The sequence below is a fragment of the Thalassophryne amazonica genome, chromosome 19, assembly GCF_902500255.1.
Source record: "Thalassophryne amazonica chromosome 19, fThaAma1.1, whole genome shotgun sequence".
NCBI lineage: Eukaryota > Metazoa > Chordata > Actinopteri > Batrachoidiformes > Batrachoididae > Thalassophryne > Thalassophryne amazonica.
Window position 1 is genome coordinate 24,688,624 of NC_047121.1, and position 131,613 is coordinate 24,820,236.

The following is a 131,613-nucleotide window of genomic DNA, read 5'->3' on the forward strand; positions in this document are numbered from 1 at the left end:
AAAACATGACTTCCCCATTATCACTGGTGAAAAAAATGCACAACCTAAACCAATCAAAAATGATAAAACCACATATTTTGTTGCTGTGGAGATCCTGGGCAATACGCCACAAAAGGCAGTCTAAACTGCCAACACTGCCTCCAGGTGGACAGCAGGAGGAGTGACATTACTACTGTTATCCAATTGATCAGGCCTGTGAACCTCTGTCTTGTGTTGGAGAGGAATTGTTTCTTGAGTGGCACAAATAATTGGTGGGGCACCTTACTGTTTTGTAAATAGTTGTACAAAAAAAATGCCTGAAGCATTTTCTGCATTTTAATATAAATAGTTGTATATAACTTTGTTATTTGCTACATTTGTACATACGTTTTTGAAATATACAATTTATATTTGCATTCTAAGTTACAAAATGGTTTGTTAAACGTGTGTGGATTTCACAGTAAAAAACAAACTTTTTTCAATTCAGATTTTATATTTTTGTGTGAATTTAGGTCCATTGTGTTAATACAGCGTGTCAGAATGACAGGAAAACTAAAGTCACACAGGTGAGGTTGTGCTGACAAAAATGACACTAAACAAGGCAAAGTAAACAATTTTGTAAGATAACTTATGAAGGTAAAACCAAAAGAAGTCAAAAACAGAAGCAGACAGAAGCAAAAACAACTGTGCAAGTGACACCACCCACAACTAACAGTGATAAAAAAATACCTAACGTGAAGATGAACCGAAAACCATAGGCCAAGTAAAATGCCAGTATAAAAGAACAAGAAAATAAAAGGCAGAGACTAAAGTAGAACAGAACTCACCATGTGGCTAAAGTATAACAGATAAGACAAACCAGTGATAGAAAATCAAAGACAGGAGACCTAAGGAGGAGAACAAGGACACAGACATGGGATACAGCATAACATAAGACCAGATATGGGGCCAATCATGACAGATGTAACAATTTCCATAAATTTTTTTAAAGTTATTTCAACTTAACTAAAGTTACTTTAACTTAACTAGAGACATCTTGTGGCATTAGCTCAGTTGAAAGTTGAAATAACTCCAACTGTAAGTTGAATTTTTTGTGTTGAGACATCAGTTCCTTTTTTGCCACAAGATCATCTCTGACCTTTCTCTGTGTAATGTGGAGTTGCATCAGGAATGGCATCCGGTGGGAAAACCTGTGCCAAATCATCATGCAGATCCATCTCGGATACATCACTTTTAAGTATTAGGGAAGCTGCGGTTGTTGCTGCATCAAAAGTGGTTCGTTAACAGATCAAGAGACTAAAAGACTTGATGGATGGAAGGCTCATGACAGTTATTAAAAAGTAGAATGGCTATATTGGTCACTGCATATTTTTGAAGTGTCAAAGTGTTAATTTGCATTTTTGTTGTTTTTTGTAGTTTAAAATTTTTAAATAAACAAGTGAAATGGGAACATTTTAAAGATTTAATTTAGCTTAGTAGAGAAGCTTGAATCTTTGACTGGACTGGGTTGCTTGATGTGAGGACGTTTCGCTTCAAATCACAGAAGCTTCCTCAGCTAAAATTCTTGCTCTGGTAGTCTGACTTCTGTCTTGACTCTTGTAGAGAAGAATAAACCAGAAGCCAACAAAAGCTGGAGTTTTTAACCTAACCAGACCCCTCCTACCGAGAGGCCGACTGCTATAGGCTAGTGACTAAACAATAGCTCTAATTAGCACCTATTGTGCACTCTCCTAATGATGGGATGGAAGCCTCCCCTGATGGCTCCCTTGACGACTCTCCTGATGACGTGAATGACTCATTACCATGAACAAAAGACTGAAACTGCTTAGACCTGAGTACCCCATTGTAAACAGGGGACAAAGAGTGTCTCAGACCCGCCCCCCGGTTAAGGCTGGATTTCAACTGTTTTACAAAGAATGCTTCCTTGACACCTCTCTCAAACCATTTCTTCTCTCTGGCTAAGATTTTAACTTCCTTGTCCTCAAACGTGTGATTAGTGTCTTTCAGGTGGAAATGAACTGCAGACTGAGGTCCACTGGCGACCTCTCTGCGGTGCTGGTATAGCCTCTTGTTTAAAGGTTGCTTAGTCTCACCTATGTAGTGTTCATTACAGTTTTCCTGACATCTGATATAATACACTACATTGCTCTGTTTGTAACTAGGGATCCTGTCCTTAGGGTGAACTAATTTCTGTCTCAAGGCGTTAACCGGTTTAAAGTAAACTGGGATTTTGTGCTGTCTGAAGATCCTCTGTAGTTTTTCCCCTACTCCTGCTAAATAGGGGAAAAACTACAGAGGATCTTCAGACAGCACAAAATCCCAGTTTACTTTAAACCGGTTAACGCCTTGAGACAGAAATTTGTTCACCCTAAGGACAGGATCCCTAGTTACAAACAGAGCAATGTAGTGTATTATATCAGATGTCAGGAAAACTGTAATGAACACTACATAGGTGAGACTAAGCAACCTTTAAACAAGAGGCTATACCAGCACCGCAGAGAGGTCGCCAGTGGACCTCAGTCTGCAGTTCATCTCCACCTGAAAGACACTAATCACACGTTTGAGGACAAGGAAGTTAAAATCTTAGCCAGAGAGAAGAAATGGTTTGAGAGAGGTGTCAAGGAAGCATTCTTTGTAAAACAATTGAAACCCAGCCTTAACCGGGGGGCGGGTCTCAGATACGCTTTGTCCCCTGTTTACAATGGAGTACTCAGGTCTAAGCAGTTTCAGTCTTTTGTTCATGGTAATGAGTCATTCACGTCATCAGGAGAGTCGTCAAGGGAGCCATCAGGGGAGGCTTCCATCCCATCATTAGGAGAGTGCACAATAGGTGCTAATTGGAGCTATTGTTTAGTCACTAGCCTATAGCAGTGGGCCTCTCGGTAGGAGGGGTCTGGTTAGGTTAAAAACTCCAGATTTTGTTGGCTTCTGGTTTATTCTTCTCTACAAGAGTCAAGACAGAAGTCAGACTACCAGAGCAAGAATTTTAGCTGAGGAAGCTTCTGTGATTTGAAGCGAAACGTCCTCACGTCAAGCAACCCAGTCCAGTCGAAGATTCAAGCTTCTCTACTATGGAAACCACCTGGACAACTGAGAGCCTACACAGAAACATTTAATTTAGCTGCATAATTCTGCACATTAACAGTTGCATAATAATTGTGGATATATACAGTACATTCCACTGAGAACGACTAAACTCAATTAACATTCAAATTTGAGGTTTATTACCATTTTGATTGACACTGTGCACTGTATTTTTTCAGCAATAAACTCAATCCCCAGGAATACAGTTCAGGCAGTACAGTGTCTTAGTGGTTAGCAGTGTTGCCACAGTTTTGTTAGTTACTTTCTTAGTTACTTTATACAGTTACTTCATTAGCAGCTTTATGCAGTTACTTTATTAGCAGCTGCTAACAATGTGTAACTAATAATTAATATAACTAATAAGGTAATCAGTAATTTGACTTGGTTAGTCTTAAGATTGAGTAATCGGCAAAGTAACTAACCAGCAAAGTAACTAATAGTTACTTTTCTACGTACTCAATCTTAAAAATAACCAAGTTAAATAGATAGAATTGGGGGGAGGAGGAATAATAGGAAGACAGAGGTCGGGAATAAGAATGAGAGGAACAGTGGTAGCCAGCAAACCAGTATTGATCAGTATGTCTGGTATTTATATTGTGTATTTGTATTTATATTTATAATTGCAAACTTTTTCTTTTTTTCACTTTCGATAATCTGTGCTTCTTACCCTGTGTGTTGCTATACAGTGCTGCTGGAACCTCAATTTCCTGAGGGAGTCTTCCCAAGGGATCAATAAAGCTCTGCCTGCTTCATTAGTTACATTCAGCAGCTGCCGACAAGTTGTCCGCAACTACTAATGAAGCAATTATATAAAGTAACTGTAAAATGTAACTGTATAAAGTAACTAATGAAGTAACTTTTCAAAGTTACTGTGGCAAAACCGGTGGTGAGTGCTGTTGCCTCACAGAAAGAAGGTCCTAGGATTGCTACCCAACTAATAATTTTTGTATGGAGTTTGCATGTTCTCCCCGTTTGTGAGGGTTCTCTCACAAACACATCACTGGAACCCCGTGTCTCTCAGGTTGCATTGGAGGTCTTGTTGCTATGTATTGGCACAGATTCACATGCAGACTGATGAACTCTGCTCTTTTCTTCATTTGAGTTACAGATGATTAAGGTCAAAGCTCTCAATTTACCAATCGATCTACGTTCCGATCCTCACCTATGGTCACAAGATTTGGCTCACGGCCAAAAGAACGACATCGCGAGTACAAGCGGCCGAGATGAGTTTCCTCCGCAGGGTGGCTGGGTGCTACCTTAGCGATAGGGTGAGGAGCTCGGTCACTCGGGAGGAGCTCGGAGTCGAGCCGCTGCTCCTCCACATCGAAAGGAGTCAGCTGAGGTGGCTCGGGCATCTTTTCCGGATGCCCTCTGGACGCCTCGCTGGAGAGGTGTTCCGGGCACATTCCATCGGGAGGAGGCCACGGGGAAGACCCAGGACATGCTGGAGGGACTACATCTCTCGGCTGGCTTGGGAACGCCTTGGGGTTCCCCCGGAGGAGCTGCGGGAGGTGTGTGTGGATCGGGAGGTCTGGGCGGCTTTGCTTGAGCTGCTGCCCTCGCGACCCAACTCCGGATAAAGCGGAAGAAAATGGATGGATGGATGGATGATTAAGGTTGGTTCTTTGAAAAACTTTTTATTTTAGATTTTAATTTACTAACCGCCAGCATCTTTTTAACTGAATTTAATGACATTTTGTTATCCATGTTTAAATTGGAGATGGCTTTAATATTGGAGGATTTTTAACCTTCACATTGATGACACATCCTGTAATATCGCTCCTGAGTTCATCATGCATGCTTCTGGCCCCTTTACATATTCAGGGTTATACTTTGGATTTTGTTGTTTTCCCTAGATTTGAATATGAATAATATATGTGGAGAGGATGCACATGTGAGTGACTATAGCTGCATATTTTTGAATTCCTCATTTTATTTGAATCTCCTTCCACCTGAGATGACTCACAGGTGGATTATGGACCAGTGAGTGTGCTGCTGAAATGTTCTCTGCCTGTTTGAATAAAATATGACTTATAATGATGCTGATACTTATTTTCTGTCCTTTAATTATCAATGTGAATCTATCTTGGATATAGTGGCACCTTTGAATTTGTCCCCCATACAAATCTTTGTCCTTGAATAAATGAAAATATTTGTAATTTTAGAAGAAACTGCTATAAGACTGAATGGTTGTGGAAGGCTGTCATCTTGAAGTTCATAGGCTGCATCTTAAAGAATTAAATTACTTCGCTGAATGACATGATAAAAAAAAAATAAATAATTACAAGAACTGCTTATTAGCATCCACCCTGATCTTCTTTGTCTATAGGATGAGTGAATGATCCAGCACAGATGCTGAGCATTAACAAGAAAATGCCACCAAAAAAAAATCTAGACTAGTTTCCCATGTTTGGCTGGTCTACTACCTTCAGGTTGCGGGTCCATTGCACTTTGTTTGTTGATGGCTTCTTGTCTCCTGCACCTCATGTGTCCACTGGTTGTGAGTATTGAGTTGTTAAACTCATTTCCTAAGAAGGACTTTACCCTTTGCTTTGGTTATGAAATTCCTGGTTTCAGAAGAGGAGACTTTTTCTGTTAACTTCTGTCATTGAGTTGGAACTCCTCTTCTAAAAAGAAAAAGACAGTCTTTAGTTGTTTCCAGTCTTTGTGTTTATTCTCACTTTTACGAAGTTTCCTCAGTTTATTCTCACCCTAGTGAAGAGAAAATCCCTCAGTTGTACTCACTTTTATGAAGAGAAAATTCCTCAGTGCACTCACCTCATGAAGAGGAAATTCTCAAGTGGAACTTACCTTTGAAGAAGCAACGATCCCTTCAGTTCATTCCTGCCATCTGTTAACCTTGGGTGTCACTCATCGTTTTGAATAAACTATTGTTATTTACTCATCTTTGTGTCTTTGCTGACCTGCTTATTGGGGTTCTCTCGTCCGTGACCACAGCCAACCGTAACAGACATCCAGATGGACTGTTCTCTTAACATCTGAGTTTCATAAACAGCCTGAAACTTTGAATGTCATCGCTGACAAGATTCCTGAAAGTGACATATTAGCTTCTTATGCTCCTGTGTTCAGTTGAGTCTGAGAAATTCAGGTGGTGCTTTTGAAGGTTCTGTAGCCAGTAAGCATTATTCAGAACAACTGGTTGGAAATTGCTTTTATCACTTAACAAATATTTAAAAACTCAAATTGCTGGTGTCAAAGGCTGAATTGGAGATGATTATCCATGCTCTCATCACGTCTTGTTTAGATTACTTTCATGGTCTTTTTACTGGTCTTAACAAATCAACTTTGGAACAGCTTCAGACAGTGCACAATGCTGCAATATTCTTTAAATCGCATGAATAGAAGAACTTACATCACCCCAGTTTTGGCCTCTCTTCATTGGCTGGTAGTAAATGTTAAAATTAATTGTAAAATTTTAGTTTTATCTTTTAAGACTACATGGACAAGCTGCCTTGCACATTGCAGACCTTTTGAAACCTTATTCTTCTTCCTGGGCCCTTAGGTCATCAATTCAGAGGTTGCTGATGGCCCTAGGTACTCGTAAAACTTGTGGGATTCGAATATTTCAAGCAGTCGCACCAAGACTCTAAAATGCAGTCCCTCTGTGTTTACACAGCACAGAACCCACTGACTCTTTTAAAAAGCAGCTGAAGACACTCACTGTTGCACTACAGAATGTGTGGACCACAAAGTTGAACAAAAACAGTTAATTAGAAGCATGAAAAGGCACTTATTTAAGTCAACACTATGAATGCTGGATGTATGGAATGACAAGATGAGAGGAGGACCAGACTACAACTGCAGAGTGGGTAAATTGTGTAATCCTGAACAGAAAAGACAATTGCAGAGATTTAGACTGAGTAATAAAAAGATCCTGGTAACATTTTACTTGAAATTATCGTCACAATAGTGACATGACACAGTCATGAACGTGTCATAAACATTATGTTAATGTCATAAATGTTTATGACTGCTGTCATAAAGTGTCATTCGGTTTTTGAAATGATGAGTTGACATTTTTTGGTTAATAATAATAATAACAAGAAATGGATTAAGCTTGTATAATGCTTCACAGGTTAAAGACTGTGATAAAAACTAAATAAATAAAACAATAAAAATTATAAAATCATTAAAATAAAATAAAGTAATAAAATAAATGGAAAATAAGATCATTATAAAGATGATAGCAGGTGGACAACTATAAAGGCTTATTAAGATGCCTGCCGGTAGGGGAAGGGGCGCATTTGAGGTCACCTGGAAGGGAGATCCAGAGGCGAGGAGCAAATGAGCAGAAGGCTCAGTCTCCCATTGTCCGGAGATGTGTAGGGGTGATGTGAAGCAGAGGAACATGTTTGGGTGGAGGCAGCGTGTAGGTGACTTTTTTGAGCCGGTGAAGACTCTTGCCGTACTGTTCTGGATTAGTTGAACACAGTTGATTGATTTGGCTGGGAGGCCATAGAAGAGTGCATTGCCATAGCTGATTTGTGAGAAGAGTAGTGCATGGACCAATTTTTTTGGTGTCATCAGGTGAAAGTACAGGCTTCAGTCTGGAAATATTTTTGAGGTGAAAAAAGCAAGTCTTGGAGATATGTTTGATATGGGCTTGGAATGAGAGAGTGGAGCCAAACTTAACACAGAGACTAGTGACAACAGAGGAGAGAGGAATGAGTTCAAGGGAGGGACTGATATTGGCCACCATGGCAAGCTGGTTGGGGGTGCCAATTAGGATTGCCTCTGTCTTGTTGCTGTTTGGCTGGAAGTAGTTGTTGCTCATCCAGGAGTGCATGTCTTCCAGGCAGCTGTTGAGGGTGGAGATGGTATTGGTGAGGTTGGGTTGTGTTTTGATATAAAGATGGAAGTCATCGGCATAACAGTGGGTTGTCTTGACTATGACAGCTTGACATGAATCAAAATGACATGACCAAAAGTTGTCTTTGTCATGACAACTTGACATTAACATAATATGTATTTATTTTTGTTTTTATGGCAAGTTGACATAATGATTATTGTAATTCGGTGTGCAAAGTTACAGACCAATTCGAATATCTTCATTACACTGCCATAATGGTGTCATGGCAGTCAATTTATATGTCATGACATGTTAATGACAAATCAAAATATTACCACTTTACTTGAGTTCAATACTTGAGTTGGATAGCTTCATTACACTGTCATAATGGTGTCATGACAGTCAGTTTTGGGTATCCTGTCCTGTCCTGTCAAACATCTATGACCAACTGCTAGAATTGGTCTGTAAAGAGGCACATAAAAACAAAAGTTGTCACAGTACAATTCAGTATTAAAAGCCAGTTTAAATAAATAAGTCTTGAGCTTTGTTTTAAAACGTGGTACATTACAAATGGTGCATATCAGGAGGTAACTTAGTCACTCTGTAACAGCAATCTCACTGTTATACAACCCCAATTCCAATGAAGTTGGGACATTTGGGGATTGTTATGAATACAATTTTTAACAAGTCTTGAAATGGTACAACCCCAATTCCAATGAAGTTGGGACATTGTGTAAAATGTCAATAAAAACAGAATACCTTGATTTGCAAATCCTCTTCAACCTATATTCAATTGAATACACCACAAAGACAAGATATTTAATGTTCAAACTGATAAACTTTATTGTTTTGTGTAAATATTTGCTCATTTTGAAATGGATGCATGCAACATGTTTCAAAAAAGCTGGGACAGTGGTATGTTTACCACTGTGTTACATCACCTTTCCTTCTAACAACACTCAATAAACATTTGGGAACTGAGGACACTCATGATTGGGTATTAAAGGATCATCCCAAAAAGTCTCAGCCGTTCACAAGCAAAGATGGGGTGAGCATCACCACTTTGTGAACAACTACGTGAAAAAATAGTCCAACAGTTTAAGAACAATGTTTCTCAACATTCAATTGCAAGGGATTTAGGGATTCCATCATCTATAGTCCCTAATATAATCAGAAAATTCAGAGAATCTGGAGAACTTTCTACATGTAAGCGGCAAGACCAAAAACCAACACTGAATGCCCGTGACCTTCGATCCCTCAGGTGGCACTGCATTAAAAACCGACATCATTGTGTGAAGGATCTTACCACGTGGGCTCAGGAACACTTCAGAAAACCATTGTCAGTCAACACAGTTGGTCGATACATCTACAAGTGCAAGTTAAAACTTTACCATGCAAAGCGAAAGCCATACATCAACAACATCCAGAAACACCGCCGCCTTCTCTGGGCCCGGGCTCATTTGAAATGGACAGATGCAAAATGGAAAAGTGTGCTGTGGTCTGATGAGTCCACATTTCAAATTGTTTTTGGAAATCCAGATTGTTACCAGCATGGGCAACTTACACATCTGTGATGGCACCATCAATGCTGAAAGGTACATCCAGGTTTGCCCATGTTGCCCATGTCATGGGCAATAATAATAATTTGAATTTTGTGCTAGTAACAATCTGGATGATCTTTTTCCTCCTCTTTTGTCCGGAGGACATGACATACATGTTTTCCATAAACAACTTGAAAACTAGACTTGAGAGAGGTATTCATGAATTTTGGGTGATGCTTTTATTGAATGCATTTTGTATTAAAGCAATGCAAAAGTATCCAGAGCTTAGTTCACATTGTCTTATGGTATGGTGAACATCTGAAGTGTTTTGAAAAAATGGGCATGGTCTAGAGACAATTTTGAAACTGACTGTTAAATGAAGAGTAATCGGTTGGTCTTCTTTACAGGATTAACCTTGAATAATTCTGTTAAAAAAGCCAAACAGAGGCACTCATGGTGGTGATCACATCACCTCTGTGGAGTTGATGAATGGTTGCAGATATCCTTGTGCTTCTGATAGCCATGGTGTAAATGGATTAAATGGAGTAAAATTGCTCATTCTATCATGTTTCAGAGAGGCTGCCTGAATTCATCACATCTCCATATGATCACATCACTTCCACAGAGGCAATGAATGTTTCCTCATCAAATTTGATTACTCACAGTAACTGTTCATGAAGGATAATGCTTCATGAGTTTAAACACAAACAGCAGTTGTAGGTTTATTCATTTTCAAGTTCAAATTAACAATGCTGGTGGGACACAATCATCCATACTAATGATAAGGGTTTAAGGATCATTTTCATTCATTCATTCATTTGTTTTCTTTCCCCTGATACAGGTCTGGGTCACAGCAACAGTAGACCAGGCGGCTCAGACAAGCTCAAGGATCTTTATTGTTATTCCAGTGCTGTTAAAATGTTGTAAAAAAAAAAAAAAAAAAAAAAAAAAAAACTACATTTCCTGGTCGAAATACTCGTATAGCATAGTGCACAGATTTACATTTTTCTCTCAGTTTTCACTCTTGTCTTAGTACCATGACCACTTTTTCCAAACACAACATTCACCACACCATTGTGAACTAAACTGTGGATACTTTTGCATTATTTTGATACAAAATACATTAATTCACCACTACATCCAAACTTTATCAATACCAAACTGCAGGAATATTCGCAATACCATAAGAACGAATGGTGACATTCAGTTAAGTCAGCTGAATAACACTTTTGCTTTTGTGATATATTTCTTTGTCATTTATTATTTTAGATCACACAGTAAGAATACTGATTCTGGATTTCTGATCCAGTGAAGCATTCATGAATTTGCACTTCACACAACTATAAATTTGCCATCGTCACATCTATTGTGAGAGGCAAACCAAGAGATTATTATATTTAAATATAGAATATTTAGTTCAGCTCCTTGGCGTGATTTTGCATTTTGCATCACCGTTCTAAGCTTTATAGTGGAGAAGAATGGAGAAGGATATTCTTTCATCAAAACAGATCAAATCTAGTCTTGCATCTCAGATATACCTTCTGGCAATTTGTAGCTAAACTTTCAGGTTGTCTTTTTAAGAAAATCCTCATCTATACCACTTCATCAAGAAGCTGTATAACCGGTGATACAAAATGCAAAATTTGCACTGTGCACAGTTTCTACAGTCACAGCCACATAAGCCTATAACTTCTTGTATGGGTGTCTTGGTGGCTTTCCTCACTGTTCTCTTTCTTGCACAGTAACTCAGGTTTTGAGAACTGTCTGCTCCATGCAGATTTACTATAGAGTGCCATACTGTTTGTGTTGCTTTGTAATTGATGTAAATAAAGTCCAAGGCATATTCAGTGGCAACTTTACCGTCAGAGAGCCTCGTCCACAACTACCACAAAAGACTCCAAACTTGTCATTGATGTTAAAAGGGGCAATACACTGTGTTAAGAACAGGGGTATGTAAACTTTTGATCAGGGTCATTTTCTGTTGTCATTATGGTTTAAAAAGAGTAAACAGTTAATTGACAATAAATAAATGGCTTCACTCAACCACAAAAAAGGTTTGGGGTTAATTATTTGTTTGAATTTAGTTATATTTCTGTTGTTGGGGTCTTAGTGTGGCCTTCATCTATTCAGAGGGTTTGGATAATATCGCCTGGTAGCAGAGGTAGGACGAATTCACCATCAAGTCACTCTCATGTCATGAATCAGCAAGCCACAAGTCAAGTTTCAAGTCAAAATGATCACCAAATGTTTACAAGCTGACTTGAGACTTGACTTTGGACTTGCAGATTGATGACTTGAGAATGACTTCACAGTGACTTTGTCCCACCTCTGCCTGGAAGCGATTAAAAAAATAGCAGCAGTAGGACTGGCATCTTACCGTACCAACTCGAAGCTAGATGATGGAAAAATGATCCTACACAATTCCTACCTTACAGACACACATATGAAAGTAATTTGTATTTTATGTAATTTATGTCATATATGCATTGTGAATTACTGGTCGGCCCCAGGAGGGGCCATGCTGCTGATTATTTCACCCCAAAGTAACACATGATACTGATCGATGTGATGCATAATCCTCTTAGTGTGTCATTATCAACGTTGGGTAGGATTACTTTGAAAGAATACATGTGGATATGTACATACATTTGGATGACTTGTAATCTGATTACTTTTGGATTACATTTCAAAGTAATCCTACCCAACCTTGGTCATTATTATGTTTTATGAAATACTAGCCTGTGCCAAGGAGGGCCATGCTGCCCAAATTTTGCATTCTATGTTTTGTTTTTAATAACATGATGGATTTTAATTTTCTTTCTTGTTTCGGCGGTACAACCCACTACCTCACATTGTCCAGACATTAAAAAAAAAAAAAAAAAAAAAAAAAAAAAAGCAAAAAAGAACTTACATCTAATTAAATGCTTTGCTGCTTAAAGTTGAAAGGTCTAGACTGAATATAAGGAGAAAAAAATCAGCAATAGAGCAATTATGTTGTGGAATGGTTTGCATATGTGATTTCCTCACCTAGTGTGGATGCTTTAGACAGAAATTATGATTTGCATTATAGTAACACCACTAGGTTTGAATGTCATTTTCCCCCTTTTGTTGTTGTTGTTGTTGTTATGATGTGTCGATATATACAAATTTGTATACTTTTTTACACAATAAAATTAATTATAAACAATCTACCCAACCAGCGTTGCTAAGCACGTTGCTAAGACCTCACAAACGGAAGTGCCAGGATGTGCGACGGATTCAGTATCATTTTTTATTTTATTAGAATATGACAAAAAATATTTTCTTTAAATCGTGTGTAATATATTTGTGATGTTAAAACGCTTATTGCAAAAGAAAAAAAATATTTTAATTTTGAAAACACGTGACTGCTCACTTGCGTTGTCACGTGACTGGAGGCAATCATTAGCGGTCACGCGCAGTGTAGCGCTGTAGACAGTAGCTGTTCCTCAGTGTGTTCCCGGTCAGCATGGAGCGAACAGGTCTCTCATTTTTATCTTTACTTTTAGTTCTTTCAGCAGGCTTCTGTATTTCACAAAATTATGTCCTGGATGATAAAGTAGGACTGGGACGGGTTTTTGACGGAATAGGAGGTTTGAGCGGCGGAGGGGTGAGTTTTGTTTGTATTTAGACTCTTCCTGTTACGCATTTATTTGAATCCTCTTTTAAAAAACAATCTCTCTGCTCATTTTTAGGCCACTTCTCGTTTATTGGTGAATTACCCCGAGCCGTACCGCAGCCAGATTTTAGACTACTTGTTCAAGGTTTGCAAAGTTAAAAGTAAAGACATTAATTTGGTTTAAAACTGGTCAGAAAGTCACTGTTGTGTTTGTTTTCAGCCAAACTTCGGCGCTTCTTTGCACATCCTGAAGGTGGAGATCGGAGGTGATGCTCAGACTACTGGTGAGTAATCTTCAGTTTGTGTGCAACCAGCATAAAAGTAGTAAAAATAGAAAAATGACGTAGATGAGAAATGAGTGCATTCTTCTGCCAAGGACACAGCGTGATAACTACACGCAGCCTGCAGGAATAAAACTGTTGCTACAGTCACATGGTGATGTTTACAGCTGTTATTACTGTGTCATCTGCAGATAGATGCTGATGAGACACAATGCAAGTGGTTGCAATGTCACAATTTCAAGCTCTGCCTTGTATTTTTGTTGATTATTGGAGTCCAGAAATAAAATACAATTAGCTGTCATACAGGCAAATAGGCATAAGACTGTTTACAAAAAAGTCCTGCAGAATGACATGTAAAATGAACATCTCTTAATGTGCACTGCTACCAGAGATGATTTGCCCACCAGGCATCACACACACACACACACCCCCCACACACACACACACAACAAAAACAATGTAAATGATAACAGCGATCAATTGTATAATTCTGCAGCATTATTGAGATGGATGCTAATTTACTGCAGTAAAAGTACAGCTGCAACCAACAATAAAATAGAAAACATTCACAAATGATGAGTGTTGCAACTCGGTATCTACGATGTTGTCAGAATCTTACACATTAGCATTATTACCGTTAATAAAGAATTTAATTCTTACATTTTCCCTGTGATTACCAGATCACGCGTGTATGATGTCATTCAGCAGGCGGTTTTCCATTGCTCTTCAAACTGCACAATTTGAAGCACCAAACTGAAAATATGCTTAATGGAAATGCATGTATTTTGGCAAAACAAATCTCTGGAATATTGAAAAATAAATTATACTTACTTGAGGTGTTTTTTTTTCTGGTAATTGGAAAAAAAGATATTTTAGCTCCCATGGCATACAAGAAGAGTCAGATGACATTCTAAAGTACATAGTGTGGTCCAGGTGGACAATGTAAAACATGGAGAGCTTGTTAAAACACATGAGAGAGGACATGAGGTCAGAATTGGATTTGAAAAAAAAAAAAAATAATAAAATGACAGTATTTTGCAGGATTTATCCGTCGCAGTGACTATTTTATGGGTTGTGTCAATGGCACTTTCGGTTTGCTTCCATGTCAAGTGACTCACTGGCATGAAAACACACGGCTGTCATCTTGTTATACCTCAGAGATCCATTGTATATTTACAAATGTTATTTGCTGTTGAACTGAATCAGTGGCTACAGTGTGCTGGTTAAACAATCCACCTTGGCTTGACTGTTTTCACGCCAGCCGGCATTGTGCCCAGATGCGCGACTGACAGAATTGGAATTACAGTTACCACGAGCGTTACTCAAATGGAAATGGAAATGCTGTCATTTCACAAGTGTTTGTTGACATTCTGAAACAAAAAAAATCGCTTAATCTTTGTGCAAATCTGTAATAGGAATGCAGTTAGTGAGCAAGTGAGCAGTTTCACAAAATTTTCCAACGTAACTCTATTTAAAAACAACTGCGTATCCAGTGCTGAGATTTTGGGGCCTGGTAAATAGAGAGGAGGACCAGTGAACCTCCTGTTTTGGGTCAGTTTTGTGGCATTAACTCAGTAATAACTAAGTTAAGCTAACTTTAAAAATCTATGCAAATTGTCACTTCGATTTTTCTAGTTGGGACAGCAGTTCCTTTTGTAGAGTCTGTGCAGAACATGAAATAAAGACAGTCGTATATCAAGTTGCTTGTGGCCACTCAGGCTTCTGTTGCTTGTTGCGCAACTTCTTGAGTTGGATTCTCTGACCAGGTTCCTTATCAATAATCTCCTTAACAATGTCAATCACTGTTCTTGTGAGGAGCTTCAATCCATCCCACATTCTTGTTACAGTCTTTTAAAATCTTGCTAGTAGAACTGTAACCAGGTATTGATTATGTTGTCAAATAGTTTGTTTACTCACTCACATCACTATACTATAGGTATCTTGAGGCATTTCCTTACCCTTTGTCTCTGTCAACAATAACAATTCATCAGTCTGTGTTTTTCCTTTCTATGACATTCAAATTAAATAAAATTTCACATGGTTTTGGAGCCACAATCTTGAGCAATGTTGTGATATATAGGAATTGTATGGAAGTAAATCTGTGCTATCAGAATTTGAGTTACATTTTTTAAGTTTGATTGTTTTTAGCATCAAAATCAGAGGTTGAAGTTGAATTTGTTTAGCATCAAAATATTCAGCCTCAAAAACATCCACCTAAAAAATAAATCAAACTATAAAAATTCAACCTCCAAAAAATTTCAACCTAAAAAATTCTCCCTGCTTTTCTGTTTTTTTGAGGTTGAATTTTTTTTAAGTTGAAGTTTTTGGGCTGAATATTTTGATGCTAAACAAATTCAGCCTTAGAAATTCAACTTCAAACTCTGATTTTGATGCTAAAAAAATTCAACCATAAAAATGCAAATTCAAACTCTAATGGCACAGATTTACTTCCATAGAACTGTCCTGTCCATCTGTCCTCACCCTAAAAGCAAATGTGTTGGTTTATTTCAATGGCAGCACATCAGTTTTCTCAGATAATTATTAAAGGGGTCTTGTAGTGCAAAACAAGTTTTTATCTACAGCCATAATTCCTAAAAAGTAAGGACGATAAGGAAAATGCAACAAAACAAACAAGCAAAAAACAAAAGCGGCAGTGATCCTTACATTCCCTTTGACTTCTGTTTGAGTGTAGACAGTATGAACCAAAGATATTACATGTTTATTATATACGATTGAATAAAATGTTGGAACCATGTGATTGTTGTGTTTGGATATTTTTTCCAAACGCAGTTACCACATCAGTACAAGCAGTGACGTTAAAACTTTTTTCTGTATCAGTGAAGTAGTTTTATTTCTTGATATTGTAATTACGAGGGTTGATTGAGAAGTTTTGAGTCTGACTCAAAAAAAGTAGGACATGGTTCTCCACCTTTTGCATTCTGAGAAACCAACATTTCTCAACATTGCACCCAGTGAGTCAAAATTTCCAGTGTGGTCTCACAGCAAGTCGTGATTCAGCAACACGAAATATATATTAATCTACTGGTTCGAGATATTGTGTGGAAAAGCGCCTCATTTTTGTCACGGCAGCACAAATTCATTCTAATTCATTCTGTGATGGCTGCATGAAATTAAAAGTGAAGCGGGGGGGTGGTTATGGTTAGGGTGGGGGGAAAGAGTAGGATTAGGTTATGGTTAAGGTTAGGGTCAGGGGTAGGAGTAGGGTTAGGAATAGTTAGTTAAAAAAGAAAAAAATCCCATCACGAAAATTTGACTAATTTAGTCACGGGAGCACGAAAAAAAATGTGAGACTGGGCTGAAATTTCACCCATTCCAGAGACATGCTGGTTTCTCAGAATGCAAAAGATAGAGAACCACACCCTACTTTAATATACTTGATTTTTTTTTTTTTTTTTTTTTTGTCATTGGTAAAAACTGTGTTCTTCTACTGTGGGGGTTTTAAACATTGATTTCATTAACTTTGTTGTATTTTTGCAGATGGAACTGAGCCTTCCCACATGCACTATGAGAATGATGAAAACTACTTTCGAGGCTATGAGTGGTGGCTTATGAAAGAAGCTAAAAAGAGGAATCCAAATATTATACTAATAGGTAAGAAAATGAGCTGTCGTCTTTTCTCTCTTTTACCTTCTAAGACACCAAATCTGACTTTAATGTGCTTCTGCAAGTTGAATTTTATAGCCTGGAAATGCGTGCATGCTTAATTTACATATATTGTGGATGGTATGCACAGTGCCTTCAGTCGTGTGTGTGTGTGTGTGTGTGTGTTTGTCTTTGTGTAGGTTTGCCGTGGGCGTTTCCTGGTTGGGTAGGAAATGGAAAGAACTGGCCCTATGACTTTCCTGACATCACTGCTGCATATGTGGTGAAGTGGGTCATTGGTGCCAAGCAGCACCATGATCTGGACATTCAGTATATTGGGGTGTGTACTTATCTGTTTTAATCACTCTCTATTCAGACACCTTATCTGCAGTGGAGCCACTCTCCTATCTCAGTGTTTCATCTCTGACAATATGTTCACAAAATTTTACTCTGCCAAGAAACATTTCAAATTCGCTTAAAGGAAAAAAATCTATGCATAATATCATTCTGTGGCAGCTGTTGTAAAATGCTGCAAAGCCCTGCACTAGAAAATAACTCTTCTTTCAGCTACACCATTTTGGTTATGTGGTACACTCATCTGAGCATGATTAAGTACACAGGTGCTTCCGTGCTGAGGAGCCCCAGCAACTGGAAAAGGTCAAGGTCATGTCTGTGTTTGCCTGGATGTGAGAGGTAAATGGATTCTTTCAGGAGGTGAAAATGGCCTCGTTGTCTGCTTGGGTGGTTGCCATCCGGGACCCAAAGCATGTTGAACACAGCCATGCTTGCCATCAGCACATGCTCCCCGACCAACCTGTGTGACAGAGGACGGTAGAAATGGGCTTTAAAACATGTCTTAGTGTATTTTGAAGCATGAGTCAGGTTGGTTGACTTGATGTGAGACTTCTTCTTGGAAAAGCAGGCAAATGTTCTCCATGTAATAATAGTAATCTTTATATCGTAACCATGACTAAAAGAAAAGACATTAAACTGCAATGGGCAACTGGTTTGACACAATAATTACATATCAACTGTTTCAGTGTGATTCAGATGTTTTTAAACTCAGTTCCACAGCAGATCTCAGTAATATACGGTAAAACAAAAACCAGCTATAATTTTAGAAATCTGTTATTGAGGCACATCTGCATTGGCCATATGTGCTCCATTTTCATCATTATTAAAACGTCTTAACTACATAAGTATTCTCTTGTCTGGCTGAGCACCAGTCTCATGACAGGAGCATTTAAATACAGTTCAATTGATTTTAAACATAATTACAGACGCATTTGCTGTGTAACTGCAATACACTTTTATCTATTCAGATTTGGAACGAACGGAGCTACAACAGCAAGTACATCAAGGTAATTCTAAACTTTTATTTTTATGTTCTTTCAGTTATATCACAAACAAATGTTACTGCTGGGGGTGTAACGATGTAGTTAATGACTCATTTTGAATTTTCTTCATACTGGTATCAGCACTGCAGTGAGACTGATGTTATAACACTGTTTGTTGGAGGAGGTGTAGCGTTTTTTTTTTTAAAGAAGTCCTGGTCAGTTATTGATACCTCTGTGATCTAATCACAAAATTTGTATTATGTTTAGAAATAAATGCAAATGAACCAATTTTGTATCATTGGAATAATTAATAAAAAGCTCAAAGTTTTTGAATGAAATCAACAGAACAAGTTGTTTCACCTAATATTAATAGTTCATTCATTTTCTGCCACTTGCCCAACTTGCATTGGCAGTTGACCAAGTAGCTCATCCCACACTTTCCTTTATTTGACCAAGTCCTCCAACTTTACCTGGGGAATCCTGAGGTGTTCCAAAGCCAGCTGGGAAATGTAATTGCTCCAGCATGTCCTGGGTCTTCCCCAAGGGTCTCCTCCCAGATGGACGTGCGTGGAAGACCTTCCTAGGGAGGTGACCAGGGTCCATCCACACCAAATGCCAAAACCACCTCAGCTGATTCATTTTGATTCAGAGAAGCAGTGGGTGTGTCAGCGATTATTTGAAGAATGGTCCACGTTTTAAGCCTTCATGCATCCGCTACTAAGGCGCCTCTATGTGCCTCTCTGTACCTCACATGTGCCAGGTATCGGCCTCTAGTGAGCCACGACCGACCTGTCATTTGAGCCCCGTCCAGCCTCGAATGGCTTGTGTCACCGCATATGATCCACGTCAAGCCACATATGATCCATGTAGCGCCATGTAATGTGATGTTGGTGCACATTTAGGCATGGGTTTGGTCCAAACCTTCAGCCCTCCCACACGTGGTCCCTTTAAAGTGTGGGTTTTCAATTCACAGCATCCATTCAAGATGTCACATTTTTTAAACGCAGTCCAAAAGATGTTGCACTGAGTGAGTGCATGCTCCCGCGCCAGGGGATACAGATTCTGATGGGGATAACTACTTTGGCACGACACCGGCCGGTGTGCGCCGTGCGCCAGGCTGATGTTCACCTGTGTTCCAGAGTCATTAAATGCAGCAGTTCTGTGTGTTCACCCAGCTCTGTGTGACCACAGAGATGGGAGGGTGGACATTATTATACGTGGCACGTGCAGGCATACCGTGCCAGATCCATCTCAAGGTTCCCTCGTATGCGTTCAAATTGTTTCGGATCCCGTTCTGCTGCCATCGGAATATGTATATTGCGGTCAGATGGTCCTCAGATTGCACATGGATCACCATAGGTTAGGTGTCCCATCTTGGTGGGGCCTGGAGGGTTTTGAACATGTGCATCACACTCGGGCCGCCGACCAATTTTGACCAACTGTGTGGACTTCGGCATATGGCTGTCAGAATGTTGTGGAACTGAAATCCGACACTTTTTGAATGTGCGCAGATTTGTCATTCCAACGCCAATCTGCATGATTCTGGCTGTGTGTCACGGGGTATAAGTCTTTTCTCTAGTACCCTGTCGTAGGCTTTCCAAGGAAGGCAGAGAGAAGTCACTTTCTGGTTTGACCTAGGATGCTCTGGTACCGAGTGTACTTATGAACACCCTTGTATGTTCAAGCGAGGTGTTTGTTATGTCCACTGCCTGTAGAACAGCACACCAGACCCTACCCTCTCCTTAGAGATGGTGAGCCCATATTGAGGTGACGCTGTTTTGTTTTTGTTTTTTTGGGCTGAGCCCAACCAAGCCACATGGTTGGAGACCTGGCCACCAGGCACTTGCCTGGGAGCTACCCCTCCAGGAGAAAGCCATAGTTTCTCTAATACAGGTGAAGTAACTCTATCCTTATCTTTGCCAATCATAAAGGGTCTTTTTGAATTGGGCTTGTCTGGCTCCTCACCTGTTCTCAGACTCGGCACGTCTTCCTCATTCACATGTTCTTCTTGTTTTACGGTAGCTGGAATCCAGCTTAATGGTGTATTGCTGCCACCTTTTGCTCCAGATTGTGGATCAGACTGTATCTCATTCAGTTCAGAATACATGAGCAGCTTGACTGTGCCATCTGTGGATAATAATGCAGTATTTTATATTAGTCGCAGCACTACCCTGACAAGTAAAAATCAAAATGTGACTTATAGTCTGGAAAATAGCGCAAATATTCTGACTGTAGAAAATTGGTTAATTTGCCTGTCTTTCCAAAAGTGTTTTAAATGCTGTCCTTAAAATATCGAGGTGCCACTAATTCTGACCAGGACTACAGTTGGTGATTAAACCAACTTCATAAATAACTTATTTTGATTACTTTCAGTGTTGCAGGATTTGGTGACTGCTAGTAACTTATCTGCTGGTGACACGTGTGTGAGACAGAGGCACTTTTTTCAGTAGGCTACGTTATGATCACAGAGATCAACAGTCAGTTCATTAAATGTTGGACACTGATGAACCCATTTTAGCTGTCAGTCACAGCATATTGAAGATGAAAGTTTATAATTAATATGAATGCTGCAGGAATTGAAGCTGGCTGCAGTGGATGTTTTTCAGGTAGCAACACAGTGCCTGTTGCTTGTTCTAGACTCCAGGCAGTCTGCAAAGAATTTATGTAAACTTGTGAATTAGGTTTGGACCCCTTGAGATGTGACCAAATGCCAAAAAAAATGCTGTAACTTATACATTATTCACATGATGTAGATGTAAATGCCCCCAAATTAAAGCTGAACTGCACATTCAGCGCTTATTACATGTTGTCACCTTCAGCATTGTTTGATTGAGAGCTAAAATAAGAAAAAAAATGTTTTCAGTGTCCACATGTTTCCTGATCTGACAGTCCTGTGGAGAAAGACTTAATTACATGTTATTAAGCATATTTTGTGACAGTTTGTACCTAATGCAGATGGTCACCAAGCACTGTATCAGGGCACGGTTACACCCCCAGTCTGTGAAAAGTGTTTTCTTGCCATAAATTAAGGACTGGAAAAACAGCCACCAACATTAGAAATAAAAGTTTGCCTCACAGACATCAGTAGCTTTTTTTAAAGTCTAGCTGGGCTCCTCTGAGAGCATGTCCTCTGTTACCAAGGTGCTCCGAAACACACTGGATAAATCTGGCCTCCGTGACGTCGGCGTCATCGCAGCGGACGGCGATTGGAGCATCGCCAATTTGATGTTGGTTGACCCGTACCTTAGTGATTCTATTAAAGTGGTTGGGTAAGTAAAGTCCGATATAAAGCACACTCACAGATGGTACAGACTGCTCCGTCAGGAGTTTATCTTAGTGACACAGCAGTCACACGGCAAAAGTCTTGAGTGTCACCATGTACGTAGAACTCATTCGGGCCGTTTGAACCCTGACCACTAATTTATCAATCATCCCAAGGGCATATGCATTTAAGCGTGACTTTGTCTTAGACAGTTGCTGAGTTTGCTATGTGTTTATGGCTCTTGGTTTTACATGAGTGTCTATAAATGGAACTGCTGAACTGGATCAGAGCCAAATGTTTGTGGCTGTTTTTCTGTGGCACGTGTAGAAACAAATGTGGTACATTGGTGACAATATTATCTTGTTATGCGCCAAATGTGCTTGTGCTTTATGCTCATGTGTACCTGGAAAATCCATACATTCTTAAATGCAACATTGAAATATTAGAAAGGACAACCAAACTGGACACCCAAACCAAATAAAGGCTGCTCCTGAATGATGCCATGGATGTAAGGTGCCCTGGGTCGTGGCCTTGAGGGTTGGCCCTTCACTACAAGACTGAACAAACAAAGATTAATAACAAAATTACCAGAACTGTAATAGTTCACACAATAAATTCATTATGTACTCGTACCTAGATTACATAGAGAACTCAATAAATTTCTACAACAGTCTTGACACACTCACCGCTTTGCGTTTCATCATAAATCGTGTTTCTGCATGTTAATAAATGGTGCTTCTGGGCCTTCCTGTTTATGCTTTGATTTTTACATTTTAAAGTTAGAAAAACAGATGAAACTGTATATTAAATTACCACGTTTTGAGAGTATTTAAACTTGAAACAAAAAAGAAAAGAAAAATTAAGCAAGCAAAAGACCAAAAGAAAAAAAAAATTGCATGGTGAGTGTGAGATGACTGCTGGATCTTCTTATCAGTAATATCCGACAGTCAGCTCGTACTCACCACTTTTCTGCAGTCATCATCCTGAATCACAAAAACACAACAGAGGGTGGTGTAAATGGTAGCAGAGGAATCAAATCACAGGTTTCTATAATTCCACCAAAACAGTTTAAATGTATATCTTTAAATTGGCCTGTTTCTCTTTGCACTTGAGATCAGTAACAGGTCTTGGCCACTCTTTGAGAATTCATGGTATTTTCCAGCAAAGCATAGCATTTTCACCGCTTAACTTAATCAGTCACCAACTCTGAGGTAGAAATCTACACAGCTGGATTTGTTAAACCTGTTATTTTTTAAATGCACGGTTGAGTAGTGGCTGATTCTTAACAAAGTGTGTGATTTTACATGTTCAGTAATACAGTACCAATATAACAAATTCACTCCTTTGGATGTTTTCACGTGGGACAAAAAAAAAGCAGAAAAAGAACCATTAAGTTTAGATTTTACATCACACTTGGGAGCCATTTTTTTTGATGGAAAACAAATCTACCAAGTGATAGTTTTTTTTTGTTTTGGGTTTTTTGCCAATGCATCTGGTTTGCCTGCTGGGTTTTTCTGTATTTTATTTAAGCAGTTTTTAACCTCACAAGCCTCCCAGAGGCTGCAGCAGAGAATTGGCTCTGCAGTATCACTGTGCCACTGTCGTGCTACATATCCAGGATGGTGTGTTAATGGCGATGTGTTTGATTTCCACAAAAAATGGCAGTTTATCTGTATCAGACATCACCATAAGAATCTTCTTCCTTGTGGCTTCTAGCAAAGTGTAGCTGACAACATGAGATTTATTGTACTACTGTAGAACTTTACGAAACGGCTTTATATGTAAATTTTCATAGACATAAATGTGGAGAGCTCTTAACAGTTGCAGACATTTCTCCATTCTGAGTTACTAAAGCTGTTTAATGATCTCTTTCACTGTTACCTTTCATTGATGGCCACTCCAAACAAATTTGCAGATATTTCTAATGATACGGTTTGGATCTGAAATAGTCAAAGTCAAACTGCAAAATACAGGCAGCTAACACACAGGAAAAAAGGAGGGAACAAAAACAGAGTAATATGAAAAGAAAACTGCAGACTGAATAAACACGGGGAGTAGGTAAACTGTCAGTCACAAAATGCTCACAGAAAAATATATGCAAGAACCACAATGATCACAGTGAATCAATCAGCACAGAAACACGGACAAGTGAGGGTTTAAATACCAAACAAACTAATCAGTGACAGGTGCAAACAACTCAGGAAAAGGTGGAAGGACATATACACATGAATCTAACTGAACATGAAGTGACCGAAGTGACCGACCGTGTAAAAGGAAACCGAGACAGGACTAACAAGAACTAATACAAGAAGGGGTTCTCTCAAATAGTAACAGAAAAACAAAACCACAACTAAACACTAATATCAGGATTGTAAGTGCATAATCACGTAGAACACAAGTGGACACAGTGTTAACAGGGCGGCAAATAACATGTGATCACTACGGCTACACGTACAAATCACACACACATCAGGAGGCCACACGCAGGTGACAGGCAGAGACAGGACAACATGATAATGAACCGTAGACTGAGGAAGGGAGACAGAGACAGTGATAACAAAGACACACCAAAGACGGGCCACAAGGGGAACCAAACACCGACATAAACTCAGACAAGCAGGTGAACGGATACAAACCACAAGACACAGACATAGAACCAGGACCGGGAGCGCACAAACACACATCCACACAAACCCACACATACGTACACCCAACATCTATATTGATTTCCTGTGACTATTTCCATGATTTTCTGGATGTCAAGCTATAATCAGGAGGTGTTTGTCCCCCGACATGTGCTTTTCAGTCACCTTTTCATGGACTTTTCTTTTGTCTTCATGGTTGAGTGCGGACTTGCCATAGCTACAGGTGTATTTATCCTGCACAGTACACGTATCTCAGTTTCACTAAGTGTGACCTCTGTATTCATTTGGCAATAAAGTGACAATTTAGTTCATAATTTGAAGGTGAAGATGAAAACATTTAACTCGTTGAGTTTTATGTATTCATTCATTCATTCATTCATTTGATTTTATACTTTTAAAAACATTAATCAACAAGATTCTGCTGTTTGGAATGTATCACATGAAAACCTTTGAAGGAGTGGATACTTTTATATGCACTGTAAATACTTAAAATCTAAAGATGGTCCATAGGGTGAAATCACTTTGTTCCTCTCCATATCCCCGTGCCGTGTGTCTGGGTTTGACAGCTGCTGCGATACACTTTGGATAAGAGTGGCCTGGAAAAGGTCAAGATCATAGCCAGTGACAACTTATGGGAACCCATTGCCTTGTCTTTGCTGCTCGACCAGGAGCTCAGCAGGGCTGTAGACGTAATTGGGTATGATCTTCTTTTGTGTCAAATGAAATATACTTTATTGTCCTGGCAGGGAACTTTTGCTTTGGCAAAGTACAGGGTGACCCCAAAAAATCAGAACCCAGAAAACTTTAAATAAATCCTACAAAGGTCCAGCAAATTTACACTTCACACTTCAGTCTGTGTACGATCATTGTCCAAAGTTTGTTATCTTGGTCGCTTTGCATAAACGTCGTGTTTTTCCAAAATATGCTCCAAATGGTATGATTTGTTGGTGAAATAAGCCTCCAGGCAAAATGTCTTCTCCTTGGTGGACCAAGACATTTTCGGGAAGAAAACTGGAACAGTAAGTAGTCTTCTATAAGAAATTTGCTAGATCTTTGTAGGATTTTTTTAAAAAGTTTTATGGGTTCTGTTTTTTTTTTTGTTTTGTTTTTTTTTGGGGGGGTGGTCACCCTATACTACAGCAGCTGCAGAACAATGCAGAATGACAGAGACAACACAAAAGACAGACACAACGTTGATAAAATCACAGATATCGGTTAAAACTGAAGTATGGAACCTGCTGTAAAACAGCATGAGAAGATTGCTAAAAATCAATTTTAAAACCTTAATACCCCCTTGAAATTCAAAAGCCCGATTAAAAATTGTCATTGGATAAATGTGCATGTAAAGCCTCCAACTCCATCGTGGGTGATTTTTACTTGAAAATATTGAATTCGTCATGTACTGAATCTGGTCATTTTTTTTAAACCCTTGAAGGAGAGCAGTGCTCTTGTAGAGTTCTTCCTTCAACACTGATCTGATTGGGATCGGACCTGATCAAGATGTCTTTTTGGATTGAACCCAGAGACATGAACACACAGACATGAACACACAACACTTTCATACAGATAAAATTCTGGTGGCTGAGTCCAAGAAGTTATTGAAATCCTTTATCTTAATCTTGATCTAGGACATTCAAGACAGACAGCAGTGCAGACAATCACGCAGTGTTAATCAAGTGAATTAATTCAATTATTGCCTGCCTCAATTTCCTGTCATTGGTCTAAAAGTCAAAACTATCCAAAATGTTTTCCTGCTGTCAAGGAGCCAGACCATAGTTCATGGTTTTATTAACACATGCATCCATCCAACCCTTCATGAGAGCCAAGCCACACCACCCAACCTGCAACAATAAGGATTGATTAATGACCCCCCCCAATAAAAAGAAAAACAAGAAGAAATTAGGTCTATGTTGCAATAAAATCCATGACTTAAGTAGAATGTTTTCTTAGTTAATCCACATTTTAAAAAGTATAGACATGAGTACGAACTACAGGGGTTTGATCCACGAGTGCATGTTGTGCTACTTCTGCTGCATTCACACGTTTGTGCTAAGCAGCAGACTATAAAGCAGGTGCTGTTTGTTTTTAATGAGGAAAGACGACCAGTGAGCAATGGATTATTTAAGCAGCGAGAGTCACGTGGTTTTAATTAGGTCACCGGGAATAATTTGTGTTATTATGGAGAGGAATTAATCTATAACCTAACAAAAAGAAGCCATCTGAGCTAGGGCTTCTTGTTTTACATTAATGCTGTGCAGAATAATAAAAGTCATATCTTTCAGTTTTAGTTGCTGTTTGTAATTTTGACTGTTGTGTCTTTACAAAATATTAGCACTTGGTAACAGTTAATTGTAGTAACTTCAGTGACATCACTGTATTGAAGCTCTGAGAATTTCAAAGAAATGTGCTCGTAGATGATTCAGATCCTTATTGTACATAATGCGTGTATTTGTATGACAGTGACTGGGTGTATCCATGCACGTGAAGTATCTACTTACTTTCCCTTGCAGTTTTTACAACTGTGACATCTTATTTGGATAAAGTTGATAATACAAATGCAACAGATCACTCAGAGAATGTATACTGCCATTCAGGAGACTTTTCAGAATTCTCATTTTTTTTACCCCAATATTTCGTTTCAGTGTCACAGACCAAAAAAAAAAAAAAGATGTGAAATAGAGAGATGAAAAGAGCCTGTCTCACAGTATTGAAGAAATTGATCTTGATCACCACCAAAATTTTATGAATGCAGGAAATCACATCGACACAAAAATGTCATTGTACTACCGCCCACTGTTTGACCCTTCCTTTGGTTAAACAGACAGTAGCGCTCACAAATGTCCTCCCACTGTTAGTTCGCCTGTTTGTGGTTGACTTGTGCTTTTTCTTGCAATAGTACAGTGCACATGAAGACCACTACTGTAATCATGACCAGGAGCAGGAGTGAACTACACAAAACCAACAAGTAGTATGGTACCAGTATACTGAAAAAAAGGACTGCTGAAGCCTCGAGCTGCTGAAATGTTGGGCTGCTAAGTGTTAGAGTTGCCTATCAAGAACCGGTTCTTTTCGGGTATCGTTAAGAATTGATTCGATCCACCGACATCAATAGCTTTTTTGCTTAACAATTCTCTTATCGGTCCTTCATAGCGACCATTGTTTTTGAGGGTGTTTGTCGGGAAAATTATCATTTCTCTAAGTTGATTGCAGACCCTGCAGTGACTCTGTACTCAACCGCTTCTGCAGCGCGACTCCACTTTGAAGCGTGAACCAATGAAACAGTGCTTTCATCCGATGGCTCGTTGGTTCTTTGATTCGCTGCTCTTCAGAAGCACCAAGTCCGCTTCTTAACTCCTCTCAAAGCCATTAAAATATGGCAGTTGTGAGTCACTTTTGTGTGGATTAAAGTCACTAACCTGACTTTTGTCTTGTTGCAGTCAAGAAACGAGAATCATCTTCCATTGGCACAGCTCCAAATGCTATGCTGCTCTCTGTCGAGACAGAGTCCGATCGGAATTAATAACTTCAAAATGAATTGCCGCTACAAATAAAATGACACCTCTTTACAAACGTTGTAATACAGACAATAAATTACAATCAACTAAAATGTTTTTTTTACTCACAAAATGAGACATCCTACATTCTTTGTGAATTACATCTTGACGTGAAGCACAGTCTGCAACAGCTGCAAGAGCTCAGCTCAGATGTATGGAAAGACATTCATGCTAATAATAAAAGGAAATGCTTTTGACAAAACTACAGATTTTGTTTATTTCTATTTATGTCCAGAGATTAAGGATCCAGTGACCAATTTCATATTTATTTACTTTAAGACTCAATAAAATGTTGCTGACATAGAAAACCTGTAAAGCCTACTTTTATTACACAGAAAATTCACAAGAGGTATCGATAAGGGAATCGATAAGGAATCTGATTGATAAGCGGAATCGATAATGGTATCGATATCGATAAAATCTTATCAATACCATCCCTATTAAGTGTAGATGCAGGGCCCATGATAAACCATCCATCCATTTTCTATACCTGCTTACTCCAGTCAAGGGTCACACGCGGCTGGAACCTGTCCCAGCAGTCATAGGGCATGATGCGGAGAGCACCCTGTACAGGATGCCAAGCTATCGCAGGACCCCAGAACACAATACTCAAGCATATACAAAGAACATTCTGACACTTTGAGCTTTCCCTCTGCACTTGACAGAACCAAAATTTTCTTCTTTTGTCTCAGTACAATGTCTTTCACTGTGTTGTTTCTGTGTAGCTTGTTAGCTTGAGAACAATTCTGTAAGATGTTTTGTAAATCACCTCACCTGTATTGTGTTATCACAAAAACAGGGTTTTTAGATATAAATGTGTTTATTTTTCACTAACTTTTCCTATATACAAATATGCCAAACAAATTTATAGAGAAATGCAGCTGTCTGGGAATGTATTCCACCACCTTGGATTATTTTGTTTGAAGAAATAACCAGCATATGTCATGCTGATGCCAACACTGTCTTCAGAAATCCTGGGGTGGAATAGTATATTTAGCCTTGGGCTTGGGCTGATATAGAGTATAAGTATGAAAAGTAACTGTACCCTCTTGGAACTCCCTAGTATGGAATAGTAAGATTCAGTGAAGAGTCAGTGGTGGGGTGCAGAAATTCGCTTGACAAATTTTCACTGTTGTCAACTGACTGCTGTATCAAGGTGCTTTTTCTATCACATCTGTGCATGTTGTTTGTGTGACCTTCCAGTGCTCACTACCCCGGCACAACCACAGTGAAGCAAGCCCTGAAGACACACAAGAAGTTGTGGTCATCAGAGGACTACAGCACTTTCAATGATGAAATCGGAGGAGGCTGCTGGCTCGCATTCTCAACCAAAACTATGTTAACGGACTCATGACTTCGTAAGTAAACTAGAAACACAACACTTTGTTGTCTACACAGGCAAAATAGCCACTCATAATTTGTGACTCTAATACTGCTAAAATAGAATAATATTAAATAAATATATCATATTGGATCACTAAATCCAAATAAATTAATTTGCATGACTTTGTGTCAGCCATGTAAGGTACTGTATGTGGGCAGGTGTTGGACTCTAGCCACTGTAATTCCTCCCGGTTCTTTATGTAATACACTAATGTTGAAAATCAGGCCCGGGTCCCCAGGAACAGAGCCCACACATGGACTCCATTTTCTGAAAAGCCCTCGAACATGGCTGGCACAACACTTATACCACTCAATGTGGGCGGTACAGTGGGTGTGTTTTAGTCTCGCAATCTTAATCTTACTGGTTCCCCACAGACAGGGGGAGCCCTCCCTTTATCTGAAACTTGCGCATGCATGATGGAAGTGAAACTTGACTCCTATGTTGAAACCTTGAAATAAGGAATTAGCACAGATATTATCTAACACCATCCTGTGTAGCTTAGATGTGTTTTATTTTTTCTCTGCAATGATCAGGGTAGTTCAGTGGAATCAGTGAGTCAGTAAACATGAGTAACTCTCTAAAAACTAATGCATATTCAGCTTTGAAACTTTGGCTTCTAATAGGTACAGGTGAGGACTGGTGAACCTTCTGTTTTGGGACATGTTGATATCTTTTCTAATAATAATTTTGCTATTATTTTATGTATTAGTGTAAATAGGAATGTTGGCAGAATGGAACATGTCTGGGTATGTTCAGACAGACCTACATTAAGTAGGCATTTTGTTTGTCGGCTGATGTGTGTTGAATTAAAACAGAATAAAATTACTTATTAGTTGACCGATAAAGACTTGATAGAATGGCCAGCTGGAAGCAAATGGACATTTATCCTTTAAACAGGTCGATGCCACAAAGGGTGGTGACCAGACTAATATGAATCAACTTTGACACACATCTTTGCTTTGTGTTTTGAGGTACATTCTAAATGCATCACTGTTTTTCATTCAGCACTTTTTCAGCTGCAGAATGTGAAAATTCCTGTCTGTTGTACCTGTATTAAGGATAAATGTCCACCAGGTGGAGATTAGCTTAGCATCTTAATTATGATTTCTAATCAAACAGGTAACAGTGACTAGAGCCCTGCGATGAACAAAGCACCACAAGTACTTGATAGGCATGTCTGTCTTTGTGTTATGGGCACACACTGCCCTGGTGTGTGGTTTGGTGATTCACAATTGTGAATGTTCCTCCAGCACAATTTCCTGGAATGTGGTAGCCAGCTACTATGAAGAACTGCCATTTGGCCGAGATGGGTTGATGACAGCTGAGGAACCTTGGAGTGGCAACTATGTGGTGGCGTCTCCTATCTGGATCACAGGTCTGGATTTGTCCTGAATATAGAGATAGATATATTTATTTTATGTATGTATGTATTTACTTATTTATTTTTGCAGTAACAAGTGGCATATGAATGCTAGTCACCTTAATCTTGGAAGACTCCCAAAAAAGCAGAGCTGACAGATTAATCTAGATTTGGAGAAGGTCACTGCAAGGATTTATACACTCACACACTTTATTGGACTGTGTCCACTGCACAAATACTTTTGGGCTGATAAATTAGGGCCCAAATGCGTTAACACACCACCTTTACTTCCACAGATTGCACAATGATCAAGAAAATCTGGTTCACCAAACATATGATGAGTGACTGCAAAATAATATTAATCACAGTTTGGGGACTGAGCCAGAATTGATCTGTAAAGCATTTATCAGAACCCAGAGCCACATTCATATATTAAATTCTAAAAATAGAGACCCAGTCCAAAAGTAACAGGAGGTTAATGAAGTCTGGTCCAAATTGGCTCAAAGATGAACGTGTTTTGCTGAAACAAAATGCAGCGAATCAGAGCAGAATCCCATGAGAAATGAACCACTCATTAATGGTCAGTGGTCAGACATTATTTAATTTCAACTCATTAAATTCAGCAAATATTGTAGAGAACCAATGATCACATATGAAGAAGCTGTTAATGTATCTCAGGACCCGTATAGAGGCTTTTTCCTCCTTCCTCTGTGCACATGTGCACACATGCAGACAGCCTGAGGTATGAAGATGAGAAATACGTCTTCTTTCTAATTGTAGTTAAGTTATATGATGTTTATTTAAGCTAAAATAAAATTTACTTTCATGTTTATATTTTTATAGCTCACACACATACACTCATCTTCAACCGCTTACTCCACTTAAGGGTCACAAGGGGGTGCAGCTTATTCCAGCAGTCATAGAGTGTGAGGCGGGGTACACCTGGGACACGACACCAGTCTGTCACAGGGCCACATATAGATAAACAAACACATTCACACCCGCACGGACAGTTTTTAAAGTTTCCAATCCATCTAACCTGCATCTTTGAATGTGGGAGGAAGCCAGAGCACCCAGAGAGAACCCACGCAAACACGGTTGAGAACATGCACACTCCACACAGAAAGGCCACCGGTGGGAATCGAACCCATGACCTTCTTGCTGTGAGGCAACAGTGCTGACAATTAATCCACCATGGTGTCCTATTTTTATAGCTATGCTTTAATATTAATGGGAGAGACTGCTTCCGTGGCATTGCTGGTGACCATGTACTTGGTGTTTCTGGGTCTAATAGATTCTCTGGGATGAAATAGCTTCATTTGTCCTCGCTGATGCTGGACAATGCTGAACATGAGCCACCATTTGTGGTTTGAGACAGAATGTTCAAAATGAGAGAATATTGAAGAACAGGATTCATGATGCTAGTCATGTTCACCTTTCCTACCTACTAACATGGGCAGATCATATGATTGAATAAGTAGGCGTGTCATTTGGACACAGATCCGCAAAGTTTACTTGTTGAGTCAATTTTGACGCCTCACTTGAATCGCATGCTCCACTCCATGAATAGTTGGTGGCTGTAATGGTTGTTGGTTGCCAGTAAACTCCACAGAAGAAGTAGTTACCATTCCTGTTGTGGTGTGAAAATAAAGAGTCAAGCAGATGAGGAGTAACAGTCAATTGGCAAAATTCATCTTAAAGGACATGTCTCACGTTTTTAACATCTCAGTTAGCAAGACAACATAAAAGTACCCATGATTGTAGTCCGCACACATGCTAATAATTAGTGATCACTGATGTATTTGTTCCCTCACTCTGAGTGTTAGCAGGTGCATTTCCGGAAAACATTTCACTCTGCAGTTCTCGGCATTTTTCGGCGTGTGATGCACATTTTAGAATGGGCAGAAACATCCCGATGGCTGACGGACAGACGGAAATGAACCTACTCCGTCTGAAAATGAAGCTTCTGAGCTGCTGTTCGAAAGTGATGGCTCGGCTTTCCAGACAGGAGACGACACACTTCACCCTGAAATACTTAACTTTTTCATAGTGTTGGATTTTGGAACCTGAAGTGTGGTGACGCACTGTTTGTGTGGATGCTGGTTTACTGAAGCTGTGTACATGGATGTGTTGACATCGCCATGATTCTGTTTTAACAGAGTTCCTGAAACGGAGATGGATTTGTTACATTGGAAAAAGCCAGAATACATTATTTCCAGGAGTTAATGGGCGTTATTTTACATGCCACAATTGTGAGCGAGGCGAAGCTGCAGTTGGTGATCTTGTTCACGCGCGTGCATCCTTCTTTGTTTCCTTCTTTTTTGTTCTTAGTTAACATTTGGAATTAAATCTTTAACATGCGGAGTGTGGCAGGTTCAGGATTTTACCCCTTTTGTGTATTCTTTGTTTTATTTTATTTATTTTTTTGCTTTGAGAGAGTGTGAATTTGGAACTGGTGTGTGTGTGTGTGTGTGTGTGTGTGTGCGCGCGCGCACTGCTGCTCGTTGCTCCTCTCAGCTCACTGTGAAAAAGAATGTCTCCAAGAGGTTTTTTTTCCCCTGGTAGCAGATGTAATTTTTTTTTTTTTTTTTAGATTTTATTGATAACAATACTTAGAATGAATCATGCACAAAGCTGAACCTGGAGCAGAGATTGTTATTGACAGGCTGTGTTTATGACTCATGGCTGTGCAGGTGCACAGAAACCTTCTCAGAGCTGCAGCTTTTACTGTGACTGCATCAAAATGAACAGTTTTCACTTAAAAACAAGATCATAACACGACATCACACTTATGTAAACTTTGGAATTAATCTGTGCCTCCATTCTTAATGTTAGCAGCTACAATCCACTGAAGCGCATGCTGGGACGTTTCTCATAGCTACGTCACTTGTCGGAAACACCCGAGTACTCACGAGTACTTTGTTTTCGGAAGTCTCCGTAGCTATTTGTGGCGAATTCCGTATACTTTGAAACCGGTCACAGAAGTCAATCAATCAATCAATCAATTTTTTTATATAGCGCCAAATCACAACAAACAGTTGCCCCAAGGCGCTTTATATTGTAAGGCAAGGCCATACAATAATTATGTAAAACCCCAACGGTCAAAACGACCCCCTGTGAGCAAGCACTTGGCTACAGTGGGAAGGAAAAACTCCCTTTTAACAGGAAGAAACCTCCAGCAGAACCAGGCTCAGGGAGGGGCAGTCTTCTGCTGGGACTGGTTGGGGCTGAGGGAGAGAACCAGGAAAAAGACATGCTGTGGAGGGGAACAGAGATCGATCACTAATGATTAAATGCAGAGTGGTGCATACAGAGCAAAAAGAGAAAGAAACAGTGCATCATGGGAACCCCCCAGCAGTCTACGTCTATAGCAGCATAACTAAGGGATGGTTCAGGGCCACCTGATCCAGCCCTAACTATAAGCTTTAGCAAAAAGGAAAGTTTTAAGCCTAATCTTAAAAGTAGAGAGGGTGTCTGTCTCCCTGATCTGAATTGGGAGCTGGTTCCACAGGAGAGGAGCCTGAAAGCTGAAGGCTCTGCCTCCCATTCTACTCTTACAAACCCTAGGAACTACAAGTAAGCCTGCAGTCTGAGAGCGAAGCGCTCTATTGGGGTGATATGGTACTACGAGGTCCCTAAGATAAGATGGGACCTGATTATTCAAAACCTTATAAGTAAGAAGAAGAATTTTAAATTCTATTCTAGAATTAACAGGAAGCCAATGAAGAGAGGCCAATATGGGTGAGATATGCTCTCTCCTTCTAGTCCCCGTCAGTACTCTAGCTGCAGCATTTTGAATTAACTGAAGCTTTTTAGGGAACTTTTAGGACAACCTGATAATAATGAATTACAATAGTCCAGCCTAGAGGAAATAATGCATGAATTAGTTTTTCAGCATCACTCTGAGACAAGACCTTTCTGATTTTAGAGATATTGCGTAAATGCAAAAAAGCAGTCCTACATATTTGTTTAATATGCGCTTTGAATGACATATCCTGATCAAAAATGACTCCAAGATTTCTCACAGTATTACTAGAGGTCAGGGTAATGCCATCCAGAGTAAGGATCTGGTTAGACACCATGTTTCTAAGATTTGTGGGGCCAAGTACAATAACTTCAGTTTTATCTGAGTTTAAAAGCAGGAAATTAGAGGTCATCCATGTCTTTATGTCTGTAAGACAATCCTGCAGTTTAGCTAATTGGTGTGTGTCCTCTGGCTTCATGGATAGATAAAGCTGGGTATCATCTGCGTAACAATGAAAATTTAAGCAATACCGTCTAATAATACTGCCTAAGGGAAGCATATAAAGTGAATAAAATTGGTCCTAGCACAGAACCTTGTGGAACTCCATAATTAACTTTAGTCTGTGAAGAAGATTCCCCATTTACATGAACAAATTGTAATCTATTAGACAAATATGATTCAAAACCACCGCAGCGCAGTGCCTTTAATACCTATGGCATGCTCTAATCTCTGTAATAAAATTTTATGGTCAACAGTATCAAAAGCAGCACTGAGGTCTAACAGAACAAGCACAGAGATGAGTCCACTGTCCGAGGCCATAAGAAGATCATTTGTAACCTTCACTAATGCTGTTTCTGTACTATGATGAATTCTAAAACCTGACTGAAACTCTTCAAATAGACCATTCCTCTGCAGATGATCAGTTAGCTGTTTTACAACTACCCTTTCAAGAATTTTTGAGAGAAAAGGAAGGTTGGAGATTGGCCTATAATTAGCTAAGATAGCTGGGTCAAGTGATGGCTTTTTAAGTAATGGTTTAATTACTGCCACCTTAAAAGCCTGTGGTACATAGCCAACTAACAAAGATAGATTGATCATATTTAAGATCAAAGCATTAAATAATGGTAGGGCTTCCTTGAGCAGCCTGGTAGGAATGGGGTCTAATAAACATGTTGATGGTTTGGATGAAGTAACTAATGAAAATAACTCAGACAGAACAATTGGAGAGAAAGTCTAACCAAATACCGGCATCACTGAAAGCAGCCAAAGATAACGATACGTCTTTGGGATGGTTATGAGTAATTTTTTCTCTAATAGTTAAAATTTTGTTAGCAAAGAAAGTCATGAAGTCATTACTAGTTAAAGTTAATGGAATACTCAGCTCAATAGAGCTCTGACTCTTTGTCAGCCTGGCTACAGTGCTGAAAAGAAACCTGGGGTTGTTCTTATTTTCTTCAATTAGTGATGAGTAGAAAGATGTCCTAGCTTTACGGAGGGCTTTTTTATAGAGCAACAGACTCTTTTTCCAGGCTAAGTGAAGATCTTCTAAATTAGTGAGACGCCATTTCCTCTCCAACTTACGGGTTATCTGCTTTAAGCTACGAGTTTGTGAGTTATACCACGGAGTCAGACACTTCTGATTTAAAGCTCTCTTTTTCAGAGGAGCTACAGCATCCAAAGTTGTCTTCAATGAGGATGTAAAACTATTGACGAGATACTCTATCTCCCTTACAGAGTTTAGGTAGCTACTCTGCACTGTGTTGTTATATGGCATTAGAGAACATAAAGAAGGAATCATATCCTTAAACCTAGTTACAGCGCTTTCTGAAAGACTTCTAGTGTAATGAAACTTATTCCCTACTGCTGGGTAGTCCATCAGAGTAAATGTAAATGTTATTAAGAAATGATCAGACAGAAGGGAGTTTTCAGGGAATACTGTTAAGTCTTCTATTTCCATACCATAAGTCAGAACAAGATCTAAGATATGATTAAAGTGGTGGGTGGACTCATTTACTTTTTGAGCAAAGCCAATAGAGTCTAATAATAGATTAAATGCAGTGTTGAGGCTGTCATTCTCAGCATCTGTGTGGATGTTAAAAATCGCCCACTATAATTATCTTATCTGAGCTAAGCACTAAGTCAGACAAAAGGTCTGAAAATTCACAATAAATTTCTACAACAGTCTTGACACACTCACCGCTTTGCGTTTCATCATAAATCGTGTTTCTGCTGCATGTTAATAATGGTGCTTCTTCTGGGCCTTCCTGTTTATGCTTTGATTTTTACATTTTAAAGTTAGAAAAACAGATGAAACTGTATATTAAATTACCACGTTTTGAGAGTATTTAAACTTGAAACAAAAAAGAAAAGAAAAATTAAGCAAGCAAAAGACCAAAAGAAAAAAAAAATTGCATGGTGAGTGTGAGATGACTGCGGATCTTCTTATCAGTAATATCCGACAGTCAGCTCGTACTCACCACTTTTCTGCAGTCATCATCCTGAATCACAAAAACACAACAGAGGGTGGTGTAAATGGTAGCAGAGGAATCAAATCACAGGTTTCTATAATTCCACCAAACAGTTTAAATGTATATCTTTAAATTGGCCTGTTTCTCTTTGCACTTGAGATCAGTAACAGGTCTTGGCCACTCTTTGAGAATTCATGGTATTTTCCAGCAAAGCATAGCATTTTCACCGCTTAACTTAATCAGTCACCAACTCTGAGGTAGAAATCTACCAGCTGGATTTGTTAAACCTGTTATTTTTTAAATGCACGGTTGAGTAGTGGCTGATTCTTAACAAAGTGTGTGATTTTACATGTTCAGTAATACAGTACCAATATAACAAATTCACTCCTTTGGATGTTTTCACGTGGGACAAAAAAAAGCAGAAAAAGAACCATTAAGTTTAGATTTTACATCACACTTGGGAGCCATTTTTTTGATGGAAAACAAATCTACCAAGTGATAGTTTTTTTTGTTTGGGTTTTTTGCCAATGCATTGGTTTGCCTGCTGGGTTTTTCTGTATTTATTTAAGCAGTTTTTAACCTCACAAGCCTCCCAGAGGCTGCAGCAGAGAATTGGCTCTGCAGTATCACTGTGCCACTGTCGTGCTACATATCCAGGATGGTGTTAATGGCGATGTGTTTGATTTCCACAAAAAATGGCAGTTTATCTGTATCAGACATCACCATAAGAATCTTCTTCCTTGTGGCTTCTAGCAAGTGTAGCTGACACATGAGATTTATTGTACTACTGTAGAACTTTACGAAACGGCTTTATATGTAAATTTCATAGACATAAATGTGGAGAGCTCTTAACAGTTGCAGACATTTCTCCATTCTGAGTTACTAAAGCTGTTTAATGATCTCTTTCACTGTTACCTTTCATTGATGGCCACTCCAAACAAATTTGCAGATATTTCTAATGATACGGTTGGATCTGAAATAGTCAAGTCAAACTGCAAAATACAGGCAGCTAACACACAGGAAAAAAGGAGGGAACAAAAACAGAGTAATATGAAAAGAAAACTGCAGACTGAATAAACGGGGAGTAGGTAAACTGTCAGTCACAAAATGCTCACAGAAAAATATATGCAAGAACCACAATGATCACAGTGAATCAATCAGCACAGAAACGGACAAGTGAGGGTTTAAATACCAAACAAACTAATCAGTGACAGGTGCAAACAACTCAGGAAAAGGTGGAAGGACATATACACATGAATCTAACTGAACATGAAGTGACCGAAGTGACCGACCGTGTAAAGGAAACCGAGACAGGACTAACAAGAACTAATACAAGAAGGGGTTCTCTCAAATAGTAACAGAAAAACAAAACCACAACTAAACACTAATATCAGGATTGTAAGTGCATAATCACGTAGAACACAAGTGGACACAGTGTTAACAGGGCGGCAAATAACATGTGATCACTACGGCTACACGTACAAATCACACACACATCAGGAGGCCACACGCAGGTGACAGGCAGAGACAGGACAACATGATAATGAACCGTAGACTGAGGAAGGGAGACAGAGACAGTGATAACAAAGACACACCAAAGACGGGCCACAAGGGGAACCAAACACCGACATAAACTCAGACAAGCAGTGAACGGATACAAACCACAACACACAGACATAGAACCAGGACCGGGAGCGCACAAACACACATCCACACAAACCCACACATACGTACACCCAACATCTATATTGATTTCCTGTGACTATTTCCATGATTTTCTGGATGTCAAGCTATAATCAGGAGGTGTTTGTCCCCCGACATGTGCTTTTCAGTCACCTTTTCATGGACTTTTCTTTTGTCTTCATGGTTGAGTGCGGACTTGCCATAGCTACAGGTGTATTTATCCTGCACAGTACACGTATCTCAGTTTCACTAAGTGTGACCTCTGTATTCATTTGGCAATAAAGTGACAATTTAGTTCATAATTGAAGGTGAAGATGAAAACATTTAACTCGTTGAGTTTTATGTATTCATTCATTCATTCATTTTTGATTTTATACTTTTAAAAACATTAACAAGATTCTGCTGTTTGGAATGTATCACATGAAAACCTTTGAAGGAGTGGATACTTTTATATGCACTGTAAATACTTAAAATCTAAAGATGGTCCATAGGGTGAAATCACTTTGTTCCTCTCCATATCCCCGTGCCGTGTGTCTGGGTTTGACAGCTGCTGCGATACACTTTGGATAAGAGTGGCCTGGAAAAGGTCAAGATCATAGCCAGTGACAACTTATGGGAACCCATTGCCTTGTCTTTGCTGCTCGACCAGGAGCTCAGCAGGGCTGTAGACGTAATTGGGTATGATCTTCTTTTGTGTCAAATGAAATATACTTTATTGTCCTGGCAGGGAACTTTTGCTTTGGCAAAGTACAGGGTGACCCCAAAAAATCAGAACCCAGAAAACTTTAAATAAATCCTACAAAGGTCCAGCAAATTTACACTTCACACTTCAGTCTGTGTACGATCATTGTCCAAAGTTTGTTATCTTGGTCGCTTTGCATAAACGTCGTGTTTTTCCAAAATATGCTCCAAATGGTATGATTTGTTGGTGAAATAAGCCTCCAGGCAAAATGTCTTCTCCTTGGTGGACCAAGACATTTTCGGGAAGAAAACTGGAACAGTAAGTAGTCTTCTATAAGAAATTTGCTAGATCTTTGTAGGATTTTTTTAAAAGTTTTATGGGTTCTGTTTTTTTTTTTGTTTTGTTTTTTTTTGGGGGGGTGGTCACCCTATACTACAGCAGCTGCAGAACAATGCAGAATGACAGAGACAACACAAAAGACAGACACAACGTTGATAAATCACAGATATCGGTTAAAACTGAAGTATGGAACCTGCTGTAAAACAGCATGAGAAGATTGCTAAAAATCAATTTTAAAACCTTAATACCCCCTTGAAATTCAAAAGCCCGATTAAAAATTGTCATTGGATAAATGTGCATGTAAAGCCTCCAACTCCATCGTGGGTGATTTTTACTTGAAAATATTGAATTCGTCATGTACTGAATCTGGTCATTTTTTTTAAACCCTTGAAGGAGAGCAGTGCTCTTGTAGAGTTCTTCCTTCAACACTGATCTGATTGGGATCGGACCTGATCAAGATGTCTTTTTGGATTGAACCCAGAGACATGAACACACAGACATGAACACACAACACTTTCATACAGATAAAATTCTGGTGGCTGAGTCCAAGAAGTTATTGAAATCCTTTATCTTAATCTTGATCTAGGACATTCAAGACAGACAGCAGTGCAGACAATCACGCAGTGTTAATCAAGTGAATTAATTCAATTATTGCCTGCCTCAATTTCCTGTCATTGGTCTAAAAGTCAAAACTATCCAAAATGTTTTCCTGCTGTCAAGGAGCCAGACCATAGTTCATGGTTTTATTAACACATGCATCCATCCAACCCTTCATGAGAGCCAAGCCACACCACCCAACCTGCAACAATAAGGATTGATTAATGACCCCCCCCAATAAAAAGAAAAACAAGAAGAAATTAGGTCTATGTTGCAATAAAATCCATGACTTAAGTAGAATGTTTTCTTAGTTAATCCACATTTTAAAAAGTATAGACATGAGTACGAACTACAGGGGTTTGATCCACGAGTGCATGTTGTGCTACTTCTGCTGCATTCACACGTTTGTGCTAAGCAGCAGACTATAAAGCAGGTGCTGTTTTGTTTTTAATGAGGAAAGACGACCAGTGAGCAATGGATTATTTAAGCAGCGAGAGTCACGTGGTTTTAATTAGGTCACCGGGAATAATTTGTGTTATTATGGAGAGGAATTAATCTATAACCTAACAAAAAGAAGCCATCTGAGCTAGGGCTTCTTGTTTTACATTAATGCTGTGCAGAATAATAAAAGTCATATCTTTCAGTTTTAGTTGCTGTTTGTAATTTTGACTGTTGTGTCTTTACAAAATATTAGCACTTGGTAACAGTTAATTGTAGTAACTTCAGTGACATCACTGTATTGAAGCTCTGAGAATTTCAAAGAAATGTGCTCGTAGATGATTCAGATCCTTATTGTACATAATGCGTGTATTTGTATGACAGTGACTGGGTGTATCCATGCACGTGAAGTATCTACTTACTTTCCCTTGCAGTTTTTACAACTGTGACATCTTATTTGGATAAAGTTGATAATACAAATGCAACAGATCACTCAGAGAATGTATACTGCCATTCAGGAGACTTTTCAGAATTCTCATTTTTTTACCCCAATATTTCGTTTCAGTGTCACAGACCAAAAAAAAAAAAAGATGTGAAATAGAGATGAAAAGAGCCTGTCTCACAGTATTGAAGAAATTGATCTTGATCACCACCAAATTTTATGAATGCAGGAAATCACATCGACACAAAAATGTCATTGTACTACCGCCCACTGTTTGACCCTTCCTTTGGTTAAACAGACAGTAGCGCTCACAAATGTCCTCCCACTGTTAGTTCGCCTGTTTGTGGTTGACTTGTGCTTTTTCTTGCAATAGTACAGTGCACATGAAGACCACTACTGTAATCATGACCAGGAGCAGGAGTGAACTACACAAAACCAACAAGTAGTATGGTACCAGTATACTGAAAAAAGGACTGCTGAAGCCTCGAGCTGCTGAAATGTTGGGCTGCTAAGTGTTAGAGTTGCCTATCAAGAACCGGTTCTTTTCGGGTATCGTTAAGAATTGATTCGATCCACCGACATCAATAGCTTTTTTGCTTAACAATTCTCTTATCGGTCCTTCATAGCGACCATTGTTTTTGAGGGTGTTTGTCGGGAAAATTATCATTTCTCTAAGTTGATTGCAGACCCTGCAGTGACTCTGTACTCAACCGCTTCTGCAGCGCGACTCCACTTTGAAGCGTGAACCAATGAAACAGTGCTTTCATCCGATGGCTCGTTGGTTCTTTGATTCGCTGCTCTTCAGAAGCACCAAGTCCGCTTCTTAACTCCTCTCAAAGCCATTAAAATGGCAGTTGTGAGTCACTTTTGTGTGGATTAAAGTCACTAACCTGACTTTTGTCTTGTTGCAGTCAAGAAACGAGAATCATCTTCCATTGGCACAGCTCCAAATGCTATGCTGCTCTCTGTCGAGACAGAGTCCGATCGGAATTAATAACTTCAAAATGAATTGCCGCTACAAATAAAATGACACCTCTTTACAAACGTTGTAATACAGACAATAAATTACAATCAACTAAAATGTTTTTTTACTCACAAAATGAGACATCCTACATTCTTTGTGAATTACATCTTGACGTGAAGCACAGTCTGCAACAGCTGCAAGAGCTCAGCTCAGATGTATGGAAAGACATTCATGCTAATAATAAAAGGAAATGCTTTTGACAAAACTACAGATTTTGTTTATTTCTATTTATGTCCAGAGATTAAGGATCCAGTGACCAATTTCATATTTATTTACTTTAAGACTCAATAAAATGTTGCTGACATAGAAAACCTGTAAAGCCTACTTTTATTACACAGAAAATTCACAAGAGGTATCGATAAGGGAATCGATAAGGAATCTGATTGATAAGCGGAATCGATAATGGTATCGATATCGATAAAATCTTATCAATACCATCCCTATTAAGTGTAGATGCAGGGCCCATGATAAACCATCCATCCATTTTCTATACCTGCTTACTCCAGTCAAGGGTCACACGCGGCTGGAACCTGTCCCAGCAGTCATAGGGCATGATGCGGAGAGCACCCTGTACAGGATGCCAAGCTATCGCAGGACCCCAGAACACAATACTCAAGCATATACAAAGAACATTCTGACACTTTGAGCTTTCCCTCTGCACTTGACAGAACCAAAATTTTCTTCTTTTGTCTCAGTACAATGTCTTTCACTGTGTTGTTTCTGTGTAGCTTGTTAGCTTGAGAACAATTCTGTAAGATGTTTTGTAAATCACCTCACCTGTATTGTGTTATCACAAAAACAGGGTTTTTAGATATAAATGTGTTTATTTTTCACTAACTTTTCCTATATACAAATATGCCAAACAAATTTATAGAGAAATGCAGCTGTCTGGGAATGTATTCCACCACCTTGGATTATTTTGTTTGAAGAAATAACCAGCATATGTCATGCTGATGCCAACACTGTCTTCAGAAATCCTGGGGTGGAATAGTATATTTAGCCTTGGGCTTGGGCTGATATAGAGTATAAGTATGAAAAGTAACTGTACCCTCTTGGAACTCCCTAGTATGGAATAGTAAGATTCAGTGAAGAGTCAGTGGTGGGGTGCAGAAATTCGCTTGACAAATTTTCACTGTTGTCAACTGACTGCTGTATCAAGGTGCTTTTTCTATCACATCTGTGCATGTTGTTTGTGTGACCTTCCAGTGCTCACTACCCCGGCACAACCACAGTGAAGCAAGCCCTGAAGACACACAAGAAGTTGTGGTCATCAGAGGACTACAGCACTTTCAATGATGAAATCGGAGGAGGCTGCTGGGCTCGCATTCTCAACCAAAACTATGTTAACGGACTCATGACTTCGTAAGTAAACTAGAAACACAACACTTTGTTGTCTACACAGGCAAAATAGCCACTCATAATTTGTGACTCTAATACTGCTAAAATAGAATAATATTAAATAAATATATCATATTGGATCACTAAATCCAAATAAATTAATTTGCATGACTTTGTGTCAGCCATGTAAGGTACTGTATGTGGGCAGGTGTTGGACTCTAGCCACTGTAATTCCTCCCGGTTCTTTATGTAATACACTAATGTTGAAAATCAGGCCCGGGTCCCCAGGAACAGAGCCCACACATGGACTCCATTTTCTGAAAAGCCCTCGAACATGGCTGGCACAACACTTATACCACTCAATGTGGGCGGTACAGTGGTGTGTTTTAGTCTCGCAATCTTAATCTTACTGGTTCCCCACAGACAGGGGGAGCCCTCCCTTTATCTGAAACTTGCGCATGATGGAAGTGAAACTTGACTCCTATGTTGAAACCTTGAAATAAGGAATTAGCACAGATATTATCTAACACCATCCTGTGTAGCTTAGATGTGTTTTATTTTTTCTCTGCAATGATCAGGGTAGTTCAGTGGAATCAGTGAGTCAGTAAACATGAGTAACTCTCTAAAAACTAATGCATATTCAGCTTTGAAACTTTGGCTTCTAATAGGTACAGGTGAGGACTGGTGAACCTTCTGTTTTGGGACATGTTGATATCTTTTCTAATAATAATTTTGCTATTATTTTATGTATTAGTGTAAATAGGAATGTTGGCAGAATGGAACATGTCTGGGTATGTTCAGACAGACCTACATTAAGTAGGCATTTTGTTTGTCGGCTGATGTGTGTTGAATTAAAACAGAATAAAATTACTTTTAGTTGACCGATAAAGACTTGATAGAATGGCCAGCTGGAAGCAAATGGACATTTATCCTTTAAACAGGTCGATGCCACAAAGGGTGGTGACCAGACTAATATGAATCAACTTTGACACACATCTTTGCTTTGTGTTTTGAGGTACATTCTAAATGCATCACTGTTTTTCATTCAGCACTTTTTCAGCTGCAGAATGTGAAAATTCCTGTCTGTTGTACCTGTATTAAGGATAAATGTCCACCAGGTGGAGATTAGCTTAGCATCTTAATTATGATTTCTAATCAAACAGGTAACAGTGACTAGAGCCCTGCGATGAACAAAGCACCACAAGTAACTTGATAGGCATGTCTGTCTTTGTGTTATGGGCACACACTGCCCTGGTGTGTGGTTTGGTGATTCACAATTGTGAATGTTCCTCCAGCACAATTTCCTGGAATGTGGTAGCCAGCTACTATGAAGAACTGCCATTTGGCCGAGATGGGTTGATGACAGCTGAGGAACCTTGGAGTGGCAACTATGTGGTGGCGTCTCCTATCTGGATCACAGGTCTGGATTTGTCCTGAATATAGAGATAGATATATTTATTTTATGTATGTATGTATTTACTTATTTATTTTTGCAGTAACAAGTGGCATATGAATGCTAGTCACCTTAATCTTGGAAGACTCCCAAAAAAGCAGAGCTGACAGATTAATCTAGATTTGGAGAAGGTCACTGCAAGGATTTATACACTCACACACTTTATTGGACTGTGTCCACTGCACAAATACTTTTGGGCTGATAAATTAGGGCCCAAATGCGTTAACACACCACCTTTACTTCCACAGATTGCACAATGATCAAGAAAATCTGGTTCACCAAACATATGATGAGTGACTGCAAAATAATATTAATCACAGTTTGGGGACTGAGCCAGAATTGATCTGTAAAGCATTTATCAGAACCCAGAGCCACATTCATATATTAAATTCTAAAAATAGAGACCCAGTCCAAAAGTAACAGGAGGTTAATGAAGTCTGGTCCAAATTGGCTCAAAGATGAACGTGTTTTGCTGAAACAAAATGCAGCGAATCAGAGCAGAATCCCATGAGAAATGAACCACTCATTAATGGTCAGTGGTCAGACATTATTTTAATTTCAACTCATTAAATTCAGCAAATATTGTAGAGAACCAATGATCACATATGAAGAAGCTGTTAATGTATCTCAGGACCCGTATAGAGGCTTTTTCCTCCTTCCTCTGTGCACATGTGCACACATGCAGACAGCCTGAGGTATGAAGATGAGAAATACGTCTTCTTTCTAATTGTAGTTAAGTTATATGATGTTTATTTAAGCTAAAATAAAATTTACTTTCATGTTTATATTTTTATAGCTCACACACATACACTCATCTTCAACCGCTTACTCCACTTAAGGGTCACAAGGGGGTGCAGCTTATTCCAGCAGTCATAGAGTGTGAGGCGGGGTACACCTGGGACACGACACCAGTCTGTCACAGGGCCACATATAGATAAACAAACACATTCACACCCGCACGGACAGTTTTTAAAGTTTCCAATCCATCTAACCTGCATCTTTGAATGTGGGAGGAAGTCAGAGCACCCAGAGAGAACCCACGCAAACACGGGGAGAACATGCACACTCCACACAGAAAGGCCACCGGTGGGAATCGAACCCATGACCTTCTTGCTGTGAGGCAACAGTGCTGACAATTAATCCACCATGGTGTCCTATTTTTATAGCTATGCTTTAATATTAATTGGAGAAGACTGCTTCCGTGGCATTGCTGGTGACCATGTACTTGGTGTTTCTGGGTCTAATAGATTTCTCTGGGATGAAATAGCTTTCATTTGTCCTCGCTGATGCTGGACAATGCTGAACATGAAGCCACCATTTGTGGTTTGAGACAGAATGTTCAAAATGAGAGAATATTGAAGAACAGGATTCATGATGCTAGTCATGTTCACCTTTCCTACCTACTAACATGGCAGATCATATGATTGAATAAGTAGGCGTGTCATTTGGACACAGATCCGCAAAGTTTAACTTGTTGAGTCAATTTTGACGCCTCACTTGAATCGCATGCTCCACTCCATGAATAGTTGGTGGCTGTAATGGTTGTTGGTTGCCAGTAAACTCCACAGAAGAAGTAGTTACCATGTCTCTGTTGTGGTGTGAAAATAAAGAGTCAAGCAGATGAGGAGTAACAGTCAATTGGCAAAATTCATCTTAAAGGACATGTCTCACGTTTTTAACATCTCAGTTAGCAAGACAACATAAAAGTACCCATGATTGTAAGTCCGCACACATGCTAATAATTAGTGATCACTGATGTATTTTGTTCCTCTCACTCTGAGTGTTAGCAGGTGCATTTCCGGAAAACATTTCACTCTGCAGTTCTCGGCATTTTTCGGCGTGTGATGCACATTTTAGAATGGGCAGAAACATCCCGATGGCTGACGGACAGACGGAAATGAACCTACTCCGTCTGAAAATGAAGCTTCTGAGCTGCTGTTCGAAAGTGATGGCTCGGCTTTCCAGACAGGAGACGACACTTCACCCTGAAATACTTAACTTTTCATAGTGTTGGATTTTGGAACCTGAAGTGTGGTGACGCACTGTTTGTGTGGATGCTGGTTTACTGAAGCTGTGTACATGGATGTGTTGACATCGCCATGATTCTGTTTTTAACAGAGTTCCTGAAACGGAGATGGATTTGTTACATTGGAAAAAGCCAGAATACATTATTTCCAGGAGTTAATGGGCGTTATTTTACATGCCACAATTGTGAGCGAGGCGAAGCTGCAGTTGGTGATCTTGTTCACGCGCGTGCATCCTTCTTTGTTTCCTTCTTTTTTGTTCTTAGTTAACATTTGGAATTAAATCTTTAACATGCGGAGTGTGGCAGGTTCAGGATTTTACCCCTTTTGTGTATTCTTTGTTTTATTTTATTTATTTTTTTGCTTTGAGAGAGTGTGAATTTGGAACTGGTGTGTGTGTGTGTGTGTGTGTGTGTGTGTGCGCGCGCGCACTGCTGCTCGTTGCTCCTCTCAGCTCACTGTGAAAAAGAATGTCTCCAAGAGGTTTTTTTTCCCCTGGTAGCAGATGTAATTTTTTTTTTTTTTTTTAGATTTTATTGATAACAATACTTAGAATGAATCATGCACAAAGCTGAACCTGGAGCAGAGATTGTTATTGACAGGCTGTGTTTATGACTCATGGCTGTGCAGGTGCACAGAAACCTTCTCAGAGCTGCAGCTTTTACTGTGACTGCATCAAAATGAACAGTTTTCACTTAAAAACAAGATCATAACACGACATCACACTTATGTAAACTTTGGAATTAATCTGTGCCTCCATTCTTAATGTTAGCAGCTACAATCCACTGAAGCGCATGCTGGGACGTTTCTCATAGCTACGTCACTTGTCGGAAACACCCGAGTACTCACGAGTACTTTGTTTTCGGAAGTCTCCGTAGCTATTTGTGGCGAATTCCGTATACTTTGAAACCGGTCACAGAAGTCAATCAATCAATCAATCAATTTTTTTATATAGCGCCAAATCACAACAAACAGTTGCCCCAAGGCGCTTTATATTGTAAGGCAAGGCCATACAATAATTATGTAAAACCCCCAACGGTCAAACGACCCCTGTGAGCAAGCACTGGCTACCAGTGGGAAGGAAAAAACTCCCTTTTAACAGGAAGAAACCTCCAGCAGAACCAGGCTCAGGGAGGGGCAGTCTTCTGCTGGACTGGTTGGGGCTGAGGGAAGAGAACCAGGAAAAAGACATGCTGTGGAGGGGAGCAGAGATCGAATCACTAATGATTAAATGCAGAGTGGTGCTACAGAGCAAAAGAGAAAGAAACAGTGCATCATGGGAACCCCCCAGCAGTCTACGTCTATGCAGCATAACTAAGGGATGGTTCAGGGTCACCTGATCCAGCCCCTAACTATAAGCTTTAGCCAAAAAGGAAAGTTTTAAGCCTAATCTTAAAGTAGAGAGGGTTGTCTGTCTCCCCTGATCTGAATGGGAGCTGGTTCCAACAGGAGAGGAGCCTGAAAGCTGAAGGCTCTGCCTCCCATTCTACTCTTACAAACCCTAGGAACTACAAGTAAGCCGCAGTCTGAGAGCGAAGCGCTCTATTAGGGTGATATGGTACTACGAGGTCCCTAAGATAAGATGGGACCTGATTATTCAAAACCCTATAGTAAGAAGAAGAATTTTAAATTCTATTCTAGAATTAACAGGAAGCCAATGAAGAGAGGCAATATGGGTGAGATATGCTCTCTCCTTCTAGTCCCCGTCATACTCTAGCTGCAGCATTTTGAATTAACTGAAGGCTTTTTAGGGAACTTTTAGGACAACCTGATAATAATGAATTACAATAGTCCAGCCTAGAGGAAATAAATGCATGAATTAGTTTTTCAGCATCACTCTGAGACAAGACCTTTCTGATTTTAGAGATATTGCGTAAATGCAAAAAGCAGTCCTACATATTTGTTTAATATGCGCTTTGAATGGACATATCCTGATCAAAAATGACTCCAAGATTTCTCACAGTATTACTAGAGGTCAGGGTAATGCCATCCAGAGTAAGGATCTGGTTAGACACCATGTTCTAAGATTTGTGGGGCCAAGTACAATAACTTCAGTTTTATCTGAGTTTAAAAGCAGGAAATTAGAGGTCATCCATGTCTTTATGTCTGTAAGACAATCCTGCAGTTTAGCTAATTGGTGTGTGTCCTCTGGCTTCATGGATAGATAAAGCTGGGTATCATCTGCGTAACAATGAAAATTTAAGCAATACCATCTAATAATACTGCCTAAGGGAAGCATATATAAAGTGAATAAATTGGTCCTAGCACCGAACCTTGTGGAACTCCATAATTAACTTTAGTCTGTGAAGAAGATTCCCCATTTACATGAACAAATTGTAATCTATTAGACAAATATGATTCAAACCACCGCAGCGCAGTGCCTTTAATACCTATGGCATGCTCTAATCTCTGTAATAAAATTTTATGGTCAACAGTATCAAAAGCAGCACTGAGGTCTAACAGAACAAGCACAGAGATGAGTCCACTGTCCGAGGCCATAAGAAGATCATTTGTAACCTTCACTAATGCTGTTTCTGTACTATGATGAATTCTAAAACCTGACTGAAACTCTTCAAATAGACCATTCCTCTGCAGATGATCAGTTAGCTGTTTTACAACTACCCTTCAAGAATTTTTGAGAGAAAAGGAAGGTTGGAGATTGGCCTATAATTAGCTAAGATAGCTGGGTCAAGTGATGGCTTTTTAAGTAATGGTTTAATTACTGCCACCTTAAAAGCCTGTGGTACATAGCCAACTAACAAAGATAGATTGATCATATTTAAGATCGAAGCATTAAATAATGGTAGGGCTCCTTGAGCAGCCTGGTAGGAATGGGGTCTAATAAACATGTTGATGGTTTGGATGAAGTAACTAATGAAAATAACTCAGACAGAACAATCGGAGAGAAAGAGTCTAACCAAATACCGGCATCACTGAAAGCAGCCAAAGATAACGATACGTCTTTGGGATGGTTATGAGTAATTTTTTCTCTAATAGTTAAAATTTTGTTAGCAAAGAAAGTCATGAAGTCATTACTAGTTAAAGTTAATGGAATACTCAGCTCATAGAGCTCTGACTCTTTGTCAGCCTGGCTACAGTGCTGAAAAGAAACCTGGGGTTGTTCTTATTTTCTTCAATTAGTGATGAGTAGAAAGATGTCCTAGCTTTACGGAGGGCTTTTCTTTATAGAGCAACAGACTCTTTTTCCAGGCTAAGTGAAGATCTTCTAAATTAGTGAGACGCCATTTCCTCTCCAACTTACGGGTTATCTGCTTTAAGCTACGAGTTTGTGAGTATACCACGGAGTCAGACACTTCTGATTTAAAGCTCTCTTTTTCAGAGGAGCTACAGCATCCAAGTTGTCTTCAATGAGGATGTAAAACTATTGACGAGATACTCTATCTCCCTTACAGAGTTTAGGTAGCTACTCTGCACTGTGTTGGTATATGGCATTAGAGAACATAAAGAAGGAATCATATCCTTAAACCTAGTTACAGCGCTTTCTGAAAGACTTCTAGTGTAATGAAACTTATTCCCCTACTGCTGGGTAGTCCATCAGAGTAAATGTAAATGTTATTAAGAAATGATCAGACAGAAGGGAGTTTTCAGGGAATACTGTTAAGTCTTCTATTTCCATACCATAAGTCAGAACAAGATCTAAGATATGATTAAAGTGGTGGGTGGACTCATTTACTTTTGAGCAAAGCCAATAGAGTCTAATAATAGATTAAATGCAGTGTTGAGGCTGTCATTCTCAGCATCTGTGTGGATGTTAAAATCGCCCCACTATAATTATCTTATCTGAGCTAGCACTAAGTCAGACAAAGGTCTGAAATTCACAGAGAAACTCACAGTAACGACAGGTGGACGATAGATAATAACAAATAAACTGGTTTTTGGGACTTCCAATTTGGATGGACAAGACTAAGAGACAAGCTTTCAAATGAATTAAAGCTCTGTCTGGGTTTTGATTAATTAATAAGCTGGAATGGAAGATTGCTGCTAATCCTCCGCCCCGGCCCGTGCTACGAGCATTCTGACAGTTAGTGTGACTCGGGGGTGTTGACTCATTTAAACTAACATATTCATCCTGCTGTAACCAGGTTTCTGTTAGGCAGAATAAATCAATATGTTGATCAATTATTATATCATTTACCAACAGGGACTTAGAAGAGAGGACCTAATGTTTAATAGACCACATTTAACTGTTTTAGTCTGTGGTGCAGTTGAAGGTGCTATATTATTTTTTCTTTTTGAATTTTTATGCTTAAATAGATTTTTGCTGGTTATTGGTAGTCTGGGAGCAGGCACCATCTCTACGGGGATGGGGTAATGAGGGGATGGCAGGGGGAGAGAAGCTGCAGAGAGGTGTGTAAGACTACAACTCTGCTTCCTGGTCCCAACCCTGGATAGTCACGGTTTGGAGGATTTAAGAAAATTGGCCAGATTTCTAGAAATGAGAGCTGCTCCATCCAAAGTGGGATGGATGCCGTCTCTCCTAACAAGACCAGGTTTTCCCCAGAAGCTTTGCCAATTATCTATGAAGCCCACCTCATTTTTTGGACACCACTCAGACAGCCAGCAATTCAAGGAGAACATGCGGCTAAACATGTCACTCCCGGTCCGATTGGGGAGGGGCCCAGAGAAAACTACAGAGTCCGACATTGTTTTTGCAAAGTTACACCGATTTAATGTTAATTTTAGTGACCTCCGATTGGCTAACCGGGTGTCATTACTGCCGACGTGAATTACATCTTACCAAATTTACGCTTAGCCTTAGCCAGCAGTTTCAAATTCCTTCAATGTCGCCTGCTCTGGCCCCCGGAAGACAATTGACTATGGTTTGCTGGTGTCGCTAACTTCACATTTCTCAAAACAGAGTCGCCAATAACCAGAGTTTGATCCGCGGCGGGTGTGTCGCCGAGTGGGGAAAACGGTTAGAGATTGTGAACGGGTTGACGGTGTACACGGGGCTTCTGTTTAGGCTACGCTTCCTCCTCACGTCACCCAGTCAGCCTGCTTTCCCGACTGCTCGGGATCTGCCAGGGGGGAACTAACGGCGGTTAAAGCTACCTTGGTCGCACCGACTACAGGGGCCTGGCTAACTGTAGAATTTTCCACGGTGCCGGAGCCGAGTCTCCAATTCGCCCAGCCTGGCCTCCAAAGCTACGAATAAGCTACACTATTACAAGTACCGTTACTGCTAAAGGAGGGAGAGGAATAACTACAACATTCACACCCAGAGCAGAAAAGTGCGGGTAGAGACAGGAGAAGCCGCCATGCTAAATCGGCTAAGAGCTAGTAGCTGCGCTAAGCTAGCGGATTCTAAAAACACACAAGTGAATAATGTGTAAATATTTAGAGGTGATTCAGCAGAGGGAGTGCTTTAGTAAGGCACGTAAAGATTACACTGGGAAACAAATCGTATCTAGTCTAACTAGCTCAATCTCAACTGCGCAGATTAAACAGCTAACAGATACAGAAAAACACCGCTGTGCTCCGGAACAGGAAGTGATACAATACCGCAGTGAGAGCCAACCACCAGTAGAGGCAAGCAAAAAATGTGCACAGAGTAATCCCGGTGGATCATCGTATGGTCACTAACAGCCTAAATCTTAATTGTTATGATTTTGGTGCGACGTGTCCTTTAAGCACTGTGAGACAGATCTGTTTGATGATGAGTGTTCATCACCAATTTGCCGTTATCTACATGACATCTCTCACTCAGGCTTTTGTTTTTTTTTAATCACAGTTTATTGCACTACATGTTCGCTCATCGTGGCACAAAGCAGCCATACACTTTATTCGAATGCCATCACAAGCAGCAGCATTCGAATAAACTACATCTCAAGTTACTGAATGAAATTTGAATTGTACAACTGAAATGTTACAACTTTTTTTTCCTTCTTCTTTTCAGCTCATACCACACAGTTTACCCAGCCAGGCTGGACCTACCTGCAGACTGTAGGACATCTCACACAAGGTGGAAGTTATGTCGCCCTGACTGACAGAAAAGGAAACCTTACTGTTGTCATTGAAACTATGGCAAGTTTGGCTTTTAATTTTTCAAGAGTTTCTACTGTCTTCCACTGTAATCTGATGAGTTTTATGATGACAATAATTTCAGTCACACCTTGTGGATGGCTTTAATTTTCTGTGTGGTTCATTTCTAAACATGTTTTTACAGTTGTGTGCCATTTTATGGGTTAAAAGCAGTAACTGTGACAACTTACAATTAAGCATTGAATGTTAAAAGGACACTTATTTTCCAGACTCATGATCATTCCGTTTGTATAAGACCTCCACTGCCTCCCTACAATGTAACATCCCAGAATGCAACCTTCTACTTGAAGGGATCCTTTGTAAGTTCTTCTGAGATCTCTTTCAAATAGTTACAAGTTAAAACAATTTTTCTTTTGTCTTACTGAAAGTTGATTGTTCCCAGGCCTCTATAAAGGAACTTCATGTGTGGCGGACACAGTTTAACTTTGACACGAAAAAACCTTCTTTATTTGACAAACTACCTCTACTGAAGGTAACTGCATCATTAGAACAACAGGTTCTGAAGAAAGATCCCCCCATCATGAAGTATTTCTACCAGTCTTAATAACTGTCTTTGATGTTTCAGCTTTCAGATGGCTCATTCACACTGAATCTGGCTGAGGATGAAGTTTACACTTTAACCACACTTAAAACAGGCCAGAAAGGGAGATACCCAGACCCACCTCCCTCAGCATCTTTCCCTAAAGTCTACAAGGATGACTTTAAAACTCGTAAGTACTACATGTACAACTAACAGCTTTTATGCTCAACCTTCACTTTTCAATACATTCATATTTTAAAAGGGAAGCAGCCTCTGTGTGCTTGTGTGTCCGGAGCATCAATTGAAATCCAGAAAGAGCTGACTTTCATCTTTTGGAATACTTATGTTTTTTTTTTTATGAGGATTCGTGAAAACAGCAAGGTGATCGGACCAATATTTTTTTAAGAAATCAGTAATCTTTGAAAACAACAAACCTGTTTATGTCACACTTCCACAATATGAGCCTGTATTTCCAAAATAAAAGCCTGTGAGGTTGCTGCAGACCTGACAGAATTCATCAGTTTGTCCATCCTCTAACATCCTAGACAGCAGATTCAAATATGGACTTTTTCTGTATGAGTGTGACCCCAAACCCAGAAGAATCATGTTCACACTTCAGCCAAAACAGCAGCTCTAATGTGATCACTGTCACAGTGCAAATATAAAATTTAATTTAGAAGCAGCGCTTCGACCCGATGTTCGCTGGTTCTCTGCTTCACTGGTTTTCAGAAGTGGCAAATCTGCAAGTTCTTCATTAACTCCTCTCAAAGCCATTTAAAGATGTCAATTGTGAATCAGCTTTGTGTGGATTAAAGTCACGAAATGGGACTCTTGTCTTGTTACGGGCAAGAAACGGTAATCGTCTTCTGTTCCTCCGTTCCACACGAGAGTGTTACGCAATGGTTCTCTGGTGTGAGCACCAGCTGGTGCGTAAACTGAAGTTGTCCATCAGGTAATGGAAATAATAATACTAATACTAATACTAATAATAATAGTAATGTCCTCTGTTTTGTGGGACTAAGTGCACAGCTCCAAAGAGCCGCGCAGATTTCGGTTGGAATTAATAACTTCAGAGTGAATCGCCATTTTATATCAAATGACACCTCCTTTCCAAATTTTATAATACAAACAATAAACTACAACCGACCTAAACAGTTTTTCTCCCTCAAAATGAGACGTGCTCTGTTTTTTATGAATTACATCCTGACATGCCACGCAGCCACCTGCAAGAGCTCATTTCAGAGGCTATGGAGTTACATTTGTGTCATTAATATCTGAAAGGAAATGCTTTTGACAAAAACTAGATTTTTTTTGTTATTTCTATTCCTGTCCAGAGATCAAGGGTCCATCATGTACATTAAGGATCCAGTGACCATGTACAGATTTGATTGATTTTTATTTATGTCCACAGATAAAGGATCCAGTGACCAATTTCATATTTATTTACTTTAAGACTCAATAAAATGTTGTTGACATAGAAAACCTGTGAAGCCTACTTCTAGTGCACAGAAAATTCACAGGAGGTATTGATAAGGGAATTGATAAGGAAGCTACCTCCACTGATAAGTGGAATCGATAATGGCATTGATATCGCTAAAATCTTATCAATACCCATCCCTAATCGTATCGCATCGTATCGCATTGTGAGGAATTGATTCACCATCAAATACATATCAGATCGCATCAAAACGGGAACAGGGGTGAATCGTATTGCATCATATCGTCATGTATGTATGTATGCTGTGACATGCCCACCTCTTCCACAATTTCTCGGATAGTCACATGACTGAAAAGCCACCGAAAGCCGTCTGAATCGTCCGAATGGTGAAAGAGGTGGGCATCATTTTTCGGAGTCCAGCATGTCCTGTGAGACTTCAACACGGAGTTGCTTTTGCTCCGTCGGCAGCTTTGTGCCGAAGCCATCGGCATGAATGTCGCTGCAACTCTTTTCATGCCCAAATCTTCTGTCACAGTGGAATGTGTCGAAAAAGTGCTGATGTCTACCTCTTCCGCAATTTCTCGGATAGTCACACGGCGGTCCCACATCACCACAGCATTCACTTTGGAAATGATCTGGTCATTTCAGCATGTTGATGGCCGACCGGAGCGTGGCTCGCTCTCCACCATTGTGCGGCTGTCTTTAAATCGGTTGCACTGCTCCTTAATCTGTGTGATGCCCTTATGCTGCGTTTACACATAACGACGACAGGTCACGAATGCTATGAAGTACACATTCTTGGCCGCTGATCACGAATGTGATGATTCGGGGCAGAGGCGTCAGGTGTTCTCAGGAACTGCTGCAACCTGTTACCACACATTACAATTAATGGCACGTGTTGCTGGAAAATTATCAGGAACCATTACGCACGGTCAAGAATAATGTTCCGCGTTGTTCCATGTTGTTGCACTCTATTGTGCGTAACAGCACATCGTTAAGTTCTGTCACATTGTGAATGAGGTGAATTGTCTCCACACACACACCATATTCATCCAACCAAATTCAGATTGCTCCAGTTTTCAGAAGAACTTTGTGACTGCATGCGTAGTTGGGCTCTGTGCCATAGAGTGGCGCAGAGAGGAGAAGGAGGAGACGGACAGAGCCAGATGTGTGGCTTCATGCGGCTCTCATCTCGCGCGTTTTCCCAAACATCAGGCACATGCAGCAGGTGGAACACCTGCAGGAGCGCGCTGAAGAGCACTGAAATGAGACTTTTAGCCGACTTGGTGTCAGCAATCAAACTGAATGCGATGCAGCAGGGTTTAATTGTGCGCACGCTTCTTCCTCCGCCAGACTGGAGGAGGTGCAGAAATGTCTGGCTGCACGTGAGGCTCCTCTGGTTGCTCAGACTCGTTCTCCCGCTCATCGGTTACACCAGCAGGTGGAACATCTGCAGGAGCATCCTGAGGAGCTTCAGCAGGAACTGTAGAACGACATTTGGCTGACTTCGCGTCACTGTTCCTCTTCGGCATACTGCATCAAACTGAACGCTGTGGAGCCGAGTTTAATTGTGCGCACGTGACAGAAAACTGATTTGTCGTGGCACGCAGTGAAATGTGACGCCGCGTTACAAGTCGTGTCAAAACTTGATAGTTTCCGTGTCACTTGGTAATAACGCGTGACAGTTTGGGCTTCAAGAACCATCACAGGAACCACTACGAACATTGTCACGTTCTATTAAGGATCACTAGTCATCAAGACGGATCAACACGCTCAGTTGCGACCTCCACGACGTGAGACGAAATGAGGGTGGTGTGTGACATTCGTGGAAGATTTTTTGACAGGCAAAAACATGCTCCACGAATATCAAAAATATCACGCACCAACACGAACTATTAAGAAACCTAATCAGATGCGTTACGTCACGTTAAGAATGCCAGGAATGTGTCACGAATGACAGAAAAATGACATTCTTAAACATCTTGCTTATGTGTAAACGCACCTTTAGGATCGTCACCAAAAGCCATCTGAATAATCCGAATGTTTTCCACCTGGCTGTCGCCCAGTTTCTGGCAAAATTTGATGCAGTCGCGCTGCTCCAGTCGTTCCGCCATTTTCCTTGCAAAGAAAATCTGACGAGAGTCTACACCCATCCGCACACAAAGGCTGCTTACCAGCAAATGACGCAATCGACAGGCGTGAAAAAATTCACGCATGCGCACGAAGGTTCAAGGTTGGCTCATGCGAGCACACGTGATTCAAATAAAAACGTCGGATACTTTTCTAACAGACCTCGTATGTTTCCCAGCTGGCTTGGGAATGCCTCGGGATCCCCTCGGAAAAGTTAAGGGCTTGGCTGAGGATAGGGAAATGTTGAATGAGCTGCTTGGTCTGCTGCCACTCTGATCCAGTTCCCAAAAAAATGAATAAATGAATGAAAAGTGTGGGTGCATATAGGAATCACCCTGTCTTTTCATTTTCTGCTGCTTATTTGGGTCACATTGACCGCAGAACAAGCAACTCAGTCCATACTTCCGTATCATCCGCCAAGTCCTATAACTCTTCTTGTCTGTCTGTAGGACTTGTAAGTGTAAATTCTCCTGAACTGGTCAGTGGATTTCAGGGATACTTAATGCAGTGGAACACATCAAATGGAAAGTGCATTAACCAAAATAATTCTGGTCCGACATCTTCAAGGGGAGATAATTGGACTTTTCTGTTTTATTGTTCAACCAAATAACATTGATTTCATTAGTGCAACTCCTACTAAGCTGATTTTTGTTTTTTAATAAAACAAGACACATGAGATGAACATATTTTGAGCTTCTTTTTTTTTTTGAGGAGGTGGGGGCTCAGCACTACATATATGGGTGCATATATTGCATTGCACGTATTGGGATTTGACACAGGTTTTATACAACATAATTCTTATCTCAAATGAATGAAACAAATTCAGTCTTTCAGTAAGATAAGCAGTGCCGTAATATTATCCCTTAACGTTCTTTGTTTTCTCTGGACATCTTGCATTCTAAGTTCTCAGCTTGCCATTCTTTCCAGCCACATCAGTCTATATTCAGAATTAATTTAGAATCCTTTGAAAGGCCCCTGATGTTGAACATTGTTCAGAAGTCCACATTAAAAAAGAACACATCACATGATGTTGCTACCTGCTGAACACTAACACCCGCTGGACAGTTCAGGATTGTGAATATTATGAAATTTTGGATTTCATATTTAAAGGCGACAGTCATTGGATAGGGTCTGTATGTGCTCCAGCACTGTGGCGTGGGGGTCACTCTTTGTGACCTCTTTCACAGATCTCCACTTTTATTTTTAAGTCTCTTTAATCTGTCCTCCTTTAGGAAATCCTCCCTTCTCAGAAGCTCCAAACTTTGCTGACCAGACTGGGGTGTTTGAGTACTACATGAACCTAACTGACCCTGGACCTCATGTCTTCACCTTGCGGCAGGTTGTCACTGAAAGGCCTGTCACATGGGCCGCAGATGCTGATCAGACCATAAGTGTCATTGGGAACTATCATTGGTGAGTTAATTGTTGTTGTGTCAATAAAAACTTTAAAATTAGCATATTTAATGCAAATATGCTTAAACCATGATGTTCAGTTGCCTGCATTATGACACCTTGATGGAGACTCATGGAGGATCCCTTTCTAGGATTATATCATTTGATTTGAGACCAACAGTGTTAGCTGATGATGAAGCTGTGAATGTAAAATATTTTTCATTTGTTATACTAAGAGTAGTAATGACACTGGACAGTGAATATAAACCTTACTTTTAGGTTTCTCTGACAACATCATTCAAATGTCTTCCTTCTCTTCATCTTTTCCCATGTAATGTGTAGTGCCATTACATAGGAAAAAACCTGATGGTCAAGAAACAAGGAGAGGATGATGGGGTAGAAGTATTGAGGGGTGGGATTTATCGGGTTTACGAACACACAGTTCAGTAGAAGAGGGGAAAAAACAAGTTAATCATGTGAAAGGATATTCAGCTGGTTTTAACAGCCAAAACAAGCCATAAAGTTATGAATAATTGGGGTTGTGGTTAATTTGAACAACAGGTCATTTGTGCCACAATTCGAATCCACAGAATCCCGTAAGTAGAGGCTGCTAGCAGGTCTTCTGGGTGTTGTAGGCCAACTGTGTCTTTCCTTTCTGAACATTTTATTACAAATGTTACAAATTATCTGCAGTGATATGGCTTGTTGTGCAGTTATTTGCACTAACAGACCATCTATGATGTCTGTGCTCCAGTATTTCTGTTGAGTGAAATGTTTGTGTTATTTAATGTGCATTGATAGCACTGTTAGTGGCAGTTTTACTCCCTTTTACTGAGGAAAATTAAAATACTCGCACCCAAGCCACCCAGTATGACAAACCACTGAAACAAGAATCGACAAAAGAAAGTTAATTTGTATTTCTAAACATATGTAGGGTGTTTTTTACTCACTGTTTGTCCCTCCACAATGTTATTCATCTCTCCTACAGTGTCAGATTCTTTATTGACATTTTAACCAGTATAACAAGTTAAGGTGCAAGCCTTTTTAGTGCAAATGTAAACCACGCATCGACTTGAAAGGTCTGGAGAAGAAACAAAAAAAATGTAAAATTTAACCGAATGAAAGAGGTATGTCCAGAGTGCAAATTAAGGAAAATAAAAGCCAATTATGCAAATTAGGCAATGACGTAATTTGTTGTTACCAGTCCTAGGCCTGCTTGTGCTTATTCTTTGCACCATGAACATTTACTTCAGTAATCTATTATTATTGTTAAAACTTACTGTTTGTGCCAAAAAAAATTATGTTATTATATTGGTACACAATATATTGTGTACCCCTGCCTTATAGTGTGAATTTTTATTTTTCTGTTTTGTGTTGACAGTGTAGCCTAGTAAATAAGGCTACTTCACCTATTTACACGTGACTGTGTGTGTGGTGTTTCAGGCAGAACATAACGGTTACATGTGATGTCTTCATGGAGACGGTGAAGACTGGCGGCGCTTTCGTTGCGGCCAGGGTCAATGAAGGAGGGCAGTCAGTTCGCAGTGCCAAGGGAGTCTTCTTTTGGGTGTTTGCAGATGGCACCTACAAAGTCACCAATGACCTCGGTCAGTACCGTCAGACACATGTAAACATGTTTATGAAGAAAGCTGTTTGCTTAGTAGGTATTGAAAAATCAGTCTGATTACAAACTATTTAAAGTTGTTAAAGCTATGAAGTCTTATTTTGAGATCTTATTGTGTTTTGCTTTGTATTCTTTCATCAACAGCTGGGCAGACTGTACTTGCAAAGGGCCTATCTGGTACCCGGGCGTTTGGCTGGCACACCCTATCGCTCACTGTAAATGTAAGTGGAGACGTGTTTAAGCTGCACCTACCCTGTGATGAGAGGATGTTGTGATATTCCATCTAAAATGCAGCTCAAATTAAAGCTCACACAGACGGGAGCGGGGTTCTAGTTCCGTCGCTGTATTTCATCATATGTTGCTGTTGCACCAACTCTCGTGTTTAACTTGTCATTTTTTTTCTGAATTCAAGCATGATCCACAACATCAAGACAACAACTAGTAGTGATCTGCTGAAGCAGAAAATTACTTATTTAAAATGTGAGCACTTCACTGAGGGGAACCGGTAGATGTTTTTTGCGTATTGGTACAACTTAAAATACTTTCTACACATTAAGTGTGATCCTATACCAGCATTACTTAGACAAACATGAACATTTTAATTAGATAAATTTGATGCCATTGAATTGAAATTTGGTTTAGTTGTGGGCACAACATCCTGTTCACTTTCTATAATGTGTACAAATACAGACTTAGTGGTTAGCACTGGTGCCTCACAGCAAAAAGGTTGTGGGATCACTTCCCACTCTTTTTGTGTGGAGTTTACATGTTTTCACCGTGTCTGTGTGGGTTTCCACAATCAAAATGTGCTTATTTAGGGTCTGCTCCGTTCTCTGCCCCTGACCAAGGCAGCATCTCGACATCTTCAGTTGGTCCCTGGTGCCGGACTGTGGCTGCCCACTGCTCCTCGTGGTTGGATTGTGTCTAACTGTAATTAGGATGGGTTAAATACAGAGGACAAATTTTGTTGTATGCTCTCCTGAAAGACCTACTGTATCTGCGACAATGTCTCTGAAAGAGAAGCACACTAGGATCATATGGTCAGCAGTGCTGCATCACCATTGTGGAGGACCACCTCAAGACGTCTGTTCTCCAAATTCTTGCCATCTGAAAAGGATATAGATGAATGTCAAAACGTCTTACTGTACTTTTCCATCAAAGGGATTTTAGAATTATTTATTTTATATATCATGCTCAGTTCCTTACTGACCTCCAGGATTCTCTGCTGATGTACAGTTTCCTGAATCAGCGCATCATTTATTAATGTGATAGTTCATTAGGTAGACTAGTAGTATTTTGACCCAAACATTCAGTCTGGTTAACTTCAACCACACTCACCTACTCTTCCAGAGGGGTTGTCCTGGGCTTCTTCGCCCACTCCATATACACCGCTATCTGTACACAGAAACAGAGCATTTTTGAAACACAAGGCCATAAAATTAGGGATGCACCGAACCACAATTTTTTACTTCCAATCCGATCCCGATACCTGAATTTGGATATCTGCAGATACCGATACTTTTCTGATCCGATACCAGAGCTCTGTTTGCTTTAATATTATCATTATTGTTGATTTTATACGAGGATTTTCTTAAAAGGAGACCTGAAAGTTCAGCTACAATTTGTCAGAAGGTGTATCTAAGATGAAAGCCTAGATTTTATGTTTTGGTGAAAGAATTAAGTACTTTTATTTCTTTTATAGACTTGTATAGCTTTATTTTTATAGACTTAAAGAGAAAAGACAACACTCTCCCTCTCTGTCTGTCTCTCTCTCTCTCTGTCCGTCAGTCTCTCGTTTGCTCTCTCTCTCGTCCGCTCTCTCTCCCTCTGTCTCACTCTCTCACTGTTTTCGTGCTGCGCAAACTTCAAACATTTTGGAAAACTGTCAAGTCAGCAGTATTTCCCATAATTATGGTTGTGTGTACTGAACCAAATTGAAAGATTCATGGTATTTATACTGCATTAACAGTGAGTTACTCAAACGTAAAATGAAATATTCAGATATTTTGAAATGGTGGACTCTTTTTTTGGAACTGTAGGCCACAGTTATAAAGGTTACAGTTTAAAAATGCTTGAAACCTTTTAGTTCGTATGTAATAAGTTTAGAACAGGCTGGACAACAAGGGCCATGACAGTGCAGGTTATCATTGCTACCAGTCACCTCAACAGCTGATTTTCATTAATAATCAAGTGTTCAGCTTGAAGGGAGAAGCACATCACCAAACCCACCTGCTGAGGTGATTGGATGCGAAGAAAACCTGTCCTGTCCTTTGTCCACTCCTGTTCATGGCACGCTACTGCCTTCTGCTGCTCGAGTATACAGAAAATTTTTACTTTCTCAAATAACTGACAAAACTATTGCACTTGTTCATAATATTTATTTATTATTTATTTATTATTTATTTATTTTATTTTATTTTTTTGAGAGAGAGGCACCTGATGTACTAAACTGTCCACTGTATGTTTTGACTTTGATCTGTTTCTTCTTATAGGGCCGGTATGCATCAGGCAAGCTGAATGGATATCCACTGTGGAAAGATGTCGTGGTGCTGTCACCAAAGAAGGGTGGGCAGCCATAGGAACACACTCCTTTGAACTAGCTCAGTTGATAACTTTGCTGTGGAGGCCGATTATTAACAGCAAGTGTATGCTGTGAATGTTTTAATTTATTGATGTCATGGCTCAAGGGAAGAAGTCATGTATATAGCCCCTGAGGCCTGTTGGTTCCAGTGCCTATCCCTGGATGAATGCATAATTTTTAAAACCTTTTGACTAAAAGAATGTACATTTGGTTTTATTTCTTTGTGATTTATGAATTTCCTAATCCTGGACACTAAATTGTGTGGGTTTTATGTATTTAATTATTTTGTACTCATAAGTGATGCTTGAAATGAAATGATTTGTAACTGTTTGTCTTAACTCTTATTAAAAATGTTCTACCTCATTGAAGAGAAATGTGAGTAATTATGATGTGATCATTGATTATTTGCCATATGATATGTGCAGTTAAGACTTTGTATACTCGTTTTATACAGTAGTTACAAGACTTACTTTTGCTTATCAAAGTAAAAGCTCTAAAATTTGAGGATTTGGTTGACTTTCAAATTATTCAAATTGTGCACAAAGCAGAAAAAAAGACCTGGAAATGTCGAAATGTAACTCATCGTGGCTTTCTGTATTTTTCTGTATCTCCATGGTGGGCGTAGCCAAGGAAGATTTATAATATGTCAAGAAATGCATCACAGAGAACATTTATTTATGTAGTGATGTCCCTGAACTCAGCTCTGTAGTAGACCCTCCTCAGCTTAAATTTGATTGGTGTCTTGTCTCAGTGTCCCATAGCAATAGTTTACAATGACTTCTGTTAATATTTTATTCTATTAAGTGCTCATTTAATTAATTAAACATTTGATATTAAGTTTTATTTAAATAGTCTAACACATAGTTGAATTAAAATACATTTGGGGGGGATCCAAATTCATTGAGATATTTGAACATTTTTTTAAAAAGTAACACAATAGTTACTTTCCCTAGTAACCAATCTATAGCCAAGTGGTCTCTGTGCGTGCGTGTGTAGGCTTCGATCATGGGGAAACCGGGGAGAGCTGGCATTTGCCGTTTGATATGCTTATGTATTTTGGGTCAAGGATGAATGCTACAAAGATTTACAGAACTACAAAATATTTATTGAGAAATTAGTGATTTTAGCTAACCAGCGAACAATGAACATTGTGCTGCAATGCGATGGGAGTTCTAGGTTTGGGGGTTTAAATGATGTATTGTGGTTCATGAAAATTCTGTATGGTATATCTTCTATTTTACATTCCATATCTAAGGTGGAAGTCTACTAGTGTATACAAAGGTACACGTAAATATCTTAAAAAAAAAAAAAATTAGTGTAACGGTGTTAGTGTTATGATTATGGAGTTTTTGTAGTTCAAATGGTTTAGTCAGTTAGTGTTATGTTGCTGTTACCATGAGTGACTTAAGTGTCATGCTCCCGGTGCCATAAGTGGAAAGTCCCATGCCTTTAATGTCTTCCGCCACGGTCTCTGTCAAATTAAAAGCACCTACAGCAGAATGCAGAAAAGACAAAGACACTGCATGCATGAAATTTGAACACAACACAAACTGGGGAGAGCTGGTATTTGCCATTTGGTATGTTTATATGTTTTGGGTCAAGGATGAATGGCGCCAAAACCGAATGTTGATAGGACTAATACTTTTAGAGAAGCTATATATATTAGCTAACAACACACTGAACAATGGACATTGATATTTACATTCTGGACTCACACGTCAATCCAGCAGAGGGTGGTGAGTGTGTGTCTGTGTGTGTGTGCTTGATTTTATTTACTAAGTTCAATGTAAGTACATAATAAAATTGTAAATGTGTTATAAATACATAGATGACACAAGAAAATGAAAACACTTATTTCCATTGTGGTCCATTTAAAAATCAAATGACAAAATAGATGTAAAATAAAACAATAATGATAATAATAATAATAGTGTGTTTATGATAGATAACAAGAACCTAAACTATTTTAATAATAATAAAAAGGTTGAATTATTCTATAAACTTGAGGTCTAAGGTTCTAAAAACATTCTGGAATCACATTTCAACTCATTATAGAAACTTTGCACAATTGATTACCACCCTTGTCACCAAATTGTCACCTACGTACTTTATAAACACTACCCAATCTAGAGCCCGTGGATCTTCACAGGCAACATGCTAGTTACTTTTATAATGCTGCAACTCAGGTACTAACTCACTTTTTTGGAGAAGTAACTGTAACTAATTACTTTTTAAAGTATTGTTAGGTATAGTTGAGCAGATGTACATAATAAACTCAGATTCGATGCCAAGCCTGTGTCTCTGAAAGTGCAAGCCATGTCCCATTGCCTTGGTCTCGTATGCAGTGTTTGATGGCAGGTTTTCTGCAATCAGTTCATCTGGTGGACTTGAGTTGTGGATTTTGGTGTTTCTTTAAGTACAGAGGTGGGTCACAATCCTCTCCCAAGATGGTGGATAAAAATATAGTGGAAAGGAGCTCAGTGCCCCAGTTTGCTGTAGGTGTCACATATTAAGGTTCCCAATGTACTAGATCTTTATGTTCGCTATCTGCGCATGCGCGAAAAAGGAAATTTGTTCTGTACTGTATCATCATTAACTCTCATTTATAAAGAACACATTTCACTCCGTCACCGGCACACTGTGACTGAGAGATCGAAGTGAGGTGAATGCCATCTGTAAGTACTTTTCCATAGAATTATGTTCTATTAACATGGGAAAAATCCACATAATACTTAGCAACAATAATGAAAATAGATGATCCTCCTTCCTAAACATTTCCGCTGCCTTTGTTCCATAAACAACGAGCACATTGCTTTGCAGAATGTTTTAAGCCCTCTCCAAGATGGCAGCGCGACCGGCTGTTTGAATCAAAAACGATGGCCGCTCTAGTCTATATTCATATCTATGCTTCCGACTTGGCGCATTCAGGGTGCCTTTACGTCTGTCTGCCGCACGCGGTGTGATGCGTCTATCTATGAAAAACAGTATGAAGAAGAGTGTGTGGACGCGTCTGTGCCGCTTTACCGCGCTAGCGGCACGATGTGTCTCTATAGCAACAAACTACAACAGCAGTGGAAGCCTGCCTTTAGATTTCGAGTTTTAGTGACTGTGCTACTAAAATAAATGCAAGAAATCCTTATTTGACGAACTGTAAACCTTTCAGAAAGTACATTCTGATAACAAGGTGGCCAGTCAGTAGCTTTCCTTTCGCATGTAGGTGGACGTGGAAACAGAGTTTTTGCATATTATTTGTATTTTTACCGTTTGTTTGATTAGGAGGAACCAAACATGGAGAAAGTCAAGCGTGTTTTAATCAACAACGTAGACTCATACGCATCTAAATATATCGCCAAGGTAAATCCTTTTTAATTTTGAATGTTTGTTTGGGTCATCGCCACAGAAGAAGTGTTAACGTTTACCTTTGCTGATTGTTATATCCTCACTAAATGAGAGGCTATACCTGAATTTGATGAAATGTTAAACGTGACTCAGCATGATAGTCAGGAATTATATAATATATAATAGCTGAGTAGTTGTCATTTGATATTGTATTCATTTATACCCTTACCAAAAGTAGTACTGATAAGTATATAAAAAGTAAACTGGAAGTATACTTGAAACATACTTGCATGTACTACTTTTTGGTAAGGGTAAACAACAGATTTGGGCGTGCGTCACTAGTGCTTTGATGTCAACAGTCAAGCACGAACTTTAAACAGGAGTCCAAAATTGTTCTCTGTCAACTTGCAAAAAGTCAGGTTAAAAAAAAAAATTCTGAGTATGTAGTCCGTGGTGCAGATTGCCCTACAGTGTTGTCAACTCCTCAGTAAGAAAAGTAGCCATTCGCCCTATTGTCGTATCCCATAATGCCTTGTGTGCCAGAGAGTCGCTGCAGTCAAACTACATATAGACTGGAATTTAATAAACGCAAACAGAATTTCAGACATCTTTTTTAAGTCTGGAGCAAAGAGGACAAACAGTGTTGTAAAGAACAATAATCAAGACCTTAAAGAGCAAACTTCACTTTCCCCGAGAACATGAAGCGAGCATAGCTCACAGCAGCTCCCATTGAAAATAACGGCGAGACAGCCTATGATTCTCGCATGTTTACATAAAACAAACAATAATAGCGTCTATAATTCCAGAGAATATATTGAGAGTTTTAGGCACAATATAAAAATAGTTTTATGTTGCGATGTTAATGTGTGCAGTGGCAGCGTGATCAGAGCGTCTGAATGCAGTTCTCAATGTTACTCATATCTCGCAGCGCGACGAACTCTTCTTGATTTTGCAGGATTTGAAATGTCAATAGGGCGAATTGCCTGTCCTTTTTTCTTTTTTTGTCCTAAAAGTCGCCAGAAGTCACTAAATGACGTCATCATCTAATTTGCATATCGTTTGAATAGTATGACATCATCACAGATGCTGTAGAAAAAAAACTGTGGGAGAGATCACTGAATACATTATCAATGTTTTAATATTGTTTGGTAAATTCCATATTCATATATGTAGAGTATTGAAAAGGAATTTACACGGACATCTGGCTGAATTTGAACAATATGTAAGCAGTTTTAAGCTTATAGACTCTCCCAAATGTCCTAAAACTGTCACACTCTATAAGGATTTTTTTTGTAAAAAATACTATATATTTTATTTTATTAAACTGTTATGGGTTTTGTGTATGTATGAATGTATTTTTGCCTGTGAGCATTTTGTTGGGTTACAGTGGAAACCAGGTTATTTTTTTGTTTGTTGGTTTGTTTGTTTGTTTTTTTGCTTTGCTTTTTTGTATTACCCTGTATTTTATGTATTTATGTGTTTAGTTAATATATTTTTGTATTGCTTTTTGCATGTTTACATTTTATGCAAATTCAAATAATTCCATGCAAGTGCTATGTTACAGTTTTTATTGATTGCTTTGACGCAAGTCAACTCAAAATCCACATTTTCAAAACAGTTAACACAGAGGCCTAAACAGTGCCCCCAATGGTCAAATGACACATTTGTTTGCAAAAGGCTCTAACTGTGCCAAAACATTTACAATAAGGAGCAAAAGCAATTTTGCCTTCAAACAGCAACACTTGCCCACAAGTGTATGAGCACTTACAATCAATCATAACAGAATGGACAACAAAATACAAATACAGCACTCAGTGTGAATCAGTGCATCATTGGTTGACATTGTAGCCCATAACTGTTACATGCAGTGCTGTTTGCTGCCTTCTTGCAAAAATGGATCCAGAATCAGATTTGATTTGATGCAAATTTTATTGATTCAGTTACATTCTTTTTTCAGGCTTTTTTGTGGCTGACAACTGAAATATTCCTACAGAAAGTATGCGAATCAAAATATGTACAATCCATTACTGTAGGCCTATAAGAATTAGGAAAATAAAAAAGCAATCTTTACAGTAAAGAACAAAAATCTTTAGTAGGCCTATACTATAGGAGTATAGAGTACAGTAAGAGTAAAGTACAATTGATATTCAGTCTCTTCTGTCTTGATGAATGGGCCACATGGCCTCATCCACATCACATTCAATGTTCTCTCTGGCAATACAGCGAGGGAAAAACCTTCTGGCATGCCTGATCCAGCCTTGGCATGCCTCTGCATCAATATCTTGGGCTGCAGCACTCATTGCATTGAGCAAGGGCATCTGATCGTAGGGGTGATGATCATAAACCTTCCATCTCCAAGCACTAAAGAATTCCTCTGTTGTGTTGTGTGGGCCGCTGAAGAGGCGGTCCTGCTGGCCCACCACCACCAGATGGCACCCTGCTTGAAGTGCGGGCTTCAAGCACGAGAGGGCGTCATAGCAACCAGGAGTGACAGCTGTTACTCGTCATCAGCACCAGCTGTCACTCATCCACATCACCACCACCTTAAAGGCCGGACTGCAACTCCACCTCCCCGCTGAGAAATCAGCTACCTTGGAGGTAATTTATCTGCTACACTTAACGCTGACTAATAGTCTGAACTTCTTTGCAGCCATTTTCCTGTGGTGTTGCCTTATCTGTGGGATTGGCGTTTGGTGTGATCAGCGACGGCTTCGCTTCACACCCCAACCAGATAAGTGGTTAGACAGGAGCTGCATGAGTGTGTGACTGGAGGTGGAGGTGCTCCCTCCCAAAAGAACACAGACTGTGGGATTACTGAGTGTGCGTACTCACACTCACCTGTGCTGTTTCTGTTCTCTGCCAGCAGTGCCAGGTCTGACAGCTGGAGACGGTGACCACCTGGGGACTCAGGACTTGGCGGCTCCGGTGTTCTTCAGATCCGTTGGCGGTGAGGGCCGTGTGGGATCCGGCTCGGTTCTGGACGGGCGTCTCCTATCCTCAAGCCTGTCCACACGTCACCCAATGTGTAATTGACTGTAGTTCCAAACTTGTTGTTGTCTGTATTCCGTTGTGCACAATTTACAACATTAAATTGTTACTGTTGGCTTATCCATTGCCGTTCTTTTACGCCCCCTGTTGTGGGTCCGTGTTCCTACACTTTCACAACAGGATTTCTCGGCCAGCGTCATGGATCCCGAGGGGCGTCAACCATCGCTTGAACAGCCAATGGAAGAGCGAGGTGCACAGGCGCCAGCAGGAGGCGTGTTAGGTGAGCTGCAGCACATCTTAACCGCTTTTACTGCTCGGTTGGACTTAGTTACCGAGCAGAGCATTGTTCTCAATCGAAGGATGGAGGCTCTCACCGCCAAGGTGGAAGCGCATGCTCAAGGCGCTGCTGCAGCACCTCCTCCTGCTGACCGAATGCCAGAGACAGACATTCCACTGGTCGTTCAACGACCCCCCCCCACCTTCCCCTGAAGCATACATAAGCCCTCCGGAGATGTACGGAGGCTGTGTTGAGATGTGCGCGGACTTCTTGATGCAGTGCTCGCTCGTCTTTTCACAGCGTCCTGTCATGTACGCGTCAGACACTAGCCGGGTGGCTTACGTTATAAATTTGCTTCGAGGAGAGGCATGCGCCTGGGCTATGGCGTTCTGGGAGCAGAATTCACGGCTCCTAATGACTTACGCTGGGTTTGTGAGGGAGTTCCGACAGGTGTTCGACCACCCTCATAGAGGCGAGACCACTTCAAGCGTGCTGCTGTCGATAAGACAGGGGTGTCGGAGCACAGCGAAGTATGCAGTCGACTTCCGCATCGCGGCAGCGCGAGCCGGCTGGAATGCTGTTGCGCTCTGTGCCGCCTTTGTAAATGGACTGTCCCTGCACCTGGTGGCGAAGGACGAGCCGCGGGATTTAGACGGGCTTATCGACCTGGTTATACGGTTAGACAACCGATTAACAGAACACCGACGGGAGCGAGACGAAGGGCGTGGTCAGGCACAAGCCGTCCCTCTTCCTCCCGGGTCCGAAAGGGAGCCGACTTTCCCATGCTCCACAGCCAGGGCACTCCATGTGACGACAGCTCCCCCTGCTGACGTTGCTATGGAAACGAGCAGGGCCAAAAGGCGATCAGATCAGAGACAAAGGAGGCTGATCCGTGGGGAGTGTTTTCTCTGCAGCTCAACCGAGCACACACAGAAAGAATGCCCCAAACGGTCAAAACAGCAGCACTCGTCCTTAGAGACTGGGCTAAGGGTGGGTCACAATACCCACGCGGGGAGACCCCGAAAATCTGCACGTATCCCAGTCACGATCCTGAGTGGGGATCTAACCCTTCACGCCCCAGCACTGGTGGACACGGGGTCGGAGGGGAATCTGCTGGATAGCAGATGGGCAAAGGAGGTTGGGCTCCCTCTAGTGGCCTTACCGTCACCATTGTCGGTGCGGGCACTAGATGGCACCCTTCTTCCACTAATCACACACCAGACACAGCCAGTGACATTGGTTGTGTCTGGAAATCACAGGGAGGAGATTGTGTTTTATGTAACACCTTCTACCTCCAGAGTGATTTTGGGTTTTCCATGGGTATTAAACACAATCCCGGATTGATGGCCGTCTGGGGTTGTGGTTCAGTGGAGCGAAACCTGCCACTGGGAGTGTTTAGGATCCTCGGTTCCACCCGGTGTGACAGCTAAGGAGGAGGTTTTTGTCCCCCCCAATCTGGCGGCGGTGCCAGCCGAGTACCATGACCTTGCTGACGTCTTCAGCAAGGATCTGGCGCTCACGCTGCCCCCGCACCGTCCGTACGATTGTGCCATTGATTTGATACCGGGCGCTGAGTACCCGTCCAGCAGGTTGTACAACCTCTCACGTCCGGAACACGAATCATTGGAGACCTACATCCGGGACTCGTTAGCTGCCGGGTTGATCCGGAACTCCACCTCCCCGATGGGTGCTGGTTTCTTTTTTGTGGGCAAGAAGGACGGCGGACTCCGTCCATGCATTGATTACAGAGGGCTGAACGAGATCACGGTTCGCAACCGATACCCGTACCTCTGTTGGATTCAGTGTTCATGCCCTTGCATGGAGCCCAAATTTTCACAAAATTGGATCTTAGGAATGCTTATCACCTGGTTCGGATCCGGGAGGGAGACGAGTGGAAGACGGCATTAACACCCCTGTTAGGTCACTTTGAGTACCTGGTCATGCCGTTCGGCCTCACCAATGTGCCCCGCGACGTTCCAAGCGTTGGTTAATGACGTCTTGCGGGACTTCCTGCATCAGTTTGTCTTCGTATATCTAGACGATATACTCATCTTTCTCCGGATCCTGAAACCCATGTCAAGCATGTACGTCAGGTCCTACAGCGGTTGTTGGAGAACCGGCTGTTTGTGAAGGGCGAGAAGTGTGAGTTCCACCGCACTTCTTGTCCTTCCTGGGTTCATAATCTCCTCCAACTCCGTCGCCCCTGATCCGGCCAAGGTTGCGGCGGTGAGAGATTGGCCCCAACCAACAAACCGTAGGAAACTGCAACAGTTCCTCGGTTTTGCAAATTTCTACCGGAGGTTCATCAAGGGCTACAGTCAGGTAGTTAGCCCCCTGACAGCCCTGACCTCCACAAAAGTCCCCTTCACCTGGTCGGATCGGTGCGAAGCCGCGTTTAGGGAGTTGAAACGGCAGTTTTCGACTGCACCAGTTCTGGTGCAGCCCGATCCCAATCGCCAGTTTGTAGTTGAAGTGGACGCCTCTGACTCAGGGATAGGAGCCGTGCTATCCCAGAGCGGGGAGTCCGACAAGGTTCTCCATCCATGTGCCTACTTTTCCCGCAGGTTGACCCTGGCTGAAAGGAACTATGAGGTCGGCAGTCGGGAACTTCTTGCGGTGAAGGAGGCTCTTGAGGAGTGGAGACACCTGTTGGAGGGAGCATCGGTACCATTTACGGTTTTCACGGACCATCGGAACCTGGAGTACATTCGGACCGCCAGGCGTCTGAACCCCAGGCAAGCCCGCTGGTCACTGTTCTTCGGGCGTTTTGACTTTCGGATCACCTACCGCCCCGGGACGAAGAACCAACGATCTGATGCCCTGTCCCGGGTGCACGAAGAGGAGGTCAAGACTGAGCTGTCAGACCCGACGGAAACCATCATCCCCGAGTCCACTGTCGTGGCCACCCTCACCTGGGACGTGGAGAAGACCGTCCGGGAGGCCCTGACACGGAGCCCGGACCTGGGGACAGGTCCGAAGGACAAATTGTACGTCCCACCGGAGGCCAGGGCTGCGGTCCTAGACTTCTGTCATGGTTCCAAGCTCTCCTGTCATCCAGGGGTGTGAAGGACCGTGGCAGCGGTCCGGCAGCGCCTCTGGTGGACGTCTATGGAAGCCGACGTCCGGGAGTATGTCCAGGCCTGCACCACCTGTGCCAGGGGCAAAGCCAACCACCACAAGGCCCAAGGCCTCCTCCAGCCTCTGCCCCTGCCTCATCGCCCCTGGTCTCACATCGGCCTGGACTTTGTCACGGGCCTCCCGCCGTCCCAGGGCATGACTACCATCCTCACGATAGTGGACCGGTTCTCCAAGGCGGCCCACTTCGTGGCCCTCCCGAAGCTCCCGATGGCCCAGGAGACTGCAGACCTCCTGGTCCACCATGTCGTGCGTCTGCATGGAATTCCATCAGATATTGTCTCAGACCGTGGTCCTCAGTTCTCCTCTCAGGTCTGCAGGGAACTGGGGGCCACCGTGAGTCTCTCATCCGGGTAACATCCTCAGACGAATGGACAGGTAGAGCGGGCGAACCAGGAATTGGAGCAGGCCCTCCGCTGCGTGACCTCTGCGCACCCGACGGCCTGGAGTAACCATCTGGCCTGGATCGAGTACGCTCATAATAGCCAAGTGTCGTCTGCTACCGGCCTCTCCCCATTTAAGGTGTGTTTGGGGTACCAGCCCCCATTGTTCCCGCTAGTGGAGGGAGAGGTCGGGGTGCCCTCGGTCCAGGCCCATCTGAGAAGGTGCCGTCGGGTGTGGCGTACCGCCCGCTCTGCCCTGCTCAAAGCCCGGATGAGGGCCAAGAACCATGCAGACCGCCGGCGTGCCCCGGCCCCTACGTATCAGCCTGGGCAGGAGGTTTGGCTTTCCACAAAAGACATTCCCCTGCAAGTGGAATTCCAGAAGTTAAAGGACAGATACATTGGACCTTTCACCATACTCAAGATCCTCAGTCCAGGTGGATCCGCAGCGAAGCTGGCAGCTTCAGCTTCGCTGCGGATCCACCCGGTTTTCCATGTGTCACGCATCAAACCTCACCACGTTTCACCCCTCTGTACCCCCGGACCGGCGCCGCCTCCTGCCCGGATCATCGACGGGAGCCGGCTTGGACCGTGCGCCGGCTCCTGGACGTCCGTCGGAAGGGCCGGGGGTTCCAGTATTTGGTGGACTGGGAGGGGTATGGACCTGAAGAACGCTCCTGGGTGAAGTGGAGCTTCATCCTGGACCCGGCCCTCCTGGCCGACTTCTACCGGCGGCACCCGGACAAGCCTGGTCGGGCGCCAGGAGGCGCCCATTGAGGGGGGGGGTCCTGTTGTGTGGGCCGCTGAAGAGGAGGTACTGCTGGCCCACCACCACCAGATGGCGCCCTGCTTGAAGTGCGGGCTTCAAGCACGAGAGGGCGTCATAGCAACCGGGAGTGACAGCTGTTACTCGTCATCAGCACCAGCTGTCACTCATCCACATCACCACCACCTTAAAGGCCGGACTGCAACTCCACCTCCCCGCCGAGAAATCAGCTACCTTGGAGGTAATTTCTCTGCTACACTTAACGCTGACTAATAGTCTGAACTTCTTTGCAGCCGTTTTCCTGTGGTGTTGCCTTATCTGTGGGATTGGCATTTGGTGTGATCAGCGACGGCTTCGCTTCACACCCCAACCAGATAAGTGGTTAGACAGGAGCTGCATGAGTGTGTGACTGGAGGTGGAGGTGCTCCCTCCCAAAAAAACACAGACTGTGGGATTACTGAGTGTGCATACTCACACTCACCTGTGCTGTTTCTGTTCTCTGCCAGCAGTGCCAGGTCTGACAGCTGGAGACAGTGACCACCTGGGAACTCAGGACTTGGCGGCTCCGGTGTTCTTCAGATCCGTTGGCGGTGAGGGCCGTGTGGGATCCGGCTCGGTTCTGGACGGGCGTCTCCTATCCTCAAGCCTGCCCACACGTCACCCAACGTGTAATTGACTGTAGTTCCAAACTTGTTGTTGTCTGTATTCCGTTGTGCACAATTTACAACATTAAATTGTTACTGTTTGGCTTATCCATTGCCCGTTCTTTTACGCCCCCTGTTGTGGGTCCGTGTTCCTACACTTTCACAACATGTTGGATTCAAAAAAGGGGAATACGGTGGAAGGAATTGCACCATCATCTGAGGGTGGACTGCAAACCACTCATTTACAATACGAGAGTGGTGGAATGCCACATTGTCCCATATGATAACGAACAGTGGCAAGCCAGGCCTCAACAGCCCTCTCTCCTGAGGTGGGATCAGCATGTCATGAAGAGCATTCAGGAATGCTATGAGGCGCTCTGTGTTGTAGGGCCCAATGGTGGGGATATGGCAAAAGGATGCCATCATTGGAGATGGCAGGACACATAGTTATGTTGGCGCCCCTCTGCCCTGGACCTGCAATAGTGGCCCTATGACCAATGATATATTGGCATCTGGCCTTCTTCACAGCATCAGAGTTCCTTTGAAAAGGAACTCTGTAGAGCTGTTTCATTGCCATATGGTTTCTCCTGAGGATGCGGTCTATGGTGGTCTCGCTCACAGTATTTATATTTGTAAATACTCCCTGATCTGCAATTACTGCAGCCCTGATTTCTCACAGCCTAACGGCATTATTTGCCACAACCATGTTGACAACGGCTGCCTCCTGCTCAGCATTAAAAATTCTTCTACCACCAGTGACTGCAAACCTTTCGATTCTATAAAAATACATGAAATGGGAATGTGGAAGAAATTACATGAAGTACTGTATATTACTGTACTGCAGATATTTCTGTATATATTGTAGGCCTATAACAACATTACCAGTTCTCCTGTCGAAAAACTCTGACAATTGAGGCAAAAGTGTTTCTGTTTACAACGGGTTGGACTCTTTGTTCAGCCTCTCTAAGGGCCCTGTCCCACTGGAGTTTAGGAGGGTTTACACATGAAATGAGGAGACAAAAGCTGAGCGTCCGCAACAAAGGTGGGCAGAAATGACAAATGTCCCGGGGTGGATCAGCGAATACATGAGGAAGAAAAGTGGATATAACAGGGAACAGAAGCGAAGGCAACCGCGGAGGCACCCCCATGAGGGGCACAGCAGCCGTGATGCACTCGCTCCATCCGTGCCCACTCTGTCTGCATGCGCGACATACCATTTGCGACCATGATGTGGCCGTGCTGGGCACGCGTCATATCTGTTTTGCACGCTGTCCCAGTCCGCCACCAAGCCGCGCCAACCCCTCAGTTGCGGATATCAGCGGATGACAGGGGATATGCGGCGCGTTGGTTGTGTATGTCCTGCGTATGTCTTCAGTATGTGTTCAAGCAGTGATGCGGATCTCATCCGCAGCAGGATTTTTGAGCCGCTCAAAATCCTGGTTGTGGATGCGTGCCTCTACGGATGATCACAGACGTGTTCGGATGATCACAGACGTGTTTGGATGGCGGCCGACTCATACAGGAATGTTACACGGTTATTGCGGTTGTTTGGTGGATGTGGGCCACTTTTGTGCGCATTCCATCTGCAAATCCTCCTAAACGCCAGTGGGACAGGGCCCTAAGTGAAAGGCCATGATTTATAACATGATCAGTTATAGTTGCCCAAATTTCATCAGTAACTTGAAGCCCTTCAACCGATACCTCCACTTCGCACACAGATTCCTCTTCCTTGGACTCCTCTGCCTCTTACTCTCACTCTCACTCTCATCTGCCTTAGACCTCCTTGATCCATGCTTGCAAAGAACAACACAGGCATGGCACCTTTTAAGGCCTACTACAGACTGATTGCAAATTGAAGATTTGTGTGAAGAAGCGTCAAACAGGTGCTTCAGTGACTGCATACTTATCAGATAGTTTCTAATAGCTGGAAACATATGGTTTCTGTTAGGATACCATAGCAAAAACAATGGAGTTTTGACTGCTTGAGTGACATCTGTGTTAACTGTTTTGAAAAAGGGTGGGGGAAATGTGTCGAGCCAATGAGAATGGGTTAACACATTTGTAAGAGGTGTCTTTTGCTCTGCTGAGATGGTGATGATGAAGGCTGAGAGGTTCCCAGTTTCTTCAAACAGGTCAAAGCAATTAATAAAAACTGTAAAGAATGGTCAGCAGATGTTGCCAAATTTAATTGCTTCAAACACTGAACCATTTCAACACAATTGCTTCATATTGATTTAGAGGTTCAAAACGCTTCGGTTTCTCCATCAGTATAATTATCGATAAAATGCATCAGCAACCACACGGTTTCAGAGCATGTGCACAGATAGACTTACAATCATTAATACTTGCTAACCAGGACATTAAATAACATATATGTTTTTTAAATTACCTAGTTTGCAACTAATTGAAGTCTGTAGCCGAGTTGCAACACACAAATAGTCTGACTAGGCTCTGTCTAAAATGGAAAGGGACCCAAAGTTAGGCTTTTGATGGGCTTACCTTGTTCTAAAACTTTTTATGTCACCTCAGTAGCTGACTCAGAACCATAAGCTCCCAAGCTTTGCTCGAACTCTCTCTAAAGTTCTAATATTCACGAGAATTTTAGGTACAATATACAAAGAGTTTCACTTTGCGATGCTAATGCTGTTGTCCATGTACAGCAGTTAAATTGCAGCATTATCAGAGCGTCTCAATGCATTTCTCAAAGTTAGTGACATTTAGCAGAGTGGCGGCCTCTGAAATTTTGCAAGATTTTGCAGGATTTGAAACCTCAGTAGGGTGAATGCTCAGTCCAGAGAAAAAAATGAGTCAGACATTTGTACAGCTCTTCATCCTAACTTCATCCCAGCTCTTCATGCCTGGAGATGGCTTACGGCAAAGTAGATTTGTTTTTGTTTTTTTGTGTGTGTGTGTGTTAGAAGAATTAGCACCGCCAATTAGCTCATTCAAATCGTCATTCGTCGGCCAAACAAACTCTGCCATGTTTAGCTAAATGTTAGTCTTTGAAATATTAATTGTGTTTACAGTAATGTTAAATTGTCTTTGAAATAGTTTCAAGTGATGTTTACAGTAGACTTAAATAGTTTTTGAAATATTGTCAAATGGTGTTTACAATAATGTTAAATAGTCTTTGAAATAGTGTCAGATGGTGTATACACTTAAATAGTCTTTGAAATAATGGCAAATGGTGTTTACAATAATGTTTAATAGTCTTTGAAACAGTTTCAAATGGTGTTCACAGTAATGTTAAATAGTCTTTGAAATTGTGTCAAATGGTGTTTAGAGTAGACTTAAATAGTCTTTGAAATAATTTCAAATGGTATTCACAGTAATGATAAATAGTCTTTGAAATAGTGGCAAATTGTGTTTAAGGTAGACTTAAATAGTCTTTGAAATAGTTTCAAATAGTCTTTACAGTAATGTTAAATAGTCTTTGAAATAGTGTCAAATGGTCTTTACAGTACTCTTAAATAGCCTTTGAAATAGTGTCCATTGGTGTTTAGAGTTGTGTTAAATAGTCTTTGAATTACTGTCAAATGGTCTTTACAGTAGTCTTAAATAGTCTTTGAAATTGTGTCAGGTGGTGTTTTAGTCTTAAGTAGTCTTTGAAATAGTTTCAATCGGTGTTTAGTCATGTTAAGTAGTCTTTGAAATTGTGTCAAATACTGTTTACAGTAATGTTAAATGGTCTTTGAAACTGTGTCAAATGGTGTTTACAGTAGTCTTAAATAGTCTTTGAAACTGTCAAATGGTGTTTAGAGTAGCATTAAATAGTCTGAAATACTGTCAACTAATGTTTCTTAAATGATTGTTGCATCAAAAGGTGTTTAAAACAGTGATCCATGTTTTTGCCAACTTGTAGCTTTGGTTAAGATAGACAAATGATCTTGCTGTTAAGGATCTGCAACATGATGCACTTTATTTGATGACTAGGATTTGGACATTGTTTCTTACTCTGCACAGTCATGTCCATAAGTATATGGACGGTGACAGTTTTAGAAATGAATTCAAGGAGCTTAACAAGCTTATTGCATGAACCATTTCGTACATAGTCTCTCCATTTTTAGAGACCATAAGTAATTGGACAAAGAAAATGAAAAAATTATTGTCAGGCCTATTACAAATCATCACTTTTTCAGTCACTTTTCATAAGAAAAGTCATGGGATAGATATATGAACATTCCTGAATCACATGACATAGTTTGGACTTCATTTATGTCCATCAATAAGAAACAGTGTGGTGTTACGGCAGATCTATCTGGTTAAGGCAGATTTCAAAAAGTACAAGTGGTTGTGCATCAAGGTGACAATTGAGAAAAGCCACCAAGAAATTCACCACAACGCTGACAGAGTTACAGGTTTTTGAGGTTTTGAGTGTCTTAGTGTTCATGTTGTAATCCCGTGACTTATTTAAAGATAACTGGCTGTAAAAGTAAGGACTGAACAATAATCCAGACATTTATTTTGTCCAATTACTTATGACCTCTGAAAATGGAGGGACAATGTGTAATAATGGATAAAATTCTTGAAAGTTTAATGCAATATTTTTGTTCAATCCCTGGAATTAAAACTGAAAGTCTATACCACACACACACACATGCACAGATTGTTTAATTTAAACTCCATTATGGTGGTGTGCAGAAGCACATTTCCATAAATTGTGCATCACCTTCCAACTATTTATGGACCTCACAGAACATAACTGAATTAAATTCATCTCCTGCAGTTATTGTCTGAGCATGTACCCAGTCCTGTTGGAGACACTGAGGCTGAAGATAAAAAGCATCACATGTCTCAGGACAGTGAAGCAGGAGGCTTTCACATCATTGGGACCGTGTGTGACAAGTCTGAGGAGGACAGATCTCATGTTTCTGAGGAGCATTTTGTAAGTTGGTTGACTGTATAAGTTCTTCCTCTTTTGGCTTCTCCTATTCAGGGTCAGCACAGATCACCCATCTCAGTCTGTCCTCTGCGCTACCTGCATGTCTTTCCTCAGCACATCCATAGACCTCCTCTTTCGCCTCCCTCTTCTCCCCCTCCCTGGTGGGGGAGCAGAGGGAGAATCCTTCTTCTTGTGTACCAGACTCCCTCATACAATACCACAACTTGTGTCTTGGAACCTTGTCATAAGCATTTTTTTAATCTATGAAAATGCAAAGTAGCTCCTTCTGGCCTTCTTCATACTTGTCCATCAGTACTCTCATACCAGACATTGCATCTGCAGTGCTCTTTCTCAGCATGAAACCATATTGCTGTTCACAGATCTTCACCTGTTTTCTAAGCCTAGCTTCTACTATTTCCTGTAATGTCATGCTGTAGTTGATCAAATTTAAATAGTTCTTGCAGTTTTGCACATCACCCTTGTTCTTAAAAATCAGAACATAGACACTTCTTCTCCGCTCCTCAGACGCCCTCTCACTTTCCAATATTTTATGAAACAATCTGGTTAAAGACTCCATTGCCATCTCTTCTGAACATTAGCATACCTCCACTGAAGTGTCATCTGGACCAACGGCCTTTCCACTTTCATTCTCTTCATGGCTGCCCTTACTTCATCCTTTCTAATCCCTAGTTGCCAAATTTACTCTCATTTTTTTTTCATTCATTAGCTCCTCAAAATACTCCCCACCCACCTTCACAACACACTCTCATGGCTTGTCAATACATTTTAATCCGTACCCTTTATCACCCTAACCTGTTGCACATCCTTTCCATCTCACCATATGCCTTTTCCTTAGCCTTTGCCACTTCTCTTAGCTGCATTTCCTTGTACTCCTGTCTACTTTCATCATATATCCCAGTTCTTTTTCACATCTTCATTCCACCACCAAGTATCTTTGTCTTCCTTCCTCTGTCTAGATGGATAGTGCATTCCTAATGGGCCTTTCACATTGCACCCAGCTTCACACTGGCAAATGTTTTTGGGCACACATAACAGACTCTTTGAACTGAGTGATCGGATGGTATGAGCCCTGACGCAGCGGCGGACCGTCCGGGGAGCAATCAGATGGTACGAGCCCTGACACAGCAGGGGACCGCTGTCCAGCTGGATGCCGCGCCATATGGAATGCTTATTTTGCAGTGGATGACACATTTGCCCTCGGAACCTGGCCGATGTTACCATCTCATGTTGCTCCCAGGATCACAGGGATTATATCACAGGCTGTAGCCTGGCTGGTGGGCGCCGTGTGGTGGAAGACTCATGTAGAGCTATTCCAAGGGTGATTATTATTTTTATTTATATTGTGATGGCTTGGTAAAACAGTTGCATCGTCATCCCTGCTAATGAGTTAGATGATATATATAACAGCTGTGACACCTCGTTCTGATGCACTGTGCTGTGCCATGCCAAGCCACTGAGACACACTGACTTGCCGTGGCACAGCAGCGTGGCATACCATGCACGTGGCGTTACATCTATGATACACATAATATTACAGATACATCATCTATGTATCCAGCAATGTATTAGTGATAATATGATTATGATAGACGTAACACCTCATTCAGATGAGCCGCGCCATGCTGAAGCACTATGATGCAATGACCCACAGTGATACACAGTGTTTTCGGTTTGATTGTGCAATGTCCATGTCTAGTTCACAGCATGAATGTGTGCCACAGACTTTGCACATTACAATATTTCCTTTGCGCACCCTGAACAGAATGCACTGGCAGTGTTGTCCGGCAGCTCCGTGCCACATTCGACACATGCGGGCAGGATTTGACGTGCCTGGACATTTCGACATCCCCTCAAACATGATCAGAATGTTTTGAATGCTGTTTAGATGCCGCGAGAGCATTTAGGATGCAGTCAGAATGCAGTTATGCAGTATGTAAACGTTTGAGCACAACTGCACCTCAGAGTTTATTGACAGAATTTCTTTATTGATTTTTGCAAACCAGCAACTACAAAGAGACCAGCTTTTCCAGAAACTGATGGACTGTGATGTCATCATCTACAACATTACCCAGCATGCCGATCAGGTGGAAGAGGCTTCATGGGCAGTTTCAGGTATGTGGAAAGCATGCCTTGTCTCTGTTGGTGTCAGGATTTCCCCCGGATCCGGGTTTTGTTTGTTTTTACGTGTCATGTCTTAGTTTCTCCACCAGATGGCGCACTCAGTTTTGTTTCACACCTGGATCTGATGAGTGACTGATTTTTGAAAGACTATTTAAACCCGGACTTTGGTTTTGGAGGCGAGCATTCCACCTGGTCCTGGTCCTTGAACCCTTAGACTGGCTTGGAATCCTACAGCACCCAGATTTACACTGCTGCGAGCAGGCTGACTCTCACCTCAGCAGGCCACCTTTATTTCATTGTTTAGTGTTACTAAATCTCCTTTCGTTCATATTCTGTCCTGTTTCGTGCTCTCTTGCATTTAAGTCCATCGCCAAGTACCGGTCTGGTCCCGTTTGGACCCCTAACCATAACAATTGGCTCTGTGATGGATTGATCATTCTGGATGTTTAGTGTCTTCAAGTTTGCAGTGAAAGTAGTTTTAATTTCTTGCTGGTGCTATGGTTGTGATCAAGGTGGGACCAGTGCCACATGATGGATGGCAAACCCACTCCCCACATTCCACAATGACAGCCAGAAGTGCTGCTGCCGGTGGCAAGGATATGGGACTAATTCATGGATTTGGCCTTATATTGGACTTTGAACTATCATGTAGTTCAACTGCTGTAATTGCTTGCAATTCTGTAACTGTCAGGGCCCCGTCCGTTTCAGATTAGGTTGTGACTTATTTTGCAAGTTACTTTTCATGTGTTTTATTGTAGCTCTCCATGACGAAATGGGCAGTTTCACTGGTTTGAAGATATTCATTCTCGTTTCCACGGTGATGACCTGGGCATGCAGCAAGCCAGTGGATCCAGTGAGTGGACACAAACAGCACAGCTGGCCTGTGTTTGTCTTACTCTCTGTAGCATGTTCTAAAGTCAGACACGGCACAGAAATACATATTTTGCTTTTGGACTCCTGGTCATTTCAAGGCATTGTCTTAGTCTCTGTAAAGTTGTGTTATGTATTTATTATACATTTTTAAAAATTATTTCTTGACTATTAAACTAATTAAAATTGACTGATAATGCACATGCACACATCATTAATTGCAGCCTTGCAGCTAATGTTAAATTTACAGTGACACTACATGAAACCTCTTTATCAAAATTGCATCTAAATGTTTTAACTTCATAAATGAAATTTCAAGACTGCCATTCATTTCTTCATTATTTCAAATCACTGAAATGTGTTTTTTTTCTGAGACGCTATATTCTCACCACTTGTAAATAAATTCTGAAATATCTTTGCTTGTAATGCAAGCAGTAATTGAAACGCCTAGCTGAAAAAACTGAGCCTGACTTGTATACTAATAATCATTACATATTTTACTACTATTCGGTTAAATAATATGTAGTGAAAAATACATTACCTGATCAGTGGCACACCTGTTCCAGGTTTGTTTCATCAGTTGCATCAGTAAAAAAAAAAAGTAATAATAAAGTCATCAGTCAGTACATAACTGTCAGAGCAGCCATGAAGATGTATGAATGAAGCATCAAATAAATTAATAATTAAAAAATGTATTTTGGACATGCTCAGAACAGCTCCTGTTGTATTTCCTCAGCAGCTCTGTTCCTGTCAGTATTGTGTTTTATTGGGACATGTTTGACCTGTGTCTTTGAGAAATTGTTGTGTGCGTTTCCTGTTCTTCTGTAACAGGATGATCTGGAGCTTCCTTTCACTGATGATGACTTCAGGAGAAGAAAAGCACATCCCAACTTCATTCCACACATCACTCTGGAAAAGCTTGTGGTGAAAGCAGGCAAAACTGTTAGTCTGATATTCCTGTGGATTATTTTGAATATTACTAGTAGATACGTCAGTGAGTCAGTACATACATCAGTGAGTTGGTAGATATGTCAGTAGATACATTAGTGAGTCAGTAGGTACGTCAGTAAGTGGGTATGTCAGTGCATACATCAGTGAGTCAGTAGATACGCCAGTGAGTTGATAGATATGTCAGTAGATACATCAGTGCGTCAGTAGGTACGTCAGTAAGTGGGTATGTCAGTGCATATGCCAGTGAGTTGATAGATATGTCAGTAGATACATCAGTGAGTCAGTAGAAATGTCAGTGAGTCAGTAGATATGTCAGTAGATAACATCACTGAGTCAGTAGATATGTCAGTAGATACATCAGTGAGTTGGTAGATATGTCAGTAGATACGTCAGTGAGTTGGTAGATATGTCAGTAGATACGTCAGTGAGTGGGTAGATATGTCAGTAAATAACATCACTGAGTCAGTAGATATGTCAGTAGATACATCAGTGAGTTGGTAGATATGTCAGTAGATATGTCAGTGAGTCAGTAGGTACGTCAGTAAGTAGGTATGCCAGTACATACGTCAGTGAGTCAGTAGATATGTCAGTATATACATCGGTGAGACAGTAGATAACATCAGTGAGACAGTAGATATGTCAGTAGATACATCGGCGAGACAGTAGATAACATCAGTGAGACAGTAGATATGTCAGTAGATACATCTGTGAGTCAGGAGATAACATCAGTGAGACAGTAGATATGTCAGTAGGTACGTCAGTGAGTAAGTAGGTATGCCAGTAGATAACATCACTGAGTCAGTAGATATGTCAGTAGATACATCACTGAGTTGGTAGATATGTCAGTAGATACGTCAGTGAGTTGGTAGATATGTCAGTAGATACGTCAGTGAGTTGGTAGATATGTCAGTAGATACATTAGTGAGTCAGTAGGTACGTCAATAAGTAGGTATGCCAGTACATACATCACCGAGTCATGTCAGTGTCAGTAGATACATCGGTGAGTCAGTAGGTACGTCAGTGAGTAAGTAGATGAGTCAGTAGGTACGTCAGTGAGTAAGTAGGTATGTCAGTACATACGTCACTGAGTCAGTAGATATGTCAGTAGATACATCGGTGAGTCAGGAGATATGTCAGTAGATACATCGGTGAGACAGTAGATAACATCAGTGAGACAGTAGATATGTCAGTAGATACATCGATGAGACAGTAGATAACATCAGTGAGACAGTAGATATGTCAGTAGATAAATCGGTGAGTCAGGACATATGTCAGATACATCGGTGAGACGGTAGATATGTCAGTAGATACATTGGTAAGTCAGGAGATAACATCAGTGAGACAGTAGATATGTCAGTAGATAACATCAGTGAGACAGTAGATATGTCAGTAGATACATCAGTGAGACAGTAGATATGTCAGTTGATAACATGAGTGAGTGCAGCACAGTGGCTTAGTGGTTAGCACTGATGCCTCACAGCAAGAAGGTTGTAGGATCACTTCCCGGCTTACCTGTGTAGAGTTTCTCCTCGTGTCTGTGGGATTCATCCGGGCGCTCCGGTTTCCTCCCACCTTCAAAAACATGCTTATTTAGGATCTGCTCCTTTCTCTGACCCTGACCAATATATCTGGAGTTGAACCCTGGGCACTGGACTGTGGCTGCCCACTGATCCCAGAGGATAGAATGTGCCTAACTGCAATTAGGATGGGTTAAATGCAGAGGACAAATCTCATATGTATGTATATGTACAATGACAATAAAAGGCTATAATATTATTAGTATTATTATTACTGTGCTATCTGATTTTTGTTTACAGAATAGAGCATTGTTATCAACGTACGTGGTGGCATCAGGACTTCAGTATGGGATGGATGAGCACGTCTTCCACCTCTTTTTCAAGGTGAGGTTTTAAAGCTGTGACAAGGTTTTGCTTCAAATGTCAACAAGATCTGTGCATGCACACTCAGCACACAAAACATGGGATGTTCATCAAACAGTACTTATCCTGACATGAAGGGTTCCACCTGGAATGGGATCATTCGGAATAGTGAATCCGCATATATTATTTATGTGACTATCATAGGAACCAGGTCAGATTCATGTGTTTAGATTTTTTTATGTGGAAAGCTGCTCTGCTTGTCCTCACGCAGCTTCATTCCAACAACGCACCCATAATATCCATTCAAGCTGAATGAAATTGCTCTATTATTTGACACTCAAGCTTGAACAGGAAGCTTTTATGTGATTATAGACAATCTGAACAAAAGCAGGAGCAAATCAAAGTCACACCATCTCTATTTGTGCTCATCCCACGCTTCTCTATTCTAAGCCAGGCTCTCCCACTAAATAGTCCTTCAGACTCCGGTCATCCAGAAATGATCCTTTTGCACTTTTAATAAAAACCAAGAAAATAATCTGCATCATTCTCTGCAGTGGTTTGCGAAACAGTAAATGGTGTTGAACTGAATCACAATACACTTCAGACCTGATTCTGTGTTCTGTGAACCTTTAAGTTCTTTGATCACCTAGCATTGTTCTCAGATCAGAACTAATTGTCGCGGCTCGTCTTTAGTCTTCTCGGGATGTCTTCTTTTAGATAACACAAACTAATTGCAAGTGATATGCTAGAAAAAGGACACAACACTTTAGAATAATTCAGCCTTAAGCAAGATAAAATGCACAGAGTTTTTAAGTTTATTTAAGCCTTCGACACAGAGCTTAGACAAACTGAGTCCTCTAGAGAGACTGAATATGACAACCGCGCTCGTCTATTTATTGGAGACCCGCGGGCATCGCTCCTCCTTCAACTTTTTTATTTATTTCATTCCTAAGACATGGTTTTCTATTGGAAGCGTCCCCTAGTGAACCCTAAGCAGGTGTTAGGCCATTATTTCAATGTGACAAACGCTCCCATTAAAACATGAAGGATTTACAACTGATTTTTTTAAAAGACCTTCAGCCACAGGTGCAGCTGGCCTGAGGCCCCCCCCGCACGTGGCCTCAGCCACACGTGCAGCTGGCCTGAGGCCCCTGCACGTGGCCTGCGGGAAAGCACCTAAAAGGCCTTGGAAAGCCCCTGACAGACTGAATGACTAATAGAGCCCTTTTTTTTGGGTTGAACACCTGCTAGTTCAGCCAGAGGACATACAGTTCGGATCAGGACACTTGATAGTTCATCACAGTTCAAATATGGACCTAAAAATTCTTCTACATAATCATGAGGGATTGTGCCCAGTCTATTCAGAATAATCTTCTGGAAAGACTGAAGTTCACCTCATCACTAGTGGAGCACTGCTTCCAACTAAAGCCAATCATATTTTCTTCAGTAGTGGAGCAGCTTTGTTGGGGTTCCTATTAGGTTGCGGTTGACTTTCTGATAGAAAAAATTGCAAAATGGCAAACTCATGGGATAACCACCAACCCCGCCGCAATCCATCTGCAAGCATAGATGGTCATCCTGGAGCTTGTCGCCCACCAAAATCTGTCGGGATAATCAGGAATGAAATTTTGGACATGTAAAAATTTTTACGCCGGTAGAAACTACTGGGAACCCGACCGTGTCACCGGCAAGCTGACAGCAGCTTAACCAGCTGTCTGCGGTGCCCCGGGAACCCTGCTGCAAGCTGACAGCATTAGATTTGAACCAAACACTGAAGCCCACCTGGAAACTGACAGGAACATGTGGACACTCGGCTTTACGCTGTTATTTTTACTTTAATTGTTTACAGTAGTTTTTTTTTTTTTTCCTTTCACCTTATTTTGTTTTTATTGTTTTATTATCCTTGACATTGTTCAGTAATGTTTTGTTTTATGTCCTCATAAAACATCAGTGACCGTTATGACTTGACATTGTGATTGGTGTCTTATTAGATGGCGTGGCTGGGACAGGAAGTACCTGTGTTTGGAGATGGCAACAATATTGTTCCCATGATTCACATAATTGACCTGGGAAGGTTTGACTCAGAAACCCATTATGTGGATTTATTCTGCTTGCTTTTTTTTTTTTTAATTCTATGAAGATGTTTGATAACACAAATTTGAGTGTGTTATTGGCTCCAGTTGTGTAACATTTGATTTCTTTGTATGAAAGGATTATTCTGAATTTGATTGAAAACCGTCCCAAGCCTTATTACCTGCTAGCTGTGGACAAGTCCCACAACACTATGGAGGACATTGTGAAGGTGTGTCACTAATAATAATAATATGCCAGAAACTGCAAAAATAAAAATCAGATAATTACAAAAACAGGTATTTATATAGTATGAACTAGTATAAACTAGAAGGAACAAAGTGTTAATATTTGTTACACCTACTTAGTCCTGTTTGGCCTACATCTAAATTGTTAATACTTTTAAGATGAATATGTTGACGATTAAAGTGTCTTTTGTGTTCTCAGATAATTTCATCTTTTCTTGGATCAGGGAAAATCCAAAAAAAGCCATTTGAAGATGCCTTCCTCCAACAGGACTTGAGCGTATGTCTTTATTTCAGTGAGAGTTGTGTCATACTCAGTGGAGTCAGGATTTTTCAGTAGCTTTTTTTTTGCAAAGGGTAAAATATATTTGGTCCAGTCATGTTATATTAAATAAATAAATAAATAAATAAAGATTTCTCCTCCTGTGTCAGATCAGACTCAACATTCTATGAAGACTGAACATGGTTTGTACTGTATGCTGTTTCATTTGACAGGTTTTTGAAATTGATTCCATGCTGATCAACCTTCGCATGGAAGCCGCTCATGTCACTGAGCTGTTCTCCATCCAGTGGCAGTCTGAGGATGGTCTAGTGAAGAACATAGAGGTAGTGTCAGAGGAGTATCAACAGAGCAGGGGTCTACTGGTACGTACTGGACACATCAAAGTGCATTGCTGCTGTAACCAAAAAGGACTATTTGTTGCCATGTTTTATTCATTTATTTTTGGTAGCAAAGCACCAAAATGGTTATACATTGGTAGAATGTTAATTTTTGAAACTAAGTTAAGTTTAACAGATGCAGGATGTAATCCAAGCAAAATTCTTGCATCAGCACATTTTATCCAGATCTTCCCCACAATTTCATTGAGTCTATTCAAGGTCTGACCCAACCTGTTCAGCATATTGCATCATGGATTCAGATTCCTGTTCCTCTGGATCCCACACATTGCTTGTCTTCTGTGTGATCATTATAGACATAATGGACCTCACAAACAGTGCAGATGTACAAATCTGTGCTTAAATGTTCGTACTCATATTTTATGCACAAATCTGGGGTTCATTAATATGTTCTTACCTAAACTTATTTGTACTCTGTGATTAAATTTTGAACAATTTTGAACAAAGGCCCTCTGGATCCGACAAAGCATTCCATCCAGTTTGCCAGGTCTGGGGAGAATAAGAATGCACCCCCTCCTCCCCAGATAGAAGCATGACAAGTCTCTTCTTACCTGACAGGGAATGGAGCTTGAGAGCTGATATTGGGAAGCAACTTCAATTCTCAAGCGAAACTGTGACAACATCACTTCAGCCTGACATGCTGGTGTGGTATGTGGTCAGCAGAGCTTGCCTGTTAGGCACAAAGAGCTGGCAGCTGAGTGCCAGGAGGCTATAGTAATATCCCCGGTGGACGTGGAGTTTGTTAGCTCTGTAACATCGCATCTGCTGGGGGGTGGGGGGTAGTAGGGGTGGCATTTCAGTAGAGGATAAAGGAATTGACTGAAGAGGCTGAGAATGAGGCATGAAAGTTGGGGGCCAGACAGTACCTGGATTAACAGCAGGAGGTGGCAATGGGAAATGCTTGCCATCGCTCTTCCACCAGGAGATGTACTGGGGAAAAGGAGTGGGTCATCTCGCATTGGTGGTCCACAGACAATGACTCGCATAGACTATGCCAAAGTGTTGGCTGGCCTCCTAAAGAGTAGTGTACTGAGGAGTAGTCTAATGCACCAGTGGAGGTACATCAGGCAGTGATGCCTAGCAGGTCGACCTGAAGCCTGTATTTCAAGTGGAGTGCCTGACTTGCCAGTGGCTACTGTGAAAGTGCAGTTGGCATCCAGGAAAGACTGGAGGACAGCCAGGAGAGACTGGCTGACCACAGGAAAGCAGGCTAGTTACCTCATCACCTGACCCATAAATGGGACACACCTTACCTAACTACGAAGCCAAGGAGAAAGATATAATCCAAAGGTCCTCCAAGAGAAAGGGCAAAAAAGATGGACCACAACATAGTATGCTGGGGAGCAGTCTAAGGCAACAGTGGAGTTGCATCAGGCAGAGATGCCTACAAGGTCAACCAGCAACCTGTATTTCAAGTGGACTCTATTATTTAAAAAAAAAAGTAATTTAATTCTAATTAAAGTAAATCAGTTAATTTGCTAATGCATTGACCAAATGTATTAAATAACCATGAACTTGATGCCCTTTCATCCTCATCATTTGTTGTCATTAAAAATGTCAACTATATCAGTTGAATTAGTTTACTTACAGAGGAGTATATGAGAATGTTCATATTACAGTGTAACAGTTTTGGCTTTCATGAATTATTTAGTGGCCTATAACTGATGGGTCACTCACAACAGTTTCTGGTACTATTAAATTGGAATCTGTCATTGATTTTAATTTATTAATTGGTAGCATATTAAAGGATGTGCTAGGCATATAAAATGATGCTGTTTCACCTAATTATCAGAATCTGAACCCAGAAACGACTGGACACAATTGCTGGAAACGGAAATCCAGAGTTCGATGTTTAAAAGGCTTTAGTGAATATATTTGCTGAGGTCAGTAAGCAGATAGGCAGTTCAGAATTAGCAACAGTATCAAAAACATCAGGCAAAGGCGAGGCTGAGGAAGCAGGCAGGAAATTCAGAAATACAGCCGGACAATCAAATACAAGGACTCTGAGGAAGGCTGGAAGTGAAGGCAAAAAAGCACAACGATTTTGCGGAGAATAGGTGGACAAGGTGAGGTTTAAATGTCGGAAGGCGATGAACAGACAATGAGGAACAGGTGTGACAGAAAGATCTAGAGGGAAACACCCACCACCAAGCACCAAATGACAGACAAGAGAGGCAGTGACAAAAAACCCCAAGCAGACACGGAAGACACCACACAGAACACGATAAGAACAAAAATACTGCATAAAAAACAATCCAGTCTCACGGCAAGTCGTGATTCAGCAGCACGAAATATACATTAATCTATTGATTTGTGATATTGTGATGAAAAGCGCCTCATTTTTGTCACAGCAGCAGGAATTCATTCCGTGATGGCTACACAAAATTAAAAGTGAAGCGGGGGGTCGGGGTGGTTATGGTTAGTGTGGGGGGGAAGGAGTAGGGTTAGGTTATGGTTAAAGTTAGGGTTTTTCCCATTTTTGTGGTTTTCCGTCTGCTTCAGCTTTGATTTATCAGTAATTATTTTCATCATGAGTTATTCTGTTATGTTTTTCTTATCACTTTGTTACTTTTCATACTTTAGCCATTGTCCAGTTCTGTTCGAGTTCTGTTCAGCCGGTTTGTGTTTTCATTGTTTATCATTTAGCTTTCTTCTGTATATGTTGGCTGTTGTTTTCTGTTGTACTTTTATATCAGGTTTTGTTTTCTGTTTATTAGTCTGTTCCTGTTTAATTTTGCTTTTGTATTGATTTCCTGATCAGTTCTAGTTGCTTTTGTTCACATGCTCATGTTTGATTTCAGTTCTTGTTTTTGTAGTTTCACATTCGGTGTTAGTTTATTCCTCACACCCAGCTTATTATGTTCACATCACTGCACCTGCCCCATGTCTTCGTTTCCCACCTTGTTTATATCTGCTTTGTGTTTTCATTCACTCCCACTCTTGCTTCAGCTCACGTGTCTTTGTCTGTTACTTCACTCCTCTGTGCTTTCCTTCCTTCACTATCTTGTACTCTGCACAACCTTTGCCTGCCCTGGTCATGCCCCCTTCCAGAGACTTCCATGCACCTGCTTCACATCACCCTAATTTGTTTGCTCCTGATTTAAACCATCACAGTCTCACAGGTCACGGCCAGTTTGTTGTCTCGTACACATTTCAGCGCCCTTTGTCAGTTCTGATTCGCCGTATATCGTACCTCTGCTCTTGTTTTCCTCGACCATGCCTTTTGCCTCGTCCCAGATGTCTGTGTTTGCTCGTGCCTCTGGCCCCTGCTCAACCATAACTGCGTTTTTGCCTGATCCTGATTGTACCTCTGCTCCGCTGCTTGATCACGTGTACCAAACCAGAGCCTGGAATAAAGACCATGTTTTCTCCTACACCTAAGCCTAGTCCGGGAGTTTGCATTGCGGGTCCAGCCACTATGGTAGACGGGCTCCTGCCCGTGCTGACATAGGGTTAGTAATAGTGAGTTAAAAAAAACCCCGTCACGAAAATTTGACTCATTTCGTGACGGGAGGCCGAAAAAAAAAGTGAGACTGGGCTGAAAAAAACACCAAGAGACATCCCAGAACCCTGACACTAATTAATTTACTTTTCCAAGCAGTAATGCTGTTTTCATTTAAATAAATTTATGTTCTGATTGAATTGCACTCATTAATTACAGAAGACACAAACAACAGTCCTGTGATTTGCCTGTTTCATAAAATAATTTGTTTTAATTTATTTGGTTTAATTATTTCTTCATTTGTTTGCCATTCAAGACATTAACAGTACAAATTAAATTAATAAATTAAATTAAATTAAGGAAATAAATTACCTCTGGCTTACCTCTGGCATCTTGATGGATAATGACTTTCTCTGTTATTCCTTGAACAAATGCAACTTAATGATGATGTTATATCCTCCTTTTCCTGTTTATTTTTTATTCTGGTCTGTGATTTGCTTCTTGTGCCCAACTTTGATCTCAGACCCATTCAAATCTCATGGGACAGAGTGTTTTGCATTCACCACAGCAGTCCAGGCTTCTTTTTTTGTGCTCATTACTGCAGACAACAAAAAACAAAAATGAGTGACTTTTTGTGCCTCCACCTCAGACAAATTCTCTGTTTTTATTAATGTTTGGGGCCATCTGTTATCATGACCAACGTCTTTGACCTTTATTCCACACAGCAGCACTCTTCATGGCACACCAAACAGATATCCTTGTATGGAGCAATGGAGGCACGTCAGTATGTAGATTCCAGGCCGCAGTTAGTCAGTTTAGAATATTTTGTTTTTTGTGGTAGCTGTCAATGAGGCTCTCTGATGGTTAAAGCTCCCACTGAATATGTCTTGGACTTTATTTACATCAATTGCAAAGAAATACAAACAGTATGCCACTCTATGGTAAATTTGCATGGAGTAGATAGTTCTCAAAGTCTGAGTGACTGTGCAAGAAGGAGAAGAGTGAGGAAAGCCACCAAGACACCCAGACAACCCAGAAGAAGTTATAAGCTTATGTGGCTGTGATTGGATAAACTGCACAGTGCAAGCTTTGCATTTTGTATCACCAGTTGTACAGCTTCATGATAAAGTGGTATAGAGGGGGGTTTTCATAAAAAGAAGACCTGAAAGTTTAGCTACAAATTACCAGAAAGTACATCTGAGATGCAAGCTTAGATTTGATCTGTTTTGGGGAAAGAATATCCCTTTCTGCTCTACTCCACTATGAAGCTAATACCCCCATCACACATATGCCAATTGAGGCCGAATGGTGTCAGAATGACACATCTAACCACAATCTGGAAATATTGAGGTGCAGACTGCAGACCAACAGATGACCGTCTCTGAGCAGTCTACATATTTGGTCCTATTTGCTCGGCTGCACATGTTCAAAACACTCTTGGCGCCATCAAGATGGGAGGCCCATCTGACGGCAGTCGATGTGCTGTTTTTGCATCATCTGATCGCAGTCTGCATATTCTGACAACATCAAAACAGCATCTGAAACAATCTGATCGGGGTTGATTGAGCTCTGAGATCGATCGGTCACAGCAAAACCTGCTGACATGTTGTGCCACGGATGTCCACCTCCACTAGACCCCGGCCAGGAAGGGTAAAAGAAATGTTGATATGAAATAACATATATGTGGCACTCATTCATCATATAATGTGAACAACACGCTATTAAACCGAAAGTACCGTGTGCCGCTGCGCCTCTCCTTGGTCTCATGCGCAGTAATGCATCATAGCGCACATCAGGCACGGAGCTGAACAGATCTCATCGCTGTAATATACATATTATTACTTGATCACCATCTAAACTCTGTAAGGAGGTGTGACATGGAACTGTATGGCCAGGCCATGACAACATCATCAAACATGAAACTCACCTCCAGCACGGAACCACGATCATTTCACAGCGTAGAGTGCACAGGAACCAAACCACAGCCTGTGGTGAAAAGTCACCCGGCTGCTGTGTGCTGCAAATAACCACGCAAAAATTAAATCCCATGTGATAATCCAACCGACACCATGGTGTACAGAGTTGTGTTGTGCTCCTGAAGTGAGCAAAAAAGCAAAAAGAAAGTTTGCTGGAAAGGCTACGTCTGACGCATGGTGTGACTGCTCCTCCCACCGCCAGCAAGCTTTCAGCAAAGGTGTCAAGTGGCATGCGCACACATGCACACGCTTATTGGCTCATGCAGCCGTTATGAACACACACATACAGACACACAGCTGAGTGATCATTTCAGCCCCACGTGTGTGCGCAGGGCGCACGTGCACATGAGTAACACTGTGCCCCTCTCCCACTCCGGTTCTGTGTTTGCCATCCAGACATTTGGACTTCAGGCAGTCTTCAGTGCCTTTTATGGTCATGTGACTGCAGTGTACATATTCACACCCTTTACTCAATACTTTGTTGATGCACCTTTGGCAGCAATTACAGCCTTAAGTCTTCTTGAATATGATGCCACAAGCTTGGTGCACCTATCTTTGGGCAGTTTACTCCATTCCTCTTTGCCGCACCTCTCAAGCTCCATCAGTTTGGATGGGGAGTGCACAGCCATTTTCAGATCTTTCCAGAGATGTTCAGTCAGATTCAGGTCTGGGCTCTGGCTGGGCCACTCAAGGGCATTCACAGAGTTGTCCTAAAACCACTCCTTTGACATCTTGGCTGTGTGCTTAGGGTCACAGTCATGTTGAAAGAAGAACCATCACCCCAGTCTGGAAAGTAAAAGTCCAGCCACATATTTGTTCCATCTTCCTAGTAAAACAGCTGACTGTTATTAATTCAACTCTTCAGGCAGGTGGATGAGCTAATTATTGAGATTACCTGTTTAAAGTGCACAGGTAGAAGAAATACATGGTAGGGCTTTTACTTTCTGAAGCTGGAGTTTTCCACCTGTGGTCTGAGGCCAAGAGTGCTCTGGAGCAGGTTTTCATCCAGGATGTCTCTGTCCATTGCTGCATTCATCTTTCCCTCAGTCCTGTCTAGTCTCAAAGTTCCTGTCACTGAAAGACATCCCCACAGTAAATGCTGCCACCACCAGGCTTCACTGGGTGTTCAAACCCCAACCAGACCGGGAAATCACTTAAGGCCCTTGGGCAAGGTCCTTAATCCCCTATTGGTCCAGCTCCTTCCAACTATAGTTGGAAGGAGCTGGTCTGCTGCAGCAAAAGTATTAACTGTGTGTTGCAGAACCATGCCTAGTTACACACCTTACATTTACATCAACTTTAAAAATGTCTATAAAATAATACATACAAACATTTGAGAAAACATGATGGCCATTGACTCTCAAGGAGTTAATTTGCCCTTTGACAAGTCTTTTTTTTATCCCTACTGGGTGTCATGCCACCTTCTCACCAGTGCAAACACTAGTTGGGGAGCTGGTTCAGATGTTGTACCGAGTTCCAGTGTTTCCACTACCAGACTCAGTGCTGACTCTAACCATCAGCCTCCTTGACTTTGCAAATGAGTATGGTATTGGTACCATTATGATTGACTAAACAAAGTTTTCAATCGGAACAGTCCACTGTACTACTATTTCCGCTATTGATGGTTGAATGTTCTGTAACAACAGTTTCTGTGCATTCTCTCCATCCGTCTGTGTGTGCTGGGCCCTCCTGCTGTGGGGAAGAGCACGATGTGCAGACAGATCTGTCAGCATTATAAACTCCATCACATCAGTCTGCACGAGACCATCTCTGAAGCCATCAAAGAACTGGTGTTCGCCACACACACAACCAAACATCATTGAAATGCTTCAAAAGCAAATGCACAAACATGCAGTGTAAATATCTTAACATTTATTTTTCACCGACTTTTGCAGGAAGATACAGTAAAGAACACTGACTCAGAAACTGAGAACGAGGAGTCTGCTGGAGTCTCGAAGCTGCTGAACAGCCTGAAGGAAAGTATGGAACAGAACAAAGGTTAGAAGCCCAAAGTCCCGTTTTACCAAAGTAGAACGATTCCATTCAGAAAAAGGCTTGTTTGTCAGCGTACTTCTACCAGCAGCTCTGTTTGTCATAAATTTGTGATCAGTTTGAGGATGCTTACTGACTGCATATCTCCACCAAAATCCCTACACTCTATTCTCTGTTGGCCAAGATTTTTACTGCAGTGGTTCTGTTTTTTTGTTTGTTTGTTTTTTCAGCGATTGGCCAGCAGAAAATCTGTTTGAATTGTCCAAACATTCAGACAAGTAGCACTCAGGATTTACTTGTCCTAGTTTTCGCGTAGTGCGCCTCAGCTAGCACTGAAGGTGCAAATTCAAAGAGTTTGTATGTGTGTGTGTGTTTGCACATGTATGTTTTGAACATAAGGCCCGCAGTGACCTCCCCCTTGGTGTTTGGTGTTGATTGCTTAATTACTGTGGCTGTGCATAGCGAACACACACACGCGGTCAGCTTTATACATTAGATATGTTTCCAACACGGTTTGTTTTGAATGACAGTTTGATTATTTGAATTTGCTGAGGTTTTAAGACAATGACATGGAGTAAACAGTGTGAGATATGAGCAAATGAAAGTGATAAAAACCCAGACCATCTTTTATCAGTATTACATCATATGATGTCTGATGTGCATTAGGGCATTTGGATGAACAGCTTCTGGTGAAGGTGGTACAGGATAAGCTGCTGTCTAACCCTTGCAGAAAACAGGGCTTTGTTCTGGATGGTTTTCCCAGGACTTATGAAGAAGCTAAAAACCTCTTCTATGGTAAGACTTTATGACAGTTCTCATGATATTCTGGATGTGGAATCACTTGAGTTTAAATGGAATACAATATGCACAAGACAAACATATGTGAGTGATTGATTTAACATATTCATATCGCTCATATGTGATATCAGTGATATTGCCAAATCAGTGTAGGGATCAGAAAAAAATAAACTATTGGGTGATATTGTGACAGATGATCCACTGTGGTGATTCTGAATGAAGCTTTCATGTTTCTCCTTTGCAAAACTGATGATGTGCACTGACTGTATGATCGGCTAATCTCTAATTCTTGATTTTATTTGTTTAGATCAAGAACACGAATCAGCGGATGGACCGTCAAAGAATCCTTTGCACAAGATTATCCCAGGTTGGTCAACTGCTGTTAACAGTTGTCCTTAGTGTCTCGGACTGAGACACCAGCAGCAGTGACATAAAAGCGCTTGTTACCATAAATATTCAGCCTGAGTGAAAGAATGTTTCAGGCACCAGTCACACAGCACTCTTCTCTTGAGAAAGCAGAAAAATGTGAAAGGTAATGTATTCATGGCTGTCTCTTCGGGCCTGAATTACTAAAAATGTCAGATAGCAAGTAATTGTGTGGGAAATCCAAACTTTTCCATGTTGGATGCGGAGACAGTTTTGCGGGTTCACCAATGACAGGTTCATAGTCCAAGACTCACTGATGTGTGTGAGGAGTGAAGATTGGTCTGCATGGTCTGATCCAAAGAAGGATCTGCTGCTAATGTCTTGGTGCCAGATACCCCAGCACACCTTCAGAGGTACAGTGGAGTCCACGCGTTGAGAGGGCAGGGCTATTTTGGTCACAAAAAGGCGACTTACACAATATTAGGCAGATGGTCACAATGCTGTGGCTGATCATTGTATGTCTTCAGTGAAGTCGTCCCACAGGCCGTCATTTTGACTGTCTGCACTGTCAAAATAGTTTGATTGTGAAGTATGTGGTAGTTTTATTGATAAAATGGATTGTAAAGGCTGACATGGAGCAGAATTGTTTTTTTGTGCCTATTATTTTGTTTCACATACAGGATGTTTTTCATGGTTATGTTTTGTGTACTGCAGAGTTTTTGTTGTGCATGGATGCTTCGGATGCTTTCCTGACTGATCGCGTGATGAACCTGCCACAGAAACTGGTGGAGGAGCACAATTATCATCAGGAGCACTTCTTGCAGCAGCTAAGCATTTACAGAGAAAGCAAAATGAGAAGTGATGCTGTTCTCAACTGCTTTGATGAGCTGGATATCATCCCTCTATGCGTAGGTAAGTTATGAAGCACCGACCACTTTGGGTATGGATGAAACAGGGACGGGTGTGAGGATCAAGATGTACATTCAGTGTCTCCAGCAAAAACTAGTTTATTGGTTTGTAGTTAATTGTTACAGATGTCATTGAGTTTGTGACGATGATTCAGTGTTAACTGCCCTCTCAGTTACATTTTGGGAAAGATGGAGTTATGTTGGCACCTATTGGTCTTATTACCTTCAGTCATATATCACATTTTCTGGACTATAATGCTTTGTGCAGAATGCCAGGTCAAATCTGATTCATTGCATATATATATATATATATGTATATATATATATGTATATGTATATATGTATATATATATATATATATATATATATATATGTATATATATATATCAAATGACCACATCCGATCTGTGTGTTCATGTGATAATCCTCATTTAGCTCTTATTCACATTGGTTGCTGTAGTAATAGAGTCACACAAGTGTAAACAGCCAAAAACTCACATGGAGCTCTGACTGACATGATCTGGTAGATGGTGAATTTATTTTATTTGTGCTAGAGCAGAGGTCTCAAAGTCATTCCAGAAAGGGCTGAGAGGGCGCAGGCTTTCTTTGCATCCACCCACTCCACCAGGTGATTTCCTGATTAACATCTCTTTGAGCAGGTGGAATCAGTTAATCAGTGAAATCACCTGGTGGAGTGGGTGGTTGCAAAGAAAGCTTGCACCTTCTCGGCCCTTTCTGGAATGAGTTTGAGACCTCTGTGTTAGAGCAAGGTTGTGGATACAAGTGACAGAAATGGGTTTCCTCTGTCGGATATCTGGGTTTACACGCAGCGACAGGGTGAGAATCTTGAATATCTGGGAGGGACTCTGAGTCTTGCCACTGCTTTGGGCATCTGGTGAGAATGCTCCCAGGTATCTCCGTAGTCAGGTCTTCCAGACACATCTGACTGGGTGGAAGCCCTGGGGAAGACCCAGGACATGCTGGAGAGATTATACTTCTGTCATTGTTGTCATCCTTTGCAGAGGTTACCAGCGATGACAAACCTGACACCCTGCTGCTCATGCAGAAAGTAATTGACTTTGTGGGAAAGCCCAGGAACTATGGCCCCAGCAGCCAGGAGGTGGAGGAAGAAGAGAGGAGGGAGGCTGAGGAGAGGAGGAAGTGTGAGGCCCAAAAGAAGGCTGAGGAGGAACAGAGGGAGGCAGAGGAAGCCATGCTGAGAGCTTCACAGTGGGAGAAGTGGGTAGGTACTGGAAGCAGGGCTGGGTTTGGATGATTTAAGAGCATTTTTGATTAAGTACAATACTAAACACAGCTAAAATCAACACAGGAAGATCCTACATCCGACCATCATGTAAAAAGTACTGACAGATTGATTGATTGTCATTGTAGTCATGACTAAGGCCAACCGTATGTGTGCTAGAATGATCATGGAATAAAAGTGCAAAGGAGCAACCAGACTAAACACAGTCACAGATGAAAGAAAACACTGATCATCATGAATGCATCACTACTACACATACACACGCGTGCGTGCGATTATTTCAACAAGAAGCAAGATTCTCACATGAATCACATATCTCCTGAAAGTTTGGAATGTTCTCTGTTATGCAGTGTCATTACTTCTCCAGGTAGTCACCTTCCCTTTCCACACACTTACACCAATTTTGCACAAGTTTTTGCATCACGCCAATTAAAAAAAACAGAGCATCTTCAACACACAGCTGCTTGCACCTCTGCATCAGGAGTGTAATGATGTCCCTTCAGGTGTTCTTTCAGCTTGGGAAAAAGGAGAAAGTCGGAGGATGCGAGATCCAGACTGCATTTGAGTCAGTGTAGTACATCCTGTGTACAATTGTTGTGCTGAAGAATTGCATCTTTTCCAAGATGAACCCACTGCTAGTGTGTGCACAGCTTTTGGACAGTGCCATCAAACCCACACTTGATGGTGTCCATCTGTGACTGTTATGGGGCGCCCCCTATGGGTCTGGTCATGCAGACTTATCATAGCTGGATTTTCGTCCTTCAAATTCTTCGCTCAACTCCTGACTGAACTGATGTCTACACAGGCGTCACCATAGACAACACTCATGGGTTCACCGCTAGGAATTCAATAACCATACGTTTCAAACGTACGTCCAGGTACGCCATCATTTTATACTGACTACCGTGCACATGTTACATTAAAGACAATTCTATGCATGCCTGAAATTTCAAGCAAAAACTGTTTGGTACAGAGACAGTCAATAAGCAACGTATTATTCTTGTGCAAGTTTTACTTTGATATCTTGCTTGTTAATGAAATAAACAAGTTGGAGGCAGAACTTTTCAACTGACCCTTGTATATACACTTATGTCCTGTACATATAGCATTATTAACAATAAAATTAATTTGGACTCCTGTGTGCCCACAATATGAAAAGAAGTAAGAGAAATTTAAGATAAGAGCATCAGAATGTTCTCGCATGAGGCCCAATCCTTCAGTGAATTAAAATTGCAATGTACATGGCCTGAGTGTCCATAGTGATATGGATGTACATGTATGGATGTCTAAAGAGACAGGGATAAGAATCACACATGTGGTGGCACACGGAATTGAAACATGAATTTAGCGAGGCTGTTGGTGTGCCAAGTTTCACTCGTGGATTTAATACATACAGCATGAATTCAATGTTCACTGCAGGAGATGGTGTACAAACAATGAATGTTTATGAGTTCAATGGTACGAATATTTCATGCAGTGAAAGATGGAATGTTCCATCTTTCAATGCATTAAATAACATGGAGTAAACATTCATTATTGTTTTTTTAAATATTCATTATTGGTTTTTTATAATGGCTAAAACAGATCCTTGCCATTTGATATTTTATTAATTTATAAACAACAGAAAAAGCACTTACATGTTGGTGTGTCACTAGAGCTCAACAGTCCAACACAAAGTGTAAATTGGAGTCCAGAAATGTTCTCAGTCAACTTGCAAAAACAGTCCATCTGATATTTCAAAAATAATTCTGACGACGTACACTGGCTTCGTGTACTTCCTCAGTCCAGTGAAAAACCGTGCCAGTCCAGGTTTTCATCCTAGCTTCATCCTCTTCATCCTAACAGCTCTTCGTGCCTCCGGACGGCTTACTCCATAGTGGATTTGTTTTTAGCTAACTCTGCCATGTTAGCTAAACACCATCCCACTAGTGTGTGCACGCACAGTGGTCGCAGCATGCAATGGTACAAAACGTATGGAACCAAATTTGCAGGGACAAATAATCCATGTTATCCATGACATACAAAGCACCAATCAAATGACAAGGATCCACTCAGCCGTTATATATTACAGTCAAATGAATTATGATTTAGAGATAAGATTCACCTGTATTTATGTAGTCCAAAATCACTGCACATCTCAGTGATATTATTTGTGGTTTTATGTTGTCCACAAAGAACTCTAAGACCATACAGGCACAATGCTGAGTTCAAACACAAATGGAGTATCAGTGGTTAAAAAATAAATAAATAGCACAATTAGAACATCAACATACAGTCATGCAAATAGGTTTGGGTCCTCTTGAGCTTTTAGAATTTGTTTTATGACAACAGGAATGGAATGGTCTCCCTCTGTCAATAAAACAGTCAGATTCTGTGGAGACTTTCAAGTCCAGACTTAAGACGCACTTCTTTTCCCTTTCGCATGGCTAGCATACTGGTACAGTTTTGTTTTACACTTTTTACTCTTTTAATTCATTTTATTAGTAAACGGAGCGTGTTGCAGCCTCAACTTTACCTAAATTCTGGGTCTTTTAGTGAAGCTTAGGGCTAGTGGCCGGCGATCACCTTAGTATTTCTTCTGTTTTTCTTGTTTATTAATGCATAATATAATAATAATAATAATAATGTATTATACAGTATTTTTTGTCTTTCTGATGCCTGATTCTGTTGTATTTGTGTTGGCGACCCTCCTGTCCTGTGCACCAACAGCATTTCTTGTATATTTGTCCGTGAATTGTTCTGTAATTTATGTTTGTAGCATGGCCCAAGCAGAGGGTCACCCCTTTGAGTCTGGTCTGCTTGAGGTTTCTTCCTCAGAGGGAGTTTTTCCTTACCACTGTTGCTCTGGGGGTTGGTAAGATTAGACCTTACCTGTGTGAAGTGCCTTGAGGCAACTCTGTTGTGATTTGGCGCAATATAAATGAAAATAAATTGAAATTGAAAAAAACAGCAACGACAGAATCACTCCATAGTAAATTTTCTAAAATGGTGCCCATTAACCTCATAGTGAAAACTAATCTCTACAATATAACATAAAGTAATAAAAATATAAAAGCCAGAACATTTTCAAATCACTGAATGGATGCTAGACTTCATTTACAACAATCACTCAGGAATACAAACAGGGTGATCCTGTATGGTCAATGTTAATGGAATTGGCGGTTCTCAAAAACTAAATGACTGCGAAACACGAAAAACAGCTCACATCTCAGCTCGAGCCTCTGGCAAACTGTTGATGATATTTAATGCCTTCTTTTGAAGAAAATCCTTTTCTGTTCCACTCCACTTTGAATGTGTATAAATTTATGCAGGCAATGCCACAGAAGCCTTTACCTCCTTTATGGTTGTCATCTGTGTCTTGGAGAGATCTTCTGGCTGAGCACTGGCTCAAAGGGACAATCGTAGATACCAAAGTGTCTGCTGTGGTAGAACAGAGAAAGGGGAGGGGAGGAGTCCGGGTCCAGGGATTCTCAGAGAGCCGTTGTAGAAGCCAGCCGGGTCTATTTTGGACTGGTAGAAAATGAAGGGAACCAAAGCCAAATGCAGAAGCTGTGTGACACTGTGATCCTCAGCTCCACCACAAGAGGGAGACACGCTGATGGGCCAGCCACCATCACAGCTGAAACAGGAGGAATGCTGTTCTCCATGTGCCTGAGAAAACGTGGTACTCATCGTGTTCTGATTGGATCTGTGTATACTGCGCCCTGAGTCAGTCATTCAGACTGAAGTTTGATCATCCCGCTGACCTGTGGAGGTGGGACAGATCAGATTAATCCACATTCACTGATCTGTTTTCACACTGCAATGTAATCCTGAGCCCTGAGAATGCAAAGCATTAGGCTCAACAAATTCGATACGTCAACAACAAAACCTCAAAAACTGCTGTGGATTTACAGGGAGCCCATCAGTGATGCTGAACACCGGATTAAACCTATTCAGGACTTTAGTGAGCACAGTATGGAGAAAGCAATTGCCATGGGGTCCAGTGGAGCCCAAAAGTCCTGAACAGGGTTAATATGAACTTCTTAGTTGTAGTTAATACTCAGGCAGTCACATTCTGGACCATTTCAAGACTTTTTGTCCATACAGTAAGTCAGAAAACAAAACATTACAGGAATCCTAGAAGACACAGAAGCATACATCAGTCTTAGCATCAGCCATAGACATCATAGGTTGGATCATTACAGTGTTACACAAATGCAAAATGGCAATCATACACCTCTCTGTAATATAGGGCAAGGTGGGAACAAAAATCGCACCAAGATTATTAGCTCCACTATGATGAATCACAGTCTCCCAGACGTTATGGTGAAATGATGATATAATGTTTAACACAAAATCAGTAACTATCACTTCAGTCTTCCCTGGAGTCAAAAGTAGAACATTAGATGACACCAAGCTTTTTAATCACTAACCCTCTGAAAGTGTTTGTACTGCAGTGGAAACATTAGTGGTACTAGAACCAATAGTCTCCTCATACAGATATACATGAATGTCTCCTCATACAGATATACATGGATGACATTCTATCTTTTTTGTTATTTTAAAGTAATACCTTCCTCCTTCTGGGACAGCTTTTTAAGCCATGATACTTTCTTCACGGTAGATGATGACATTTTTATACCTGATGATTCCAACTCATTTGTCAGTTCTTTAGTGTTGATCCTTGGTTTCCGTTGGACCTCTTAGATCAAATTGAATTTGTTCCGGACAGTTAATTTGGACCTCCTTTCTAATTGATGACAGGTCTGTGTGGTCTAAAGTTTCTTGAGTTTCCATTGCTCCTAATGAGGAACCTGACTTGGAGAGATTTCGTTTTAGTAGATTTAGAAGGTGCTGGTTCTACAGTTTGCAAGAAGGAGTTGAATCTACAATTTTCAAGAAGGCACTGGTTCCACAATTTGCAAGAATGCACTAGTGCTGGTTCCACCATTGCAAAGAGACACTGGTTCTAAAATTTGCAATTATGCAGTAGTTCTACAGTTTACAAAAAGCTACTGGTTCCACTATTGCAAAGAGGCACTGAGGCACTGTTTCTGTGTAGGCTCTCAGTGAGGCACTGAGGCACTGGTTCTACATTTTGCAAAGAGGTGCTGGTTCTACATGTAATTTCTCCCAGTTCTTTATGGAATTTACTGCCCCTTACAAAGAATCACATCTATATATTCCTCATTTTGAATTTATTGAAGGTCATGTTGAAAACCAGGCCTGAGTCTTCACAGACGGTGTCCATCTTGTGAAAGACCACGAAAGTGGCTTGCACAACACTTTCATACAGTGTGGGCGTTACAGTGTGTGTGGTTTTAGTCTATATGTTACTGGCTCTCACAGATAGGGGGAGCCTTCCCTGTATCTGAAAATTGCACATGCGCAATGGAAGTGAAGCTTCACTCTTATGTTTAAACTTTAAACCAGATCTCAGAGACTTCCAAACAGATAACAAAAGCAAATACTTGTCAGAGGTGATCAATGTGGCACGGTAAAGGGAAGTTTGGGGTCCCCTGCTGGATCTGTTGCCCCTGTGACCCTTCTTCTTTGTCTTTCGGCTGTTCCCGTTAGGGGTCGCCACAGCAGATCAATCGTTTCCATCTCACCCTGTCCTTTGTATCTTCCTCTGTCACACCAACCAGCTGCATGTCCTCTCTCAGCACATCCATGAACCTCCTCTTTGGTCTCCCTCTTCTCCTCCTGCCTGGTGGCTCCATCCTCAGCATCCTTCTCCCTATATACCCTGGGTCCCTCCTCTGCACATGTCCAAACCATCTCAATCTCGCCTCTCTGACTTTGTCTCCAAACCGTCCCACCTGAGCTGTCCCTCTGGTATGTTCATTCCTAATCTTGTCCATTCTTGTCACTCCCAAAGAGAATCTCAACATCTTCAGGTCTGCCACCTCCAGCCCTGCCTCCTGTGTTTTTGTTAGTGCCACTGTCTCTAAACCATACAACATAGCTGGTCTCACTACTGTTTTGTAAACTTTCCCCTTCACTCTTGCTGATATTCTTCGGTCACAAATCACTCCTGCCACCTTTCTCCACCCACTCCACCCTGCCTGCACTCTCTTCTTCACCTCTCTACCACACTCTCCATTACTTTGAACAGTTGACCCCAAATGTTTAAACTCATCTACTTTCACCACTTCTACTCCTTGTAACTGCACTATTCCACTGGGCTCCCTCTCATTCACACACATGTACTCAGTCTTGCTTCTACTGACTTTCATTCCCCTTCTCTCCAAAGCATATCTCCACTTCTCCAGACTAGACTCACCTTGCTCTCTACTCTCACTACAGATCACAATGTCATCTGCAAACATCATAGTCCATGGGGACTCCTGTCTGATCTCATCTGTCAACCTGTCCATCAAACAAGAAAGGACTCAGAGCTGATCCTTGGTGTAATCCCACCTCCACCTTGAATGAGTCTGTCATTCCGACTACGCATCTCACCGCTGTCACACTATTCTTGTACATGTCCTGCACTACCCTAACATACTTCTCTGCCACTCCAGACTTCCTCATACAATGCCACAACTCTTCCTGGACCTCTTCATTCCACCACCAAGTCTCCTTGTCTTCCTTCCACTGTCCAGATGTCATACCCAGTACTGCCCTAGCTGTCTCCCTCACCACATCTGCAGTACTGTTCCAGTTGTCCAAAACTGCTTCCCCTCCAACTAGTGCTTCTCTCACCTGCTCGCTAAATTTCACACAAGTCTTCCTCCTTCAGCTTCCACTATCTGATCCTTTGTTGCGCTCTCACTCTCTTCTTCTTCTTTACCTCTAAAGTCATCCTACAAACAACCATCCTATGCTGTCTAGTGACACTCTCTCCTGCTACCACCTTACAGTCTGTGATTTCTTTTAGCTTGCATCTCCTATAAAGAATGTAGTCCATCTGTGTGCACCTTCCTCCACTCTTATATGTTACCCTGTGCTCCTCCCTTTTCTTAAAGTAGGTATTCACCACAGCCATTTCCATCCTTTTTGCAAAATCAACTACCATCTGTCCTTCCCCATTCCTGTCCTTGATACCATATCTACCCATTATTTCCTCATCACCTCTGTTCCCTTCACCAACATGCCCATTGAAGTCTGCTCCTATCACCACTCTTTCATGCTTGGGCACACTCTCCACCACCTCATCTAACACACTCCAGAAATCTTCTTTCTCCTTCATCTCACAACCTACCTGTGGGGCATATGCACTGATGATATTCATCATCACCCCTTCAATTTCCAACTTCACACTCATCACCCTGTCAGACACTCGCTTAACCTCCAACACACTTTTAACATACTCTTCCTTTAAAATGACCCCAACACCATTTCTCTTCTTGTCCTCACCATGGTACAACAACTTGTACCCACCGCCGATGCTCCTGCTCTTACTTCCCTTCCACTTGGTCTCACACACAATGGGCCTCATGTATCAATGTTGCGCACTTGTGGCGTAAATTTATGGCGTAAACTTGAAATACACCAAAGTCGCCGTGACATGTATCAAGCAGTGCGCACCTGCCCATTTCTGGCATACGCCTGACGTGATCTTGATAAATGCGGCGGGTGGAAACGATCGTAATTATAATAAACACGCCCATAAATATTCAGACTCTGCTTCAGACACACCCTCATTTTACGACATGGAAGCCAGGAAGACGGCAATGAAAAAGAACTCCACCAATCACGACGCGTGCCAATAGAGCGTCAAAAGCGGCCGTCGTATCAATTGTTTTGTAGTATATAATCAATAAAGTAATAATCGCTGAAGTTACGTTCTAAAAAATAGCCCGTAATACGCGAAACCGCGACGTAGTCAGCGTTATTTTTTACAATTATTATAGACGTTTCAAAGCTGTAAAACCCCTCACTACACAGTTTATACACTTTCTCAATCAGGCATGAACATTTTCTCACTTTTCTCTCAAAGTTCAAACCTTAGTAGGAAAATAATACCAAACTGTTTTCAGGCCCAAACATTTGTTTGAGAAATAAAAATAGAACATTTTCCTATAAATAATTATGATGGCATTTAGAACTAACAAATTAATTTTAACGACCAACGAACGAGGTCAGACACATAAAAAGTTATTAATAGTGACTGACCAGTATTTCACAGATCGGGCCTCTGCGTCCTGGCGCCGCACCTTTTTCCACTCACATCTCGCTGCAGCAGGTGGTTGTTTCCGTGTGACAAACACAGTTATGAGTAGTTGTTGGCGCTCTTTTCTCTTCTGGACAAGATTCTTATAAACAGATACGCAGAACCATCAACATGTTTATTAGACCCCATTCCTGCCAGGCTGCTCAAGGAAGCCCTACCATTATTTAATGCTTCAATCTTAAATATGATCAATCTATCTTTGTTAGTTGGCTATGTACCACAGGCTTTTAAGGTGGCAGTAATTAAACCATTACTTAAAAAGCCATCACTTGACCCAGCTATCTTAGCTAATTATAGGCCAATCTCCAACCTTCCGTTTCTCTCAAAGATTCTTGAGAGGGTAGTTGTAAAACAGCTAACTGATCATCTGCAGAGGAATGGTCTATTTGAAGAGTTTCAGTCAGGTTTTAGAATTCATCATAGTACAGAAACAGCATTAGTGAAGGTTACAAATGATCTTCTTATGGCTTCAGACAGTGGACTCATCTCTGTGCTTGTTCTGTTGGACCTCAGTGCTGCTTTTGATACTGTTGACCATAAAATTTTATTACAGAGATTAGAGCATGTCATAGGTATTAAAGGCACTGCGCTGCGGTGGTTTGAATCATATTTGTCTAATAGATTACAGTTTGTTCATGTAAATGGGGAATCTTCTTCACAGACTAAAGTTAATTATGGAGTTCCACAAGGTTCTGTGCTAGGACCAATTTTATTCACTTTATACATGCTTCCCTTAGGCAGTATTATTAGACGGTATTGCTTAAGTTTTCATTGTTACGCAGATGATACCCAGCTTTATCTATCCATGAAGCCAGAGGACACACACCAATTAGCTAAACTGCAGGATTGTCTTACAGACATAAAGACATGGATGACCTCTAATTTCCTGCTTTTAAACTCAGATAAAACTGAAGTTATTGTACTTGGCCCCACAAATCTTAGAAACATGGTGTCTAACCAGATCCTTACTCTGGATGGCATTACCCTGACCTCTAGTAATACTGTGAGAAATCTTGGAGTCATTTTTGATCAGGATATGTCATTCAAGGCGCATATTAAACAAATATGTAGGACTGCCTTTTTGCATTTACGCAATATCTCTAAAATCAGAAAGGTCTTGTCTCAGAGTGATGCTGAAAAACTAATTCATGCATTTATTTCCTCTAGGCTGGACTATTGTAATTCATTATTATCAGGTTGTCCTAAAAGTTCCCTAAAAAGCCTTCAGTTAATTCAAAATGCTGCAGCTAGAGTACTGACGGGGACTAGCAGGAGAGAGCATATCTCACCCGTGTTGGCCTCTCTTCATTGGCTTCCTGTTAATTCTAGAATAGAATTTAAAATTCTTCTTCTTACTTATAAGGTTTTGAATAATCAGGTCCCATCTTATCTTAGGGACCTCATAGTACCATATTACCCCATTAGAACGCTTCGCTCTCAGACTGCAGGCTTACTCGTAGTTCCTAGGGTTTGCAAGAGTAGAATGGGAGGCAGAGCCTTCAGCTTTCAGGCTCCTCTCCTGTGGAACCAGCTCCCAATTCAGATCAGGGAGACAGATACCCTCTCTACTTTTAAGATTAGGCTTAAAACTTTCCTTTTTGCTAAGGCTTATAGTTGGGGCTGGATCAGGTGACCCTGGACCATCCCTTGGTTATGCTGCTTTAGACGTAGACTGTGGGGGGGTTCCCATGATGCACTGTTTCTTTCTCTTTTTGCTTTGTATGCATCACTCTGCATTTAATCATTAGTGATCGATCTCTGCCCCCCTCCACAGCATGTCTTTTTCCTGGTTCTCTCCCTCAGCCCCAACCAGTCTCAGCAGAAGACTGCCCCTCCCTGAGCCTGGTTCTGCTGGAGGTTTCTTCCTGTTAAAGGGGAGTTTTTCCTTCCCACTGTAGCCAAGTGCTTGCTCACAGGGGGTCGTTTTGACCGTTGGGGTTTTTCATAATTATTGTATGGCCTTGCCTTACAATATAGAGCGCATTGGGGCAACTGTCTGTTGTGATCTGGCGCTATATAAAAAAAAAGTTGAGTTGAGTTGAGAACACAGAACACTGTAAAAAAAAAAAAAGGCATGCAAAATTGGACTAAATACTCCGCAAGACTCTGAGGCCACGACAGGTGAACGGCGGTTATAGCGAGGGACCACTGTATTCTCTTTTCACATGTCAATAATTCTTGACATGTGGATATTTGCTCGCTCAGTTAATAAGACACGCCTAATCTGTCAGATGTCTTTATTTTTTAAATGTATTTCTGTATTTATTTTATTGTGACAACCGAATGGAGACGATAAAACCTGGTTGCAGCACGGGCAGAATTAAGGGAATGACGAAACTACAGTTGTTATTATCAATTTCATAGTCTAAAACGATCACACCACATGAAGTTAAGCTCAGCGCTGCTCTGGCTCCAGGCTCGAAGTCTGGAGAAAAAGGCGAGCAGCGCTTTCTTTGCAGTCAGCGCTGTGGCCATGGATCGTGCTCCATAACAGTCCCGCAAAGGCGGGATTTGTATTGATTATTATGTAGTATAATCAGGAAAATGTTATTTATGTAACATGTGCATTGATTTGTATAATAGCACTGTTTATCATGTTGATCATCTTCATTTTTATGTGGATTCCAGCGCTGGTTCATTTTGGTGTATAATTTACGCCACCTCTCGACCCGATGTATATTTTCAGCGCAGCGTACGCCAACGACCACATTGATAAATGCCAAGTAGCGCAGCCGTTTTGGCGTACACCCCATATACACTCAAATATCGCCGTACGCAACGTTGATACATGAGGCCCAATATGTCTACCTTTCTCCTCTCCATCATATCAGCCAGCTCTCTCCCTTTACCAGTCATACTACCAACATTCAAAGTCCCCACTCTCATTTCCACCCTTCTAGTTTTCTTCTTCTCCCGCTGTTCGTGCCAACGTTTTCCTCCTCTTCTTCATCGTCTTTGCCCAGCAGTAGCCCAATTTCCACCGGCACCTTGTTGGGCAATAGCACTGGTGGCGGACGTTGTTAACCCGGACCGCAACCGATCCGGTATTGGAATTCGATTCTGAGTCTGCATAGTTGGGTTGGCTTGTTTTACGCCGGATGCCCTTCCTGACGCAACCCTCCTCATTTATCCAGGCTTGGGACCGGCACTCAGAATGTACTGGCTGCACACCCCATGTGGCTGAGTTCGATGCCCCTGTGACTCGAACCTGGAAAAGTGGTTGAAGATGAATGAATAACTGAATTATCTAACATACAGTTTGCAAAAAGGTGCTGGTTCCACCATTGCAAAGAGGCACTGGTTCTACCATTTGGAAGGAGGCGCTGGTTCTACAATTTGCAAGAAGATGCTCGTTCCATCATTGGATAATTTAAATCAGCCAGTTATGCCAATTATTCTTACAAAGGCTTTTAAAAGTAATTATATCAATGCTGCTAAAAGAAACAAGTCAACTTGCATGTAAACTTTTGGCCCACAGAAAATCTGACATTTTCAATAAAAACAAAGATATCTCTCTTTTTAACTTTGTAAAATAAGGTTTCTAGTAATTAAGTCCAACTGTGTCTCATTGAGTTAAAACACATATGGGTGACATTAAATGTGCAGTTGGGGAAAAGTGAGTTTCAGAATGTTTCTTCAGGGTGTATTTAAACCTATGGGCTCATGTGTATGTTGAAATGAATTTGACAGATGCTTATTTTGGTTGTAAAAATAATCCTTTGCATTGATGGAGGCTGTTGCAGAATAAATGAAGTTTTGACAGTTTGATTGTGTTGGTCACTTTCTGAGGTGGTACAGCAGCAAGAGGAGGAGCTGCTGGAGGTGCAGTCAGTGCCATTGAGGAACTACCTGATGGAGCACGTCATGCCCACGCTGACCCAGGGCCTGGCTGAGTGCTGCACCATCCGTCCACACGACCCCGTGGACTTCCTGGTAACACAGTCACACTGAATAATAATAGTGTACAAATAATGAATGTTTATGAGTTCAGTGGTACAAATATTTCATGAGGTGAAGGACGGAATGTGAAGCTGGAGCCTACCATTCCATGAGGGGAAGACTCATGGAATGGTAGGTTCCAGCTTTCACCAAATTAAATATTCATTCCATTGAAAAAATGTAAAAACATTCATTATTTGTTTTATATAACAGCTAAAATAGATCCTTGTCATTTGATATCATATTAATTTATAAACAGAAAAGGTGTGTCACTGGTGCTTTGACGTCAACAGGCCAACACAAACTTTAAATAGGAGTCCAAAGGCTTTGCGTACTTCCTCAAATTTGTCCAGGTTTTCATCCTATGGCGTAGTGGATGGTTTTTTTGTGTGTGTGTATTAGAAGAATTAGCACCCTCATTTAGCTCATTTAAATCGTCCTCCATCAGCAAAACAAACTGCCATGTTTAGCTAAACGCCGCCCCACTAGTGTGTGCGTGGGCGGGGTTCGCATCGCACAATGTTGCAAAACATATGGAACCAAATTTGCATGCTAAATGGAACCATATTTACACGCTAAATGCAACACAACACAAATGGGACGAATAATCCATGTCAATTGACATACAAAGCACCAATCAAATGACAAGGATCCACTCAGCCGTTAATATTATACACTTGAACTCACTGAATCGTTCAGTAGATACACCATCAATTTTTCTCGGTTCTCTTTCTTTTTTCGTTCTCTTCAGGCGGAGTACTTGATTCGGAACAATCCTTTAAACTACTGAAAGCTGATTTAAATATTTGTGGAAACGCTTCAGGATGTGGCCAGGAGTTAAGAAAATAAAATGCACTTTGTTATTTTAAATAAAGTGGTTTCCACTGAGCATTTGTAGTGGACTTAGAGCTTGTGGTGTATTTCATGTCTTCACGCTGGGAGTTTGATTATGTTTGTTTTGTAAGTGGCTCATTCTTCACGCCTGTTGGTTTTACACACTGCTTGTGTGTTAGCCACGACGTAAAATCATCCAGATCACAACAAGATGATGAAGCCAAACGCTAATTAGGATGTTAAGTTTCATAGTACAACCCCTGGCAAAAATTATGGAATCACCGGCCTCGGAGGATGTTCATTCAGTTGTTTAATTTTGTAGAAAAAAAGCAGATCACAGACATGACACAAAACTAAAGTCATTTCAAATGGCAACTTTCTGGCTTTAAGAAACACTATAAGAAATCAAGAAAAAAAGATTGTGGCAGTCAGTAACGGTTACTTTTTTAGACCAAGCAGAGGAAAAAAATATGGAATCACTCAATTCTGAGGAAAAAATTATGGAATCACCCTGTAAATTTTCATCCCCAAAACTAACACCTGCATCATATCAGATCTGCTCGTTAGTCTGCATCTAAAAAGGAGTGAACACACCTTGGAGAGCTGTTGCACCAAGTGGACTGACATGAATCATGGCTCCAACACGAGAGATGTGGGAAGGTTGTTAAAGGCAAACATACTGGTAGACCAAGGAAGACATCAAAGCGTCAAGACAGAAAACTTAAAGCAATATGTCTCAAAAATCGAAAAATGTACAACAAAACAAATGAGGAACGAATGGGAGGAAACTGGAGTCAACGTCTGTGACCGAACTGTAAGAAACCGCCTAAAGGAAATGGGATTTACATACAGAAAAGCTAAACGAAAAGGCATCATTAACACCTAAACAGAAAAAAAACAAGGTTACAATGGGCTAAGGAAAAGCAATTGTGGACTGTGGATGACTGGATGAAAGTCATATTCAGTGATGAATCTCGAATCTGCATTGGGCAAGGTGATGATGCTGGGACTTTTGTTTGGTGCCTTTCCAATGAGATTTATAAAGATGACTGCCTGAAGAGAACATGTAAATTTCCACAATCATTGATGATATGGGGCTGCATGTCAGGTAAAGGCACTGGGGAGATGGCTGTCATTACATCATCAATAAATGCACAAGTTTATGTTGATATTTTGGACAATTGAAAGGATGTTTTGGGATGATGAAATCATTTTTCAAGATGATAATGCATCTTGCCATAGAGCAAAAACTGCAAAAACATTCCTTGCAAAAAGACACACAGGGTCAATGTCATGGCATAGGGTCAGTGTCAATGAGCAGATCTGATTTGATGCAGGTGTTAATTTGGGGGATGAAAATTTACAGGGTGATTCCATAATTTTTTCCTCAGAATTGAGTGATTTTTTTTTTTTTTCCTCTGCTTGGTCTAAAAAAGTAACCGTTACTGACTGCCACAATCTTTTTTTCTTGATTTCTTACAGTGTTTCTTAAAGCCAGAAAGTTGCCATTTGAAATGACTTTAGTTTTGTGTCATGTCTGTGATCTGCTTTTTTTCTACAAAATTAAACAACTGAATGAACATCCTCTGAGGCCGGTAATTCCATAATTTTTGCCAGGGGTTGTAAACTTAGGGTTTGCTTGATAAAGTCCAAAGCACAGGTTATAATTGCTTTCATTTCAGTTTCCAGGAAGGATAACGGTTACAAATGACAGCTAATTTTTGTGTCTCTAATGTTGCTACTTGTAAATTTCAAATTATTTCATTGTACACACTTAATCATCACATGGGGAAATTAGTTGTGATTGTTTAGGAATGTGGTGACACAAGTTGGTCCGAGATAATCTGTGAACACAGTTTGTGGGTCTGAGGTACAAAATGTTACACAAAACCTTGTACGTCCTAAAAGTCAGGGCAAGGTTTTGTGAGCTCACTCAGGTAAAAGTGAATGCAGCGGTATGCCTCGGAAGAGCAACTTTCACCCCTGTTAATCGGAGAGGAAAGAAAGAGGAACTTCCAGCAACAACAGCCAAAAAAAAGACAGGCTGCTTTGTTTCTGTCTCTGTTTACTTTTGCATTTTTGAAGACCTGAAACAGAGATCTATTTCGGAGCGCACGGACAGTGCATTGTTCTACCTTCTGAATTAGCACCTGCACACAAATGCGGTCCTGTGCAGAATGCATCAGGAGGAGGAAGGCAAACAAAAAAACAAAACAAAAAAAAGCTCTGTGAAGCCGCCGATCTTCTGATCGTGCTCGGCAGGAGACCTTTCAATTTTCAAGCGAATTTCTCCCAGTGGCGGTTCTAGACCAATTTTACTCAGGGGGTCTAGCTGGGGCCAGGCGGGGGTTTGTCAGAGGGCCACATTCAACCTGAAGCAAAAAAGATAAAGATTTGAAATCTTATTTGATTTATTCTTATTTTCCTAAAACTGGTGTTTAACTGTTGTAACCAAAGTGAATGGTTAAAAATATCACATTTGAGACATATATATATATATATATATATATATATATATATATATATATATATATATATATATATATATATATACATACATACAAGGTTGGGTAGGATTACTTTGAAAGAATACATGTGGACTACATGTATGTATATACATACATTTGGATTACTTGTAATCTGATTACTTTTGGATTGCATTTCAAAGTAATCCTACCCAACCTTGTATGTATATATATATATATAAATTAGAACATTTTACAGACTGTATTGACTTGAAAAAATAATCAGCAGATGAACTGATAATAAAAATAACTCTTCGGTGCAGTGTTGGTTCAGTTTCTCAACCAAAATTATATAAACTGCCTAATTATTACAGCAACTGTGTTTTGAGGTTTTAGTGATTTCTGGCAAACTGATCAACAAATGAGTCCAGACTCAGTGCCTTTGCCCTCCTTGACTCGATGCTCTGCTTAATCTCTTATCGTTCATGGTGGATCTGAGGCATGTTTTCACAAGTTTTAACTTAGAAAACTGTTCACAAGAAGCAGTACTTACTGGGATCACAACTGCGATTTTACAGTGTGTAGAGCTCAAAAAACACTTCTTTATATGGCTCAATGAACTGTACTGGAGGGTCTCTGCATCCCACTCTGTATTTTCTTGTCTGTATTTAGGAGAAATTTTCTCTGAAATAAATGTAAATGTGATGAATACATGAAAATAATTAACAGAATGTGCCGCCCGTGACATGTTGAAGCAGATTTTAATGCACTGGACAAACATTATCATTTGTGAATAGCCTACTATGTGTTTAATATCTTTCATATGATGCAAGCGCGTGAAGTGTGCAAGCAAAAACATTTTTGAAGGGCACAGTTCCTGCAAGAATCTAATCTTACTTTCAGCCCTGGTAACAACACATTTTCATGGCCTCAGTTGATATGAAGTGTGGGAATAGTTTATATCTTAGCAAACAGGCTGAAGATGTTGCATCATAAATGAAATGAAGCTGCAGAAGCAGCATTTCTGCAGAGGTTTCTTTCAGTATAACATTTCAATGGATTAAGATTGACGTGCTGAATCGCACCCGAACATGAGCAATACAAAAAAATCGGGTCATTGAGATGGAAAAGGGGATTCACTATTAATGTATTGGACCTGTGTCGCCTGTCCACAGTGAACCCTGAACTGGAACAACTCAGATCACAAGGTGGATGGATTATTTTATCATTCAGAAGTTTCTCATCCTGCACATTGGCACAGTGACAAACAAGGTATTGTTTTCTCTGGTCTGTCTGGACAAGATAAATCAAAAATGGCCAGATTGGTTTCTGTCAACGGCAGGAAGGTGGCTTAGTGGTTAGCACTGTTGCCTCACAGCAGGAAGGTCATGAGATCGATTTCCACCTGGGGCCTTTCTGTGTGGAGTTTGCATGTTCTCCCTGTGTTTGTGTGAGATCTCTCTGGGTGCTCTGGCTTCCTCCCACATCCAATAGCATGCAGGTTACGTAGACTGGAAATTTTAAATTTTCTGTAGGTGTAAATGTGTTTGTCTATATGTGGCCCTGTGACAGACTGGCGTCCTGTCCAGGGTGAAGGGGAAACCATGGCACGGTGAAGACATCCCCCATATAAATTCGTGTTTTGTTTTTGGATACATTAAGGGCAAAACTAAGTGGCAAGTGAAGTCAGTTTTTTTTTTCCTATCAAAAGTAAATTTTGTGGATGTCAGTGTCTTTGTATTTATTTCTCACAACAGAGGCAAGGTGGCCTAAAAATTGTTATTAGTTGGAAGACTACCCCATCCAACTGATGAGTATGTGTTATGTCTTCTTCAGACTATCAGCTATTTGATAACATGACTCATGTGTCACATGCACCTGGGGCAGAGTGAATCAGTCTAGAAAGTGATTTACTAAGCCCCAGTATCAAGTGGATGACAAATATTACTTGTTGAAGCTTTTACATTTATTTTTCCATGAATTATTTCTATAATATGTGCATATAAACAACTTTTTTCACGTTTGAACAGAAATTATGACAGTTGTATTTATAATAGTCTCTAAAGGACTTATATCACTATATAAGACACTCACACATTACATAGCTGGTTTGCTGGACTATAGTTTGCATATGCATCAGCATATATTTAATGATTTTGAAGAAATCTTTATAATCATGTGTTTTTCATTATATGCTAAGTTGATTCACTGTGCCCTGTGCAAGGTTGGGTAGGATTACTTTGAAAAAATACATGTGGATTACATGTATGTATGTACGTACATTTGGATTACTTGTAATCTGATTACTTTTGGATTACATTTCAAAGTAATCCTACCCAACCCTGGCCCTGTGAATTAGTGTCCAGGGCACAGAGAATCCAAAATTTTGAAATCGATTTCAAACACCTGTAAATTACACTTGGGGAGACATAAATAACAGCCTTATAAACAATAACTTGCTGTATTAAATCCACAATAGAATGACCTAAACCTATGGATAATTGTTTATACTGCCACAAAACAACATTTCTGATCCACTGTGAACCGGGCTTCCCCTACCGCGCCTCATGCCCTATGACTGCAGGGATAGGCTCCAGACCCCTGTGATTGGAGTAAGCAGTTGAAGATGAGTGAACGAGTGAATGATTTACTTCAGACTTGTTTGGAATCTTACATTGATCGATATCTAGAGACAATTACAATTTGATTTACTTTCAAGATGAAAGGTCAAGGTCAAGGAAAACATGGTCCATAAAAGTCTCAATAACCAAAAAGATGATATGGATGATCTCCAGCATGTATTTACATTTTGTCGTAATTTGGTCAAACGTCAAAGAATTTTTTTTTTTGTTCCCCCCACAATTCAAAATTCCACAAGGAAGATTTGTGAACAGTGTTCAAGATGAATCAAAGAAAACCAGTGCAGTCAAAATCCACCAAGAACTGAAGGGGTAGAAGCAGTTTGGGTAAATTTCAGTTTTGACCACAAAAAGTCCATATTGTGCTTACAATTTAACATTAGGCGAGGATGAGTTGTGAACAGTGAAACAAACAAAACCAACAGAATCTAAATCCATCAAGAATGGAAGAAGAAGAAGCATTTTCTATGAACTGTGAATGATGGATGCACAGATGGATGGATGGACAGTCGAACAACAGACACTTCGCTTAACATTAGGTCATCTGACCTGTGTAGCAGACACTCCTGTAGGCTGGTTGCAGGCATGAACTGGCCCTCTGTCGTACTGGGCAATGTGTGGTGGGCCGACATGCATTTTTGGGCCGGCTGTCATAATTTAAGCAAAAACTTTTTTTTTTTTTTTTTGGATATTTGAAAGAACTAAGTTTAATCAGCAGCAGCAAGAGATGGGCGAGTTGGCTGACAGCTTCATCACTGCGCTGCATTGTTTAACTTTTGAATTTAATGTTGAAAACCCCATTTAATGTATATTTTACATTATATCTTAATCAAATTTGCCCCAATCACTCTCATATTTGAATGTGAGGTGCAGACTGGCACTCATTATCACCTGACAAAGATTGATTTGGATCGTGGATTTTGTGGAGATTTGAATTTAATGCTGAAAAGCACTTTTGTTGTAGATTTTGCATTGTATCTCAATTAAAAGTGCCTCAGTCACTCTTATTTTTATGTTATAGATTCATGTACACCACCAAAATTGGATGGAGAATCCAATTTTATGCCTGTTTGTCTATCTTCCAGTTATCAGTTAGAAACCAAGTGTTATGTGTCGGACGCAGCTCGGAGAACCGACCAGCGTTTGAAGGACCCAGTATGAAATAAGCAGAGCACGGTACAAAGGCTAACTGAATTTAATACATAACAGTGATACAAAAAATAACAAAAGAAAGTGCGGTCTGGCATGGTGCGCTCCCAGCAGCGCTAACGGTCCGGAGCCAGAAGCTGTTCGGACCCAAGGACCCTGCCGACACCCCCCAGGTGGCCGCAACAAACCGAGTCTGTGAAAGAAGGAACCATTATGTGAGTCCACACTCTACACACAGAGAGAACACTTAAAGGTGTACAAACAGCAAACACTTCCTGGCTTGATTACTAATCAGCTTCCCAACCTGCAGGCATGGAACATCCAGTTCACAAAACTCCACTGCAGTGGAAGCCGATACATGACTAACATACAGCTCAATATAAAAAGGTGTGAGGGACACCACATTTACTGACTGTATAAATGTTAGTCACAAAATCTAATGTACCTCAGGAAGTGTGCTGACGAGCGTGAGACCTCACCCCCTCCTCTTTCACAGACCGTGCATCAAACCCTGGACGTTCTCTGCATCCACTGATGATGAGATGGCTCCCGAGACGACGATCTCACCCGTCTGGTCACAAGGTCGAGTCTCTGGCAAATACACACTGTATACTCCAGTCTTAAATGCCACCATGTTCCAATCCATATAGATGCACCTCAGCTGTGAGTCCTGACGAGCCGCAGGTGATCAGGGTGAGGTCCTGATAACCTCAGCAACACAGCCACTCAGTCCCAAATGCAAGCCACCTGGAAGGAAAAACAAAAGACAGAAACAAAAAGACAGCCAGGCCCCCCCAGCCATACAACACCAAGTGCCAAAAAAGCAATGACAAATTGTACATAGTAGAGATAACCAATGTTCTGTGGCAATTATCTGATAAAGAATTCAGGAACTGAAATAGTTGGAAAAAAGAAAACCTGACAACACCACAAAAAAACTTTGAATCAAGTGCATAAACTAAATACATACTTGTGAAATTTGATCACATCTCATTTAGCCACTTCACCAGGACTTTGACCTTAACATTTTTTTCCAAGGTAAAATTTTGTGTAATTGGAAGTAGTCCAGTTGGTATTCCAACATAAAAAGAAAAAAACAAGGAAAAGGTTTTTCTTTTCTTTTAGGTGTATTTTAGGTATATTTCCAACTGTGGACAGTAGGTGACACTGTGGTTCCATGAATGTTTTCACAACATGAGCAGAAATTTAGAGTTCAATCAATGTTATACATTTACAATGTTAAATGGTTCATACAGTCCAGACAGTTAAATGTGTTGGTTCTCTCATGAAAGTCCAACATTTAATCACAGCTGTGTCCTTGGTAGTCAGGAGGATATGGGCAAAAATTGGGCTCTGCCTGTGGATGGGGTTGAAGCTTTCTTCACTTTAATCTGAGTTTTGGATGGTTGATAAAGAGGAGATGGGGTCTTGTATGCCTTGGAGTACAGATGGCCAGTTGTCATGGATCTCATGGGAGACCTGGTCCTCTTAGCCCATCTTTCATTTACGCAGCAGGGGTCAAGGGTTGTTTTACCAATTTAAATATAAGTTCCCTGACTGTGGGAAAAGCACCAACGTCACTGGTGTTCTAGATCAAATGTCTAGAAAAAAAGACAGTTTGTTCCACCTTGGACAGGACACCAGTCTGTCACAGGGTCACATATAGACAAACAAATAAACACGCTTACACACACTAAGTTCAATTTAAAGACAGTTCACTTAACCTGCATGTCTTTGGAAGTGGGAGCACTCGGAGAGAACCCACACAAACACTGGAAGAACATGCAAACTCCACACAGAGAGGATCAGGCAGGAAGCGATCCCAGGACCTTGTTGTGATGAGATTAGATTAGATAGAACTTTATTGATCCCTTGAGAAGACTCCCTCTGGGAAGTTGAGGTTACAGCAGAGTGAGGAGTTGTACAGTCTGATGGTCTGAGAGCCAAAGGAGTTTTTTTCAGTCTGTTGGTCCTGCACTTGGGAAGGAGCCGTCTGTGGCTGAAGAGGCTCCTCTGGTTGTTGATGACAGTGTCCAGAGGGTGACTGGCATCATCCATAGTGTCCAGCAGTTTGTCCAGTGTTCCCTTCTCTGCCACTGTCACCAGAGAGTCCAGCTTCATGCCAACCACAGAACCGGCCTGCCTGATCAGTTTGTCCAGCCTAGATGTGTCCTACTTGGATGTGCTGCCCTCCCCTCCCCAGCACAACGGTGTAAAAGAGGATGCCTCCTCAGAAAGTACAGCCTGCTCTGTCCCTTTCCAGTAAGAGTGTAAATGTGTTTGTCTGTCCATATCTGACCCTGCGGCAGACTGGTGAACCCCATCTCTCGCCCAGATCAACTCAGGCTCCCCCGTGACCATAATGCCTGGTTCACACGGCAAAATAATTAGGCCGATATTGGACCCGATCTTCCCCTTCCGACAATCTTAAGGACACCTCGATTATCGTGATGACCCTAAAGATAATCTTATCAAATATTCCTGCCGTGTGTGGCATGTTAAGAGTGCTCGGAAGGACGTCTGGACCACTCAGACCGCAAATTGGGGATATTCAACATGTTGGATCATCTTGGCCCGATATCGCAGCATGTTGTGTCCTCCGACTACAAACGAGCATGCAACCTGCTGAATGGTTGCGTGCATGGAGCGGAATCCAAAATCAAATTAAGTGTTATGGCACACTAGAAAGTCCGGTGGTCGTGCTGTCTCCACTCCTTTAACCAATGCCTTTTTTTTCTCTTTGTATCATTTTTGGACATAGTCCACGGCTTATGACTATTGCGTCTTCCTCATGCACCATGTTTGTTTATTCTGAAGTCACATTTAATCTCAAGAGATTTTGAGAAACTTCCCATCTGACCTGGGAATGTTCATGTGTGAAATATGTTTGTGTGTGGTGTGTTGTCTTTACCAGGTGGCTGCACACCACACACTCTATGACCAAAACTGTTAGATCTATGATTTTTTTATTTATTTATTTATTTTTATGTCCATATGTGTGATCTCTCAGGTATTGGAAACCTACAGACAATTTGAAAATCTTGCAGTGTGATCCAGGCTTTAATGGGAATACAGTGCATCCAGAAAGTATTGACAGCGCTTCACCTTTTCCACATTTTATGTTATTCTAAAATGCAGTAAATTAATATTTCCCTCAAAATTCTTCTTTATTAAAAAATTAAAAAAAAACCCTAAGAAATCACATGCACTTAAGCATTCACACATTTTTCTCAGTACTTTGTTGATGCACCTTTGTCAGCAATTATGGCCTCAAGTCTTCTTGAATATGATGCCATAAGTTTGGCACACCTATCTTTGGGCAGTTTTTCCCATTCCTCAGGTTGGATGGTGAGCATCAGATCTGTCCAGAGATGTTCAATTGGATTCTGGCTGGGCCACTCAAGGACATTCACAGAGTTGTCCTGAAGCCACTCCTTTGATATCTTAGCTGTGTGCTAAGGGTGATTGTCATGCTGGAAGATAAATGGACTGCATTTATATAGCACTTTTCCATCTGCATCAGAAGCTCAAAGCACTTTGCAAACAATGCCTCAGATATACCCTGACGTGAGGGTGCTGCCATACAAGGTACTCACTACACACTAGGGGATTAAGGACCTTGCCCAAGGGCCCTTAATGATTTTCTGGTCAGGCTGGGATTTGAACCGAGCATCCCCTGGTCTCAAGCCCAACGCTTTAACCACAAATCACTTCCCCTGAAGATGAACCCAGTCTGAGGTCAAGCGTGTTCTGGAGCAGGTTTTCATCCAGGATGTCTGTACATTGCTACATTCATCTTTCCCTCAACCGCTCAAACATGATGCCTGGCATTCACACTAAAGAGTTCAATCTTTGTCTCGTCAGACAAGAGAATTTTGTTTCTCATGGTCTGAGAGTCCTTCATGTTCCTGTTGGCAAACTCCAGGTGGGCTGCCATGTGCCTTTTACTGAAGAGTGGCTTCCATCTGGCCACTCTACCATACAGACCTGATTAGTGGATTGATGTAGAGATGGTTGTCCTTCTGGAAGGTTCTCCTCTCTCTGACAGCTTTGACAGAGTGACCATCAGGGCTGTTGGTCACCTCCCTGACTAATGCCCCTGTGCTCATTTGGACCTTCAGCAGCAGAAATGTTTCTGTAACTTTCCCCAGATTTGTGCCTTGATACAGTCCTGTCTCTGAGGTCTACAGACAATTCCGTTGACTTCATGCTTGGCTTGTACGCTGACATGTACTGTCAACTGTAGGACCTTATATGTAGACAGGTGTGTATCTTTCCAAATCATGTCCAATCAAATAAATTTACCCCAGGTGGACTCCACTTAAGCTGTAGAAACATCTCAAGGATATTCCATGGAAACAGGATGCACCTGAGCTCAGTTTTAGTGTTTTTAATACATTTCCAAAAATCTAAAAAAAAAAAAAAAAATTTCCACATGGTCATTATGGGGAATTGTGTGTAAAGTTTTGAGGAAAAAAAAAATGAATTTCATCCATTTTGGAATAAGGCTGTAACATAACAAAATATGGAAAATTGAAGCACTTTGAATACATTCCAGATGCACTGTAAGCAGGTACAGAAAATGAATGAATGACTGAATAATCATTTTATGCACTCACTATTGCGAGAGCACTGAATTGTCACATGAACAACCGTTTGATTTCTGAGGAATCATCTGAAAGATGCTGCAGATTGAACCTCTTTTATCCCAAAAGGCAGGTTCTGTCAAGGTATAGATGACCTTTGACTTTGAAGATGAACCTTACAGAAATGGTCCCGGTTTTACATTTGGGGAGTTCTGCATTACTGTCCAAAGTGTTTTAATGCCACTATGTAACCACTAGGTGGCGGTGTTAGATCAGCTATGAGCTGTGAGGAGAGCGTTCTCACTTGATTGAAAGTTGATGTTTCCTGTGATTCATCATGTATTTTCTATGGTATGGAATTTAAGATGTCTCTGAGCTCTGGCCACACTGAGGTGACCATGAAATGAAATGCGGACAGGTAATGTTTATAATGGGGACCATGGTGGCAGAATAATTAGCACTGTGGCTTCATAGCAAGAAGGTTGTGGGATTGATTCCCACCTGGTTCTTTCTGTGTGGAGTTTGCAGGTTCTCCTCATGTCTGTGTGGGTTTCCTTCAGGTGCACCAGTTTCCTCCCACAATCCAAAACATGCGTATTTATGATCTCTGTCCCTGACTCCACCTGGAGTTGGTCCCGGGTGCTGGACTGTGGATGTTCAAGTCAAGTAGTTTTATTGTCATTTCAACCATATACACAGTGAAACAAAACAATGTTCCTCCAGGACCAAAGGTGCTAGAAAGGATATTATTATGATTTATCACAATAAACAATAATAAATACAGGTATAGGCAGTAAAATGCGGTTGTGACCATTTTTTATAAAGTGAAAAGCATGGCAGCAGTTATTGACCATAAACATTGCACTCTTAAAAGATGAGATTGTGTGTGTGTGTGTGTGTGTGTGTGTGTGTGTGTGTGTGTGTGTGTGTGTGTGTGTGTGTGTGTGTGTGTGTGTGTGTGTGTGTGTGTGTGTGTGTGTGTGTGTGTGTGTGTGTTCAGTCCAGTCACTGAAATATGTGTGACTGTTCAAACCAGACTCTGGTTGTTGAGGAGTCTGATTATTTGGGGGAAGAAGCTGTTGCACAGTCTGGACGTGAAGGCCCGGATGCTTTGGTACCTTTTTCCAGACGGTAGGAGGGTGAAGAGTGAGTGCACGGGGTGTGTGTGATCATCCACAGTACTGGTTGCTTTGCGGATGCAGAGTGTGGTGTAAATGTATGTGATGGTGGGAAGAGAGACAGCGCTGATCTTCTCAGCCATCCTCACTACTCGCTGCAGGGACTTGCAATCCGATACAGTGCAGTTCCCAAACCAGGCAGTGATACAGATGCTCAGGATGCTCTCGATGGTTCCTCTGTAGAATGTGGTGAGGATGGGAGGTGGGAGATATGCCTTCTTCAGCCTTCGCAGGAAGTAGAGACGCTGCTGGGCTTTCTTGGTTATGGTGCTGGTGTTGAGGGACCAGGTGAGATCCTCTGCCAGGTGAACTCCAAGAAACTTGGTGTTCTTGACGATCTCCACAGCAGAGCCATCGATGTGCAGTGGAGAGTGATCAGGCCTTGTCCTTCTGAAGTCAGCAACCATCTCTTTGGGCTTGTCGACGTTCAGAGACAGGTTGTTGGTTCTGCACCAGTCCATTAACCGTAGCACTTCCTCTCTGTATGCTGACTCGTCATTCTTGCTGATGAGACCCACCACAGTCGTATAAAACTTGATGATGTGGTTCGAGCTGTGCATTGCTGCACAGTCGTGAGTCAGCAAAGTGAACAGCAGTGGACTGAGCACACAGCCCTGGGGGGCCCCAGTACTCAGCATGGTGGTGCTGGAGGTGTTATGTCCAATCCGCACTGACTGAGGTCTCCCAGTCAGGAAGTCCAGGATCCAGTTACAGAGGGAAGTGTTCAGGCCCAGTAGGTTCAGCTTCCTGATCAGGTGCTGGGGAATGATTGTGTTGAATGCTGAACTAAAGTCTATGAACAATATTCGAACATAAGTGTCTCTGTTGTCCAGATGGGTGAGCGCCAGGTGAAGGGTGGTGGATATGGCGTCGTCCGTTTAGCGGTTGGGACAGTACGCAAACTGTAGAGGGTGATCCTACTGGTCCATCACTGGTCCTACTGCTGGGATTCTGTCTAACAGTAATTAGGTTGGGTTAAACGCTGAGGGACATTTTGTTTGTATATATTCATCTATGTGTCATGACATTAAATAAACTTCATCTAAATTAAATAACCTTCTTCTCAAATAAATACATTAGATACCCTTCTTCTAAATTGCAACATGTGATTGAAATGAGATCACATCTTGTGATCTTACTTCCACAGAAGTGGAATCAGAATGAAAGGTTTTGCTCTGCAGCTAAGTCCTGCACATGTTTAAAGGGGCCATATTGTATTTTTTTCAACAAGCTATTACATGTCACCAGGTGTCTTAAAAAGAAATATTGAAATTTGTGGACAAAACTGCCAACTCGTTTGGAACAGCTGTGGGTTCTGGAGTTGTTACGTTACGACAGGCCTGCATTCTGGCTACTGTGTTTGAGACGTTGGGCTCTGTGCTCCTTGGGGCTAAAGTGAGTGAAACCATTCGCAAGGGAATCATCGATGTTGGCATGTACAATGGCTCTGAGCAGGTGTTGATGGCAGGATCTGTCAGTGCTATGGTTTTATAGCACTGCATATAGATAAATAAATAAAATCTGATATGTAAAAGTCAGATGTACAGCGCTGTGAAAAAAGCTTGAGCATTTACATGTTTGATTTTTTTTTAGGACATAAAAAAAATAAAAAATCAGGCTTTTTATATTAAAATAAAAAAAAAATGCTTTAGCTTTTACATGAAAAGTCAGTAAGGTATGTCTTCTATAATACATTCCAATTCTAAGATAGAACTCTACTAGTGTATACTAAGGTATATCTAAATATCTAAAAAAAAAAAAGAAGAAGAAGAGTAGAATAGATTAGAGTAGAGCCACTTGAGAAGCCTGGTCTTGAGAACCAGGGATGGTAGGTTGAAAAGCTTTTTTATCACGTGGGAACTCTCCTTACCCACCCAAGCGGCTCAAGAAAATGGACACCGTGTATATAAGTGATATTTACACAATAAGGGTAATAAATATGTTTGAATCAAAAATTATTTTTGAATCTTATTTTTTTCAGACATCAAAAAACAAAACAAAAAGTCAGGCTTTTTATATTAAAATTTCTAAAAACAAAACAAAAAAACCTTGAGCTTTTACAAGTTTGAATTTTTTTAGGACATCAAGAAGCAAAACAAAAATTTAGGCTTTTTATATTAAAATTTCTATAAAAAATACAATAAAGCTTGAGCTTTTACATGTTTGAAATTTTTTTAGGACATCAAAAAAACAAAACAAAAATTCAGGCTTTTTATATTAAAATTTCTAAAATTCTGCCCATTAAATTCACATACCATACCTTACCATACAAACTTTATTTATAAAGCACTTTAACACAACTACTGCTGACACAAAGTGCTGTACACTAAAACATCCATGAAAAATAAATGAATAAGAAGTACAATTTTAAAACTAAGCCTCACTGCAGTCAAAAGCCAAGGTAAAAAAAAAAACAAAAAAAATTTGTTTTTTAAATGAACTTTAAAAATGGGCAGTAACGGGACCTCTCTGTCAGACAAAGGCAAGCTGTTCCATAATTTAGGAGCAGCAATAGAGAAGCCCTTTCCCCTCTGAGCTTCCTTCTGGATCTTGGTACTTCTAGGAGCACCTAGGACATATTACTTTTCACAGTGAGAAGTAATCTCTACATCATGAATCAAAAGAAATAAAAATCTAAAAGCCAAAATGATGGCATGAATAAGTAAGTGACCCCTTTAATATAGCACATAAAACCATCACTTTTACATCCAATCTTCTTCAGACAAGTCAGGGGATGGATACATCAACATTTCCAAGACACTGAATATGAGCAAGTTATAGGCTTCTGTGGCTGTGACTGGCAACATTATCCATAGTGCATGTTTTGAATTTTGCATCAGCAGTTATATAGCTTCATGATGAAGTGGTACAGAATATAAACCCATCAAGAATGGAATTAAGTTATAAAAAAAAGAAGACTTGAAAGTTCAGTTACAATTTGCCAGAAGGCACATCAGAGATGCAAGACTAGATTTGATCTGTGTAATTGAAAGACAATTCTTTTCTGCTCTATTCCACTATGAAGCCATGCGTAATAGCCCCTCCTGAAAAAATTTCTCAGGAGCGCCAATTTTTCTTGTAATGATTAAGGCGACCCATTCAGAAATGCATTAAGCAAGACAATCGTATCAATTTGTTGTTAGCCGATCACCTCATACAGCAATGCTGTCACTAGATGGCAGCATAGAACAGAAAGATTTCCTCTCGAGCTACGTAAATTACAGGTGGAAAGCTGTGGGAGAAAGTTGCATCGGGGAACTTTCACAAGCAATATGTTAATCAAAATGAAGTGGCCCCACAATAAATTTACCTTGTTTTTCAGACTTTTCCAGACTTTGCCAAAGGGCCCTTGGTGAGATGGAAAATGCTATATAGATTTGTGTGACTTAAATATTCTCTGGTAAAATGAGATAAAAGTAAGTCCCTTTGGCTTTGTCTTCATTCAGGGCCACCACAGCAAATCCAAGGTCAATCTGCATTGTTGAATTGACACCAGCTGCATGGAGAAATGTAGCAGAATAAACTGTCTCGTGCAGATGGGCTAGAAAGAGCAAAGAGGAGCCCAGAAATGGACATATGTCACAGCAACATAAATTAACTGTTTTATAGCTAAATTAGTGGAATTTCTAGACACACAGACACAGAGTTGTGTTTGTAACAGACACACGCATGCACACACACATGCACACATACACAGAATTTTTGAAAATGACATTTATTTTTATAAGTTGCTTTCAAACATATGAAAAGTGCTTCACATTAAAAACAGAATTGAATAATGTCAAAAACCAAACAATGAAGACAACAAATCTGAGTAATAACTCACCTGTGTCAGGAATAATATAAAATACAATCCAAACAAAATCAACAGTTATAAACAATAGAAAAAAAAAAGATAATTTAAGACGTGCAGATTAGTTGGCAGTGTATGATCTCCTCATCATGGATATGAGCTTGCATGAAGACTTTGAAAATTGCCACATCACAGGCCAAAGAATAAAGCAGCTTGAAGGAAACAAGACCATGAATCAGTGCCTCTGAATCAGCAGCACACAGAATTGGTCTAATCATTGGCATATTATGTAAATGACTAGTGTATTGCCCGTGGGGATCCATGGGCTCTAGATTGGGTAGTGTTTATATAAAAGATAGCTGACATTTTCCCAGGGTGGTAATAAATTAACCCTCTTGGATCCAAGGGCATTTTTTGGACAGTTCACTCGCCTGGCATAAATATTTTATTATTGCTGTTAACAGCTCTCCCTGCATCCCACAATCAAGTTTTATGTCTCTTTTTTTTTCAGGACAACCTGTGCTTTCAGAATATATATGTTTTTGTTGTGTTTTATAAGTGTAATAAAGGTTTACAATCCAAAATAGGCAAGGAAAAAATAAAGCAAAAAATAATTTTCCATACACATTTATTCAAAACACACATCAAACTATAATATGTCAGGGTGGGTCCGGGCTCAGGGTGAGGTTATGGGTTTGTAACCTATTGTCATCTGCCTTCCCAGATTTGATCCTTTTGGTTGCCCTTTTGATCATTTTGTATTATGTTTTCTCTGGTTGCATTTATTATGTATCTTTGGCGTTTTATTATCTTGTTGTATTCTTTTTGTTTTTGTTTTTGTTTTCCATGATCATTTGTTCTAGTCATTCCATTGTTTTACTGTAGGTTCTGTTTCTGTTCTTTCTTTATTTTCTGTGATGTTATTAGTTAGACTTCAGCCACGTTCTGTTCTTCTTCTAATCGGTTCTGTCTTATTTCCTGTGTCTGTGATGTCAGATTGAGATTCGGTTCGGTTTGTCTTATTATTCTTGTGCTATTTTTAGGTCTGTCACTCTGTTTCCTAGTTTGCCCTTTATTTGATTCACGTTTCCTTTTGTTGGTCTGTGGGCGGGCACGTTATACTTTCACCATTGGTTTTTATTCACTGACTCCTTTTGCTTTTGATCTGCTTCGTTTTCACTCACACACACTCCCTTTCTCACTCTTGCTTCTCATCCCGTCTCTTTGGTTCACCAGACCACACCTCCTTCCAGAACCCTCAATCATATGTGCACCTTGTTACATCACCTGTTATTTAGCACTCACTTCCCTCACCGCGGTGCCAGCTCTGACCCTGGACTGTCTGTAAGATAAAAAATTATTCTTATTACACCTTACGCCTCATCTGAGAGTTTGCATTTGTGTCCAATCACCTTCTGTGCCACGTGACCACGAATCCTGACATAATAAACAACTGTTTTGACACTTTATAAAGGTAATTTGAGGTCTGTACAACAAAAAGGTTCAAACAATAAACACAAATGCACATTTTGAACAATATATACAAAATGGTCTATGTGTTTTGTTGTCCATTGATATGGTAAACAGTGCTTTACGCAGAGAAAGCAACAGAATTATCCAGTAACATTCACATGCAAACTAGTTGAGCAATCCTGATAGTTACTCTTTGTTTGAGCACGTGAGATTGTCATCAGAGGCTCTCCGTCTGTTCCTGCTTTCACTGATTGCTGTGCGTAATGGCGCAGGGCACACTGAGTATGTACTAATAGTATGTACTCATTGGAGCACCCAGGGGGCTATTCAAATGGGCCAACTAGTAACACATCACTCCTGAAAACGATCTTTGGCTTTTTATGTTAGGTAAATCTGCCCTACGATTGGATTTTGGAAAACCATGTGATGGTGAACCAATTCCGATTGGACACTCACATTGCGCACGTCATCACACAGCTTCTACGAGGAGTACAAAGATGGCCGATGGCTGGCTCGAAGGTCCGCGGAGTTAACTTTTCAGCAAAAAAAAGTACGTTTCTATCTCATCATTAAAAAGTTATTCATAATTTAATAAAGCTTGGTCTTAGCCATCATATACGACGGCATCGGCCCCAGAGGGGCAAAGCTTGTATATTGTGTTGGAATGGTGTGCGAGTTCAGAATGTGTTTTTTAGAATTTCAGACCTCAACAAATTTTAGAAGAGGAACACTCTTTTATTTTCTGTTAATTATGTGATCTTTTAATGTTAATTTACTGTATGAATGTATAAGTTGTTTAGGTTTTTGTTATACTGTTATACTGTATATTTTATTGTTACTCCTCGTTTGTCATTTGATTTTTAAACACACCACAATGGAAATACATGTTGTCACTTGTGTCATCCATGCATTTTTAACGCATTTAAAATTATAATATGTACTTACATTGAACTTACTAAATAAAATCACTCAGGCAGACACACACGCACCCAGTTTGCACATGAACGCGGTTCTGGCTCCTGTTCTGTGGGACACCTGTTTTGTCTGTGCAAAACAGTTGACACACCAGCTCCACCATAAAGTCCTTGTGTGTCATTGGCTGCACTTGCTTGACACTGCTGAGCTCACTGTGCAAGATGAATGCATTTGTGGTTGCAATGTCAAGGAAGTACAGCAACACTGTCCTATACCAGCATGCAGTTTTCCGATGGGTGGAGTAGATAGGTCAACTCCACCCATGTTTTCATTATAAGCCAAAAGTGGGGTAGGACAGGGTATGTCTTTCACCGTCCAACATCTATCCTTCGCATCCTTCACCCTTCTCCGCACTGTCTCACCTGAAAATGCATGATGGATGGTGGAGCACATAGACACCTCCCGTGTGTCCATCCACTTTGCAAACACCATCTTATAGATCCTCTTTCAGATTATTTTGTGAGATCATTTGCTCTCCCTCTGGGGCATCCTCGTCTGTTTTCCCTGTATGTGCCTTATGCCCCAAACTTCATGTTAGCCAGGTCCATTAAGAGTTTGGGACTCGTGTAAAAATTGTCCATGTAAATGTGATAACCAGTACCAAGCGAGGATGGCTGGATCAGGTTCATGACCACATCATATGACAGCCAGTGCTCACTTGTGGTCACAGTCTTGCCAGTGTAAATGGTGAACTTGAGTGTGTAGCCATTACTTGAAACAGCCATCACAGAAAGTTTCATGCCCTATTTCGTTGGCTTGTCCTTCAAATACTGAGTCATTCCAGTTTTTGCCTTTGTCGCCACCATCCTTTCATCCACTGCCAGGTCTCTCCTTGAGTGGTAATAAGCCTGGCAGGCACTGAGGATGTCATCATAAAGAGGCCTGACTCAAACATTTTGTCATGACCTGCTGTTCCCTTTTTTCTATCATGTTTTTACATCCTCATCTGGATCACTTAGGTGGATGTTACAGAATATTGGTCTAAATCTGTCTCTGGACATTACTTTCCCTGGGAAGGGCACAGACAAAATATCACTGTGTTTTCAGTAGTCCTGGAGACTTGGCAGTGACACTCATGACATGTACGAGGTCTATTAGAAAAGTATCCGACCTTATTATTTTTTTCAAAAACCATATGGATTTGAATCACGTGTGATTACATCAGACATGCTTGAACCCTCGTGGGCATGCAAGAGTTTTTTCACGCCTGTCGGTTACGTCATTCTCCTGTGGGCAGTCTTTGAGTGAGGAGTGGCCCACCCGCTCGTCGATTTTTTTCATTGTTTAGGAATGGCTCAGAGACTGTTGCTTTGTTTGATAAAAAAATTTTTCAAAACTGTAAGGCACAACTGAGTGGACACCATTCAATAAATTCAGCTGGTTTTCGGTAAAAATTTTAACGGCTGATGAGAGATTTTGGTCTGGTAGTGTCGCTTTAAGGACGGTCCACGGCGCCTGACGGCGATCTGCGCTTCGAGGCGGCAGCGTCTCGCCGTTTCAAGTTGAAAACTTCCACATTTCAGGCTCTGTTGACGCAGTAAGTCGTCAGAGAACAGAGAACTTTCAGAAAAAGTCGGCATGAGGAGTTTATTCGGACATTCCATTGTTAACGGGCATTTTGTAATGAAAGAACGTGCGGGCAGAGTTGCATGTCGGGCTGGACCCGACCGCGGGGGGTCGCGGCAGGAAAAACACCTCCGTTGGAAATCTTAACGGGCAAGTTGGAACATGCCCAAGCTGTTAAACAATTTCTCAGTTACTCACTTGTTGAAAGCCATTAAAAGCCGAATGAATTCTACAAATGGTTTTCAACACGGAGGTGTTTTTCCTGTCGCGGCGCACACAGATTTGCCGAGTCGTCACGGAAACGACTCGGCGAATTTGCGCGTACGTCTTTCATTAAAAAAATGTCCTTAAACAGTGGAATGTCCGCATAAATTCCTCATGCCGGCCTCTTCTGAATCTTC

At 41.0% G+C, this 131,613-nt stretch overlaps 2 protein-coding genes and 1 long non-coding RNA gene across 3 annotated transcripts; 2 read left to right on the forward strand and 1 right to left on the reverse strand.

Moving 5' to 3' along the window:
* Positions 1-11,337: 11,337 nt before the first annotated feature.
* galcb (galactosylceramidase b) lies at positions 11,338-62,842 on the forward strand. The gene is given in 19 exon segments (XM_034194840.1): positions 11,338-13,042; positions 13,128-13,196; positions 13,272-13,335; positions 16,831-16,944; positions 17,136-17,275; positions 18,258-18,296; positions 24,746-24,876; positions 43,102-43,257; positions 44,529-44,653; positions 52,628-52,755; positions 52,983-53,072; positions 53,156-53,245; positions 53,339-53,483; positions 58,094-58,274; positions 59,697-59,860; positions 60,022-60,098; positions 62,370-62,433; positions 62,436-62,480; positions 62,483-62,842. Coding segments are annotated over 19 exon segments (1,995 nt in total). The 5' UTR covers positions 11,338-12,901; the 3' UTR covers positions 62,515-62,842.
* On the reverse strand, positions 48,306-77,675 carry LOC117531725. The gene is made up of 5 exons (XR_004566711.1): positions 77,664-77,675; positions 66,899-67,099; positions 61,621-61,626; positions 52,552-52,556; positions 48,306-48,315 (listed from the first exon to the last, which is right to left on the reverse strand). It is a non-coding gene; the product is annotated as an uncharacterized LOC117531725 (long non-coding RNA).
* On the forward strand, positions 65,617-111,630 carry ak7b (adenylate kinase 7b). Its single transcript, XM_034194839.1, has 20 exons — positions 65,617-65,649; positions 65,735-65,812; positions 78,717-78,875; positions 80,897-81,005; positions 81,773-81,867; positions 82,716-82,826; positions 84,653-84,736; positions 86,707-86,789; positions 86,927-87,017; positions 87,233-87,310; positions 87,526-87,675; positions 94,788-94,916; positions 95,022-95,124; positions 95,785-95,913; positions 96,224-96,283; positions 96,997-97,194; positions 98,213-98,433; positions 108,057-108,071; positions 110,405-110,548; positions 111,306-111,630. The coding sequence occupies exons 2-20, from the start codon at positions 65,747-65,749 to the stop codon at positions 111,342-111,344; spliced, it is 2,064 nt and encodes a 687-aa protein (XP_034050730.1). The 5' UTR covers positions 65,617-65,649; positions 65,735-65,746; the 3' UTR covers positions 111,345-111,630.
* Positions 111,631-131,613: the final 19,983 nt, after the last annotated feature.

Excerpts from the sequence above, each read along its gene's own strand:
- ak7b (XM_034194839.1), top strand. The coding sequence starts at position 65,747 with ATGGAGAAAGTCAAGCGTGTTTTAATCAACAACGTAGACTCATACGCA. Across the intron at positions 81,006-81,772 it reads GGCTTCATGGGCAGTTTCAG|CTCTCCATGACGAAATGGGC; the intron begins GTATGTGGAAAG and ends GTTTTATTGTAG. Across the intron at positions 87,676-94,787 it reads AACAGAGCAGGGGTCTACTG|TCCATCCGTCTGTGTGTGCT; the intron begins GTACGTACTGGA and ends CTGTGCATTCTC.